At 39.2% G+C, this 121,896-nt stretch overlaps 3 protein-coding genes across 5 annotated transcripts; 2 read left to right on the top strand and 1 right to left on the bottom strand.

Annotated features, from left to right (window-relative positions):
* Positions 1–224: 224 nt before the first annotated feature.
* On the top strand, positions 225–62,750 carry sash1b (SAM and SH3 domain containing 1b; the record flags this gene model as incomplete). Of its 3 annotated transcripts, none has more annotated exons than XM_080783163.1 (20): positions 225–716; positions 44,239–44,364; positions 45,551–45,601; positions 46,296–46,345; positions 48,460–48,500; positions 48,760–48,846; positions 49,013–49,128; positions 49,850–49,951; positions 53,031–53,163; positions 53,710–54,137; positions 54,492–54,566; positions 54,919–55,062; positions 55,228–55,360; positions 55,617–55,786; positions 57,394–57,600; positions 57,865–58,015; positions 59,237–59,368; positions 60,734–61,635; positions 62,039–62,170; positions 62,329–62,750. In XM_080783163.1, the coding sequence occupies 20 exons, from the start codon at positions 225–227 to the stop codon at positions 62,395–62,397; spliced, it is 3,741 nt and encodes a 1,246-aa protein (XP_080639289.1). In that variant the 3' UTR covers positions 62,398–62,750. The 3 variants fall into 3 exon arrangements, with proteins under 3 accessions (XP_080639289.1, XP_080639290.1, XP_080639291.1); XM_080783164.1 differs by lacking the exon at positions 225–716 and adding an exon at positions 40,261–40,382; XM_080783165.1 differs by lacking the exons at positions 225–716; positions 44,239–44,364; positions 45,551–45,601; positions 46,296–46,345 and adding an exon at positions 48,273–48,368.
* Positions 62,751–64,083: 1,333 nt separating this feature from the next.
* Positions 64,084–73,166, bottom strand: ddo (D-aspartate oxidase; the record flags this gene model as incomplete). The annotated part of the gene is made up of 11 exons (XM_080784328.1): positions 73,001–73,166; positions 71,641–71,823; positions 71,069–71,177; positions 69,929–70,105; positions 68,364–68,921; positions 67,404–67,469; positions 67,074–67,116; positions 66,664–66,835; positions 66,339–66,447; positions 65,041–65,217; positions 64,084–64,642 (listed from the first exon to the last, which is right to left on the bottom strand). Exons 2-11 carry the CDS (start codon positions 71,810–71,812, stop codon positions 64,084–64,086), a joined length of 2,142 nt encoding a protein of 713 aa, XP_080640454.1. The 5' UTR covers positions 71,813–71,823; positions 73,001–73,166.
* A 208-nt stretch (positions 73,167–73,374) lies between these two features.
* Positions 73,375–81,403, top strand: zbtb24 (zinc finger and BTB domain containing 24). Its single transcript, XM_080783047.1, has 8 exons — positions 73,375–73,410; positions 74,191–75,128; positions 76,459–76,626; positions 77,215–77,298; positions 78,717–78,800; positions 78,922–79,003; positions 79,168–79,813; positions 80,150–81,403. The coding sequence occupies exons 2-8, from the start codon at positions 74,222–74,224 to the stop codon at positions 80,384–80,386; spliced, it is 2,208 nt and encodes a 735-aa protein (XP_080639173.1). The 5' UTR covers positions 73,375–73,410; positions 74,191–74,221; the 3' UTR covers positions 80,387–81,403.
* Positions 81,404–121,896: the final 40,493 nt, after the last annotated feature.

The following is a 121,896-nucleotide window of genomic DNA, read 5'->3' as shown; positions in this document are numbered from 1 at the left end:
GTGCAAACATGATTTATCAATACCAATGTCGCCGCTGCTGCACTCCCTACAATCAGAAGATGCTTCTTTTTTGGAGACTTTAACTTATTGGTACACAGAGCGTGGAACCGTGCGCCGGTTTGTCCGGGGGTGACACAATGATGTGAATTGAGATGACTGAAGCTCCACCAAATATCTTTTGGTGAATAAGGATTAAGCCTCGATCGCTTTTATCCTGTCTCAAGATGAGCCAAGGGACAGACCTTGTTTTTGAATGGCTGTCAACCCTTAGTTTGACTCAATACGCGGAGTCGTTTGTTGACAATGGATATGACGACTTGGAAGTTTGTAAACAAATAGGTGAACCAGACCTTGATGCCATAGGCGTCCGCATACAGTACCACAGACAAAGGCTGCTCGATGCCGTGGAGAAGTTGATTGAGGAAGACACAAATACATCTGCCGGTTTTTATTTCACCTTGGAGCCTTTGGGTGACTTGGGTCTTTCACATTGTCTCCACACTCATCACTCTGAGAGAGAGAATCAGTCCCAGAAGTCAAGGTCACGAACAGGAGACACAGTGAGACACCAACGCTCCTGTCCTGGAAACCACAATCTAAGATTCACAGATTGTAATGACTTTGTGACTTATCCAAAGTTGAAGTTGAAGATATTGATTAGAGATAAACTTGCAAAAGATGGGATCGACCTCAGTGATGCACCCTACAGCTGCAAGGTAGGAGCTGGCTCTGTTTACCATGGGTTAATGTTAAGTTAAGTGTTGGCTAATCATAGCTGCCTCATTCAATTTCACAGGCTTACATTGTATTCTTTCTGTTGAGTATAGTGTGTCAAATGTCTGTAATTGTACAGGCAGCCAAGGGCCCTCGATACATATGCCAAGGGATGATTTAAAACTCGCTTGGGTTTGATGGGCAGGTGTTCTCTCTGAAAATTTGAAATGATTAATGATTATACATTATAGCCTAGGCCTATGTATAATTAATCATGCAGACCAAAAGATGATAAAATAACAGAGGCCAGATAATAGGGTACAAAACCATACTTTTATGACTTAACTCAAGCACATGGGGGTTGCAGTAGCTCATGGTCCATAGCTCTAATGCAACGCATTAGAGCTATGGACCAGAGCTAGAGTTGCAGTATGGAACAAACCTCCGACCCATTTTGGTAACATCTAACAGCCTGCAGCAAGTACCAGTGACCTACTTTAAAAGTAGACACATTTTACCAGGTAAATGTTCTCAGCAGGAGAAGAGTCACACTGTATAGATTTATGTACTATACAGTAGGTCAGTCAGACACACACGTGGCCATTCTAGCTGTCATTTGCAGGAAAGACTATATGATGAGACTATATACCACGCAGGTCTGCTGAAAGATAATATCCCCTATTTCCAGCTGCCGTACATGTAAAGCTTAAAGGCCCACTTCACCCATCTTGATATAATTAGGCCTCGCATAAGTTCCGTCTACGTGCTCTGTCTCGGAGGAGGGCTGTGGAATGGACAGTTCACAAATCTGTCTACCAGTGACATCAGGCATGCAGGTTTGGTCATTTCAAACAAGACTAGAACAGAAAGGTCGTAGTTTGTTTGTTTGTCGTTGGTATGCAGATTTCTGAACTGTCCATAGCCCACCAATGAGACACATACTGTACTGAGTAGATGGAAATTGTGCAATCTTACAGTATAATGAGCATTTAGGGACCTGAGGGCCAATTGTATTGGGTGAAGTACTCTTTTAAGTTGTTTGTAACGGGCTCAATTGAAGGACGGACGACAGCCAAGGGTTTAAGTACTCGGTTCTCTTTATTTCCATGTAGCTACAAACTGCTTGCTCTGCCTTGATTTATCATGTGCTTACTATAGGCACAAGGTAGCAAAATGATTAAAAAAACCCACAGTAAACCCGGAATGACAGAAGTTGCACAAGGTGTGTAGTCACACCTACAGTAGCTGACCTTTAGTTTGACTCAGGCCAGGTATCAAGGTTCAGGTATGACTGCTTAAATCAGCTATCCCCCTAATCAAAATCAATATTTGAGTTTGGATTTGCACGTTTTGATCGCATGTCATATCTTCAAGTCAAGATGTGGGCTATTTTCAACCATAACAGGCAATCATTCTGAAGGAAGTGAAATATTGCTGTCAATATATACTCTAAATCTATACTTTCAAAAGTATACAATTAATTACAGCTGTAGACTCCCTGAGAGATGGATAAGAAAGCTCAGAGTCAGACTGTACCTCTCAGCGGGATAATGGATCCAGGAACACGGATCAGTCAGCCATATCCTATGATGACAGACGTTTAGTCCAGGGAAATGCAGTCACTGACAGCCAGCACACAATCTACTGTCTGGGGATCTGCCTGGATTCCCACGATTGCTGACTGGAGCGAATGCTGTAGACTTGTCTTTAGAGACTGTTACTTAATGTAATTACAGCGAGAGGGGCAGTAGTAATTCAGCTTTGGCATACATTAACTCATTTAGTCCATAACATATTCCGTGTTTGCTCTGAGGCCAGCTGACGAATGGTTGATTGACCTAGTTGGATTGGGTTCAACAATCTGTCACAGTCAAGGTGTTGTCTTAATTTTTGGATGTTGGATTATTATTATTTTATGTATATGCTTTACTGTGTATAGGTACAGGTCCCTTATGCTTTGATTTAACATTTTGGAAAGGGTATTATGTAAGGTATCAGAAAATCAATGTTCCCATTTGCCCAGATGTCTGTGGCGTCCATATTGGAATTTACAAAATGTATGTGTTGTAATATCTCGGCCTCTAAATAAGCTAGAACATTGATTTCAACTGCTAAACCTACATTTTCAGCATCAATTAATCAAATGATGGTAGTTATAAAGCTATACATTTTTGGAAAGCGTATTGTTTAAGCCAAGGAATCAGAAAATCAATGTTTGCATTTGCCCAGATGTTTTGTAATTTGTAATATCTTGGTTTCCACTTTCTAAATAAGATGGAACATTGATTTTAATGGCTAAACCTATATTGTCAGGGTCAAGTAATCCAATGGCCCAAGTTATCATTAAATTTTTTGTATCATCCCATTGAAATACATAATCCACCATATGGATAAAAAACAGCACAGCCCAGGCAGTCAGTCTACTAACTCAGTTATTTTTATTCAGAAGAAAGGGAAAAAAAGATTTGTTCTGCCTTTATTGATGGTATCAAGTGAAGATAGGAAATGGGGGGAGAGAGAGAAGGGGAGAGAGACATGCAGCAAAGGTCGTCATGAACGGGACTCGAACACAAGACGCGCTGTCAGGCCAAAGCCTATATGTGGCATGTGCCTGGACCGCTTGGCCATCCAGAGAGATCTCTTTTTTAACTGAACTTTGGATGTTTGTGTAACCATCTTAAACATCATGACGTGTAATCATAGACGGCCTCTATGCATCATCATCATCATCATCACTTTCATGCATCGTTCTGGCACTGGCTGCTGCACTGACACATGTCAGTATAGGCTAAGTCCTTAGCTTTGCAGGAACATCTGCAAGAAGAACAGTCAGATTTACACTTGCATTGGACCATCTCAAGAATGGCCTTTGGTCGTTGGTTTCAGTTTGCCAGTGTTTTTTTAGTTTTTTTTTTTTTTAGTTTTTTTCATCCCACGATTTTCTGATTCCTTAGACAATACCCTTTCCAAAAATGTAGTTATGCAAATCTTCAAAAAAGAAATCCAACAAAATTACACAGTGAGGCTGACTATAACCACACCAGGTCATGCATCTAAGGGTTAATGTTGAATTTTTTTGTAGCTTCATAACTACCACCATTGGATTTCTTGATGCTGGAAATGTAGGTTTATAGCAATGTTCTAGCTTATTTAGAGATATTAGTTTAGACTAGTCATTGGTTAGACCAGTCATTAGTCCTACAACCTATCTCAAACCTTCACCCTAACCTCCCACAGGGCAGCGGGTGCAGTACTTAGTTTAGACAGTTTTTGGTTTAGACTAGTCATTGGTTAGACCAGTCATTAGTCCTACAACCTATCTCAAACCCTCACCCTAAACCTAACCTCCCACGGGGCAGCACACCTAAACCTAACTTTAACCCATGTCTAACCAATGACTAGTCTAAACTAAGTATGCACACCTAAACCTAACCTTAACCCTCTCCCAAGTCCCAACCCTTAACGCACCCCTCACCAACCTTAATCCAGTCATTTTACTTTTAACGCACCCCTCACCAACCTTAATCCGGTTGTCTTAATGCACCCCTCACCAACCTCTAACCAACCTGTCTAACCAATGACTAGTCTAAACTAAGTATGCACCCCATTTTACGGTGGCCATTTTGTAAATTCCAAATTCCAATATGGCCACAGACATCTAGGCAAATGGGAACATTGATTTTCTGATTCCTCACACAATACACTTTCCAAAAATGTATACCGGTAGTTATGCAAATCTACAAAAACAATCTGACAAAAATTGATTGTGGAACTGACTATATTGTACCACAGTAAACTGAATCGCTGTTTAGTTCTGGTTGCTGTAATACACCAAGTGATAGCGGATGGCCTTGTCACGTACCATAAAATGCTTTATCCCTGTTGAGTTCCACTGTTGGATGCTGTCCCATTTTATGTTGTGTTTGAAGAGACCTTAGGCACAGGTGTGTTGTTGGAGTTGGCACTTTCTAATTCTATAGCTCATGGGGTCAGGGAACTTACATTCATACTGTTCTAGATTTTGCCGTGTCTCTGCGGATATGAGTTTAAAGTGTTGCTCATTACCAATGAAGGAATGTGATCTGAGAAAGTGGTGAGCCAGACACGGTTGTCCAAAAGACTCTACGGTCTACTCAGAAATTTTGATTTGAGCTGACTTGTGTGTCATAACACTTAATGGTGCCAGACACTGTCCACTTTACTGCGGTATCTTAAAACATCCAGTATATCATGTAGCCTTATTTATTCATACGGGGCACTAGCTACAATGGCAACCAATGCCACTGGTTACCAAGTTATCCGGCATTACCACTGCTAGCCAATATGTCTTAATCGTTAGGATTACAACAAAAATGCATATTGTAAGGACTAATGTCTGTTGACTGTCTAGTTGGTAAACACTAACATATAAGTATAATCATATTCAGAAATGTCGGGCAGGTTTACAGTAGTACAAAAATGAATGCAAATAATGGAAACGGAATTAAAGTCTACTTTGTACAGTACAAAGTAGCTTCAGATGCTCCTAAAGTGGTTGAGTCTATAGCATTTGGGAGCTTTGATTGATTTCTTTGTTTAGTTTTCCAAACACTTTTCCTCTTGGGGATAGAGCAAATGTGCCTTGGTTGTTCAGTACACTTGTAGTAAGAATTGGGACTTACAATGGATCCATTATTTGTATGCTTTTTCACAAAGCTACATTTTGTCAAAATACTACATTTTCTTTGCATACTGGCATGTGCTTTTAAGACGGTTGCACTGTAAGCCTATCAGGCTATCTACTGTATATACTCAGAGTCACTGCCAAATGTACAGTATACAGTTCATGAATGATTCAAAGGTTACATACTGCAAAGTGCAGAGAGGCACTTTGCACCTTTTAGGACTATATTTTTGGGATTGATGCTTTATTGAGACTTGCCATTTGAAGAGCGAGAGACAGCAACTATAGGGCCCTGAGATGGAAATCAAACCCAAGTCATTGTCCTTATGTAGGCCTACTGTAGTCAAAGTGAGCAGGGTACCTTTTTGTAACTCACTTCTGATAACTTTATTATGTTCATTCCAACACGTGCACATGCAGCTTGGCAAAAAGCCTCTTCACATACTTTCTTTGACTTAGGGATGTTTGTTCACCATAAACTTGCTGTTGTATGAATTTAATTCTTTCACCACAATACATTACAGTTACAGACTACAAATGTAGGAAGGACCTGGTAAATTCAGCTTACTGTATGTTTATTGTTAAGATTAGGCCTAGTTGTCAGAAATGCTGAACTCCCTTTTGTGAAAATAATGTCTGATTGCATTGACCTTTCACACTGAAACATTTATATTTTAAACTGTTATTGTCCTAGCCTTTACTATAACATTTTGCACGTTTTGACAAAATTTGCTTCAAAATCTAGGGACTCTCCAAAATTGGCATTGGCATCGGACCCAAAATTATGAAATTGGTCGCACTCTAGTGTGTTGGAACCACTGAAAAGTCATCTCATAAAGAGCACATCAGCTTGCTCACACTGATTTGAACAGTAGAAAGAGCGTTTTAGAGCAGTCTGGCTGTTCAGTGTTCAGGTTCAGCACAGTTACTTCATTCATTTGGATCCAGAATGTATATATGTAGGCCATGGCCAAAATTGGCCATTTGTCACCAGGGATGTCTGGTATTTTATTTCCACCTAATCTAAAAAACCTAAAAAGGTTCCTTTTGATTCCCTCCTGTAGGAAATTTTAGCTTCATACTAGTGCCTATTTATTTACAGAGAGAGCTTAACATCCACCTGCCACCATTCTCGGCTCGCCCATTGGTATGTAGAGGATACCAATGAAGCATAAAATGCATATCTAGGTACATTTGTCATTTTATGACCGTCATTGTCCAGGAATACAGACAAAATCCTAAAGAGGATGAAACCATGGCTAACCAAGGTTTTGGAAAAAGCTTGCATTAAGAAAAATAGGCTCTACAGGAAATGTATCAATCATCGAACAAAAGATAAGGAAGACATAAGTACCAAAACTATAAAAACAGAATGAGATGACGAGCACGAACGTGACAGTTTCACAGTAGTGTGCCTGCTTGTCTTTCCGCCTGTCAGATTGTCCACGTCTCCCTACCCGCCTGCTCTACTCTACTCTATTTTTATTTCCTTATTTGGATTGAACAGGATAGGCTGTTTTTGGGTGGGATTTGGTGTTTGTTTGTCATGTCTGTTGTGTGTTGATGATCCTCTGTAAATATTACCTGTTGCATTCATTCCTGTGACTTCATATAAAAAATCCTTGGAAAGAAAGTAATGAAGTACAAGGTACGTGAAACGTTCAGCAATTGGGTTAGCCGGTGCCCACACCCCTCCCAAACACACAGATGTGGTGCGTCCTCTGCAGGGACACAGACAGATCTCAGGAATAGAAAGCCTGCAGTTTCTATTAGCTATTCCCCATCGATGATGTCGCTGGTGGACAGGTTTCTGAACTGCCCACAGACCGAGTAGAAAAACATATATTATTTGAAAAGTGGTGAAGTCTCATCTGTACAGTATATATAGCATTTCATGTTTAGGAAGATGGTGTCCTATAATCGGAACATGACAGAGTTGTTCATTTCCATCTACGTATTCTTTTGTAGGCTATTTTAGAAATGATGTCAGCGGTATGCCCATATATGGAGTTCTTTGTCAGGCATGCCCAAATATGGAGTCTATGCAGATGTCAGAAGTCGGTGGACGAACCCATATAGGCATGCCCAAATATGGAGTCGGGCAGAGGCCTTGTGATGTCAGCTGTGGCCCAGGGAGAGATCCTTTGTGGCGGTTCTGGACAACAATGGGTCCGACCGAACTGACAGTTGACACCAGGCACTGCACTACAATACAGTATTATCATCCCAATATCAAGGTAATTGGTAAAACATATTGTGATATTTTATTTTGTCTACATTACCCAGCCCTACTCAGAAGCCATCTTGTCTGCAACGCAATGAATGCCGGTGATTCAGATCCTAATTTGATCAATGAATAATGGATCTATACAGTAATTATGCAGTGACTCTACCTCTCAGTATACTGTAGACAGTGTAGAGTCTGTGGTGCAATCAATTCTCACAGAGATAATGTGCTTTTCTGCCTGACAGATTTTATCCAATCATCCGGTACACATGATCTCTATAGTCATGTGATCAAGACCTATCTGTCAGATTTTTCATATGTAGTTCATATACCATATTCCATTTCAAAATCATTCATTTTAAATGTTGAATCAAGCAACGTATTCTAGGCATGTCATAATAGGAGAACATTAACCCATTTAAGAGATTTTGTGTAGAGGGAAAAGGGAAAGTGACCAAATATATACCACTTTAGAGTTTAAACTGTTCTGTATTTCAACATCTCTCTTAAAATCCATAAACAAGAGATCCAAGACTAGAATCTGTCATGTCATCAACAAAGTGGAAAAATCTACTGAAGTTTTGTTGACTTTAAAAGAGATAAATTAGATTCCATTAACTTGGGAGGTTTATGTAAATATCTTTATCTCTGTTTATTTAGCTGTTCTATCAAAAACACTGACTTGATCTTTTACAGTATTTGAAAGTTTGCCTATGTGCAACCATTAGGTACTGTATACTTATTTTTATCAAAGTTGTTCTCAAGAAAATGTCTGTATTGTAATTATTGAGCTCTTTCTCTACATTTAAATAAAAAAAGGTTGCCACTCATAACTCAGCACGACCAACAAGTTGCCATTATGCCTTGCTGACAAATGAATCAAATACAGTGATTTATCAGCAAGGCATATGGCAACGTGTTCGTCTTACTGCAATGAGAGTGAAACAGACTGGCTTGCGAGGCTAGTCATGCTGGAACCCTGTTGGGTAAGATTCCCTTCTGTCCAAACGGGATGCAATGGACCTACAATCCCTCACAGCAATTCACAAAACCTGGGGAACAAATCTCACATCACCCAGAAGATTTGCCTGTTTTGCCCTCTGTGAGTTTCCCAGGACAAGCAAAAACAGCAGGCCTCTTTTGATAGAAATGGCTCTAAGAAAAGACTTCAAAGATTTTGAATGGAGGTTGGCAAATACACAGACACTGCAGCAGCTGGCAGCTGTCTCTGTCTTTGTCACCACAAAACAGAAGATTGAATGGAGCTGTTAAGCTAGCTTTAAAAACACCAGCAATGGAGCATGTGAAAACAAAAGGAAATGTGATTGAATGAGAGAAGTGATAATCATGGAGTGAAATGATCAATGCAGAGACTTATGGGGGGAAATCATTTTATTTTCCTCAATGAGTAATCTCATATCTAAACATTATGTTGATGGTGATTGGTTGGCACTTTTTGTAATTGACATTTCAGTTTACATTCATTCTATCATACGACCTTCAGTTGATGTCTAGCATTCAAGATTTAGATCTGACCTCTGCTAAACGCTTTGCTTCTAAGAATAACCACTACCACGTTGTAGTAGTGCACACTAGACTTAAGTCCAGTTGATGTGACCTCTGCATTAGCAAATGTCCCCTTGTTTGTCATATGTCCTGCAGGCCTACTTATGGACATTTTAATCTTATGTGAATACAGACCTGGACAAATCATGCAGCCATTAGTGGAATATCACTGGCTTATTGCACTGATGGTGCCTGCCTGGAGGGTAGCACTGCATTGCAAGGAGCACTCAAAAGCTAAGCTGTAGCCTGCCCTGCAGTATGGTATGATATGTTATCAATCCCCCCCCCCCCCCCCCCATTCAGACATTACATTAATACAGAGGGGATCTGCTCCTCTTCTTTTCACAATATGCTTTATGTTTAAACCAGATACAATAAATACAGAACAATATAACAGCTGACATTGTACCAGTGCATATCTGCTCTTCACAGCACTGTAGCTTCTCTGAGGTCTCTGAGTTGCATATGGTATTCACACAGGGAATATTTGTTGCCGTGGTGAAAGCCATGCTATGCATAATGTAAACACTGTGTTAAGAGGGGCATAATCATTGACCTATATTGTTGCATTTAAGATGAGAATGATCTAGGGTCAGCGGACTGGAGGCTAAAGGACAAGTGGGTGCTTATACCGTAGCTATTAGCCTTTTTGTAGATCGTTCTAGAGCAGGGGTTCTTATCCATATTATGAGGGAAGATGTGTGTGTATGATTAAGGGGTCAAGTTGCTGTCCTCTGTTCTGTTTTATACCAACATGGAACCAGGAGATTATTTCTCCAATGGAAGGAGCTTTTGGTTTAGCGCTCATTTACAAGGTTGTCGAAAGGGTCTGCATTCATGACTGCGCGGTGCCATGTCTTATTTCCGACCTCTCAATATTGAGATGTCGGAATAATGGCCAGACACCGACTGCACACCCCTTTTGACTTCATATCGAGCACTTTTTCTGATTTCTTTCTGCCAAAAGGTATTTATATAAATGCTTATTTTTTATTTTCCCTTTGCCACCCTCTCCACAATTGAAACACCCCAATTCCTTAAGGCGTTTGCCTTCAATGGCCTCCGCTTTTCCTTGTGTAACAATGCTGAGCAGAGGTCTTTGAACCTCCATGGCGCTCTCCGAATTTAAATCAATGCGGGGGGGCTTATTTTACCACTGGGGCAGACACACTATTCAGAGGAAATGGAATTGAATGTGGAAGTTCAATAAGAGACTGCCTCGGAAGCACGGGGTATTAATTCTATGGAATGCGTTGGAGCACTAGCTCTCATTGGCTGCTGTTGGTGCTTGATGAAAAACAGAAGTTAGAAAAAATGCAGCTATTATGTAGGTGTGGCTGTAGCTCTGACTAGTACAATAGTGATGCATCTGCCAAGTTTCTCTCAGACGAAGTGTCTTATGGCATGGTCAGCGTCAGCGACTATAGGCAGCTCATTTGAATGATATGATTTTAGAAGCGTAAATTATACAAAGTGTGTGTATGTGTGTGTATGTGTATATTTATATATATATATATATATATATATATATATATATTATTAGTATTTTTCAAATACCACATGTGTATCAAATCACTACATTGGAAATACGGTAATCAATGTTGGCTAAACCATTTGATGAATCTCAACTCTCCCATGAATTATTTGGTGTGGATTTGCAGATAAAAGCCTTTTGGCCTCTCTCTCTCTCTCTCTCTCTCTCTCTCTCTCTCTTGTTCTCTTTGTGGCTGTGGGTCAGAACGTGGGTCTTGGATGTCTTTGAGTTACGCTACAGTGATCATGGCCACATTCCATCACTTCGCTAAATGGCTTGTATACTCTGTTGTGCATGTTGTCGCACACCGTAAATAGCCGATCTACAAGCTCACAATGTGTTGCAGTGTGACACATTGTGAGCTTATAGATCTGTTGTTTTTGTTGCGCGATACCAGGATGCAGCTAAGTATAAGTCACCCTTAGCTGAGGTTTTCCGCAGAGCTATTTTCATTGTATGTTCAAGATAGGCCATTTATGGTTGACAAGGATGTTCATTCACTGGAGCAGCATTGCCCCCCCCCCATTGCCAGAGGCAACATGGGACTTCATGGTACATACGTGCCACTACACTAGCGTAGTCATATGTTTGTCTTGTTGTGATTTATTTATGTTATACGTGTTTTTATGTTTTGCATGATTGGAGTTGGGGTTTGAAGTCCACTAGAATTGAACATGTACAGTATGAAAGAACTCCATCTGATGGCGTATACTGTAGAATTGTGACATGTTAACATACTCTTCTGTCTCGTGATTGTTTTGTTTGAACTACATTTTTATTTTAACTGCTGCTGTCCCACCGATTGTATGGCACTGTTGAAGGGCAACTTTGTCGACATTTTGCACCCATTTCTTTTCCATATACTGTAGTCACCTTAAGTTGCCTTCATCTTCCCATCTTCTTTATAGACTTTGCCAATCTATTATTACATTTGGGAGAATTCCATGGCCACATATTTGTGCCCATGGACTGCACAACTTTGTGTGCCAGTTCAGGTGGTCAAGTCACCGACCGTGTTGTATCGGGAGTATGCGGGAAGTGCCGTTTACGCCTGTGCTTTCTGGCCACTGGCGTTACCTCCTGCGTCTTCTACCCAGCGTTGTGTGACTGTGACTACTGGCCAATCACAGCGGGCCTTTCCTAAAAGCAGCAGTCTGTCACTCCGTGTTGAAAGGGAAAGTAAAGGACTCGGACACACAACATTCACAGAGAAAGAACAACAACACGTACCTCATGGCATTAGAAACTTCTAGTAATAAAGACAGACAGTTCAATGAGTGCAGCTCGTTTTGTTGCTGTGTGTGTGTATATATAGCAACATTACATTTAAAATAATTAGGCACAATGGTTAACATTTCAGTCTACTTCTGTAAAGGCTTTTGCATCATATGGAGTAGCAGTCAGACTACTATAGATTCTACTATAGAACTACTATAGATTTTAGTCAGACATGCGGCGCACACACACACGCGCTCCTATTGAATATTGACATGATATATTGAGTGTAATAGTGCAATTTGCTTCTACTTTTTGTATTTTTTTTCTTCACTCATATCTCTTGTGCTCATATAACATTCCAAATTGCCAGTATCTTACTCTAATTGGCCAAAGGTGGCGCTACAGCAATCGTTTGAAAATTAAACCTTTGACAAGGCATAACTCATGCTCATAACTCATTTGGCCAAAAGCTATGGCACTTGTTTCCACTTGTGCCTTGGCTCATGGGGAACACATCTGTCACTTTGACCAGTAATATTCTGCCATTTTGAGCAGTTTGAAAAAGTTTAAACTTGATCTTTGAGCAATTTGCGTGAAAGTTTGTACAAAGAATATAGCTAAAAGCAGGCACTTTGAACAGGCATAACTCATCATGCCTCGTCCGTCTGTCTGTCTGTCTGTCTGTCTGTCTGTGGTACGAACAACTGCAATACAGCTGGGTGACCTAAAGTGGCACTGTTGAGCAGCCTAAAAGGGCTTTATATTGCTTGGTCCTGTCTTATTGCTTTTTTGTGTGGACTTTAATGCTGGCCTCTCACACCTGGCTCTAGATTAGGTAAGCCTTAAGTTTAGAGTGTACATTTTAATTGTATACTTTAATATTAGCCTCTTTACAAACAAAATTCAGATGTGAATTGTGATTGATCTAGTGTCAGTGAAATGGGTACTCAGGATGTATAGGAGCTTAAATCACAGGCCTCCAAACCATCTGCATGATATGATGACCCATTAGTGGTTTGGCCTCTAGGGAAAGGGGATGGATTAGATCCATGCCACTGTTCTAGTGTCTTCAATGTGCCATAATATTATGACATTTATCCAATCCATGTCCGGGTTAGGGTTAATCTTTTTTTCCACTTTGCCATGTGTGCTCCCTAGATGTTGATTGATGTTTGTGAAACAAAAGAGGGTATTAACAGCAAAGGTGACCGAAGGTGGAAATATGGGCCCTTTGCCATGCAACTCTGATTTGTAAATCCTAAATGTAGTTGATTAGTTTGGCAGAATCAATGTTCTTTAGAATATTTTCTTAAACACTTTTCACTGACAGGCTTTTCATTGTACTGTGTATTTGCCCATTTGATTCACATTTTTGGCCTTTTCATTATTATTTTATATGTCTCTCAACTGTATGCCTGTCCTGATAGATTATCCATCTTCATCCAGATGTACTGTCATTTATTAATCCATACAAAGAGTAAGGTAGCAGAGCAGTTGCATGGATTGACCTTCATTCAAGCTGTGTGTTGTACTAGTAGCTAGATGGATCAGTGCCAGTGTCATTGATGTGACGCAAGTCTAGCTTTCATTCTGTCATAACATCATCGCACGCCTACCCTCAGGCGTAGGACCTCACAGGCAATTAGACAGGCAGAAAGCGATGGGTCACAGTCCTGCAGTGCATGGAAATTCCGCACCTCAGAGATTATGACCCAGTTCCTCATCTTGTACATGTAGCACAGGCAGCCAAGGACCCCTCCTCCCTTATGAATTTCATATGACATGGCTACTGACACTATTGCACGTGGTTCGTGCCATCAGACTGTAAGCCGAGCCAATTCCAAACGCTTAGCCATTTGCATAGAATCTAAATCATAACAGTTCAATGGATTTGTTCTCTCCAATGTTAAATTGAGATAAGAATGATCTTTATTAACTTAATTTATTCATCCTCGTTGCTTTTTATTTTTTAGAATATTTAGATTTGCCTAATCTGTCAACATGTATAATAATAACGTACCTGAAGATAATCCAAGTTAAATGTAGTAGTAGTTCCCTATTTCACCCCAAGAGCACCCTCTTTTAAGGGAGAATCCGATAAGATTTTATGAGCCCCCTGCTGTGCACCCAGTAAGTATTTTATGCCCAATCCTTAAAGCTATGTGGGAAGGGTAAAAAATATATTATACATAGTTCTGAGATTACTGTCACCATTGACTCTTGGAGTTGAAGGATTATTTCCCATGGCATTTTTGAAGATAATGTTTCAGGCGTTTCTGCTTTATTAGAGGTTTCTAATGCATAAACCGGATTCAATCCATTGTTTGCTCAAATTAGTTTAAATCGACACACAAACACTAGGCCACAACAATTGATCAAAGATTTTAAATCGTGGTTTACTGATTGAAATTAACAAATGATGGTCGTGCACCAAAACAATTATTTCACCCACTTCTTTACATGTTTAACCCATTCTGACCTGAGATCAGATTCATACGAGGTTTCCACGGGACACACACTGGTCTGATTAACCCATTCTGACCTGAGATCAGATTCTAAAAATGTCAGTCGTTCTTCGAATTTTTCAAAAATAGCAGACCTACAAGCTCGTATCGCGCCACTCGGTGGCGCGATATGAGCTTGTAGATCTGCTATTTTTCAATAGCTAAAGCATAACATGATGCCAACACCAAAATGGGTGCCCGGTCAGAATGGGTTAAACCTATGATGCGACAAATAAACCTGATTCTGAAGAAACTGGTTTTATACAGTAGACTCAACAAATGGACATTTTTACGTTTTGATAATAACCTCATATCATCTTTTGGGACATTTTGAAGTGGGCTGATATCATATGAACATAACTGTCTGCTGGCCTTATTTCAACCTATAAACTTCTGTTTAGATGATTGAAACATGTATTGCTTGCACAAGTTCAATATCTTTTCACATAAAAGCATTGTATTATCGAGTCAAAGTGTTGGCTTTAAACATCCCTCAGACTTGTAACCGTGACACCAGTTGAATTGTAGAGGAATGTTGTGTTCACATCAAAATTGAAATATCACACACGTGACACGCACGCACGCACGCACGCACGCACGCACGCACGCACGCACGCACACACACACACACACACACACACACACACACACGCTCACAGAATTGTCTATACATGGTAACTATGTCATTGGTGTTTTCAGTGACTCCTAGCCTTGGCATCATTTCATACTTTAATCCAAAACTAATGTACTGTATGTTTACATTATAGGTTGAGAAGTGTTTGCAGACAAAGTGTCAAAGCCTGCAGATGTCACACTTGTTCCCAGCTGTTCCATTTTCTCTCACCCTACTGCACATCCCACAACATAAATTCATATAGACCTGAGGACTTGAATGACTATAGTCTCTATTTGAATTAGACTAGAGCACACTCAGTCTCCGATGCCTTATGGGTCCCTGCACATGCATGTAATCAAGCATCTGTGTTTGACCTGCTTTTGTAGTTCCCTACCAAATGTATGTGTCAAATGCACGGTCTACAACACTGGTTTTCAAGCATAGGCTTGGAAGCAATATGGGTCCCTGGCAATGAATTGACTGGCTGTCATGTTCCTTCATTTATCTATTTTTGTATTCGCTTTGTGTGCATCTACAGTATCTATAGTATTCATTTATCACGGGTTTAACTCACAACTTTTATCTATCTCTCCTTATCATTAAAATCTGCTCCCATGCTGACTATCTCTTGCACTGAATCAGAATACACTTGAATAATGCATAGCAACGCTACTCCAGTCTCAAGAAAGGTGTGAATAATCTGGCCCAGACACAGTTTTATATCTATAATTAATTTTATTTGGTGTGATACTAAAGTCTGGATGCATGCATGCAATACAATTTCCTATACACACCATTTCTAAAAACAACCAGCAGCCCAGAGCCCAAATACAATTACACTCTGCAGCTGAAATATGTTCATTAAGAAAATATAATAAATAGGCATGTTTTATGTGTCTGCACGGACCACATTAACTGAATGGGGTAGTTATGTGTAATATAATTCTTCCATGCAGCTGTGGCTCGGGAGGTAGAGCAGCCACTTGGGAAACAGAAGATTCCCAGTTCAATCCCTGTGTTTAACACAGCCAGGTCAAGGCTGCTTACAGCAGGGAATGTGGACCATACACACATAGATTATTTTTTATTGATAAAATGCATGCGATGCTTGTATACATTTACACATTGACGACGGAAGAGTCCTAACCTGTTTGTGTGCTCATATACAGTAAAACTGTATTACCTGGCTGCAATCCAGACGATAGTATTACACCAGATTATATAGTTCTTTCTGGGTTATGTAGGCTCCAACCACTGTAAAAGAGCTTCTGGGGAGCTAGATACGTGGAGATTCAGGGTAAGACAGTTACATGACCAAGACCGTCCCAAGGGTTCACATTGAAGAGCAGGGAAGAAAAAGATGTTGGTTCATGACAAACATGGATTTTTGTAAGAATCAATCTGAATCCATTACGGTTGGTGAACTTGGTGTTATGTTATGAGATGAAAGAATCAGGGCAAACAAAAAGTGTTGTGTACAGAGTACAGCTTTTCTGGATCAGATGTAATGGACATCTTGAAATATTGATCAGTATTCTTTTTATATCATTGCAGTACCTTCTTTTCACATTACTCTGCTGGGATTGGTTTTAGGAATACATCAGGAGATGTTGCTTGGCTTTTCCAATTGTTTATATGTGATCACGGTGCTAGGTCTAAAGGCTCATACATTTTTCGGTGGTTAGGTGACCATCGCTCCGGTGGTGAGTAAAAACGGAGAGAAGGGCTGGTGAGAGCGGTGGTTTGCTCTTCACCGCGGCTCAGTGACGTCATGTTGTAGTGTTGGGTGAAGCGGTGGTCACCCCATCACAGAAATTCCAGGCTATGAATAGGCCTTTACTTTACTTTGTCTCATATACAATGAAATGTGTGCAGGATGGGGCTTAGTGAATATAACTTGTTGTTTACCGCAACTCATGGTGTCTGGCTTTAAACTTAGGCCTTTAATCTCTCAATCAGAAGCCTGTATTCCAAATTGATTCCCCGGGAGTGGGGGCGTTAGTCAAGAGATTAAAATGTGGAAGGCCAAAAAAGGGTCACTTACAACACACGGGTCCGCTGTATGGGAAATAAGCAGTCCAGACCAATGTGTGATTGGATGTCATTCATAAAATGTGTATTTTGCACTGAATATCTGGAGAAATAAGCTCTTATTAGCAGCATGAAGCAGCAAGGTAATGGATCTTACAGAACAATGTATAGAGTGGATGGATTTTACACACTGCATGTGTGTTGTGATTGACTGCACTTGTGATACTGTATACTATATACAGTATATTTCATTTATGGTTTTACATGATTATATTTACCCTATACTTTTTTACATATTCCCTAAAAGAAAAGAAAGGGAGCAGGAAGAAGATACCTGCCCCTATCTATAATTTAAACTAGAACTGATCAATTATCAGTTAATTACCAGTGGCTTAATGTATCCCGTTAGAACTGACTGCGTTGATCTAATCCGATGTACACGTGACGACGTGCACATGACGTGCACAACGGATTTTAATTGGCTTGTATTTGTCACAATGGCCAAAAATGGCACAACCTGGCCAAAAATGGCACAACTTGGTGGCACTGAATGAGTTTTAACAACAAGATCTGTAGAGGTGACTCTGTAACTGACAGTGTAGCCTTAGCCTACTACAAATGGACCCAAAGGACCCTTTTATAACAACAAACTCTGATGATTGAGTGTCTGGTTGCGTCCCCCCCTCTATGGGTTGCGTAGAAAGGCAGCCAATCAGAACTACAGAACTACGTGTCAGTATGACTAGCATGTCAAAGTTTCCATGGGTATTCATAGACCAGTGCTTTTCAAGCCACTGGTAAAAATCTAATAAATGATGCTCTGCTACCAACCATCACCATGATTACCGTACATCAATAAAAGGAGAGAGAAAACAAACTCTGTACTGGAATGAATTCTGTACTGGCCATATATGGAGTATATATTGAGTGTACAGGGTTTGATGAGGGCCCAGGTAGGGCCGGGCCTGTTGAGAACTCTACTAGGCAGGTATCAGTCATAAGGGAGACGTCGAAGAGGAAGGACGGTTAGGGAATCAATACTGTGTATGGAATGTCAGAACAGGTCAGCTCCATATATGGAGTTTGAGGTCAGATGTAGAATTGCTGGCTGGCTCCATATATGCAGATCTAGGTGATGATCCAGTCTATTCAGGATTTGATGAGGTCAGTATCGTGTTCTTCATACAGTATATGGAGACGGCCATATATGGTGTCGTGACGTGTCATGAGGCGTGACCATATATGGAGGCGTGACACGACACACTGACGGGAAATGCAGGTTTTCATAGTAAACTGCGACCTACAGTCGCAATAAGAGCACAAGTAACGAGAAAACAAAGCAATAAGAGCACAATTAAGTAACGAGAGAACAAAACAAATCAGAGAGAGAATCAGTTGAGAGAATGAAAGAAAAATTACATTTTAACCCTCTAATTAATACTTTCCCCCCTTTTTAAACACCTTCTTAAGCTGAAACACTGTTGTATAACTCTTCAACTCCTGGTTCTGAGAATTCCATATTTATACCTTGAACAGAAGTACATATTTGTTTTAAAGTTGTCAGAGCGAACAGATGTCTGTCTTCTTCTATGGTCCTCATCCTCTGAGCTAAACTCAAATATGTCACTTGCATCTGTCTTTGGCCATCTTCTCTATGGTCCCCCAGCTCTGATGTTGCTCCTTCTCGATCGTCCTACGCCATGTCATTTTAGGCCTGCCTTTCTGTCCCTTTCCTTCTGGGATCCAGTGTAATGCGACTCTTTGTATTGATGTCCATTTTGAGGACATGGCCAATCCAGGTCCGCCTGCGTTTGTCGATTATACTGTGCATGTTGTCTTGTTGGGTGATGTTGAGGAGGTTAATGTTTGAGATGGTCTTGGGCCAGAATATACGCAGGATCTTTCGCAGGCATGATGTGTGGAAAGTGTATAGTTTATGGATATCGTTTTCTGTTTCCAGCATTCTGCATCGTATAGTAGTGTTGAGAGTACACAGCTTTGGTAAATCCGGAGTTTTGTTTTTTTGCTGTATTGCTTTGAATTCCAGATTTGCTTAAGTCTTATGAAGGTTGTGTATGCTTTTTTGATCCGGTTTTGAATGTCCTTACTAGCTCCACCATCGTGGTGAATGATGCTTCCAAGGTACTGTATGTGAAGTGATCTGTATTTTCCAATAACTGTTCATCTATTGTTATAATTATGTGTTGGTGTATTGGTGTTGATGGGCATGATTTTGGTTTTATTGTTGTTGATGATCAGTCCAACTTGTTGGCATTAGTGTTGGAGTCTGTCTGTTTTATTCCTGAAGATGTGTGTGTGTGTATACTGTACAGTATGTGACATAAGGGCGAGGCCATCCGCAAAGTCAAGGTCTTCAACTGGTGTTGATGTTGAGTTAGATTCTGGGACCTGTGCTGCATGTTGTTCCTAAACTCTGCCTTCACTTTGCTGTCTGTCTCTCTCCTTTGCCCTGTCCATTTAAATTGGACAATATACCACATAAATATATAATTTATTTATAATCATAATAAATAAATGTTCCTGTTTGCCTTCAGGCTGTTAAAATCCCACCATCTGTATATTGTCATTTGAACAACAGTAGTTTAATGAAAGAGGACATGGCATTTTTCTGCCTTACTGTGCACCATCACAATTCTGCTAATGTGATCTCTCCCAACAATTCACTTTGGAGTTATGGAGCTGGTGTAAGATGGAAGGGAGTGCATACTCGTACTCTGTTGCGGTTCTAAGCTATAGCCTGTCGGCAAGCACAGATGCACAGAGCGGCTGATGCAAACATTCATAATACATTCAGTGCAACGTACTGTATAAAGGCTATGCACAAACCGCTTGATCTTGTCTACTTTGTGCTTGGGTGTATCAAATATGAAAGCTTGTTTACATCCATTCCCTTCATACATCATGATCCATCATTATACTGTAGGTCTCGTATATCTCCCTTCCTTTCTGCTGAAGCTTTTTATTGCCTGAAACCTGTTTTCTGCTACCAGAAGAGCTGCTTCAGAAGTGCTTCCGAATGTTGTTGACCCTAGAAACCATCTGTCACACTGTGTTGCTGCCACTACTGCAATGCATATTAGGATTAGTAGGATTTCCTGATTTATAATCGATGCCCTTTCCAATTGTACAATTGTAGCGTTCATGTCTCTCTTTCTCTTTGACCTAAAAACCCCTTACTTTTGTTTTTAACATGCATAACTAAAGCAATGGTTAACATAGCGCTGTAGCGCCATAGCTGTGGGAACAAGTAGGCGGTATGAAATAATTCCACCTCGTTAGAACTGCTGATGGCATGACATCATTATACGTACATCATGCATTTAATATGATCATGTCACTTTAACTGTACAATAATATTCAAAGTATGTGTAGTATTAATTAAGCATGGCATTAAACCACTTCAAACCTATATACTTTAGTTGACCGTGTTCCCCAGGGGTGTAATTGGTCACTTCCCTTTTCCTTGTACACCAAATCTCTTCATCGAAAATCTACAAGCTACTATTAAGCTAAATGGGCTATTTTCACAATTCGTTGAATGTTCGCCTGTTATGACATGCTCAACCTCAGATTAGCAATGCTTAGCGTAGCGTTTATGTAGTTAAACCACATGATTAGTCAAATGTTCATATGTTTTTTTATTAAATTGTTCATTAACATCGGCTTATCTAATTCTATTCTCTAGAATGTATTCTCTTATATAGGGTTTTGTAATTAAAGTGTATAAACTTGTGTGGATACACACATTTCAAGTATGCACTTCAAGCCTAATGAATTCTCGTTTCATAATGAGGCGTCATTAATCTTGTAACAACTAAAACCTCACCTGGACCTGTCATGCGTAGCTGACTTTAAAGATGCAACATCTTCTGGTTTTACCACCTCCATGGATCATTAGTTATTGATGACAAATTACACCCGCTTAAGAAGGGAGAACAGTGATCTTAATTATTCATGCAATAATTGACAGAGGCTAAGACCCCGGAGTCGAATTTACATTTGTACTGTATGACATTGTTCTTTGCACATTATTGACCACTTGCAGACAGAAAATCATCGACATGACATGACATTACATGACATTACATGAATCTTCTTGCTCAGGTGCCACTTCACTATAAGATACACTTTCATGCTTTGATAAAACTTGAACTGCATGTCATGTATTGAGTTTGTGCTTGAAATGTACTGTAATTCTACAAACTGTTAATAAATATTTCAATCAATCAATCAAACCTACAGTAGAACATAGTGTTGATTATGTTGCTTTTGTAGTTAAATGCAAATGCTTTAAGTTATTTTCTTATATACTATACTGCTAGTCCTAGAGATATAGAATACATTCAGGAAGTATCCCCATTCCGCACCATATTTTGTCCATTAGATGACTGTAATGCGCATCTTGTGGCCACAAAAGCTTTTTTCTGAGAGTTACTTCCTGGCAATACCACCTGAGTCCAATCTAATTTAGTGTCCATTAGGGCTGCACAATATATCACAAATTCCTTCATCGCAAAACTCTGCTTGAACTGCAATAAATTGTATATTTATGTATTCATCCTCTGCATATCAATACATTTTGACCAATCGTGTGTGTGTGTGTGTGTGTGTGTGTGTGTGTGTGTGTGTGTGTGTGTGTGTGTGTGTGTGTGTGTGTGTGTGTGTGTGTGTGTGTGTGTGTGTGTGTGTGTGTGTGTGTGTGTGTGTGTGTGTGTGTGTGGTATACTTTATATTGTCAATAGCAGCTGTAACCAGGTGCAATGTTTTCAGTTAAACCATGTTGTTGGATTGGAAATCTAAGATATTTCTTCAAACCTATACTGTCGTACACTGTTGGATTGTATAACTTGGTAGTTTAGAGAAAATTGGACAATGTCAACACTGAAATGTCAGGCACACTGACCTACTGTGACCTGCACCTCATAATGTCACCCAGCAGTAGAGGTGTGTCTGTGCGTGCGTGCGTGTGTATGTGCGTGTATGCGTGCTTGCTTGCGTGCGCGGCTGAGAATCATCCAAGTTGACAGATTGCATCTTGCTGGGAGTTTTTTAAATGTCACGAACTGATTAGGTCACTGTTGGTAACTATGTGAGGCTTTGGTATTTCATGCTGTCAGTGAAAGGATGGTGGTAGGTAGTAGTATTACAGGTGACTATTCTGTATACCCTTCGGCTGAACTGTTTCAATCCTTTGTTGGGAATATTGAATTTCCTTGTTCTGATTGTCATTCTTAGGGTCAACTATCAAGAAACACGATTGAACCATCGAATACAGCCACTGAGACAGTATTATTAGTATTTATTTTAATTGTGGATTAGATATTTACAGCAGATGTTGACTGAATCATCAGAATGAAATTGTCAGGTGTGACAATAAACACTGTTTACTGAAATTTGTTTACAATTTAGGCATTTAGCAGATGCTCTTATCAAGAGCGACTTGTGCGTGCCTAGAGTAAGCATCAACCCTAGTTATAAACAGATTGAGGCAATACATTGTTCTCTGAACTCTACAGTATTCAAAGAAAACAATGAACCTGTCCTGTAGCATCTCCAAATAACATCTCCAAAAAATGCTAATGTAACACGGCTGTATGAATTAAACTATAGCCAACTACGCCACCTGAGGAAGTGCCCCAGGAAATATTTATGAAGATATAGCAATGATGAATACCCTGAGTACTTAATGACTCCTCACACAGTTCGTTACAATATTTAAACGTGTGTACAAAAGCTTTTTATTAAATTAGTAGTTCACAATTATGGCAGTTAAGCAATAATAGTCACCAATTCATTATACAGCAATTAAGACATTTCATGATTGAACCATCAGCATATTTCAGCATTAAACAATAAGTATAGATGCATCCACAAGGATAAAAGTGCAATTAATATAAAGTGCATAGCCAGCGTGATACACATACAGGCCAGTACTGAGGGAAAAGGGAGGTGGGCAGGCCAACCGACCCAGGGTAGTGGCACCCCAAAAGCCCAGCAAGCTAAAAGAACACAACAAAAACAGCAAACTGAAACAGAGCGGGGTTACCACTACCACTGGGCAGCCGTCACCTGGCTCCACGTAGCTCCCCATGCAGTACTGGTCCTGTAATGAGAAGATGAGTAGGCTACTTCACAAAGTAGGACTCATAAAATGTCCCTGGGACCCGTCTAAAAGTCCACCCTTTGAAAGACCAGATTGAAAACCTATTTACATCACTGCTGATGACACTCTGCATGGGCAGAGTTCATGCTGTGGTTCAGGAGAATATATTGTAGAGCGTAGGATCGGATGATAAATCATTCTTAAAATGTTCTTTCTGTAAAGTCCACTTGTGGTTGAGATGATAACCATGTGGAAAGACTTTATGGAACACCTGTGTGACAACAATGGAGAGCTCTCTATTTGCTCTGTTCTGGATTACATACTGTGTACAGTGACATGGTAGAGGACGCACTGTAGTTCTTTGCCTTGTGCATGCTTCTGTTGAACTGGGAATTGCAGCTCATTGCTATAAGAACCATCATCCCATCATCCCATGGTGTATAATGTCTATGATAAGTTGAATTATGTTATATACCTGTCTCCTACTTTGTTCAAATGACAAACCTCCCAGAGAATCCTCACAGTTAAAGCTGTTTAGTGAATACAATTATGCAGTAGTTGTATTTGGTCTCCCTGCTCTTCTACTGAGAAATCCTGTGGAGGAAGGTCAAATCTTTCCCCATGGAGTACGTTTTTTTCTCAGTGGTAGAGAATTCAGCACTTGCATGGTTGACGTGGGTTCAAATCCCGGGTACTACAAAAGTTGACGGATTGTAGCTTTAACAAAGACCAAGATGCATCTCACGGTTCAGCCTGAATGCTATGAAGCTTTCATACATAACAGCTGAGCACTGCAGTGCAATCCTGGGACAATTACGGGCGATGGTGCAAGGCAACAAATCAGTGCTTTGTCATGCAGAGCTACAGCGGCCAAGAATACAGAAATATGTGGAAGCTGTTTCAGCAATAGTGGTTTAACATGGAGTATTGGTCAACGTGTTTGCCGAGAAGCGGGACCTCATTGGCATCTCTGTGGCAAAGACAGGTGCTCTAAGAACATTGCCTGCAACCTAATTTAAGGCATGTGAGATTGGGGAGAAATGGATGATGAGGACTAAAGGAAGCTTCGAGACCCACTAGCAAATGCATTCCATGAAAAGCAACAAGCTGAAAACATTCAATGATGTGTAGAAGAGTGAAGTGAAATCAAGTGGGATGATGACCAAAGTCCAAAGTCATTAACAACATCTCAGTAGATAGATTAAGTCAGGGTACAGAGCAAAGCTACAGGAACGGTTTCTACTATGTAATTGTGAAATGCAAATGTCAGCCAGCCAACTACCAAAATGACAAGAAGGCACACAAAGCTAATGTAGCACTTGTGCAATACTATAGCACATATTTTCTAACTCTAGAGATATACTGTTTATACCGTGTCAAAATAAGGTGGTAACCTACAGGCTCACAGACTACACGTCTGAGCACAGTTTTTTATTTTATTTTGGCAAATGCGATTGTCCTACACAAACATTAAAATGCCATTGACAATGAATGGACAGTTTTGAGTGTTTGTGTAAACACAAACATTGCATAACACAAACATTGATGACGAAGGTGAGGACACAAATTGTGATGATGTACGATATAATAAGGGCGCCCCTCACTTCACACGGGTGTGATTTGTACTTATGAACTAGAAAGTTGTTGGCTCCAAGCCCAGTCCGATCACAAGCCAAAAGACCACTTTTGGATATACCTAGCTGTAACTAATATGGGAGGTGTTTCTTTTGAAGCGAGAGAGAGGTTTGTCTGACTACCTTATTACCAGTGGAAGGAGGTAGCCACACCATTCTTTTGGTAAATAATTACTTTATTGAATAAATAGACAACGTTTCGATCTTGACAGATCTTCGTCAGGTTACTGACCTTGGCGGGCCACAGGTCTAGCCCTGGAAAGAGCACTAATGACATGTTTATGTAAACATGAAACATGGCAGTGACACATTGTGATATATGGCAGTCGTACAGTAGTAAGATCCAACTACTTCTCTGTGGGCTAGTGTTACAAATGGTTTCAGAGGCTATTAGAGGTTTCAGTACCTGAGATTTATCACTGTGCCATGCCATCCTTACCACTCATAAATGAAAGTTGATTTCATATTTTGTACACTATTCTGATTAAAAGTCACATTATTTGTCAGTTTATAGCAGAGGTTCTATGTGGTGTGTCTGCATGCGTTTAGTAGTGGAGACTGTTTGGTAAGGTGCTGAGTTACAGTATGCCCATATTATATTTGTCTGGGCTCCCTCTCCTCTTATTCAGCGCTCATTCTTTTGTTTATAGTGTCGTTGTATGCCATATGATCTCTATGCAGTGGGCAGTTTAAATGGCTTTTTAGACATTCGTTTTGCTAATACCTACCTACTACTGGCCTCATTGCATAGGGTGAGAAGTTTGGTCACCTGGGAAAGATATGGGACTAGATCTGCATGTGGAAAGGAGCCAGCATACTATGGATGCTTCTAGTGCAGCTCCCTGGGGAGATCCCAGCCGGGGCACGTGACACGTCCCACTGGGAGGAGGCCACGGGGAAGACCAAGGACCAGAATCCAGATGTATGGAATATCCATACTGGCCTTGGAATACCTAGGTAGTTGGACCCCTAGTATGAAGTGGGCTAATGTAGCCCCGGAACTCCACTGGAACTATTACTTATTAACTATTACTGAACTCCAGATCAGTGGATGAAGATGTTTGGATGGAATGGATGGATTTGAAGGAGAACATTATAATTACTATTTCAGAGAAGGGTCTATTTTAGTAGTACTGTGCCACGAATCACAATTCTTGACTATAATACCTTTCTAGAACAAATCCTTAATCAAACTGATAAAACACATTATTCATGCTCACTGAATTACTCCATTCATCATCTTTTTGTGAATGGACAATTGCCGCACGGCTTCCATCAAGAAATTAGTTTAAATATGGTCTACTGCGCTGTAACCACGGTCAACGCTAATAATGTCATTATAGGCAAACATGTTACAAACGTATTCCAAAATGACCCCGCCCCTGCCATAATTAAAAGAATAGCCGATCCTTTTTTTTCCCTCCCCGAGATGTGATGTGTTGTTGTGAGCTTGTAGTTTTGTTTGCAGCCCGACACCATCATCTGACGAATAATAACACACATGGCTAAATCAGATTCAATCTGCATGTTTTCTCAATGTTGTTGGCTTTTCCATGAGAGTGCACGTGGATGATTTTTCAGTTGTCCAGAAGGTATTCTCTCCCTCGTCTGTTGCCAAAATCATTTTGGGCCAATTTCCCTTTGAGCGTAAGTGTAAACCTCAGCTGTTTTGACAAATATGTTCCAGTTTGTGAACACTAAATCCTAATTTTGTTGTCTTTACCTAGATCTCACAGGACATGGTTTAGACATTTTCTGATGTTTCAGACAGTGCAGTCTCTTGATGATTTCTATACATTTAGAGTCTGATTAGAACAGATTTACTATATATTCTGGTCACGAATACCACATTATCCCCCATTAACAGTAACTCTTCTAATGGACTGCATTGCTCCTACTGTAGGATTTGACTACCAAGACGTGCCTAGATTATAGATACATCATCTTCATTCTTCAGTGATCTGATGGTTGATGCTTGGTTCCCTCTGAGATATTCGGTTTCTGCTCATCAGCTGCAGCTACTCCCCCTGTAACAGTGCAGTATAGACTAGAGCGTCGCAGTCCCTCCCCCTTTCAGAACAACGAGTGGCCCAGGAAATGAATCTCAATGCATTTTCCTCATAGACTTTTCAGAAAGTATTTATTTAAAGACCTTTTAAGCGTCGTACGAAGCCAACTCTTGTCGTGACAAATCATGACAACACACACAATATTTTGGACCAAACAAAGAATTAGAAAGTAGAAAAAACAGCAGGTTTTAACACTTTTTGTAATCTTGTAATCTTTGTAATTTTGTGTGTGTTGTCATGATTTGTCACGACAAGAGTTGGCTTCGTACGACGCTTAAAAGGTCTTTAAAATAAATACTTTCTGAAAAGTCTATGAGGAAAATGCATTGAGATTAATTTCCTGGAAGGGGGAGGGACTGCGACACTCTATAGCAACAGGCGTCTGTCTGACTGACATACATGTGTGTCTCACCTCCAGTGTATGAGGTAATGAGGCGCAGGGCAGAATATGCACTGTAAAATGCAAGGCTATTTTAAGCTTTGTTGGCAGAGGAAGAAGGCATCTGTTGATGACATCCCGCCAGAATTTCAACAACCATGGAAATCCGGAGCGACCTGTACATAGTACATACTGCATTGAAGTGATGTGTCTGAGCAATGATCATCTGCCATGCTTTGATGTCTTTGTTTCCAGGGAGGGAGATGTGCCTTGAAGCACCTGCACTGTAGAATCCTCATTTAACACATTTGGTTCCATTTCTAGATTTTGTACACTCTCAGAGAAAAATTAACACTCAGGATGTTAGTGTGTGCTCTCTATATCCATTGTGTCTGGGGTGGACTAGAGATTAGGACTCTATAATGAAGAAAGAAGAAAAAGATTGAAATTGCGCTATTGACAACGTGTGTGTGTGTGTGTGTGTGTGTGTGTGTGTGTGTGTGTGTGTGTGTGTGTGTGGAAACTATATGCAAAAAGCTCTATATTCTCAATCTCAACTGATATTCTTGTGTGTGGGGGGGTTATAATTCACAGCACAACCAACAATATTTTTTGCTTAAATCTGAATTCTCAGCATAAAATGGAGGATGTGGGTGTTCCAGTGATAGTGGAGGTGGGTTGCCATAAGGAAATGCAGAATGTGCATTTTTGTGAGAAATGTCAGGAAGCTGTGTGTCAGGTATTGTAGTAGTCAGCCCAGCAGCATGAACCCTATCAATCCTCTTGTTTCTTCCTGTGTATAGAATACACTGCCTTCTCACTCTAGTTGGGTGCAGTGTTGTTTTTGGCAGCAGATTTTGATTTTAGTTTTTTTTAGTCACATTTTAGGCAACAACAACAGGGTTTAAGTCCACCCGGACGGGTGGACAGTAATTACAATACTGTGCACTTTTATATCTGTTGGATCATAACATATGAATACTATAATCCACCACTCGAAGGGGAAGACAGATCCCAACAACACAATGACAAAAATACATACAGACAGATACATCGCATTACTCACACTGAACATCATTCAGAACGGGTAAGGACTAGTAACGTAAAATTGTCCATTCATTGTCAATGGGAATTTAATGTTTGTGTAGGAGGGAAATCTATAATAGCCATATTCACACGGCTGCCATCTTGCCAATTGCCATTAAGTTAATGGCAGGGTGGCAACTTTGTCAATGCAAAAACTTCAACACAGCCGCTGATTGAATATGGTCTATTGAAGCGCCCAGCCAGCTGGAGGTTGCTGCTGCTTGGAAGTGAACCCTTTGCAGAAACATAATTATTTTATCATTTGTCTGGGCTAATTTGATTTGCAGACAGCAGTGTATTCAGTGGCAGTAGAAGGACATTGGACCAGAGGCTATCTTTGACTGACTTAAAGACCACCAAAAAAAAAAATCTTCCTTACCTAGGCTAGGTAGGCTACTGTATTACTCAGCAGCTGCCCCTGGACCCTGGTCTGACTTGGCTCAAAACAATGTGCTTAATTGCATGACTGAAAATGGTGTCTCAAAGTAATATATCTGTCTACTGAAATTCATGGCAACAGGCAGTTCAGTCAGACAACTCAAGGAGGATGTAATATATATATTTATTGAATATAAGATAATCAATGCAATATATTTATTATGGTTTGGCGATGTATTGGATCTGCTTTTTAGGTACTCAGGATCAAGCGCATCAGTCCCGACCATAGGGACTCTGAATCCCTCCGTACCTAAAACAGTAGATCCAAAACGACAGGTGGTAGCTGGGGTGGAGGTGGGTGAGCACTTTGTATACCGCAGCGTAGAGTATACAATAGAAAGCAGCAAGCAAGCAAGCAGAATTGAGCGCAGGTTGTATGACAGCAGCACGCTGATACAACGGCAGTGGGCCAGCAAGAAGGCAAAGGATGTATGACAGCAGCACGCTGATACAACAGCAGTGGGCAAGCAAGAAGGCAGAGGAATGCAAACCTCTGGTTCAAGTAGCCGGTATGAGAGATGGGGTGAGCTGTGATTGGCTGAGTGAATCATGCGGATGATGCTGCGGTGGCCCAATTAACGGCCGGCGCGCTGACTGAGGTTCCCTGACTGAACTTGCTCTGCGCATGTCTACGACAGGCGCAAATGCTCATTATGATGAAAGTTAATAAGTAGTTCAATTACACTTTCAGACTATATGACCAACAGTTGTAACTACTGGCCATTATCCATGTATTACAATTAGAATTGGGCATTCAGCATCAACGTCAAACCATACTGTATCCTCCATACAGTATGGAGGATAGAAGCCCTACTTTGTGCCTTTTTTGATTGATTGATTGAAATATTTATTAACAGTTTGCAGAATTACAGTACATTTCAAGCACAAACTCAATACAAAGACTTAACTGTGAGTGGACGACCCAATTAAGCATTACACTTGTTTACAATCGTAATGCTTAATTGGGTCGAATCTTGTGGACCAGACCCATTGCAAGATGCTGTACTCTGTCGTCGACCCTAAGGGCCGATTCATACTCCTGTTTCGGCGCTGTAGTGCCGAAATGATTTCGGCTCGTCAGAAATTTTCAGTAGCACCGAAGAGCCGACTTTAGGACGGTACCCGCCCCCCCGAACCTCAAATGACGTCAAATTGTAGGCTCTACAGAGCCGAACCGACTTTTATTCGGCTCTAAAATAGGAGTATGAATCGGCCCTTAGCCATTCCAGCCTGTCAAAGTGGGCAGGGGTGAGGTGGGTTCGGTGGGTTCGGTGGGCCAAGTAGGAGCCTGGCCAGTTTGTTTTGGGACGTCTGGAGCCTTGTTTTAAGGGCCTTTGAGGTGCTGTGGTACCAAGAGGTGCATGCATAGTCAAAGAAACCTTGTACGAGGGCTCCTGTTAAGGCCTACTGTATTGCATTTAGCAAGTCATCTATTCTCCATTCAATATCCAAGGAAGTCTAAATGTTATTTAGATTTTAGTGTATAGCATATAGGTCTACTACTACTACTACTTCTATCATGAAGCAAATGGATAGATTCAGCTTTTGATTGACTCAGTGATGGGTTCAGAGAAATCATGGTAAAATTGCATTAAAGAGAGAAGAGCAAGGGGGAGAGGCAGTGAAAGGGAGAGGGGATGAGAAGAAAGAAAAGAGGAGAGCGATACATACACGAGGGAGGGAAAAAGGAGGGAAAGTAGGACAAAGAAGGTGGGGAAAATGAGGCTTATGCAAAAATGAGCGCTAAGGACAAAGAGTGAGCGAGATGGTAGTCACGTGAGGAAAGAGAGAGGACATGAAGACAAACGGGTTGGGTTTGAGGTTAGAGAGAGAGAGGCTTTCAATCAAGAAAACAACTGTGGCCCACTGAAGCTGCACAAAGTGCTGAGGGGGAGAGGGCCCAATTTGAAAGGGCATTAAACCAGAGACAATTGAATTTCAGTTAAGGGCCCACTAGAAAATCCTGTGAGATAGAACAAAGTAAATGGGCGAAGCACAGCAATTCTTTCTGCATTAATGTAACATTCCCGTATAATCGGGATGAATTTCAGTTACATGCGAGTCACGCATGTTTTTAAACAGTATGTAGATCCTTTTGGGTGTCTTTTTGGTAGTATTACTGTCACTTTAGAGAAATGGCTGTGGTTGTAGTAGCCGTGGACTGAGTGACCAATGCTTGGCTTTCAGTGCTGTGTGGAACTCACAACAGCATGTTTTATTTTAAGGTTTAATATAGTTTTATTATTTAATAGCTTTGCTAATTGTTCCTTGTCAAAGTCTCCCAACTAGAGCCCTGCACAGGACTGTATAAAGCATTACACTTGTTTACAACAGGGTCCACCATTTTCAATTCATCAGAACATTTAGAAACGTACAAATACACACTTATATAAAATCACACCCGTGTGAAGTGAGCACTCATCATCATCGTACACTCGTACAGTACATCATCAAGAATGGTGGTCCCTTATTGGCCAAATGTTCCCACCGACATCTGAATGGTTCACCGATTTGTTCGTCTACATATAACATAAAGTTTCCCTTCATTGTCAATGGCGTTTAATGTTTTGATGTTTAATTTCTCCTTTCATTGTCAATGGCAAATATTGAGATGTGTGGGGACAAGATTTAGCGGACATTTGACCTGAATTCCCCTTTCATTGTCAATGGCAAATATTGAGATGTGTGAGGACAAAAGCGCCCCTCAAAAAATCTCTTCTTATCATCGTACATCATGACGTAAAATAGACGATTTGCTCAGACACTACGTAAAATTGTCCATTCATTGATTGTCAGTGAGAATTTAGGACAAAAATAGACACTAAGCCAATTTGCTCAGACACATTACACAATGTGACGTAAATTCTCCATTCATTGTCAATTGGAATTTAATGTTTGTGTAACATGAAAATCTACACTAATGGCTGAATATAGGAGGGGCTAGCACCCCAAAAAAAACAGGAAACCATCATATAAATTTAATCAAAATAATAAATAAATTAAATTGCAGCCGTCCGTAGGTGCGCTTTGAGAGCGGTTTTGAAGGAGTCAAAGGATTCACATGTCTTAATGGCTGTTGGTAGTATAGATATAAAAAAATAGGCATCTATTTTTGGTGAAGGCATGCTGCGTCGCTGCCTAAGTGACGTCACTCATGTGACTCCTGTCTCTCGCAGAGCTATAGTGTAAGACAGAGTTATGACATTGGGGGTGCAGAAAACTGTTCATGCAGCCTGGAGAGTGACAAGCTGGAGTTTGAAATGCATCGTTTTCAATAAGGTCGGCGCAAATATCAGCAATATTAGGCATGTGTGCAAGATGACAACTGTTTTAAATTATTGTACAGTGACAACTAAACTTGTGCCTTCAATTTTGACACGTGCCCCAGAGCCAGAAGAGGCGTCTACCTTTTTATGTCTATGGTTGGTAGGGCGTTAATTTTGGTGGCATAGGAGTGAAATGAATTTAGTCCCTTGTTTGTGCCGAACATATCTGCACCAACTGCACCTAATAACCTACTCACTGCCTGGGGGCACCGATGGCCTGGTGCCTTAACCACCAGGCCATCGGTACCCCCAGGCAGTGAGTAGGTTATTAATAAATAGATGATGTAACTACATTTAGTAACAATTGATAAATGCGTCAGACCTGCCTAATTGCTTTGCCTTTGTATTGGATTGTTGTTGACTCCAGGCTGTGCTCCATGCTCCAGGTGTGCTACTTTACATCCGGTTTCTTCTTTTTTGGGGGGACCGCCCATTCCCACCCGCAGCTATTTGAAAACTGCCCGCTCTCACATTTGTGTTGGGATCCCACAGGACCTGCGGGATCCCAATGCAAGGCTCTACTCCCAACTATCTACCAGCAAATACGTAGTTAATTTACCATTTTACTTTATTGTACCTCTTGTGGTTTTGGTTCTAAGAGCCAAAGTGTGTAGTGTGTGATATGTAAGTACACTGTATAATGCATGACTCTAATAATTTTTTATCCTCCACTTTCGCTTCACTTGCCATGGTTCAAATATTTTGCATTATTAAAGGTTGGTGATAGTTTTTCAACAAGGTCGCTCAGTTCCTGTAAGTGCACTTCAATAGAAATGTACAGTTTATCACTATGGTGGTTTAAGGATCACCTTTTGGAGGGCTTTGAAGGCCTCCAGCAACAACATTTTGTGACCCAACTGGTTGCATTCACATGAAATAAGGAGAACATGCTCAACCTTCTTGATTTGAGAAGCTTAACCGGGTGCTGCTGAATCCACAAAATGACTCCAGATTTTTTTATTATTATGTATGAACAGCAGGTATATGTCATTCTTATCTATTGCTGCACATTTGACGTTCAGGCATAAACCCCTTCTTGAGCATGCAATTTGCGTGCAAGTGAATTGTACGGTACATTGTAGAAGGGGTTTATTCTGAAATTGGGTCAATGCGACAATAAATAAGTGACTTACAGTATATCTGAGTTCTGTCTGTAACATTATTTTTATCTTGTGCATTGATGTGAATATATTTAATGAAGTATATGTAAAGTGAAATGTTAAAAAGTAAAAGCCACTTAATACATAATAGTCATTATAAACAAAATGTGAATATGTTGTACTACATTCAATATTATATATTGCCAACAGATAAGTAATTTCAGTTGCCTATGTATACTCAAAATATTCCTTTATTCCTAGTTGTTTAATTGCAATTATATATTTTTTGTTTACTCCCCCTATCTTAGGTCTAGAAGACAAATCAGCTAAATGTAAGACTGAACATAGATTGAGAAATGTGGCTCAGAGGGTGTTTAAGCTTAACACTTGGCCAGAAGTCGGTGTCACGGAAGAACAGAATAGAAATGTGACAAATTGTCACACCTGCCTGTTATAATCAATGTTGGAAGTGCTTTCATTATTGTCCACCAGGCAGAAGGCATGGGGGGTGTGTGTGTGTGTGTGTGTGTGTGTGAAGTAATATTGCATTGCATCGCAGCCTTCCAATCAGCCTTGTCAATTATTCAGCCTCATCCTGTACGTCCACTTACCTAGTTGGCAGCAGCTAATAATCACTGCAGGTACTCGACCTGTCATGTCACATTGACCTGTGTTGTTTGGTTGTAATTGTTCCCTCTTCCCAGTGTGTGCATTCACTGCACTAGCAGCGCTGAGAGTTGCGATTGCATCATTGTATAGCCTATGCTGCCTTCCAGTTATACCTTAAAGTAAAAAAAATATTATTATTAATTAAAATTATGACGTAATGAACGGGGCCTCCTGATCCTTAAGGCCGCCCCTGTGTGTGAGTGTGTGTGTGTGAGTGTGAGGGAGAATATGCTGTACATGCACACGTGCGTCCATGTTGAACAAAATGCCTCAAATCTTGAACACAGCGTGCGATTTCCGTGAAATTATGCACGCACATTCCCACTAGGCAGAGGAAGAAATGCCACAAAATCTAATCAGCTTCATGGTGGCGCTATAACAGGCCAATTCATGTTTTCACCTATAACTGCATCGATATGTGTACAACTTTGTATGCGCACTACTAAACATTATGAATACACTGTTACGTGTTATAACTTATATATGTATTTGTATTGCCCTGTTATTATACAACCACCAGACAGATTATGGCAAAAAATATATATGTACTCCTATACTACTTATATTTGGCTACTCCTACACATTTTGTGCAAAATTCTAACTTAAAATGCTCACTTAAAAAAAACACATTTGCTAGGGAATTAATTGTATTGTTTCATGCTTCTTTACAGCATGCTCAAGCTTCGACAAGTCAAGTCCTAATATACGTTTGTTTGTTAGTTACTTAGTTCCTGTATTAGAAGGTCAATCTTGCAAGAAGGAAACACTGAGAGCAAAGCCCCAGCTGGATTTTTTTTATTTGATAATGAGTTTTCAGCTGAACTACTCTGGATTCTCAGGCAATTCTCAATATGTTTGGCAGTTAGCTGTGGTTAGGACAGAGCCATTTGTGGATGTTGCGTAGCCTCAATACCTTGGATGTCCTTGGAAAGGCAGAGGAGTAGGTCATCTGAGAGCATGGCAGAGGAAATAAATAAGGTTTGACAAGAGATGTGGTAGTCCGCTCTGTTGGGACATCTCTAGCAGACCCTGTGGTTGTCAGAAGATGTGAGTGCAGTTGGTGAGCCTGTGATTGTCAAAAGATGCAAAGATGCATCTTTTGACAATCACAGGCACATCAACTACTTGCGGGTGTAGTTGGTGAACGGTGTCTCAGGAACAGGGGCTGTACATCGGCATGGCACTGCCAGAAGAGGCTCTGCCATCTTTCACTCAGACAAACAGGAGGTGGAGTCATTCTGACAGGGATGGCAGCTCTCTGAAGCAGGTTATGAACTAAAAGTACCTCTTACACGGTGCACTTTGTAAGCCAGTCTTTTTGAGGGGCGCTGCACGCTAGCCCCTCTTATGCCCAGCTTTGTGTGTTTGTGTGTACCCCATAACGATGATTTGATTGGCTGAGCACCCCACAGCGATGATTTGATTGGCTGAGCACCCCATAGCGATGATTTGATTGGCTGAGCAATGTACTATTGAGGATAAAATGTGAGGACAGAAAAGTGAGGACGCCACAAGTGATTAGCCCGGTTGGATTTGAGAATAAAAAGTGAGCACAGAAAAGTGAGGACGCCAATTGTGATGATGTATGATAAGAGCGCCCCTCACTTCACTTCATTTTTTATTTAAGTCTTTCCCAACACCTCTGTAATATTGTCACGCTAATCAAATGTATGAATTCCTCTGCTACCTATGTGCTATGTGCTTGCCTTTTACTGCATGTGCTTTTCATGTAAAATTCCAACAAGTGTCCAAAGGGCACTTCCTTTCCTATGGGACCAATCCACTTTCTGTTATTGTTTTCACCCGGCATAGAATGACCTCATTCCAGGGGCCCCCATAATCTTACACTGCATGATCGACAGCCGCAAATTGGCCCCGGCTCTGCATCTCATAGGGGACGTGGGAGGCTTGAGGATCTTGTGGACTTGTTGTGGAGTGTGCTGCTGAATTGATAATACAGCTGGAGACAGTGTGAACTGGCAGCCATGTCTCAGTCACAAGAGGGTAATTACCAAATTACCAGAGGGGGTCGGATGAAATTATTTCAGCACCTCTGAATTAAACATGCCCCAAGGAATTGGAAGAATCCACAGGCTGCTTCATGACAAGATGGAGCATATACTGTAGCAGTGCACAGGATTCTTTAGAATGTTGACAGGACAATTGAAATCTTTGTTAAAAAAACAACAACATTTGAGTGAAATCTGATGCATTTTTAATAGTGGGTTATATCTTCATTACACATGCTCCAAGAAATGGGAACGGTGTGAAGGCTAATTAAGGTTCCTTCATAGTGGACAGTGTGAAGGTTACCTCACCTTGAGGAGGAATGCTGAACAGTCCAGTGTTCTCTGCAATGGTTTCTTATCATTAAAGGGAATATTGAGGTTGCTGAAATGTACGTTGGCCTCTGTCGATTCACAAAATGAATGGCAGAGTTCCTGAATGTGCTTTAAGAGAGGAACAATGTACAGTACAGGCCGCTTTACTTTAAAACATAGAGCAACCAACTAGGGATCTATCTATGGATAGGAATAATTCACCTAGGCCACAGCACTACTAGAGGAAACACAAAATAATCCAGTATACAGTATAAATGGCATAGTTTCCATGCATGAATCGTGTTACATTTTGTGATATCTATGGAATTTATTTCAGCACTGCTACATTAAACATGTCCCAAGGACAAGGGAAATGCATTAGTTAAAATAACTGTTAGGAATTTAAATTAATGTTTAAAATGCCCTTCAGATTTGCTAGATTTAGTGCTTTGGACAAAAGATTTGCCCTCTGCACACTCTATAAACTCTAAATCTTCTTTAGAGTAATTTTTAAACCACTTAAACCCAATATACTTTGTTGTACATCAAAGTGAAAAATAACATCTACATCCTCATACAGCGGTCCGTCCATTGTGAGCTTGTAGATCTGTTACTTTTGCAAGCAAATACATGAACGGTGAATGATCCTACTGTTAAGAGAAGATTTAGGAAATAATTTTGTATCTATGGGAAAAACAAACAAACATTGAGGGCCAGGTTGTGATGGACGTGGTCGTGGGTGAATGGGATGGTACTAGATTCCGATTTTCAAACGCACGCAAAACTATGTTTGATCATATCTATTTTGTCTTCCCCCTCTGATATTACTTTTCTGAGAGGTTGAGAGACCGGGCTCATATGCAGCTTGTGTGTTGCTGAGTGACGGCACACATGTCACAGTGTCACCCCACTCATCAAATCCATTCCTCATTGGAATATGTCAAAACCCACTTAGCAGCCAGGCATGGCTGGTTAGGATATTCCTCCTTTCATTAGCGGACCCAAAAGCCTGTCAGTCTAGTCTCGACTGGGATGGCTAGCTGGAACAATTCCAATTACATTCTATATTGCCATACGATCTGTGGTAGTCGATCTATTGAAAATGAGGATATACAGTTTTGCTGTTACTTTTGAAATAATTGAATTGCTTCTTAAATGCACTATATTTGTGCATTTTGTTTATGCATTGTGCATTCATATATATTGTCCCTCTCAAATAAACACTAAGTAAGTAAATACAGGTACAATGGGTACTTTGACAACGGGTACAAAGTACCCCGGGTACAACGCGTAATGCATAACATAACTGGAGGAACCGGGGGAAAAAAGCTGGTGCAAATAAAAAGTTAAAAACAAATGCACTTCTTGAAAGCTCTCTCTTCGGCGGTCAAAGCTTATGACCATGCCGATGCACCAGCTTGTCACATATGACGGGAGAGCTGGAGACATGACAAGAGATGAGCTGGCTCGCAGACGGGGCAATGGCATCCATCTCCAGGTCCCCTGTGTGCACCAAGGTGACGGACAGCCCACCGTTGTGTAGCCAGGCGGAAAACTGCCCTTTCTAGCATTGGCTGTCTTGGCCCCTGGCACTGCTTTTACAGAGTGTGCCCATCTCCTTCGCACATCTTCCTTCCTTTCTCTCTCTCTCTCTCTCTCTCTCTCTCTCTCTCTCTCTCTCTCTCTCGCCTTTTTTGAGTGGTGCAACCACTCCAAGGAACAGCAATGTCCGTGTTCACCTATGTACCTGTCCTATGTGTCTATGAGTCCGCCTATGATGAGCACGAGTATGACTATTAGTACCAGTAGGGGCGCTGTTGTGCCAGAGAGAGAGAGAGTGCTGCACTGTTGCCTGCTAATGAGAGCGAGAGAGAGAGAGAGAGGGGGGGGGGGGGGGGGGGGGGATTATAATAAGAATATTATAATGTTATGTACTAAAAACAAAATCTAACATTTGCCACAGACACGGGCATGTCTTTGTCACAAACACATTTGTTTGTGTACAGACATATTGATGCCCTTTTCAGCTGCCAGTACTACTGATCTGGAGCTACACGAAACACACAGTGCGGTCCAACCGGAATGAGGTGTGCATATAGGCTCTGTATAACTGTGGTTTAATGAGTCTTACTTACAGAAGGTGAAAGATTAAAGAATAGACAAAGAAAAACAGGATTTTCCCACCCATAACATTGCAGACTTACCATGTGGTTATCAGAGAAAGGGGTCACCGCCCATAAGACCTCCTTAAGGAGAATGTAAAGATGCTGCATTTGTTTTGGAGTAGAAAGCAGGAGAAAATCCCATCAGTGTGTTCCTGTAGTTTTTACACTGAATGATACTGTTTGGTGTAATGTACACTGTTGTTCACTGCTGGAACAACTGGTTAACACTGTTGCCTCTCAGGCCTTTTTTCATCAAAATAACGTTGGTTCTAGAACTGGTTCCATTCTAGATCCTTGGAACCTCGGTGCTTTCACGTATACCGTCCGCGAACCGGCTTGTGTTTCAACTTTCCACTAGTTTAAAGCGACATTGTAATTAGGGGCAGGAGTCTTCAGTTGTCCCAGGTTCGATTCCAGGCCTGGCCAGCAATGTGTCGAATATGACCCGTCAAAATGTCCTTTTAATGGGGGACATTTTAACTTGAAAGTGCAGTTACAGTTTAATTTGTCTTTTTGTTGATTTGAAATGGGGTTCTTATTTGGGGTCTCATTTGTTTATTTCATCAGCAGGGGTGAGGAGGATGGATGTTTGAGATGCCATTCTTAATTTGGATTATTTTTGATGGGTAACTTGCCATTCTGAGTCATCACTTGGTGTCACCAGGGCAGTAAGATTGATTCTGTCAAAGTGTTGCTATTTGCTGCCACCTGCTGGTTTCTAGCCTGTTATTGTTGGATTAAGAATCATTTAAAGAAGAATTGTTCCATGTACTGTTATTTTAACAGAGGTAGACATAATTTATTTATTCAGAGCTAAGCCTACTTTTATCAACTTGATTAACTTTTAAAGGGAATGCAGGGTGAAGAGAGTGAGACAGGAAGTATGGGAGGAGGGACAGAGAGGATTATGGGTGGATGACAACAAAGATTATGAGTCAGACTTGAACCCACAATTTTGGTAGTGCTGGATAGCCTGTATGCCTTTGCTCTCTAAGCACTGCAGTTGTGATACTTTGATGTTGGTCTACACATACATTCCTGTTGGGAATATACAGCATTGGTTGGTTCAGATTCAGTAGGTAATGCTCACACACACACACACACACACACACACACACACACACACACACACACACACACACACACACACACACACACACATCCATGTAAACATCCATCCACAGATTCCACACACATCCATGTAAATGGGCCAGAGTTAGCCAGAAGCTAATTTTCATCTGTAGTCCCTGAGCAGCCTCTTAAAATGATGATAAAACTATCCATACAAAAACACATACAACAATAAAACTATCCATACAAAAACATACAATACAGTACAGGAACAAATTAACATTGTACAGTAACAGGGGACAGAACAACCGTAGAGTGATCTTAAAAGCACACTTAACCCAGAACCAAGCACCTTTTAATTGTGTATTGTCTCCCTTTCACTCTTACATACACTCTCCCATGTATATAATGTAACACACATACAGTAACAGTACAGACACGGTTTTGCTTACACGCACACACACACACACACACACACACACACACACACACACACACACGCACACGCGCACACAATCACTCTATATTCACACACGTGTGCATGCACACAACACAACTAGCCACAGCGGCACACATACACTGTACATGTGCACACACAGACAGATACACACATTAATTTTAAAACTCAGCAGAGGTGGTGGTTTATTTGAACTTGTGAGTCAGCCAGTCCCTGTGGGCTGCAGCTGGAGAGAGTGTGGGAGCCACACCCAAGAGCTCCATCGTCACATGTGGTTGTCCCCCTGGCAAAAAAGGAAAGGGGGAAAAAAAAGAAAAAGAAACTCAGATTTATGCACGCTGGACTCCCCTCCCCTTGACTCCGGCGTGCATTGTTCTCCATTCACTGAGCTGAGTAAAGTTTCAGTGAGTTGGAACTGAGGAACCAGAACAAGACGTTGCCTGTGTATCTTAGCCAGTCTCAGGCTTGTGGTAAGTGTATTTTTATGTTTTTCCTGGGCATGAACCCGCTGTTTTGCTGCTACTGTAGTTTTATCTCATTGAGAAACATCTTCATTCAGCATTTAGAATGACAGCCATAAAGCATTCACTACAGGCTTTTGTTGTTGATTGTTGAGCAGACTTGATGGCTGTTGGTTGTGGATTAATGAAGACATTCAAACAAAGTTCAGAGTTAGTTCTCAATTTGTTTTGTTTTACAACTCCCTGTCAACGGTGATCGTTAGCATTAGTACCCATTCACAGAACCTTGACATTGACAACTTGGCATTTTTCTCTTTTCAATCTGAGTCTTACATTGATGCATTCCACTGAAATTAGATTAGTGGGTGGATCGCCAAATGAATGACTGGGCTATACCAAAGGAGACATACATGTGTTTAATAAGGCTCAATGATGTCTGTTTGAATTGCATATAATATGGACAAATTTAATTACCGGTACATGCAGAAGTTTCAGTTGAACAGAGTTATAGAGCTAACCCTGTCTGGCATAATCGCAATCACATCAGCCCAGATGTGCCATTCCCACTGGTATCATTCCTAGCTGCCCTGAGCCGGGTAGAGTTTTATATCCTTGCTGTTTGTTTTAACATACTTGTTGCACGCACCAGATGGGTGGATTTGATCCGATTAAGATTGCATCGTTTAAGTAAGTTGTCAATCACAGAAGGTGTGATTCCAAGCTAGGTATCTAAACATTCTGGCACTTGGGTGTGTTACTTATTTGTCAACCCCACCTATCTGCTTCTCTAAGTAAGTTAAAATGAAAACCACAAACTCTTAAGTTCTGGACCTTGATTCTTGTTCGCTAAACGGAGGAGACAAGACGGATGAACTGTAAAAACACTCATTAGACTTCTGGCCTCAGGGGCATGTGGATCTTTTGTCTGCCTCCGAGATGCTGCTCAACCCTAACCCTAATCATTGTCAGGAGAGAAACGCAACCCCACACTCTCCTTTTCAAGCCTCTCAGCAGAACAAATATGTCTGTGGTTGATGGATCATGCCTCAGTTTTGGTTTGGAGACCTTTAATCTGTAGAAGAAAAGTATATTGATGAATGGGGAGGTTTTTGAAAGGGAAGTTTCTTTTTAGAGCATTTTCAGAGTGAAAATTCAGGAGGGTACTTATGTTGTATTTCATATTGCAGGAGGCCTATTTTATTAAAGGCAGTTTATTTTGACTGCTGACTGTAATGGCATTACAGTATCTATTGTATAATGCATACACACAATGTACAATTACGGTTAAGTATACACACTTATCCAGGCTGACTTTACTAAGTGCAAGATTAAACAGGGTAATTGGACAAATAAATAGTGTGCAGAAAAACACCCATGTCTAACACCCCCCAGGGTGGTTGTGTCGCATGTTCTGACCACAAAGGCCAATGATGTAAATATACCAGACAAGGTGGATGTGGCCACAGCTGTGGCACAGATAAACGGGGATGTACAGTGAGTGCACTGTACAATCCTGAGTATTCATTGAAATGGGTCCATTTCTAAATGTACTGTACTGAGGATTTGATTGTATACCATACCATGTATATGTCTATGTATATGTGGATGGTATACTGTACACCACAAAGAGCTGCTCATGTTAATCAGTGACAATATGACGCAGCACCACTGTTTGATTTATTCAATATTTATGTAGGGTGGTTCTCTTTGCTAGGGTGTATATATACAGTGCACAGCATGTCTCTAGCATGTCACATTTTTCACTCGAGCGAGCAGCAACAAGATCATATGACAAAGTATAAATTAATAGTCTTTAATAGCACCCGGGGAAATGCGATGCCATGTGGTCTAATCACAATAGGCTGTTTATGTGGCACAGTGGCAGTTTGAAGACGTACTGCAGCCAGGCACAGCGTTGTCCTCATCATCCTCATTTATGGACAGGCTGAAAAGACAGCCAGATTTTCATGCAGCGTTCGACCCTGGGGCATGTCATTTACCAAATGAATGGTCCCTCTTTTCTGGACTGTTGAGCCAGTCACTGAGCATCATACCACGAGACAAGTGAGCCTACAGTATTACTATTCACAGCGGACCACTGTTTTGAGCAGATGCATTTGCATACCTACAGGGAACGGCATGAGGGAGATAATGATAATAACTCTGTGTGGTACAGTTTATGGACATGCTGCATGCCCATTCTCCCATTGCTGACCAGAGAGACAGACATACTATTATGCTGCTTGTGTTTTGTCAACCAGCTGATCCCCTATTTGAGAGGCTGTTAAACAATGTATTATAGCATGATTTACACACTATAATGATCTTCTGTACTGTAGCTGTCTGATCATTGATAAGCTGTAGATAAAGAGTGTGTTCAGAAATGTGGAATCCTTCACATTAAAAGAAAAATAGATGCAATGAATTTGAGTTCAATGTTTAATTCAGTAGCCTTGAGAATATGCTCCAAAATACTTTTTGACGAATGCATCTGAAAGGACCACATATTGATCACTTGGAAGTGAAAGACAGTCACATCATGTAATTTGATAATCTGAAAGCTACTGGGCTATTTTAATCGGGCAATATTATGTGGAGATTTCTTTACTTATTTAATTATTTTATATTTATATAGAATATTGTCAACGATTACATGTGCTTGATTTAGACACATACCACTTCACAACCAAACGTAATTACGCTCATCCTCATGCTTATATATTGTATTTCCAGGTGTGGAATATGGATATAGTGTTGTACATGAAGTATTCTGGAGTCTGGACACTCACAAAGGTTACTGGGTTCTAAATCCCCTCAGCAAAAGATGATATATCACTTATTGTATCCGTATGACTCCCACACACATCCATGATGCGCCATAACACATCACGTACATAGCAGCACAATTGCAGGATATTTCCCAAAGTTTGTAGGGACTGAGACGTTTTTAAGATGGTGTCAAGACAAAGGACACACGTGTGATTTATGGAGGACTGACCCGTGGTCAGTGTGCTGTCGTGATATACGGTAGACTTAACCTACTGGCCTCTTGACTTCCCTGCTGGTGACTCCTGAAGTGGACCCAGCGATTGGGCCATGGCTGCGTCACACAGCACTTCCCCTGTCCCCGAGGGTCATGTCTTTAGTAGGCCTAAGGAGAGGGTTCACTGATCAGGAAGAATAGGGGTCCGGTGAACAGGCACAGTGCCAGTGTCAGAGACGCACAGAGAGATCATTTCAGTATTTCTATTTTTCCTGGGATTGCTGGGGGTGGGGTGACTGTTGCTTAAAAGCATTGGATTATCTTGAAGATGGTCATTATATCCTTTTTTCATTTGTATCTGTTGGAGTTGCACAGTAAAATCCTCTGTTAATTTAAATGGAACTTTTCTGATCCGTTTGGTTAATTTTATAGACTCAGACAGAGTTATACATTTTTACCTCTCTCATCTCAGTGTTTCCTTGTGTGCTGTTGATGTTGACTACTGTAGCTAGAGGAGTTGGCAAGATTAGTATTTGTCGAATTTTACTCTTATTTTATTAATTTTGCTATATTGGTTTTTTGGTTTTATCATAAATGCTTTTCTCAAGAAAAACAAGCAGAGAAACGGATGATGATATGCAGGTCTACAAGCCAATCGAACCTGGAAATATTGTGCATACACCATATGTTGCTGTTGTTGCTGATAGTATCTTAAATACAGACTTTTGTGAAACCAAAATCTATTCTGGATATTTGCTTTGTTTAGTTTGAGACCTTCGTTGCAACATTGTTGAACCCAGAACAGTACAGTAGTGTATTATTCACTGAATGTTTTACCTCTCCGATCTTCACTCATATGAAACTCTTGTGTTTTCTTGGCAGGATGGGTCGTTGGGTAACATTGATGATTTGGCTCAGGGATACTCAGAGTTCTACGGCACCTCAGTGAGTGACGTCTGTGCAAGGATGGAGGAGATACGCAAACGTAAAGTGGTAGATGCAAACATGGTAAGTAAGGTTGGTTTACACTGTTATATTATCCCAGTGGTTCTCACACTTTTACATTTCAAGAACTGCAGTTTGACATGCATTAGGCCACATTATCTTTTATCTACACTGGTTCTCATTGCCAAGACCACCAGGGTCTGAAACTCTGAGAGTTCAATTACCACCAAAGATTCTACAGTGTATTGAATCACATGAACCATATAGCTTCCCTATTCTGTCATAATAGGTGAACATTTGGTGAAAAAGGCAGAGCTTGTAGAGCAGCTATTTTTGAGATTTGGAGTGGAGGGGGAAAAGGTGGAGGCCAAGTATACACCCCTGGGGCACCACAGTAAATGAAGTATATACTGTAGGGTTTATGTGGTTAAAATAAATTTGACATTACAGTTTACAGACAGATTACAGTTTAATCAGCAAGATTATTATTATTTTTTGTATTGAAATGCCCTTTCATAATGTTTATTTACCTTAAACCACTTAAACCGTAACCAGTCAAACCCTCTATAATTAGTTGACTGGGATGCCCCAGGGCTCTGTTCCCCTAGGATTTCTCTCAACACCAAATCTCTCACAATGTGAGCTTGTAAATCAATTTTTGCTGAATGCTCGCCCCTGGTACTTCATGGTTCATGTGGTTAATTCTGTCTTAATGTCTTGATGCTTTATGTAAATTACTTTGAATTGCCTTGTTGTTGAAATGTCCCATACAAATACCTTGCCTTGCCTTTGTGATACTGGGACTGAGAAATTGACAACTTGCCAAATTTCACTGTATATAAACCAACGCACATGGACACCAGGGACCTCAAGTCAGACAGTCCTAGACCTACTGTAGGAAACATGCATTCTGACTACTGTATGACTATATGACTATATAGTCATATAGTATATGACTATTGACAAATACCATGGATGGATCATGGTGTTTGTATCATTTGATACTGTAGATAGATATATATATATATATGAAGGAATACACCACCAAACCTGCCTCTTTTTGCATTTCATACCCATTGTCCAAAGTAAAACTGTGTGTGATGTCAAGGACGTCAGCAGCGATACATACACCTAGCATTACTCCACAGTACTGTGGCTTCGGTCATCTAAATATTATGTCTATTTCAGCACTATGATGACACTATAATTTACTCGTCCACTTCCCACTGCCTGTGTGTGTGTGTTTCAGGGAAAGGTTGACTCAGTGGCCACATCACTGCAGCTCCGCTCACAGATCCAGGTGAGTAGCCCTGCCCCGGCCTCATGTACTGTATGTTCCTTTGAGCCTGATTGGTATGGTTGCATGGTGTGTCTCGCACCAAAAATGGCTGATCTACAGGAACACGTATTACAGTGCGACACGTTGTGACTTTGTAGATCTACTATTTCTGGTGCGAGACACAGCCACACCCACACCACTACGCATAAATCAGGCATTAGTCTCCAGGAGAAGTTACTTCCTCTCTCTGACTCACCCCAAAACGATTCACCCTGACAAGAGGCAGTTGGAAGTGCCTTGTCATGATTTGTCCCCAGGAAAGCTCAGATGCAGAGTGAGAGAGAAAGGTGCCCTTGAGATAATCCCCCCTCAAATTTGATGACACACATCCGGAGTGAGATGATAGAGGAACGTGCATGTGTGATCATCTGTTGCAAAATGAGATTTCTGAATTCCAAATGTTCAAAGTAAGAATAGGACTGTTGTGCTTGTGTTTACCAGGCATGTATCTGGCACTGGTATCCAGAGTGTGACTTGCATTCAGTTCAATAACAGGAAGAAGCAACATTAACACAATTACAAGAAAACTGAACAGTAGCACTCTCTTCTTGTTGTGGACTCGGAGATGTGAAATGTAAAACAAAATGAGACTGGCAGAAGGTTAGTTTGTTTTGTGTCCATACTGGACCTCATTACTGTGGTCCTGCCTTCACAGGAGTCCCTGGGTCTCAGTAGCACCATGTCCACTCCAGAGACAGACAGAAGGTAAGATATACAAAAATATTAATCTGGAACCTTGTTTTGTGAATATATTGTTCTTTTTCTTTACCAAATTGTTAATACAATAGAACTACAGTAACACATCTGCAGTGTTTAAAGGTGGTCTCTCTGCTCTTCTATTGACAAATTAAGACCGTGTGTTTGCTTTACAAGTGGTGTTGCCTGAAGCTCAAGGAGCTAAATCTCCCTTGCCCAAGCAGGAGTTTTGTCTCAGCTCAGTAATCTCAGTTCTCTGGGAGAACTGGGTTTGAATCCCAGGAAGGACATCATTCTAAACTGCAATCCAGCTTTAAGTAGGACTTGTGGAACAGTATTCTGTTAGTGTAAAATGACTAATGTTAGGAACTACATTATGGAATCTTGCACTGGATATTGGTTTGCATCTGATAGTAGGCTGTCCACTCCTGTCTTACTATAGTGTCTGTATTAAGACAATGGCTGCAATGGCTGAGAGTTTAAAAGCAGCATGAAAAACAGAGTTCAGCAGGATCAGTGAGGACAGGAGTACAGGCCATGCCGGCGTTTAAGTTAGCAGTAGTGTACAAGTGGTTTTGCTGAAGAGAATCTAAACCACCAAACCATTTCTGGGCATAATGGAGGGTTCCTGAAAAAAATTCTTCCCATGTGCAATATAATATGTATATAGTACTGTTGACTTGGGCTTTTAAGAGGACAAACTAGGATTACACTACCATTTATTATCAGCTCATCAGTATGAGGACACGTGTGCTTCCTGCTGCCATACGGTCACTTTTAGGAAACACCCCCCACTCCCCTTCCAGACATCCTTCCCTCTATTGTTTCTTTTGATGGATTTCGAAGATTAGTCATATTTTTGTCATTGGAAAGTAGACTAAGAAAAAGAGGGAATATAGGTCATGAATGACTAATAACATAGACACATTGATTTGATTAAGTGCCTTAAAGGGCCAGTGCACTGAAAATATTTGCATTTCATAGGCTACTGTATAAGTGTGTCTCGTGTATTCACATTCACAAACAAAATCTTGAAAGTGTATAAAGCTGTCAGAAGCAACCAAGGTTTTTTCCTCCTGGTCATTTCAGGGAAAATGTGATTTCACAAGTTGTTTATGAAAAACTGGAGGCTCACTTACAGTACATGTTACACTATGGCCTCTTCTACTGGTTACTGCCATCAGCAAGTGTCAGCTGACACCTGATGACAGAGAGAGGATGAGGGGGGGAAGAAAAGGAAGCAGAGAGGCAGAGAAAGAGAGATGGACACGGAGAGAGAAATACTGACAAACGGGCACAGAAACAGAGAGAGGGGGGGGGCAAGATAGCGTGCAGATAATTTGAAAGGTTGTTTATAGAAACAGATGGTTTGTATGGTCTCATCATTGTGTTGGACTGCCCCCTTGTGGGACACAAACATAATGAGGCCAGGAGAGGCTGATGGCCACTTCCCACTAGCTTCAGCAACAAGTGTCAGCTGATGACAGAGAGAGAGAGGGAGTGATATACGACACAAAGAGAGAAACCAAGATACAGTTTAGTTAGAGGGAAATAGAGACAGTTAAAGATATAAATAATGAGGTAGAGCTACAAATACAGAGAGAGAGAACGCAGAGAGAGAGCGAGAGAGAGAACGCAGAGAGAGAGAGAGAGAGAGAGAGAACGCAGAGAGAGAGAGAACGCAGAGAGAGAGAGAACACGCAGGGAATGCAGGGGCCACGTTAGTGCGAGTTGAGCTGTAAAACCCCAGCAGAACGTGAGAAAGACTCCATTGTTCTGGTGATGGCTATAGTGCACTGACCTCTGTTCATCAGCCAAGAGCACAGAGCTTTTTTTCCCTCTGTTTTGACTGCTTTGATTTGCCTTTTCTCTTTACAACAGTATGAAGCTAGTGTCATGACGGATAGTGTACCATTGTGATTGCTTGTTTTTTTGTTTTGTTTTTTATGTGAGGGAAGAAGGGAGATTACATAAAGATGTTGATGGAGATGGTAGGATAGAATAAAATGAAGAAAATAGTATTGGAAAACAGGTGGGACAACATATTTGAATTTGACTTGTGTTTTTGATTTCCTTTCATCTGTTCCAGTTCAAAACAAGTAAATATTGTCTGTGATTCGTAGGTTCCCCGTACACAAATCCAGCTCTGATGATGGATCAGGGGGTAAGTATAGGTTTTCTGCTACTTGTTATTATAATTGTACAGAGATGTTAGTTAACCCACACTTTCTCCATTATACCTGAGAGAATGGATATAATGAATTGTTGCTAAAACTTCTAGCCTATAGTCATTTGAAGAAGCTAAATGTATCTTTGCTCTGGTTTTGTACAGTAGCATAACTTATTATTATATTTCCTTATTTTATATTTTCAGTTACATTTTGTGGCCATGTTGCATGCACTAAATACAAATGTTTGTGTAGGAAAGTGGGACGGAAAGAGAAAAAACAAGTCTTTTTGGCAGAGTTTCCGTAAGTCGCAGAAGGCTGTCGTGCGTCAGACTTCAAAAGGTATGTTTAGTCAAAAGGAAAACACTTATTTAAAAAGTAAATGCATAGATATTATGTTTTCGGGGGTTGATGTTAATAAACTCTAAATTGAGTGCTTAAACCCATTAGCTCACACTTTACCAGTACAGGTGTGTATTTGTAACCCCCCTCCCCTCCTCCCTTCCAGCAGGTGACGATGTTGGCTTTGTGGCGAGTGAGATCACCATGAGTGATGAAGAGCGCATCCAACTGATGATGATGGTGAAAGAAAACATGATCTCTGTGGAGGAAGCTTTGGCACGGGTACAAATATCTCCTTCCCCATATTAGTGGTGTCATGTGAAAACCAGTTACTGCAATATATGGGTCTTTTTCCTTTTATGAGATCCTCTTGTCACTGCCTCTTGGCATTGTTAAAGCTTAATTCATACAACATCGCATTATGGTGGCATTCACTGAAAAGAACAGATGTTTAAGCTAACATCCCGTCACATCACAACATATTTTCTGTTTATTTACTGCTGCTTAGCCATTAACCCCTGGCATAGAAAGTTTACCAGACTGTACCTTTATATTTCTTGTAAAATGTTTCATATCCATGGCTGCCAATAGGATAGTCTTACTGAAATAAAGAAAGACTGTGAAGCGACAAGCACATGTTTTTTTTTATTTTTTATCTGATGACAGCTGTTGTGTCTATTGTCTAGGGCTCATAAAACTTATCAATCAAAACAACATTGGTCAGTAATGTGTACTGTCTCAAACAACCCTGAGAAGAGATGCCGTTATGTCACTAGTACAAAGTGATGAAGGCCTGAGTGACCTGAATGTAACATTTTGAGGGCTTATTTGTTTTGGTAATCATTCTTTAACCATCCATTTGAACAGAAATACATTATCAGCTGTTCAAGGAACAATAGGCTACCAGCTGGTACAGTGCAGGAAGTGGACTGTACTGTAGACCTGCATCATTCACTGAGATGTTCACAGACTCTCATTGTTTTGCTTGCTATTCTGTTTGCAGCTGAAGGAGTTTGAATCTCAGAACAGACAGACCTGCAGACCCGAACCAACAGAATGGACTACTGATCCTTCCAGTCCTACAAACGAGCCTTTTAACTGCAATGTAAGTTTGTTTTTTTATGTCGTAGTAAGAGCCTTTTAGATTTATTTTATACTGAAATGATCCAGGGCTGCATTTCTTCAGAAACCTTTTCTCAATATCGTTACTGTGATTATTATGCGATTACTATCCAATCTGTAACTATCATGTCCTTCGCAAATGATAAAATGTTTACCTTAATAGAGCACACCTACTTACTCAGTAGACAGTAGGCCTACCACGTTTAAACTTTTCAAGTGGTCATACCCTACCACAGGATTTACAATTCTCAAATTGTGTTAGTTATCCTCCTGGCAGCCAAAGGCCAGAGATGATATTTTCATCCCTGTCTGTCCGTATGTCTGTGTGTCCGTCTGTGAACAGCTAATCTACAGCACCACTGGACCAATCAATGTGAAAATGTCACTGGATTCCTTGGATACGCAACTCTCCCACTCCCATAGAGGCTGCACACAAGACATTTAGCATTTATTTCCAAAACTCACTTTTTGCTACAACTCCTGCAGAGGGCACATTTCTAGCTCTATTGTATTAACATACAACATACAAAATAACATTGAATTCACCAAACATTGTTACCAGATCACCTGAACTGGCTTGTCTAGTCATTTATGTCCGTCTCTTACGTACAGTACAGTATACTGCCTGTTCAAAGAAATACTGGGGTTTTTGTCCATTGTCCAAAGTAGTTCTTTGTGACTCTATGCCACCATACCAGATGGACTTATTTTATTTAAAGAGCAGTAGTAACAGTGTTGCTATTGTTGTTTTTATTTTATTCCTTATGGCAGTCAGGGAGCTCTTATAATTGCATTTCTTTCATTTTATGTATTTTTAAGGACGAAACTGTCCTTTCCCCGTGTAATTTGAAACTACAAAAACAATCATTATTCTATAACACATAACTATTTGAAACATGTACATGCTGGGATATCAGGTTTTAGATTATTGTTTATTACTGGATTTATTTCACTCATTGTGATTACTTGTCATTTTCATATCGTTCCATGCCTACCAAATGCTGAATCACTACCTCGGACATGAGTGAGTGAAGAGGCAGCGCTTTACCAGTGCCAAGGCTGCTGCGTAGCTGTTGTCTTCTCTCTCGTGCGCGCTCTCGCTCGCTCTGTCCTGGCTATGAACCGGGGCCTCTTTAAAGCCATGTTGCACAGGCCTTCTCCCAACTCCAGGGCACGGGGCAGGCTCCTATTCATCGCTGTCAAAGCGCTAACCCCCTATTGTGCTGTGGTGAGCGGGTGGATTCAGCACAGAGCCCTGTTATGCCCGCCACAGCTCTTTTATGCTTAGGTGGGGTGATTAGAGGGGCTCAGGTTCAGAGCACATTTTTCAGATTTGTCTGGATGGCCTCAGTGTTTCTCCTCTCCGCTGTGTGTTCTCCGGCCCACTCTCTCTCTGTTACGTATTTGTGTGTAATAGAGATGTGATTATGCTCACTCTTTTTCTCTCACATCTTTGTCTCACTCTTTCTCATGTCATTTTTCTCTCTCCTCCCACACACAGTCTTTCATTTTACTGAAAGTCTCTGTTTACCATCTACAATTCTACATGTAACTGTATTACAGCGCTCTATTCCTGACCTGTTGACACACTTTGAATTTCTGTTCTCTCGTGTGTACGTTCCACTATGAATAGCTCATATATGTCTGAATCAGGAGATTGAACGTGCTACCTATACTGTGAAAAGCATGCGTCACTCCCACTGACCTCTGAGAGATAAATTCACATTCCCCTCTCTTCAATCAAACCTACCGTACAGTACATGCTGTTCATTTGCAAAGCATTTGTACCATTTTATTCAACCTGTGTGGTTTACCAGACGGATGGGAGTTTAAACATTATGACACTGGTTGCATGGCCCGCCGCCCTAGAAAACCCCACCCAATTGCCATGTAATATATAAATCCCCTTTATTTGTTGTCAGGGTTTTTCCAGGCTCTCCTTCAGTCTCTTGAGCAGGCCTCCAACTGTGTTGGTCTTTATCTCAACGAGACGAAAACTGAATACGTAAATATATGCAAATCTAACAATAACCACATTTGAAAAACACTTAACAACACAGGTTGATGACTACAAGTATTTGGGTTCATATATATCCTCTTCCAAAAGGACTTTCAAACTAGGAAGGGTATGGCCTGGTCAGCCTGCAATGACATGCATAACATTTGGTCATCCCAGCTTAGTAAGAAAATATTTAGGATGGCCGTTGAGCCGATTCTACTCTATGGCTCCGAGACATGGACACTTTAATTTAACAGAAATGAGAGAAACGGTTGGATGGCCTTCTAATGAGAGCGCAAAATCTGTCTTTGAAGAGCCACTCATCGACTAATCTTATATATGGCAACCTTCCCCGTGTTTCTTCACTAGTCCGATCCAGAAGAACACAGTTTGCCAGCAACTGCTACAGAGCTGACAATGAGGTTATAATCTTCCCTTATTCTCTGCAATCCTGCCTCAAAGCAGACCAGAGGTAGAAAATCGTTCCCTGATGTAGAAAGTCGTTCCCTGATGTCATCGCAAGGGGCACATGCATCAGTAAGCAGGAACTGGGGATGGCAATGAAGGACCGGAAAGTCTGGCATGGCATTGTGAAATCCATGATCTCGACCGCGGTCGAAAAATGATGATGATGATTTTCGAAGTTTATTTGAACATACCTGGAAGTACCAGAGTATACCTATTAGGAGCTGTGGATGCTATTAATACAGCACCCAGGAGGGTCTTGCTCAATGACAATTAGACACTGGGAGATTCCCAGGCAGGCTCTCTACCCACTCTGTAGTCTGTACTGTATACAGTAAGTGCACTAGTTAAAGCGTCTCACGTTTCGGGTCGATTGGACACACTACCCATTTGTTTACCCATGTCACATTAGAGTATACTATAGCTGGTTGACAATGTTCATGAACAAACGTTACCTCATTATGAGTAATGTGTATATTCTCTCATTTATCACCATTCTGTAAATGGGGAATTTGTGCTATTGTTAATAATGACAACTCTCAAACATCAGCTCTCAGATTTTTCTCACAAAACCTTTTCCGTGTGTTCTTCATGATAGCCGTGCGACCTGTCGGACGACGAGCAGGAGGAATCGGTCACATTTAGGAGACTCCACAAACTAGTCAACTCCACCCGCAAGGCCAAGAAGAAGCTCATCAGGATTGATGAGTCTAAGAAGCCTGGATCAGAGGGTACTTACTGTACTGTTGACTGCATGTAATATTGCGGGAATTATCATGGATAGGCAATTGGTCACATGATGGAGAAGAAAAGTGGTTAATGGCATTGACCGTAATCACATGGCGGCCATTTTGGTGATGACCGAAGCATAGTATCATTACATGTAATCTATCCTGTCCTCTATCCCTAACAGAGTATCATTCCATGTAATCTATCCTGTCCTCTATCCCTAACAGAGTATCATTACATGTAATCTATCCTGTCCTCTATAGTATCATTACATGTAATCTATCCTGTCCTCTAACAGAGTATCATTACATGTAATCTATCCTGTCCTATATAGTATCATTACATGTAATCTATCCTGTCCTCTATAGTATCATTACATGTAATCTATCCTGTCCTCTAACAGAGTATCATTACATGTAATCTATCCTGTCCTATATAGTATCATTACATGTAATCTATCCTGTCCTCTATAGTATCATTACATGTAATCTATCCTGTCCTCTATAGTATCATTACATGTAATCTATCCTGTCCTCTGTCCCTAACAGAGTCTTTGAGTGTTGAGGTGGATGCTGCTGCTTCCTTCTACTCCGGGGTGCAGAAGAAGAAACATGTGACGTGCTGCCAGGTGGACTCCCTGGCCGCGGCCCTGCGTGATCAGTTGACCTCCGACCGTGACTCGGACAGCCTGACCGGCGCCACCTCCCCTTCCTCCAGCAGCCTGGACACCTGCAGCAGCCACAAGCTCTTCAGAGCCTTTGGGAAGTCTACCGGCAGCAGCAGCTCCCCCAGCCACCAGGAGAAAGGCCTTGGAGAGCGGACCAGGGAGCTGGGGTTAGGGGGCAGCGGTTCTTCTCTCTCTGAGACAGGGATAGGGTGCACTGGGGAAGGCGTGGAGGAGGAGCCCAAACTGGCCCGCTCTGTCACTGAGGGAGAGCTCCGCCGGAGGGCACTGAGTCCTCTCAGCCAGCATGGGGTAAGTACTGTAGAATGAGAGGAGCTAGGAGAAGATTGAGGATAATAATGTTAGTAAGGTGGTCATTGGAGAATAAACTATGACAGGGTGATGCAAGACCTGATGCAAGAGCAACGCAAATGGAGGCAAAACACTGGTCTATTTTTCATAACATTGGAGTGCCATCTGGAAATAACAGACCACATCAATGCTATCAGAATCAAGAATAAAATAAAAAACAAATATATGGATGTTTGACTTAACAAGAACATGTTTGATTGAACCATAGATATCAAGAGTAATGTCAAATAAGTAAGTCACGTCATCATCCCAGTGTATTCATTGCTTACAACCAGAATATCCTCTGTTTCACAGAGAACCTGCAGTTTTGGAGGTTTTGATCTGACTAGCCGGTCACTGCACACAGTCAACTGTGACTGTGATAGCTCTGTAAGTAGTCATTCTCATTTATACCACATAGGCCAACCTTGCATTTTGGTTGGCAAAACGGGCATAACATCAGCATTCTAGTACAGTCGGTTCTGTGTACTGTATGTTTACCATGATTTGTGCAGCATTTAATTGTTTACTAAAAGGAGCAAAGATACCAGGGAGGCTGGCATACCTTACCTAGATATACATTTAAGTTACTGCACTACAGACCACCTGAGTTCTAACGGTAATGCTGATACGTAGCTCTCGACAATATTTATCTGTTAGCTAAGCAGAGCATTTAGGCTATTTTTCCGTATTATGCTTGTACTTCATTTTGTAATTTGTTCTTGTTTCTCATTCCAATCAGAACAAAAACATTATAGGCATCCCAAGAGCCTGCGTTAAGTCTCCACCAATGTCCCGCATTTCTTTGGGCAAGAAGGTCAAGTCTGTGAGAGAGACCATGAGGAAACGCATATCCAAGAGATACCACTGCTCTCTCTCTGAACAGGTAGATCCTGTGTAATTTTGCTACACACACACACAAACTGCCTACACTGTTTTATTTGACTTTATGTAGGAAAGAAAAAAAAGTGACATGCTGGAAAACAGTAACCAGTATGCAGAACTGTTGTGGCGCTGTGGTAGAACTAAGCATTCTTTCTCTGTCCTGTAGTCGAGCCCTGACCACATATCCAGCTGCCCCCAGTCACCCCACACTGAGAGAGAATCTCTGGGGAAATCCAAACTGAAGCCAGGAGGGTCTGTGGAGAGTCTTAGGAGCTCACTCAGTGGACAGAGTTCTATGAGTAAGTGTGTGTGTGTGTGTGTGTGTGTGTGTGTGTGTGTGTGTGTGTGTGTGTGTGTGTGTGTGGACCCCCCCCCCCCCCCCCCACACACACACACACACACATTGATGACTCCTGTGACTCCCTGCAATTTCGGTACAATAAAAGCTAACATTGACCTACAAATTGGTACTGTATGCATGCATGCTCTGTGACTGTGTGTGCAACACATCCAATGACACTATTCAGAACGCAATGCGGTTGGTGCTGTCTGCAGGTGGTCAAACGGTGGGTACCACTGACTCCTCCAACAGCAACAGGGAGAGCGTCAAGTCCGAGGATGGGGAGGAAGATGAACTGCCTTACAGAGGACCTTTCTGTGGACGGGCTCTGGTCCACACTGACTTCACTCCAAGCCCATATGACACAGACTCACTTAAACTCAAGGTAAGGCAGTTCAGACGTTCCAATAAGAAATATTATACGAGTCTTTTTACATTGGTTCAATTTGGGGACACATCCCTGTGAAACTCATAATGTGTAGCTTTTTGTGTATGTTTTAGTTATGTGGACATTACAGCATAGGTTCGACGGGTTCATTGCTTGTGTTTGCTGCTGACTTCTTTATAGCCGGGGAGCCACAGGCCTTAAGGATTGTCTATGGTGTGGTATACAAAAATGGCCATAACCTCTTTTCGCGATATTTCTGGCAGAGCAGACCTCTCATTGTGGACCTTAATGACCAAATTAATCGAAAAAATACAAATTAAAAAGTATGTCATGACATCATAGGTCCTCTCAAATTTCTGATGGCTGGCTCCCCGGCTACTAGGAATATATACACAAATCAAAATAAATTTCCTTTCTAGTTCCAAAGCACTTCGTGTCAGGGGCAGACACCAGCAGACACTTGTGACTATAATGGTATTCAGATACGTGTCACCCATTATAAAGGTCTTGAATGAAGAACTTGGTAAGCTGTCCATTTGGTTTCGGTCCAATAAATATCACTTAACATTAAAAAAACAAACTTCATATGTTTTGGTCTTAAACCACATAGTTTGAATAAATCATCTAAAATATATATTGATAATGTAGTAAGTAATGTGTGCGCCACACGATTCCTTGGCATTATGCTTGATGAATCATTATCCTGGAAATCACATATTATGTCTACATCTACGATTAGATAGATACATCTATCTAATCTAAGAGTTTTGGTATTTTACGTAAAACCCGTCATTTGAACAGCTCTGAGGTAGCCACTATGTTATATTATTCTATGATTTATCCGTACATTAATTATTGTAATAGTCTGGGCTAGTACTCATCAGACCAAACTTGAGCCATTATACCGTCTTCAGAAACGAGCTGTAAGAACAATAAGTTGTGTACATCCAAGACTTTCTTCTCAAGCTTTATTTAGTCGATTAGGTGTCCTCAGTGTACCAATCGAACCATCTTCAAATTGGTCTATTTGTTCATGGCTCACTGGGAAAAACCCTTCCCACTTTTTTCCATAATCTATTTGGGTATCATTCTCAGGTTCATGATTATCCAACACGTAGCTCAAATCACCTTAGACCTCCAAAGGCCCGTACGTCTCAATCTCAGTTTAATATAGGCTTCAGAGGGTCTAAAATATGGAACTCTACCTTTACATATATGACAATTGTCTTCCCATACGGTAATGGGAATAATTAACCTCGTATTTTACTGTTTGATGACTTCTGTCTATTGTGATATGTTCTGTCTTTTTCTTGTTATATTGTCCTTTTTTTCTCTCTCTGTCTCTGTATTATATCTGTCTTCTAATGTTTTAGATCTGCATGTTCAATGTGATGTAGTTATTGTGAGAGATTTGCCTGTGAATACCTTATTTTATTTTGGAAAAAGGTGCGCACTATAACTTGAAGATCTTTCGTACTGCCCTGATTAGTAGGCTAAAACACAATGCCACCCACATACACATCACCTTCATGGCATACCCATTCCACTACTCTAGCATTCATCTTTGTGAACGGTCAGTATAATCAGTTCCTCTGGTTTTGCAGATTGGAGATGTCATTGATATCATCAGCAAGCCGCCAATGGGTACATGGATGGGCCTGCTAAACGGGAAAGTGGGCACCTTCAAATTCATCTATGTGGATGTCCTGCATGAAGAGGTGGCAAAGCCCAAAAAGACCCGCAGGAGGAGGAAGGCCCGGCAACCCAAACCCACCTCTGTGGAGGAGCTCCTTGATCGCATCAACCTCAAAGTAATTAATGAAGCCAACAGAGAGAGATATAGAGACATAATGGATTTTATTTTCCTGGAAGGAAATTATTATGGCACATAAAGAAATAAGAATTAACCACTTACTTATTAAGTACATGAAATAGACACGTTTGTAGATCTTCTATTTTAGCTGTTTTTGAATATTTGGAAATGTATGAATTGTTGTGGATTCATTTGTAGTAGTACATATAGAACATTATTGAACGTTTTTTCTTTTTAAAATCTTGTTCTCTTTCCTCCCCAGGAGCACCTTCCCACATTCCTATTCAATGGCTACGAGGACCTGGACACCTTCAAGCTTCTGGAGGAAGAGGACCTGGATGAGCTGAACATCAGAGACCCTCAGCATAGAGCTGTGCTGCTCACGGCTGTGGAGCTGCTGCAGGAGTATGATGGTGGGTCTGAGACGACAACAACATACACATTTAGTTTCATAACTCATTCATCCCGTTTTCGGTGGTAGCTACAAGTCGGGTACAGTAGACATGGTTGAGTTTTCAATTCCTTCTTTTTTTATTATTATTTCTGTATCAGCTGGAAAATGTCTGCATTTTAATACAACAATGCACTCACCATAAAAGGAAAATGTCATTTGTAATTTGGACTTGGAATATTTAAGTATTTTTTAAAAGCAAGTATTCCAGTGGTTGTCGCGATGCGACGCATTTTGAGCTTGTAGATCGGCTATTTTCAAAAGATTTTCATACAATTGAGAAACTGGAATGGGACATTCTGTATAATGAGTAGGCCTACTTTTACTTTTGGTACTTTAAGTACATTTTGGTGCCAAGGTATGCGGTTAGGCGCAAGCTTGACTCAGGGAGCAGGACGCCCCTGCCATGCAGAGTCCAAGACACTTGGGATAATAACATCATATCCTGTTTGTAAAACAGTACTTTTACTTAAGTACATTTTTCATTCCAGGCTTTTACTTGTAACGGAGTACTTTTGCAGTATTGATACTTTTACTTAAGTAAAACATGTGAGTACCTTTTCCACTACTGCCAGCGGGTGAGAATCCAGCAGGGGTATTGTGTCCTACAGGTTGGTGAGGGTATCTACTCAATGAGGGAAACTGGGGAAGATTGTGTAAACATCTGCATACATGCTCCCTCCATTGAGATCTTCCAGACTTATAACCTTTTTATATTTACAAGCCTTTGAATCCCTCTCATCCTGCACTTTTTATGTTGATAGAAAGTGTTTGCATTGCTGCTCTTAACTGCCCTTAATGTTCTTCTATTACTTGAGTACCAGATGTTTGTGTTGTTTTATCATTGACTGTCTTATATTGCTGTATTGTATTTTACTGTATTGTATTGTATTGCTTTTTCTGACCTGTGAAGCACTTTGTTTGAGTTGTTGGAGAGTTGTTTTTTAAATGTGCTATATAAATACATTTGATTTAATTTGATTCCCTGGTGAAACTAATAAATAAAGGGTGCAGGTGATTCCATCTGTTTTGGAGGAGGCACGTGGTTGTCACCTCTGGAGAATCTTTTAAATGGCACTGCACGGCACAATTCAGAACTGCATAAATACAACCCGATATAAAAGACAGTACAAGGATGAACATGTGTTGTTGACCTTGGAGGTGCTTCTGTTGTGCCTTGCAGGTAGCAGTGACCCGGAGCGAAGTGGCCAGTCTGGAGGCTCGCAAGAGAAGCTGCTCCTAGACAGACGTGGCCTTTTGGGCGACTCACCGAGGGACTCTGGCTGCTACGAGAGCAGCGAGAATTTGGAGAACGGTAATGACAGCCTGAGTCGCCTGTGACCGGATCACTGTCCTCCGCTTCTGCCCTCCTTCGTCACTAAGGACACCATGGTCTTCATGCTTGAGCATTCCAAACCAAACTTCAGTTTTTCATGCTCTTTTTCGGAAAGCCTCTTTCCCTGCCGCTCATGCAACTTTCATTTTTCCCACCTCCTTGCATACTTTCTTTTTTTTCTGTCAGTCATTATTTGTTCTGTTTCCTCAGCATTGGATGGAAAAGGCAGTGTCCTATTATCCGTGCCCTCCCATCTGCAATTCATTTGAGATACTAAGGCCTTTCGTTCCAAAAATTACCTTCTCGTTTTGTGATTCGCAAGGGATGGTGGTGCGCGCTTTTCTAGATTACCCACATCTCAGAATACCTGTACAGTTTCTGTGTAGAGCTGCCTGTAGGTCTGCTTACACAAATACATCTGCTGTTGTGAATCGCGTGGTGGTTTTTCACGTTTGCTGAAAGTGACTGTTGAACCAAGGCGTGATGAAAGTACTAGTTTAAAAAAAGAAAAAGAAAGAGAGAAACCGAACATTTAACAGTAATTGCAGTACTTATTTACTGTGAAAGCTTGCTTAATCATTCTTTTTTGTGGTTGTTTGCATTGGTTTACGTCTTGGGAAGAGAAAAAAAAAGTTTAAGGTTATGCTTACTGTATAATCGAAGGCTCTTGTGAATGTTAAAAGGGCATGTGGGGAATAGCATGATGTCAGAGTTGCTTATGTTTCCCCTCTTGTATAGATCTTTCAAAATTCTGCTGTTTTGTGTGTATATTTTTCTAGTTCAGTACTATATAATGTTGAGCAATATTTTATCATGTGCCTGAAAACTGCATTAAGCAGACCAATAAAAAAAACTTTACTAAATGGTATAACTATACTTGTTGAAAGTTGGCTTTTTGTATCATTGTAAAATGCATTTAAACGCATAGTGAGGACAACCTTGACAATACAGTCTGCTCTGATATAATTAATAAAACAGTTATAAGATAAAGGTTCAAATAACACTAGCACTTCTGATTGAGGTGTAGATTCTTTGGTCATAAAACAGTCCTGAAGTGTGCTACTGTCATAGTTGAGCGTGAGGAATAAATTGCTCAATGCTTAACCAGACTGGACTACTCGCCTGTTTCCTGTCTTGTTTTTTCTTTTACATTTTTTAAATTTTTCATTCATTCTTTAGTCATTTTCTTCTCACATTTCCCCCCCATTTCCTTTCACATCAGTTAATGATGTATTTTCTTTCCAACACCAAGTACTGCACTATAGCTCTATATTCTTCCATCAGGTACATTTACAATAAATTGAAATATGCATGATATGCACACGTTGCACTTCTTTATTTCAGGGAGGGACAAAAAGACATCTTCCTCCATGAGCAGGTCCTCGTCTGGTTTTGAATCAAGCCATCTTCCATCCCCAGAACAACCTTCCATTCCCTTGACCTCAACCCTGACCTCGACCTCTACCCAGCCGACTAAGACCTTCCTCCAGAGCTTACCGGGACACCTGCCCTGTACCATACCCTTCTTAAGACCCCCTAAGAGCAACTTAAGTTTGCTATGCCAGGGTAGGACTCAACCTCCATATGGAACCCCAACCAGGAGTCATAGCTGGGAAGCACTGGGAGGTGTTAGTGCAGTGGAGACTAGGCAGCTAAGGCTTTGCCACTCCCTGGGAAGCCTCCAGATCAAAAAAGATGTCCAGAACAGAGGACAACTACTTATTATCCCAAAGGATCGGAAGGTTACACATATCAGCATTTATATGCCTGAGTCCACGCAGCGCATGTTAAATCCTCAGAGACATTCAGAGGGCAGGATTCAAATATCGCAAACATCAACTGCTTTACGTGGTGGTGTTCCTGGAAGTTTGGAAGTGGATTTACCAACGTCACCTGTTCTCACGCCCGGGCAGGAAGAGAAATCCCCATGCACACACCTAAAATTACCTCCCGCAGTGCAGCGAGGACAGTCCAGTCATCCTCTAGCTATGCTTCCATTATCAAATCCATGCAGAGAACCATTACCAGTCCACATGAGCCTTGCTCATGACATTCTGTGCACAAATACCTCTGACACCATCTGTTTGGAGGGCAATAGAAATGTTTCAATCTCAGCACAATATGAAGCCCACAGGCTGAAAGGACAAAAGAAAATGTCTGTCAAGTCTGTGAACCTGGAATGTCGTCTGGAGGAAAGACTTCAACTGCAGGGTGTTGATCTGACCATGGAACCCTTCTCTGACAAGGTACTGTTTTGCAAAGATGAAATAGGCATCAAGTTAATACATTATTGTTTTTGTATGAACACTTACTGTGGTCAAAAGCTATTTTTATAACCAAGTTTGGAGTCATACTGTACATATCACTATTAGTGTAGTGATATGTAATCCAATCTTTGAACACATTATATGTTATAGAGGGAATATTTCTTACTTTAATTACATATTCCATATCACGATTAGTGATATATAATCTAATCTTTGCACACATATCATTGTGTTATAGAGGGAATATTTCTTACTGTAATTACACATATTCCTAGACATTATTTTAACGGACATCATTAAAAGTGGAACCACTGTAGACAGTGTTTTATGATACATCAATCCAACTACAGTAGTAATTCACACAGCTATATTCTGTTGACAGTATGGCAGATATGGGATCCCCCAGTCCCTGATTGAGATGTTTTCCAGTGAGCTGGAGCAGCCTATAGAAGAAACTGTCTGTGCCATGGACCAGCTCAGAGTTCAGCATCTACACAAGCAACAGCGCCTGGCAGTGAGTGACCCTTAAATAAAATTGAATGAGGTTACGGTTGGTGGGAGATAAAGAAACCAACTAGATAAGGGTTTCACTACACTGGTACAGTAACTAATATATTATTATGTTGCATGGTTGATCTGTTTTCCTTCATCTTTCTATCACCCCTTCTACAGGTCCCAATAAAAGGCTTGACCAAGGCGTGTCACATGTCGGAGTCAAATGCTCATCTGAGTGGAATATGAGCATGGATGGACTGTATATACCGGTTTGTAGAAACCAGAAGATGGAAGCTTGCAAGTGTAAAATACTGTAAATGGACTAAAAGTGAATTCCAAGTTGCTGATAATGGTTTCTGAAATACCTTGTTACAGTTTTACAGTACCTTGCATTGCAACAGCTAATTCAAATTATGGTGAGACATTGCCTTATATTATGGTCTACTACTGGACATTATGTCAAAGTAAACTCTGGGGAATGTCAATCATATCAACAGACATTCATTTTAAAGATATTTCAAGATTGTTACATCCCAGATAATATACAAGACTCAAAGTCAGATTCTTGGGTTCTGGATCCTCGTTTGAATCCTCATTGTAGCAACAAGTCAAATCATGTTGGTTTACGTAAAAACATATTCACACTTGCTGTAAATCATTCTCAGTAGTAAATACAACCTTTCTGAAAATAGTTTATTGAGGTGTTTTTTAATTTCTTATTCAAATAATAAAAAAAAAGACTTTATTGTCAAGTTAACACAATTACTAGTACAAGTTAGGTGAAACTTTATGCAGTTTAACAGATTAAATAAAGAATCGGATTCTTAATAGGACTAGATGTTAGATATCCCTAAATATAAAAGAGCATAACAAGTCTGAAAATAGCAGCTATTTAATAGTGTAGTGAAGTCAGTATCATGTAAAGCAGTGGTTCCCAAACCTTTTCATATCAAGGACCCCCAAGATGACACTCATTAGCCTGCGGACCCCCATTAGAAAAGATATGCCAGGGACTCCCATAAGAGAATATTTGTATGGCTATAGCAGTGATTTTCAACCTGTTTAATTTCTAACACCCCCCAGTTTGACATCCATTAGTCTACAGACCCCCATTTATTTATTCTAGCTCTGGGACCCCCAATTTATATTGTAAAATCAATGTTAATTTAACTCAAGTGTACAAATGGAACCAAATTGACCCGTTAGGGTCCGTTTGGTCCCATTTTTACAGTTACAGACCCGAATACCAGACGACTCGCCCCTTTACCAACTCGCCCCCGCAAAATCTGTTAATGTAGTTCATTTAGTATTTCCCTCCGTCTCTGAAATGATCTTGTATACAGATTTATTGATTGTATAGTAGTCGATCTCTGTACTCTGTAAATTTAAGAAAGAATAACATGAGATAGAGACGGTGACTGCTTAATTAAGTTAATTTAGGACCTTCTAGCAGTTAATTTCGTTTTATTAAACACATTTATTCCATGTAGCCCATGTTTTGTAATGGCATCATCATGCTATTATGCCCGTGGATATACAGAGTGAACTTAACAATGATAAATTAATATGATAATACCTTTTATATAATCACAACATGAATTATGTTTGTTATTTACAGCTACAGTAGGTAGATATTGGGGCGAGATGGAAAAGGGGCCTGCCTTAGGTACCTGTTACCACAGACCCTATGGGTCCATTTGGTTCCAAACCATTATTTAGCTGAGGACCCCCTGGAACTCCCTCAAGGACCCCTTTGGGAACCACTGATGTAAAGTACATTAAAATAAGTCCTAAACCTCAAAGGTGTGTGTGTGTGTGTGTGTGTGTGTGTGTGTGTGTGTGTGTGTGTGTGTGTGCGCGAGCACATTCAGTGTAGTGAAAGTTGATAAAGCACAGGCGACAGACTTAGGTTTTGTTAAAAAGTGCTTTTTCTCAAAGTCTTGCCTGTGGCAGCATTTCATGAAGACACTGCCTGACCAGCCCCAGTGCATCCAAGGCAGTGCCCCAGGCCAGGGTGACTCCATAGCCCCCATGACCATAGTTGTGGACCACCGGCACCTTGCGCCCATCCATTGGCACCTCCTCTCTCTCCACCCTTGGGTTCTTCCTGCTTGGTCTTAGACCGACCCACTCATGGAGAATCTTGGCCTTGCTGAGGGATGGCTCCAGTCTGCAGCAGCGCTGCAGGATGCTCTCGGTGTCTTCTTTGGCCACTTCCATCCTCCAATCATCATCCTGTCTTGTGCCGCCAATGGTGACGCTGTGGATCCCAGGGAAGATGTAGGTCTTTCCGTCACCATCTCTGATGAAGTGCTTCAGCCAGGGGGCCTGGACACTGAGGACCTGGCCCCTGACTGAGTACACCTGGGCATCATCAACCAAAGTCTTGGAGCCCAGACCAGAGCAGTTTACAATGATGTCATAGCTTCCGCTTAATTCCTCAAGACTGTTAACTTTCCTCTGTTCAACCTTGCCACCAGCTTTTCTGAACCTAAAGAAAAGACATGAAAATTGTTTTGTATGCAAGTACCTGTATAAATGGTACAGATACCCCTGTTTTACATAATTATATTCACTAGTCCATACATTTTAGTTTACATTCAAATTAAAATGTCCTTTATGCCCAGAATAATGTTTTAACCCAGTCAGTATGCTGAAAGGATTTCTGATCTCGTGCTAAATTTGTAAAATGTTCACCAAACAAATGTATCATTCACTGTTTACTTTCAAATTTTAGTTCAGCAGTTTTGCACTCAGTGCTTCCCTATCCCTTGTTTAATTGACAGCTAGGTTTCAGGTGTTGCACTCAGTGCTTCCCTACCCCTTGTTTAATTGACAGCTAGGTTTCAGGTGCTAGGAAACACGATAAACTAATCTAATGTAGCTTACCTTTTCTCTAGCCAGGGTAAGTAAGAAGTACATTCACATTTGATGGTGGTGAAAGCCTGGCCAAACTTGTGATCTGGAAACCGTTCCAGTTCACGGTCAGACATGAGCCTGAATCCAAACACAAACTCTGCCCAGATGGGCTTCTTCTGAACAGGAACCTCCTTGAAAATTTGATACCTAGAAACGAAAACACATGATGTCATCAAGAATTATTGTAAGAGATAACGTTAAGGTATCAATACACTTCTGTTCATACACTACAATACAATACACTCCTTAGGCTAAAATGGCCATAGCCGTAATCACAAATGTGGTGATGTCAGCACATTTGGGTAGCTATGGCCGTTTATAGCCCGAGGAGTGTTTTTGCAAACCTAATTCTTGGAATGGATTCAGCATCATGAAAACCCCCAGTTTGACATGTCACATGCTACATAAAGCATGATGAAATTTTGATTATTCTGCCTTCTAGGTTGTTAATGGTATGGTCACATATTATGCCAATTATGAAAATTGCTCAATATATGCATGTTAGCATCCAGCAGTTTCTACATGCTGGGGACCCATACTCAACATTTCTAACATAAAAGTTTGGTGTACTCTACTCTACATGTCCGGGTTCACAATGGGGCTCTATGGGCTAGCAACTAGACTATAACTAAATCTATTCCACACTTCTGCTGTGATTGGTCCTGTCATTTACCATTCCATTACTTATCTCAGTCTCGTCAGCCGAGGTTGCTAGTATCAGCAGACTCAACCAGTAGTATAAAGCTATTTTGTTCATTTTACGATCTACCACCAGAAAGTTGCACTCAAGTTATTTTTCTTACTTTACGAGTGAGAACTGGCTAAAGGCAGCATCACTCTTTTCTGCAGGCACCTTGCTTTTGTGCTTGTCATTTGCACATGTTTGGTTCTGTTTGTAACTACAAACCCCAATTCCAATGAAGTTGGGACGTTGCGTAAATGTAAATAAAATCACACCCGTGTGAAATAAGTGGTGCAACTCCGTGTGGGCGTCCCCGGAATATCCAGACCCCCAGGGGCAACAAAAGGGAACAATCCACAGGTAAACGGGTTAATTGGAAACAGGTGGGTGTCAAGATTGGGTATAAAAGGAGCATCCCAGAAAGGCTCAGTCATTCACAAGCAAGGACGGGCCAAGGTTCACCACTTTGAACAACTGTGTGAGCAAATAGTCCCAACAGTTGAAACAGTTCTTTCAAATATTTGATTTGGTTTTGGAATGAAATTCTTCACATCAGTCTCACAGTTGGATGTATATCAATCCTTACCCAGAGAACAGCATTACACCAGCTTCTGGTGACTGTTTGGATTCTGCTATTTTCAACAGGTGATCAAAAGTGTCTTTGTACCAGTTCTTCTGTTGTTCCTGGGGAACATCTAGAGTTGAAGAAAATAAATACAAATTAGATGAATACCAAACAATACTTTCTAGCCTCTGATTATAAATTTGACCGTTTGATAAAATCACGTTTATGAATTGAACAAAATGTATGAATTCATTGCAAATTATTTTCACATAACTTGATTGAATGAGATGTGGAAAGGAAAGGTAAACAATTTTTGTGACAGGAATTTACTCCCTCGATATTGTACCTGGAAATTGTGCAGCAAACATAATCCCTGCAGCAACATCGCTGGTGGTATTCGGAGAGAACTTGTCGGCCAGAAGAGTGACGGAGCAGAAAGGCAGAGCTTCAGCAATACAGACAGCAGTAGAAAGCCCCACCACACCTGCTCCCACCACAACAACCTTCGCACTTTTCATTTAGGACCAGACTGCTTCTGAAATACAGAGTACTGTGTTAAATGCTACTTGATTGCTGCTTGCATACAATGAGAGTAAGAGTAAATGAGTTACTCAGTGCAAGTTAATCCACAACTAACAGACAGTACAAGGGTTAAAAGACAAGACACGACACTTGCCAGATAGAACAGATTCTAATGCTTGTTATTAGAATGAAATCCAAGCACAATGGACCAACCAGTTTGCATACTACTCAAACAGCTCCACTGATGATGACATAACTGCTGCCCTCCACACCACACCTGGAACATATAGGAACACAGTGCTGTTCAAAATGGAAACTGATGCAGAAACTGCCCCCCTTAATCCACCTACCTCTCTGCTTAGTGCAATGCATCCTCCTGATAGTTAGGTTATGCATAGCATATTTTTAGATCAATTGTTTTTACTTTGAATTGTCTATGTTGTGAACTATGTGTATTGTGTATTGTAAAATGATTGGATAGCTGCCTGCACATTAGGTTTAGACCCCTGGGAGATGGATTGCTGAGGTGGAGCGCAACACATAACATCAGCTCCCAGTACTTACCCCACAACTCCAAGCCATGCTACTACGTACTCATACGTAGTAGCATCGAAGGATCGAACCCATGACCTTGTGGTCGAGAGGCGAGTGCTTTACAGACTACCTGGACAAAGTTAGAGTTGTGGCAAATCTTTTTGGGGTTCTGAATCCGTTCCAAACATTCGTTTTCAGTCAAAATGACTCCCTGGCCATAAAATCGGCCATGCCTGCTTTTGTATGTCCCAGACATGTGTAATTACTAATATGCCATTTTGCATATATCTTTCTAATTTAAACTAACTGTTGAAACAGAAGTAGAAGCACAAGAACAATTTTAACGGATTTAACTGATCAGAATCAGAAAGACTTTATTGTCACACCTTAAAAAATAATTAACCGTAAAAGAGGGGTGAAAGTAATATGCCAGGGCTCATCAGACTTTCAGTTTATTGATATCACTATATACAAAATTATCAACACAATAAACAATAAATAAAAATATGAATAAGCACAACTTGGACAACTCCCTGGTATCTCCCTCACTGCTCTTGTTATCTGGCTTGTTCTAGCAAAATTTGCCATGGCAGAAATGCACTTCACTCCTTGCTTTGTACAGCAGCACTTGTGTACAGTCCCCCTCACATAACAACTGACTAACTTCAGAAGATAGTCTGGTGTGATGGGGTCTGTTGAGGCTCATAGCCTTTGTCACCAAGCTTCCATCCATACTCCAGAAGCTTGGTGGTGGGTGGTACAAGATGTACTGTACATCCAGTGATGGACTTTTCAGCAGCAGCAGCCAACCTCTGCATGGTCTGGACACTTTCTGTACACTTTTTTTGAAAACAAATCTTTCTCCTAGTATATAATCATAGTACCTGATGATCATGTACTCCAGCTTGGTGACAAAGGCTATGAAAAGCACTCCATCTTTAAGATTTCAGCAGTAATTTGCCATTACCAGTACCATTTGCTGATTTTGCTCAAAGTCTTGCCTGTGGCAGCATTTCATGAAGACACTGCCTGACCAGCCCCAGTGCATCCAAGCCAGTGCCCCAGGCCAGGGTGACTCCCCAGCCCCCATGACCATAGTTGTGGACCACCGGCACCTTGCGCCCATCCATTGGCACCTCCTCTCTCTCCACCCTTGGGTTCTTCCTGCTTGGTCTTAGACCGACCCACTCATGGAGAATCTTGGCCTTGCTGAGGGATGGCTCCAGTCTGCAGCAGCGCTGCAGGATGCTCTCGGTGTCTTCTTTGGCCACTTCCATCCTCCAATCATCATCCTGTCTTGTGCCGCCAATGGTGACGCTGTGGATCCCAGGGTAGATGTAGGTCTTTCCGTCACCATCTCTGATGAAATTCTTCAGCCAGGGGGCTTGGACACTGAGGACCTGGCCCCTGACTGAGTACACCTGGGAATCATCAACCAAGGTCTTGGAGCCCAGACCAGAGCAGTTTACAATTATGTCATAGATTCTGCTTAATTCCTCAAGACTGTTAACTTTCCTCTGTTCAACCTTGCCACCAGCTTTTCTGAACCTAAAGAAAAGACATGAAAGGAGTTTTGTATGTAAATACCTATATAATTCGTACAGATACAACACACTTTTTACATAATTATATTCATATTTTCTATTCGAGATGCTGCTTTAAGACCATTTGCATAGTGAATAATTCATATTAATGCTAATTCAATGCAGACAGTTTAATTATTTTCAAATTAATGACATAGTCCTAAGAGTATTGTGTTATCACAAGTTTATAGGGTTGATTGGCCTGAAATAAACTAACCTTGATAAAAGCAAACTCCAAATGATAGAAACATAATATAACTGCTGCACTTATTCCAATTTATTTGTATTTAAGTTAATTATTGCTCGCATAATGTCTTATTCATTGCATGTCTAAGTCAGACCGGAAGTGCCATTGTTTGGCTAATGCGGAACCCTTTATATGGCCGTCTGGTGTCAGGTAGACGGGAAACATGGTTGCACACCTGTCATTTGACAGTGTGATGCAGAAGTTCAAGTTTATGTGTCGCTGTGTTCATGGCCATGGCATGGGCACTAGCTTCTCATTCCCTTATGCTTGTAGAGCAGCCAGTAAGGTATGTTGAATACTGTTTGCATGTTATTTTGGACTGTATTTTCTTTATTTAATTCATGATTATGTGCTGTATTATGTTTATGCAATGTTATTCTAAGCATCTGTGTATTTTTATGTTGTTTACCAGTTCGACGTTGGTTTGTGTGCTTCAGAATAAATCCACCAGTATGTTTTTGGACAAGAGCAGAGGGAGTGATACATAATATCTCTTTAAAATATTATTTTAAAGATGAACAATGGACATAGTTCAAATAAACAAGTGCATTTGTTAATGTTGTAACCCAGTCAATATGTTGAAAGGATGTCTTATCTCGTGCTACATTTATAAAATGAAATGCATTGTACATTTCAATGTTTACATCATTCACTGTTTACTTTCAGATTTCAGTAGTTTGGCACTCAGCTAATTATTTTAATATGTATTATCTAATGTAGCTTACCTTTTCTCTAGCCAGGGTAAGTAGGAAGTACATTCACATTTTATGGTGGTGAAAGCCTGGCCAAACTTGTGATCTGGAAACCGTTCCAGTTCACGGTCAGACATGAGCCTGAATCCAAACACAAACTCTGCAAAGAAGGGCTTCTTCTGAACAGGAACCTCCTTGAAAATTTGACACCTAGAAACAAAAACACATGATGTCATCAAGTATTATTGTAAGACATATTGTTAAGGTATCAATACACTAAATACTAAGTAAATCTATTCCGCACGTCTGCTGTTATTGGTCCTGTCATTTACGACACCATTACTCAATCTCAGTCTTGCCAGCCAAGGTTCATAGTATCAGCAGACTCAAAGTATAAAGCTAATTTGTTTATTTTCCGATTTACCACCAGAAAGTTGCACTCATAGTTATTTTTCTAAATTTACTTTGTAAACTATGTTTCTGTATCTTTTTCAATTTGGGAGAGATAAGATACTTAACCCCTAATAAAGCATTACTTTGCTTGCCATTTAATTTGTTCGAGAGAACATTTGATTTGGTCTACATTTGTTACCTCCAACTGTATAGTATGTTGAGTGGTGCAGCCACTCCAATGCACAGCAATGTGTGTCTGTTAACACACACACACACACACACACACACACACACACACACACACACACACAGGCCAGGGAGGAGGGCTTGTACAGTACAGTACAGTACAGTACAGTACAGTACAGTACAGTACAGTACAGTACAGTACAGTACAGTACAGTACAGTACAGTACAGTACAGTACAGTACAGTACCACTCAGTTCAGACAGGTCTGATTGTTTTCTATTGAAACTGTAAACTGCTATTACTGTGCTTTGAAATGCTGGTGCTAGCTGTGCTACAGAGTCTGGCTGAGACAGTGTACCGAACCCTTCCTTGAGATTAGAATAATCTGTTATGAAATATGGTTAAATTAAACACTATTTGTTCAGCAAAGTACTCTAAATTATTTAAATTAATAGTATATTTTAATTTTTAATTTTAATGCACTGACTGTAGATCACTAATGTTTTGTTTTTTAATTGGTTTTGGAATTAAACTCTTCACATCAGTCTCACTCAAGAGAGACAGTATATATCACTGCTTACGCTTAGTGCTTACCCAGAGCTCAGCATTACACCAGCTTCTGGTGACTGTTGGGATTCTGCTATTCTCAACAGGTGATCAAAGGTGTCTTTGAACCAACGTTTCTGTTGTTCCTGAGGAACATCTAGAGTTGAAGGAAATTAGACGAAATTAGATGAATACCAAACAATACTTTCTAATCTCTGATTAGAACTCGAGTTGACTGACCCGGACGGTTAGTTCAACCGTCTGGGAACCATAGGCTGCTGAGCCAGCCCGGCGGCGTGCCGCGGGTTCGACTCCCGATCCTAACACCGTGTGTCTTCCCCCCCATCTCTCTCCCCATTTCCTGTCAATCTACTTTCAACCTATCAAAAAAAGCCCCAAAAATATATATTAAAAAAAAAAGAAAAGAACTCGATTAGACTGTTTGATAAAATCACGTTTATGAATTCAGATGAATTAACTTGACCTGACGGTCACATTATCAGGTGTACAAAATGTATAAATCCATTGCAAATTATTTTCACAACTTGATTGAATGAGATGTGGAAAGAAAAGGCAAACGATTTATTTGATGACAGGAATTTACTCCCTCCATACCATACCTGGAAATTCTGCAGCAAACATAATCCCTGCAGCAACATCGCTGGTGGTGTTGGGAGAGAACTTGTCGGCCAGAAGAGTGACAGAGCAGAAAGGCAGAGCTTCAGCAATACAGACAGCAGTAGAAAGCCCCACCACACCTGCTCCCACCACAACAACCTTCACACTTTTCATTTTGGAGCAGACTGCTTCTGAAATACAGAGCACTGTGTTAAATGCTGCTTGATTGCTTGAATACAGTGCGCGAGTAAGAGTAAATTAGTTACTCAATGCAAGTTAATCCATAACTAATGCTGATAAAGTTATGCATAGCAAATTTAGATCAAGCTTGTTGACACACACACACACACGCACACACACACACACACACACACACACACACACACACACACACACACACACACACACACACACACACACACACACACACACACACACACACACACACACAGTGTTTGTTTTTTTTAATTGTCATTCTGTGATGTGTTTTGTAAAATTATTGGATAGCTGCCTGCACATTTAGGACTTTACAACTTAACTACCGGTAGCAAGTGACATTTCATCTGAGAAACATTTGCCTTTAGTTAATGTTAATTTTATTTGTAACAATTTAACTCATTGTATAATTGAATGTATACAGTACCCTATAATATAATCATCCTATCCTCTTATAATACAATCTTAATGATAGTTTGCTCAATGCTCATGCTCAAATTGTTTGGCCCATAGCACTTACCCTTAGATAGCATTTCTGTAGACTTAGATAGCATTTGATACAGACTTATAGCATGTTATGTATAGACAGCACTATAATTGCATTGTATGTAGTCATAGCACGTCATAGTACATATGTATAGCATAAGTAGTATATATGTATAGTTTATATGTATAGTTTCATTATATAGATATTCCACTGTTACTTTCTTAGCTTACACATGTTTCATGATAAATGTTTTTATGTGATGTATTCCCATGCTTTTTTGTTCTTGCTTAATGTAAATCGCTCTGGATTAAGAGCGTCTGCTAAATGCCTAAATTGTAAATTGTTTGGGGAAAATACAGGCCTATACAGTGGTTTATGACATGGTCATCACACTGACCCGTCACCCACTCAAATGTTACACCTGCTCCCGCAATAGCAAATTAGCAATTTAGTTGCGTAATCATCAGTTGTATGATTGTGCTCATTTTCTTCAAATAGATTGCCGAATAGCACAAAATAAAAAAGTGTTACATACGGTAAACGTATCCTAGGCTACCTTAAAAAGTGTTATAAAGGAAAAATCCTATAGCAAACCTTGTATTGAACTGTACTTTCCTGTGCTTGTTAAGACCTGCTTTTACATTTCTCTTGCATTGCACGCACCTGTCAACAATCCCCAGGAATTCTCTCACTGACAGCTGGCCTGGACGATCTGGACCGTCACCGCATATCGCCGTCCCCTACGTCGATAAATTATAACAGAGAAAAAGTTCTTAAAATTACAAATGTATCGCAAAATACGCAAATTTGCACAAATGACAAATCGACCCCGTTAGTACTCAGTGTTCAAATAATATCTGATCTATAGTAAAAGCTTCAGAATCACATGCTTGTAGAACGTGCGTTTAGTTTTACAGTCTATGGTTTAGTCCTATCCTGAATATGTGTAGATCAGCTGAAGCTGCAAGCACGTCATAGATGCACGTCCGCGCCGCGGCCGCCCTGCTTCCATGACCACAGCTCTCGCGACAATCCCGTTCACGTCCTCCATAGTGGATAAAAATAGAAGGTAAGGTCCTATAAGCTCGATATTACAAATTTCAGTCAGTTCAATTTGGGGATATGGTCACACAGAAGATTTATATTGTTTCGCATATTTACTGGCGTTTTTCTGTCGCTTTTAATCGTGGCCTACTTCTAGCGAGTTATCTCCGAGCACAGCGGGCATTGTTGGACACAATGTAGCTAACAGATTGTTGCTAACTACCCACTGTTAATCGTTACTGTTTGTTTATTTTCCCATCATTACAGAAACGATGAAAAATTGGTTGAAGTTAGTCATGGTCTGAAGTTGTTTCCTGAAATATTTTCTGCAAACTATGATTTATTGATTAGCCAGGGCAGGAGAAATGTTAAGGAAGTTACAAAACAAACAAAACATTTGCATATTCCCATCAGTAGTAGGCTGCAGGCGGCGTATTCTCATTCAATTCCTCCTGTACGTGTGCAGTGCAGACTGTGCAGTACTCTACTAGGTCTAGTCAACATTCTCCTGTCAACCCAACCCGTAAATAAATATTTAATCACGGACCCCCATCTGAAAACATTGTGCCAGGGAGTGGGACCCTTATAAGATAATTTGTTGTGGAATTTCTTTCCCCAGATCTTTCAAAATATTTGTCTGGCTGATTTTCGAATAGTGAAACTAATAAAATAGGTTAAAGTGATTAAACAGATTTTGATGCCCTCTGCTTGCATGGAACCTCCTCAAGGACTCTTGGGGGTCTCTGGACACACCCCACTTTGAGAACCAGTGTTTTACATAATTCTTTCCTTTCCTCCACTCCAGGTGATACTGAAACAAAACGGAACCGTACAACATGACAGAGCCAACTCCAGCCACTGTTGGTTCACGGATGGCCCTTCGCTCAGAAGCACACAAGGACAGCATCTTGAGCAAATTTGACAGGCTGAGAAAGAGGGACCTGCTGTGTGACATAACGCTGATCGTTGAGGAGGTGCACTTCAAGGCACACAAGGCCCTGCTGGCTGCAAGCAGTGACTACTTCTCCCTCATGTTCACTGCAGAGGACCAGATCAGCCAGTCTACCTACAGGCTTGATGGCATGGCGTCCAGTTACTTTGCTGTGGTGTTGGAGTTCATCTACTGCGCCCAGGTGTCTGTGGAGGAGAGTGCCACTGGGCAGCTCATGGCCATGGCCCGTCTTCTGGAGGTCAGTGACCTTGTCAGGGCCCTGGGTGAGCTCGGCCCCACAACAACTCCTGCAGAGTTCAGTGCAGAGTTCTCAAATCTGCCAAAGCGTAAGCGAGGACGCCCAAGGAAAAATGTGATTGTGACGGTGACGGAGGAGAGGCACGATAAAGAAGTAGACGTAGTTTATGATGACGGAGGTGCTCCGATTTCAGAAGACGAGCACATTGAGAATGGAAGTGTTCCGCATGAGATTTCAGAAGACGAGCATATTGGTGAGAATTCCAGCCTGAACTGTGACGCCGCAGACAAATACCTGACTGAGTCGCTGCATAAAGACTCGGATGACACAGATTATGATCCAAGGGCTGACCGCTCCCGACACAGTAGACGCAAAATCAGGCCACCAATGAAATACAAGAGCTACAGGGTGGACAGTGACACGGTGGGAAACAGGGAGCCTGGGAAGAGAGGCAGAAGAAGGAAATACCCTGACACGGAGGCACGATGTGAGGACTGTGGGAAAGTGTTCAAAAACCACCTCTTTTTGAAGATACACCAAAGAACTCATACAGGTGAGGTGTTCATATGACCGTCACAGGTCAATTTGGTTCTATTTGTAGAGTCTCTGAATTATTACGGGTACAATTGGTTACTACTAGCTATTAATAATTTAGCTGCGGACCCCCTGGATCTCCCCTATTGTATTGACCCCTGGGATCCCATGACCCAGTTAGAGGAGTGCTTCCTTACACTGGTCAAGGTTAAGAAGGTTATAATGACACTTTGGCATGTGCTATGCTATAGTCAAGAGATTTTAGTGTAATCAGTCTTCAGGACGACTGTCTGTACAGCAGTTCAGCACGACTGTCTGTACAGGAGTTCAGTACAGTACAATTACAGTATAGTTCCACTGCTCACTTCACACAGGTGTGATTTTTGATATCCACAGTACACTATCATTTTATTGAGGTAATTGAAGAGCACTTATTAAGCTAGCTCTGGTCCATTAGAGCTATGGACCAGAGCTATATTATTAAGCAGAAAGTGTCTGACTGGTATCTGTGCAGTATGAGCTGAAAATTGCATCACATTTTCCAACTGTAATTGCTGGACCAAGAAAGTGACATTCATGTCCTTTACTTATTTAAATAGCCTTGACTATGGTACTCTAGTACAGCTTTTATTTTTAAATATATATCGGATCAGGGTTAGAAATTTTATGCATGTGCAAATATACAATTTCAAGACACCCAAAGGCACATACTGTGTGGACAATATTCTATACCCCAATAACAATGTGAGAAAGCCTTAGTTTGAGCAAAGTATTTAGTGTAAGTAAATCTTTTGGTTAAAACAAAACTTCCTTTGTTGCAAATTTAAATCTCTATATTCTTATAGGAATCATTGTTGTAGAATGTTTATGTTTGTTTAATAATTGGTGTCTCTCCAGCTCTTTACTAAACAGAAAATAAACTTTCTGGTGGGTTGCAGATTACCCACTTATCAGCTTCAATATTTGTATAGTGTTCCAGTTCCAATTTTGTCTGATCATTCTTTGTGTCTTTACTTCCTGTTTAACCTTTTTATCCTGTATTGTAATCAGAATATAAATCAAATAAATATATCACTTACTGCACCTTTAACCCAGGCTGCTTCAGGAGAGCTACATATGCTGGCGCTAATCCTGTACGTCGACAAAATTATACAGTCAACAACTATCACACAACAGACAACATATTTTACTTTTAACTATACCTGTGACAGCTCCAGAGGGCCCAACAATAAACTCTATCATGCCCTCCAGGGCCTCCACACCTTCTTTCCGTGTTGTTCAGACTGACAGCCATACCGACACAACCCACTGTGCCTAACAGTACTTCAAATGTATTTTCCCATCCCAAGGAGAGAAACCTTTCAGGTGCCTTGCTTGTGGGAAGGGGTTCACCCAGAAACATACTCTAGTGGTTCACCAGCGTATGCACACAGGAGAGAAGCCGTTCGTCTGCACTGTCTGCTCCAAAGCCCTCTCCACCAAGCACTCCTTGCTGGAGCATATGAACCTCCATGCAGGTACTACCTCAAGACTAAGTAGTAACTATACTACACTGTATTCATCATGTATCACATCACCTAAACCCCATACTTGGTTGACCGGAGTCCCTTTGGAAAGTGACCAGACCTTTCTGTTTCCGCTTTACATTACATTTCTTTCCAGAAAGAAAATGGCAGATCTACTACAAACTTGTACAGTAGATCGGCTATTTTTCAGCAAATGTTACCCCCACAGTACGGATGCAGGGGTTTAAGAGGTTAAACCAAATTGAAAACATAGAGAAAATATAAGATCTGCAAGGTCACAATGCATTGCAACTTGTGAGATTGTAAATCAGTAATTGTTGCGAATTTCTGAAAATGTTGAAGGTTTTGTGATTTCTGGAAGGTTATTAGCCTGGGTTCCAGTCTGATTCGCTATGTTCCGTGGGTTTGTAATTGTCACTTTGCTAAGATTTTCAAATGGTTAAAGGGTGTTATTGCCACTTTCTTTTTTAAATATACTGTATATTTGGATATACCGATGAAATCATAATGACTAAAAAGACAAAGATCCTACTGCATTAAAGGTCTTTGAATGTATTGTCTTCTTATCTTGTCTTTTAGAACAGAAATCCTTCAACTGTGATGAATGTGGAAAGACCTTCACTCAGAAGAGGCAACTTAAAAGTCATTATAGGCTCCATACAGGTAAGAATTACTATATTATTTGTGTTTCGTGTTTCAGCATCCCCCATACAAAATAATTTGTTGAGATCAGTGAGGTAGAACTTGACTGGCGAGTGGCGATACGTCTGCCTTGCATTTGACTTCCCAATTTATTCTAAATAGGAATGTGCAGGTCACTCTTGCTGAGCTCCACAAACAATTTCAAGAAGCACACAATTGTCCAGAGATTGTCATTGTAGTTAGCTTTAAGATTTCCATTCGCTGGAACAAAGAGCACTGATTGCAAGCACTGAGGAAGGTGTCCAATTGCTAATTGACTATATTCACACAGCGGCCATTTTGCTCTCACGTTGTACTTGCATTTCATGAACTTAATAGAGACACACAGGGACTACAAATTTCACGTCCCCGAATGAGACAGCGGTCCCACTTCTGGTCCGTTTGAACGGTGTACTGCAGCTGTCAATGCAATCCCTATGAGAGATATCATAAAATACCCTTATTTCACTGGTTGATTACTGAGGCTGTAGCGATTTTTTTTGTGTTCTAATAAAGTGTCCCATATGTTTGATTTGTCTTTTTCAATGTCACATACCTGCCATCTAAATATAAAACCCACAATGTACTATAATAAAGTGCTAGCATTGTAAATTTCAAGTTAAAGTGGGCGCACGGTAAATACGTCACTGTCGCATCCCTTGAGGTTTTCAATACCCAGATTTATTTGTTGTTTCTTTTTATATGCTATGTATTTGTGGAAAATTATCTAAACGGCATCTTGCAAGACTAATTATTAATACTCATCTGGAGAATTCACTAGGTATGAACATGTCAGGATATAATGTCACTCCTCCATTTATACAACAATTTGACAACGGTATACCACACCGTCGGAGCTCCGAGGTAGGTAGAACATACTGTATTAGTCAGCCTGTGACATGTTCAAAATATAAATAGACATGAATGAACAAAGTCAGTCGGGATCGGGATTTATGAGAATTCCACTCTTCAAAGTCAGCGCTCGTAGCCTCATAAAGGCAGTGACGTCCCTTAAAAGCCATCTCCCCTCTGCTCTGTTAACATTATGGGTAACTCATTCAAGTAGTAAATTAAATGTGAAATACATCCTCTATTGAGAAAACAACAATATATGTGACAAAGACACTTCATACATATGGAAACATATTTTATTCAAATCAATATAGTCTTCCGTTCATTTTGTTACATTTTAGAAGTAGGTTACCGGTAACTACAGTTGAATTTCAATGGACTTCTATGGGCTGGCCTGCAGTACACCGTTCTAACGGACCAGAAGTGGGGACGCTGTCTCATTTGGGGGCGTGAAATTTGTAGTCCCCGTGTGTCTCTAATCTATAGCAAAATGGTGAATTGGTTACATCATACTGTAATAGCGTAGGTCTAATCCTCTGTTCTTCAAGGTAAATCTTTGCCTGAATGTGCTCTGTGTCATCATAAGTTTATGGACACAGCCCAGCTGAAAAAGCATCTGAGAACACACACAGGTAAAAATACAAACTAAATTTAAACCAATCTGTGGTTTTCTTGAGTCAGCTCTATATCAGTGCATGATGTTCATGAGTATGCCAGTTAATGTGGCTGATTTTGATGTTGTAATTGTTACAGGTGAGAAGCCTTTTACTTGTGAGACCTGTGGCAAGTCTTTTACAGCAAAAAGCACACTGCAGACTCACATCAGAATTCATAGGTGAGAGATCAATTTATTTATATGGTATGGGTGATGGGCATAAAGACTTAAGCAATGAGTGTACTTTCACAATGCTTTATTTTGGACTGACTTTCTTCCAATACTTCCAATACTGCAACTTAACTCAAATTCAAAGTACATTTAACTCTAATTCTTTGTTAAAGAGGTGAGAAGCCGTATGACTGCAGCATCTGTGAAAAGTCCTTCTCAGACCCCAGCGCGAGAAGACGACACGTTGCCTCCCACTCGGGGAAAAAGCCTTTCACTTGCCCCTTCTGCAGCCTTTCGTTTACTCGCCTGGACAATCTGAAAACCCACACGAAATCGCACAACAAGGAGCGAGTCTCCACAGAGGATGGCCCCACAGAGACGGGAGCAGCCATGGGGAATGAGGAGGTGCGCGGCATCTTGCAGCTCCAGCAGTACCAGCTACCATCCAGCTCAGACCAGGAGATCCAGCTGGTCATGTCAGGAGACGTGGGTAACATGGACTTCGTCCCTGGGCAGGAGCAGCAGATTGGCATCATCACTGCGGAGGGCGAGCCGGCAGATCAAACCCACTCCAGGCTCACCCTTATGACTCAGCCGTCTGCACATGTGCAGAACGTGGCTCTCGTCTCCCAGGGAGGGGTGCTAGACCAAACGCGGGCTCAGATCCAGACCATTAGTGTGCTGGAGGGGGAAACAGGCCACGGTGGTCTGCCTGAACAGATGCAGGTCATCACTCTGAGCAAAGAGACCATGGAGCACCTACAAGCACACCATGGCCCCCCACAACCACTGCACATAGCACAGAGGCCACTACAGCAGGTACAGGTGGACACACACACACACACACACACACACACACACACACACACACACACACACTAAATATTCACCATTTACTCTATACAGAGTAAAACTACAATAATACACTGGTGACTGAGTCCTAATGATTAGTTCATTTTAAGTGATTAATGATAAATTAATTTGATTGGAGCAAGTTAACCATTAAATCATATTGTATTTTCCCTTAGATTGTGTTAGTCAAGATAAGTCACTTTTGGTTTTGCTCAATTTATTGATCTTATTCGATTTTTTTATTTTGACTTGTGCATATTACTAATCTGTTTTTATGACCCATTTTTATCACTGTGTTAACAGATGATGCACCAGCCCATCCAGCAGGTGGCGATCTCCCAGGAGCCATTACAGGGACAGGTGTCCAGAGGTCAGCAGCATGCACAGGCCATTCACATAAATAGCCAGAGCACCCAGCCCATCTCCATCAGCCAGACCAACGAGCAGATCTCCAACCACCACATCCAGGGCCAGACGTTTCAGATCCAGGCAGGCACTGTCTCCTACCTCTACACAGCCAGCCTGCCTCAGGAGAGCTAAGTTTAGGGAAGCATAGACAAGATGTCTAACTGGTTGAGGCACCATCTTCTACCTGCACCACCAGCCTGCTTCATGAGATCTGGGTATCGCAAACTGGTTTATAACTTACCGGTAAGCTCTGACAGTCCCTTGGTTTGCGCCTGAAGTCAAATTTATTTTATTTTTGTCAAAAATAATAGGCCATATGACGAAGCACAATTTAACTGAATGCCTGAGCCTCAGGAGGACAGATGGGTTCATGGAGGACTCTGGTTTGTGATGACTGATTTGATCTGTTACGGACTGAACCGTGGAATCTACATCCACTTTTATTTTTATACCAATTATACAATTTTTACTGACTGGGTCTTACCGAGTGTTCCCTGAAGGGAATTTCCTCTTCCATTGGCCACCCTCCATGCGGAGGTCTGAGGTGAATGTACAGCTTGTCGTCTTCTCCCAGCTGATATTGGTGCTATATAAATGGAACTATCTCATTGCGTTTTTGCTGAATGCATACATGTATTGTGTACTACCACTGCAATGTTTCCCCGTCCCATGTGTTGGGGGAATTAGAATTTGATAGTTTCCATTGAAAGAAAATACCATTGAAAATGTATTGTCTTCCAACTCTACTTTAATGAAAGACATGCAAGAGTAGCATTAACATTGTGCATAAACTGGGCCTTTTCAGTAACCACGAACGAGTAGAACATTTTAATAATAACATGATAAGAAATGAACGTCGTGGGTTGTCAATGGAGGGTATTGACTAGATTCAACCCATTATAAAACTATATAGTATTGCAAATTGCGGCTATCCTTGTTGTAATTTAAACAATTGCAATGCAATACACCTGGTTGAGACAAGGAGAAACTGGTTTCCAGGATTTGATTATGAAATGAAAAAGTTCATATCAACTTACTTACCAAGTGCAATTGAAGATTGAAACAAGATTGAGACTAAATGCTGTTGAAGTGTTTAAAAACCATGATTTACTACTCGCCTATATATTGTAAAAATAAATAAAATACAAATAAAATCCATTACATATTTGGTTTATAATATTGATACATAATTATCAACTGCTTGTCCAGTGAATGCAATCTATTGTCCCAAAGGCTTGCAAAGACTACCACTCATGGCCCATAAGAGTAAGAAACCAAACATCATAACTTGACAATCCAATTTAGCATTTCACAAGTAGTATTTTACTAATATCTGAGCCTCAGCTGTTGAAATGTACAGCATGTCATCATTTGAAGAGTTCTGGAAGCAGTGTCTCAGCAGTCAGAGCCCTCAGACAAGATGGATCCTGAAAAAGAAAACGGTACAGATAAGAAAGTAGACACCCCAGTATACTGTAGTGCATTTCCCTAATCATACAGTGTTTCGTTTTACATATTCATATACACTGACTGAAGTATACTCACTACTTTGGCTCTCTCTAGCTTTGTGTCACCACGGCTCCAGGCAGTAAGAGCTTTCAGGTGACCATGTTTTGCTCCAGATTCCACTAAACTGGAGTCTCTAGTTTGATTGCTAGACTGCTGGCTGGTCCTTGGTAGACCTGAAACAAATGGAGGGTATGCGCATGCATAAATTGAGTGGTTTTATTTGGTAGGATCCCCATTAGCTGTGCACTAAAAAACACCGCTAGTCTTCCTGGGGTCCACATAAACTGAGTGGCAAATCGAAAGTGTTGTTATTTAATGCAATCAGATAGGTCTTTTCTGTTTGGATGTGTGGGCTGTCAAGGCCAGAAAGCAGTTTTTCGACACTCAGTTGGTAGTTTGGTCATTTATGGCAGTTCCGTGACCGTGGAGAGCAAAGGTCCGTTTCTCAATGGATTTGTCATCTAGGAGGGTTATTAAACAAATTTGGCTGGGGTGTATTCTTTTTAAAGGGTGGGGATTTGTTTTTAGAGACAAATCCAAAATGGCTGCCATGAAAATTAACTTTTGAATGGTTTGACCTACAATGATGCACAATACATGGTTTCAGAGCTTATTTTGGTCAAGGAATACATATTAGGTGTGTGTATATAATGATTTGACCTTCAGATGCAAGATGGCTACCAATTATGAGCTTCAAAAGTAATTTTTTCTTCAAAACCGTCGCAGAGCCTTCATATTAGGCTCTAATGAAAGCTCTTTGCTCATGACGAGTTGAAGAAGTAATCGGAGGACAAAAAAGTCAATGTTTGTAATAGTGCACACAGAATAGAATTATAGGCAGTGGTGTAAAGTAACTAAAGTAACTAAAGTACATTTACTTAAGTGCTGTACTTAGGTTTTGAGGTATATTTTGTACTTTATGTGAGTAATTCCAATTTCCAATACTTTTTAGTTCTTCACCACTCCAGACCGGCAATTTTTATAAAGATAGCCAGACCGACGCGACCATTTTTGGAAAAATAGGCAGAATGTATACAAATAAAGTAGGACAAACTAGAAAGGTATAAATTAAAGTCACAAAACAAACAAATCACACCCGTGTGAACTGAGTGGTGCAACTCCCCCCCCAAAATTAGTCACAGAGTCATGAGAAAATACCAGTAGGCTACATAGAGGAGAATGTAAAAAGGAAAATTGGAGATAAATGGTTTTTGCACGATGCCAAGCATGTGGTAAGTTCTACATTTGGCGCTTACCTGGTGTGGAGGTGCACCTGGTGGAGAGATTGGACTCATGGTCATTCATCTGGTTCTGTAGCTTGCCCACCTGTTGATAAGCCTCTTGTTTGAGGCTGCGTTCCTTATGAAGCTGGTTCTTCATCTAGAGTGAAGTGACGATGACAAATGTGACTTAGAAAGTATAATATTAAACTGAAACTGTACACACACCATTGCACAGTATAATCCTCAGTGTTATTGTATCCATTTGTTTAAGAGTCTACAAATGTAGCCAAAGGGACCCGTATTTTACACTCTCAAAGTTAGATTAACACTCAGGATCTCACTGTGTCTGTGAGTTCCATGAATATCACTGCTGTTAGGCAATCTTGTATCTCCATCTTCTTTTCCTTTTTTTTAAATGAATTCTCTACTTTGTCATACAACAGCGAAAATAGCCGATCTCCAATCTTGCAATGCGTTGTGATGTGACACATTGCAAGCTTGTAGATCGTAGATCTGTATATTGAACCAATGATTGAAAAGAGCTTGTTCTCCCCTTGTCCCCCATAGACTAGGTTGGTGGAGGGTGTGTAGAGCCCAGGATCACATTAGATGATTGACACAGGGGTAAAAAATGGGTTACAAAATCGTGGGATAAAAAATATATTTACAAAAAAGAAAAGAGCTTGTGACTAAATAATGGATCCACCCCTCCCCATGATAATATTCATGTATTCTGATAACAGGAGCCTTCATCGTGAACCTGTTGAATGTCCTTGGCACTGCGCTGTCTCTGCAGCTGGCTGCCCCTGCCGTCCCTGTCCAGTTGCTGGCGGAGCTCTCTGAGCTGTCTCTCCCTGTCCTCCACGTCTCCCCTCATCTGCTCCAGGCTGTGCCCATGGTGGCGCTCCATCTCCTGCCTGCTCCGGGCCTCCTGAGCAGACTGAAGCCTGACGGCGTGGAGCGCCTCTGTCTGCAGACACAATGTGCTTAATTAGTACACAGGTTAATTATAAGCCAAGAGAGTGCCATTGGCTCCAGAAGGAATTAAGTCATGATAAGTAGCCTATACTACTACGTCTGAGTTAAATGAGCACTAAGGATTTTAAAATCATTAGTGTTGACTGTTGAGTTAACTCAGACGGTGTGCAAATGTATACTTTAATAAGGGTCCGTTTGAAGTGTGAACTACAAATGGATAAATTAATATTGAGGATTTTAGGTGGTAAATACAAGTACAGAAAGTTCACAGTACTGTGCTGTACAAACCTTTTTATTTCATAATGTCACTAGGAGATCATTTTTGATTAAACACTGAAGTTGAAGGATAAAACATCTGTCAAATCAACTAGACACTTCACACACTACACGGTAAAATCCAGAGGTCGATTTGTATACCTTCAGAGTAAACAACATAATACTCCAGATTTGAATGTGTAGTGTGTGTGCCATCACCTCAAGATATAGCCCTAGAACGGCTCTTGTTGTTACATACAGTATGTACAGTATTTCACATACATGAGCCATAGATCACATCCATGATTTCTTGTAGAACTTGTGAATGTGCTTTGCGATAGGTGCTGGGTAATTAATCACACCATCTGCCAATTGTGTGATTGCAAACTTTTGTGTTTCCCTGGTCAATTTGTGATGACGTCTGCGGTAAACAGGACGTATTTGTAAAATCAGTTCATCGATCTTTCCGGCCCCCCCTCGCCGGAGAGAAAGGCGTCCGTGTGCATCTCTTGAAAAAGTGGAGATAATTCACTAAATACGCGTTTTGTGCCAGAACTTTCACATGGATATAAAACTAGAGGACCATATTTCACTCCACGTCTTTGGAATTATTTAATGGGTGAGTACAAACGGAGCATTTATCACATTTATGCCGCACATTTTCATATCTACAAGGAAACGGTGCAAGCTATGCCTATGATACATGAAAATTTACGAAGTATAATTAAATGATCACAGGCATTCTAGGTCTACTCAAGATACACCTAATTTGCCAGGGCTTGTTCCTCAGTTTCACTGCTAATTTATACTAATGTCTCAGCAGCTCTTCCTTTGTGACAGCTGGTGAATCTGCATGACAAGATAGTGTACCTTTCTGCTGAGAAGCATCCTGCTGCGGCTGTACTCTGTCTGACAATGATCCAAGGCCTGCTTGGTGGCATCCAGTTCTTCCTGGAGTATGACCACTTCCTCCTCTGACATCATCTTCACTCTGAGGGCCTCTCTGCGGCAGATGACCTCTCTCTAGGCAAAACAAAATAATTACCAGGTAAAGTAATAGAATAAAGAAGAAGAATATAGCATAGTATGTATAGCATAGAATAGAATAAGAATAAGAATGGTCCAAAATGATGAGAAACGAGGATAACTTTTTTTTTCAAAAACAAAAAAAACATGGGCTATAACCCATCGTTTTTTTCATTTTTTTTAAATCCTCAAAAATTATGAAAAACGGCGTGCTATAGTATGCCATACGATATGGGCTATAGCCCATGGTCCAAAATGATGAGAAACGAGGATAACTTTTTTTTTCAAAAAATCAAAAAACATGGGCTATAACCCATCGTTTTTTTCATTTTTTCATTTTTTTCAAATCCTCAAAAATTATGAAAAACGGCGTGCTATAGTATGCCGTACGATATGGGCTATAGCCCATGGTCCAAAATGATGAGAAACAAGCATAACTTTTTTTTTTCAAATTTTCAAAAAACATGGGCTATAACCCATCGTTTTTTTCATTTTGTCATTTTTTTCAAATCCTCAAAAATGATGAAAAACGGCGTGCTATAGTATGCCGTACGATATGGGCTATAGCCCATGGTCCAAAATGATGAGAAACGAGGATAACTCTAATTGTCGTAGTGGTTAAGATGTTGGCTTTCCACGTGGGAGAAAAAAGGATTAGACCTGAGGACAATTCTACAAATGCCTTCTAAATCCTGACAGTTTTCTGAAAAAACTCATGTTTCTATGTCAGTGGTTCTCAAACATTTTCATGTCAAGGACCCTCATCTGAAAATATGCTGTTCCAAGGTAACTAGACTTTCAGAAGGACAACTTTAAAGCAGCACAGAAATTCCCCATGATTGTGTGCCTCAGTGGGCCAACGGATAAGTCAAATGATATCCGTAGTATACCTAGTAGAAGTGTGCCGGTTCGAGCCCCGACATACTCAAATCTTTACTGACACTTTGCATTCCACACTAACATCAACTAGCACAGAAAATCTGTGTTGTAGTAACCAGCAGTTAGCTCAGTGTGATGAGTGGCTGTACTTGTCATCCACAGGTCCACGGTTCAAATCCCACATTATTCATGTGTCTCTGTGATGCTTTGCTTTGCACACTGACTTTCAGAAGGACAACTTTAAAGCAGCACAGAAATTCCCCATGATTGTGTGCCTCAGTGGGCCAACGGATAAGTCAAATGATATCCGTAGTATACCTAGTAGAAGTGTGCCGGTTCGAGCCCCGACATACTCAAATCTTTACTGACACTTTGCATTCCACACTAACATCAACTAGCACAGAAAATCTGTGTTGTAGTAACCAGCAGTTAGCTCAGTGTGATGAGTGGCTGTACTTGTCATCCACAGGTCCACGGTTCAAATCCCACATTATTCATGTGTCTCTGTGATGCTTTGCTTTGCACACTGACTTTCAGAAGGACAACTTTAAAGCAGCACAGAAATTCCCCATGATTGTGTGCCTCAGTGGGCCAACGGATAAGTCAAATGATATCCGTAGTATACCTAGTAGAAGTGTGCCGGTTCGAACCCCGACATACTCAAATCTTTACTGACACTTTGCATTCCACACTAACATCAACTAGCACAGAAAATCTGTGTTGTAGTAACCAGCAGTTAGCTCAGTGTGATGAGTGGCTGTACTTGTCATCCACAAGTCCACGGTTCAAATCCCACATTATTCATGTGTCTCTGTGATGCTTTGCTTTGCACACTGACTTTCTTGAATAAAAAATAAAAACTCAAAAGCACCAGGAGACATCTGCTGAATGCCCCAAGGTGCCTTGGCTCAATGGTGTGGAGCGCTTGACCCGTTGCCTCTGCTACAGACAGTTGGCCGGTTCAAGTCCCATGTCATGACATCAAGGTGCTGGGAAGGACCATCGGGAGACGGTGCTCTCTCCCCCTGTTTCCTGAAAAGTAACAGTTGGGGGTTATGTCTGAAAGAACCCTGTCCACCTAAAATTTTACAGATAAGAATTAGGTCAAACGTTTAAAAATAAAATAGTAATGCATTTTCAAAAAAAAGTGAAAATGATGAAAAAACGACATTGCGGAAATTGCGGAAATGGTAATTTCGGAAATTGCGGAAATGGTAATTGCGGAAATTGCGGAATTGCGGAAATGGTTATTGCGGAAATTGCGGAATTGCGGAAATGGTACTTGCGGAAATTGCGGAATTGCGGAATTTGCGGGAATGGAAATTGCGGTAATTGCGGAAATTGCGGAAATGTTAACTGCATGGTTTTCGCAACGATTTAAAAAACAAATGTGAAAATGATGAAAAAACGACATACTATAGTTCAAAAGGTTAGCTGGACAGGGTTCTTTCAGACATAAGCCCCAACCGTTACATCTCAGGAAACAGGGGGAGAGAGCACCGTCTCCCGATGGTCCTTCCCAGCACCTTGATGTCATGACATGGGACTTGAACCGGCCAACTGTCTGTAGCAGAGGCAACGGGTCAAGCGCTCCACACCATTGGGGCATTCAGCAGATGTCTCCTGGTGCTTTTGAGTTTTTATTTTTTATTCAAGAAAGTCAGTGTGCAAAGCAAAGCATCACAGAGACACATGAATAATGTGGGATTTGAACCGTGGACCTGTGGATGACAAGTACAGCCACTCATCACACTGAGCTAACTGCTGGTTACTACAACACAGATTTTCTGTGCTAGTTGATGTTAGTGTGGAATGCAAAGTGTCAGTAAAGATTTGAGTATGTCGGGGTTCGAACCGGCACACTTCTACTAGGTATACTACGGATATCATTTGACTTATCCGTTGGCCCACTGAGGCACACAATCATGGGGAATTTCTGTGCTGCTTTAAAGTTGTCCTTCTGAAAGTCAGTGTGCAAAGCAAAGCATCACAGAGACACATGAATAATGTGGGATTTGAACCGTGGACCTGTGGATGACAAGTACAGCCACTCATCACACTGAGCTAACTGCGCGCTTGGTCGAGTTCCATCTTCGTCCTTTTTTTGTTCCAAGTGTTTCAACAATGTTGCAACTTCCGGGCCACCGATTGGCCGGTGCCCGGATCGTGCAGGCTACCATTGGCTGGTTCCAACTGGGGTTCCAACCCAGGAGCCAATGGGGGCATGGTCCCGCCCCTACCTCTCAGTAATTCCAAAACAGCACGGCGGCGGCCATCTTGTTACAGTGTGCGGTGGATGGAGGTATTCATAATTTTAATAAATCGTACAAGGTGTTTGGAAAATATTTAAAGGCAGCAGGGCTTTCTCCAGGGGCCAATAAGGGAACGATTTTAATTTGGAACATTTCTGTCCATTTTTGGCTTAGTTATGGACATGTAGTATCTGTTAGCATGTTAGCTAGCTGCTGGATGATGATGATGATGATGGGTTCTTCTTATTATGTGTGAATATTTCATATTTTTTTATTAAATCGTACAAGGCGTTTGGAAATTAGTGAAAGGCACCGTGGCGTCAACCAGGTCTCACCAAGGAATCGACTTTAATTTGGAACATTTTTGGTTCATTTTGGCATAGACATGGACATTGCAGCATATGTTAGCATTAGCTGCAATGGGTTCTTCTCATTATTGCGAACGCAGTGATTGCGAACCCAGTGAGCACATACTATGAGACCTAGCAGATCATGTCTGTCTGTCTGTCTGTCTGTGTGTGTGTCTGTCCCGCTATCCAAATATGGAGTGTGTTGCATCAGCAATCACTCAGCTCCATATATGGCCACAAAAGGGGCCAGGTCCACTCAGCTCCATATATGGGCACAAAATGTGAAAATTATGTAATATGAGCCAGATTGTAGATTGGCTATTTTAGTATTTTTCTTGTTTTATTTATTTAACTGTCTAGGCCTATTCACATGCAATGAACTCAAGTGTCACAAAGCAAAGCAACACGAAAAGTGATGGTAATAGTACTATTAGCCAGCTTCTGCTGACCTATATGGGGTGCGAGGCCCTGCATTGCTCAATAACCTGCTTTGATGACACTTTTGTCCTTTTGTATGTTTAAATCAAATGTCAAATTATAGTTCAAAGACACCAAGAAGATAGTCTGTGATTACAATATAAATTTAAAATGTATTACCCATTTCTTGTTTCCTGTTTTCCACTTTATTGTGATTTTAAATGATCCTTCACCTGATTGTGGACCAGCCCAGTGTCTCTGACATTAGCTCCGAGCCTCTCTCTTCACCGTCCAATGGCTGCCATCAGTCTCCGTCCACTCATCATCCGCCAGCCTACCTGCTGCCTCCTCCTCCTCCTCCTCTTCCTCCCCCTATCCAGCTCATCGCCCCTGGACTTCAGCCCATCGCCCCCCAGCTCCATGCGGCGAATCTGACGATGAGAGCGCCCCTCACTTCACATTGTTGGGATTCTTCAGTGGTGCAATTATATATACGCACGCATGTTTCATGATAAATGCTTTTATGTGATGTATTCCCATGCTTTTGTTCTTGCTTAATGTAAGTCGCTCTGGATTAAGAGCGTCTGCTAAATGCCTAAATTGTAAAATTGTAAATTGTCCCCTTGCGCGCAGGGTCCGGCCCATTCCTCTCTGTTATGTCATATGACGAGCATTTAACTTTTAATATCACAATTATTGTAGCTAATCTTTAACTGAATCTGGAAGTATTCCTTTATTAAATGATTCTTCATAGTCTGGAATTGTAACTGATCAATTTTCTTTTGTGACTTTCGCCTTTATTTTATATGGAGGGACAGTCAGTGGTGTAAACTTTATTTATATAGCACATTTCATACATAAAATGCAACTCTGTCACATTCTGTCTCTCCCTCAGTCTCCACACTGGCCTCCCATATCCCATTCCAGCACACCCAGTTCCATTTACACACCTGTCAACTACCTAATCAGCCCAGCAGTGAACACTTCTCCAATCAACCTGCTCACTATAAAACTGGACTCAGTACAAACACTCATTGTCAGTTCATAACCTGTGTCACAGATGTCCTGCCTGTTCATGTGTTGACTTTGATGTCATTCTGATTCATGCCTGATTCCTACCTGCATTCCCCTGTGTAAGATATCTCGTAATTCTTTATTAAATACTTTATTATTATACTCTAGTTTGTTGTGACTTTGCTCCTGGGTTCAACTCTGTCTGCATCCTTGACAACTAAAGTACTTCACATATTAAACTTTATTTATATAACACATGTCATACATAAAATGCAACTCAAAGTACTTCACATGAAAATAAAATAAAAAATAACAAGCAGCGGAATGCCAGAAACAAAAAGTAGGTCAATCTACAATTAGCAAATAAAAATAGCAATACAAAACTAAAACATTAAAAATGGTATGGAAATTTGTATTGGATAATACATTTTAAATTGATATTATTAGATATTCTTTATTGACATTTATAATTAAATTGGTGTCTTTACACTGTAGAATCCATTGTTGTTTGTTTCTGTTGCTTAACTCTGTTGCTTTAACTACATATAAGTGTCTATTTGTTTGTCTCTAAATGTTTTGATGAATTGAACAATGCCCTTTGTTCAATTCATGCCATACTATAGCACGCCGTTTTTCATCATTTTTGAGGATTTGAAGAAAATTCAAAATTTCAAAAAACATGGGTTATAGCCCATCGTTTTTTGAATTTTTGAAAAAAATGTTATCCTCATTTTTCATCATTTTTGAACATGTGCTATAGCCCCTACCGTACGGCATACTATAGCACGCCGTTTTTCATCAATTTTGAGGATTTGAAGAAAATTCAAAATTTCAAAAAACATGGGTTATAGCCCATCGTTTTTTGAATTTTTGAAAAAAATGATATCCTCATTTTTCATCATTTTTGAACATGGGATATAGCCCCTACCGTACAGCATACTATAGCACGCCGTTTTTCATCATTTTTGAGGATTTGAAGAAAATTCAAAATTTCAAAAAACATGGGTTATAGCCCATCGTTTTTTGAATTTTTGAAAAAAACGTTATCCTCATTTTTCATCATTTTTGAACATGGGCTATAGCCCCTACCGTACGGCATACTATAGCACGCCGTTTTTCATCATTTTTGAGGATTTGAAGAAAATTCAAAATTTAAAAAAACATGGGTTATAGCCCATCGTTTTTTGAATTTTTGAAAAAAATGTTATCCTCATTTTTCATCATTTTTGAACATGGGCTATAGCCCCTACCGTACGGCATACTATAGCACGCCGTTTTTCATCATTTTTGAGGATTTGAAGAAAATTCAAAATTTCAAAAAACATGGGTTATAGCCCATCGTTTTTTGAATTTTTTAAAAAAATGTTATCCTCATTTTTCATCATTTTTGAACATGGGCTATAGCTCCTACCGTACGGCATACTATAGCACGCTGTTTTTCATCATTTTTGAGGATTTGAAGAAAATTCAAAATTTCAAAAAACATGGGTTATAGCCCATTGTTTTTTGAATTTTTGAAAAAAATGTTATCCTCATTTTTCATCATTTTTGAACATGGGCTATAGCCCCTACCGTACGGCATACTATAGCACGCCGTTTTTCATCATTTTTGAGGATTTGAAGAAAATTCAAAATTTCAAAAAACATGGGTTATAGCCCATCGCTTTTTGAATTTTTGAAAAAAATGTTATCCTCATTTTTCATCATTTTTGAACATGGGCTATAGCCCCTACCGTACGGCATACTATAGCACGCCGTTTTTCATCATTTTTGAGGATTTTAAGAAAATTCAAAATTTCAAAAAACATGGGTTATAGCCCATGGTTTTTTGAATTTTTGAAAAAAATGTTATCCTCATTTTTCATCATTTTTGAACATGGGCTATAGCCCCTACCGTACGGCATACTATAGCACGCCGTTTTTCATCATTTTTGAGGATTTGAAGAAAATTCAAAATTTCAAAAAACATGGGTTATAGCCCATCGTTTTTTGAATTTTTGAAAAAAATGTTATCCTCATTTTTCATCATTTTTGAACATGGGCTATAGCCCCTACCGTACGGCATACTATAGCACGCCGTTTTTCATCATTTTTGAGGATTTGAAGAAAATTTCAAATTTCAAAAAACATGGGTTATAGCCCATTGTTTTTTGAATTTTTGAAAAAAATGTTATCCTCATTTTTCATCATTTTTGAACATGGGCTATAGCCCCTACCGTACAGCATACTATAGCACGCCGTTTTCATCATTTTTGAGGATTTGAAGAAAATTCAAAATTTCCAAAAACATGGGTTATAGCCCATCGTTTTTTGAATTTTTGAAAAAAATGTTATCCTCATTTTTCATCATTTTTGAACATGGGCTATAGCCCCTACCGTACGGCATACTATAGCACGCCGTTTTTCATCATTTTTGAGGATTTGAAGAAAATTCAAAATTTCAAAAAACATGGGTTATAGCCCATCGTTTTTTGAATTTTTGAAAAAAATGTTATCCTCATTTTTCATCATTTTTGAACATGGGCTATAGCCCCTACCGTACGGCATACTATAGCACGCCGTTTTTCATCATTTTTGAGGATTTGAAGAAAATTCAAAATTTCAAAAAACATGGGTTATAGCCCATGGTTTTTTGAATTTTTGAAAAAAATGTTATCCTCATTTTTCATCATTTTTGAACATGGGCTATAGCCCCTACCGTACGGCATACTATAGCACGCCGTTTTTCATCATTTTTGAGGATTTGAAGAAAATTCAAAATTTCAAAAAACATGGGTTATAGCCCATCGTTTTTTGAATTTTTGAAAAAAATGTTATCCTCATTTTTCATCATTTTTGAACATGGGCTATAGCCCCTACCGTACGGCATACTATAGCACGCCGTTTTTCATCATTTTTGAGGATTTGAAGAAAATTCAAAATTTCAAAAAACATGGGTTATAGCCCATCGTTTTTTGAATTTTTGAAAAAAATGTTATCCTCATTTTTCATCATTTTTGAACATGGGCTATAGCTCCTACCGTACGGCATACTATAGCACGCTGTTTTTCATCATTTTTGAGGATTTGAAGAAAATTCAAAATTTCAAAAAACATGGGTTATAGCCCATCGTTTTTTGAATTTTTGAAAAAAATGTTATCCTCATTTTTCATCATTTTTGAACATGGGCTATAGCCCCTACCGTACGGCATACTATAGCACGCCGTTTTTCATCATTTTTGAGGATTTGAAGAAAATTCAAAATTTCAAAAAACATGGGTTATAGCCCATTGTTTTTTGAATTTTTGAAAAAAATGTTATCCTCATTTTTCATCATTTTTGAACATGGGCTATAGCCCCTACCGTACGGCATACTATAGCACGCCGTTTTTCATCATTTTTGAGGATTTGAAGAAAATTCAAAATTTCAAAAAACATGGGTTATAGCCCATCGCTTTTTGAATTTTTGAAAAAAATGTTATCCTCATTTTTCATCATTTTTGAACATGGGCTATAGCCCCTACCGTACGGCATACTATAGCACGCCGTTTTTCATCATTTTTGAGGATTTTAAGAAAATTCAAAATTTCAAAAAACATGGGTTATAGCCCATGGTTTTTTGAATTTTTGAAAAAAATGTTATCCTCATTTTTCATCATTTTTGAACATGGGCTATAGCCCCTACCGTACGGCATACTATAGCACGCCGTTTTTCATCATTTTTGAGGATTTGAAGAAAATTCAAAATTTCAAAAAACATGGGTTATAGCCCATCGTTTTTTGAATTTTTGAAAAAAATGTTATCCTCATTTTTCATCATTTTTGAACATGGGCTATAGCCCCTACCGTACGGCATACTATAGCACGCCGTTTTTCATCATTTTTGAGGATTTGAAGAAAATTTAAAATTTCAAAAAACATGGGTTATAGCCCATTGTTTTTTGAATTTTTGAAAAAAATGTTATCCTCATTTTTCATCATTTTTGAACATGGGCTATAGCCCCTACCGTACAGCATACTATAGCACGCCGTTTTCATCATTTTTGAGGATTTGAAGAAAATTCAAAATTTCCAAAAACATGGGTTATAGCCCATCGTTTTTTGAATTTTTGAAAAAAATGTTATCCTCATTTTTCATCATTTTTGAACATGGGCTATAGCCCCTACCGTACGGCATACTATAGCACGCCGTTTTTCATCATTTTTGAGGATTTGAAGAAAATTCAAAATTTCAAAAAACATGGGTTATAGCCCATCGTTTTTTGAATTTTTGAAAAAAATGTTATCCTCATTTTTCATCATTTTTGAACATGGGCTATAGCCCCTACCGTACGGCATACTATAGCACGCCGTTTTTCATCATTTTTGAGGATTTGAAGAAATTTCAAAATTTCAAAAAACATGGGTTATAGCCCATGGTTTTTTGAATTTTTGAAAAAAATGTTATCCTCATTTTTCATCATTTTTGAACATGGGCTATAGCCCCTACCGTACGGCATACTATAGCACGCCGTTTTTCATCATTTTTGAGGATTTGAAGAAAATTCAAAATTTCAAAAAACATGGGTTATAGCCCATGGTTTTTTGAATTTTTGAAAAAAATGTTATCCTCATTTTTCATCATTTTTGAACATGGGCTATAGCCCCTACCGTACGGCATACTATAGCACGCCGTTTTTCATCATTTTTGAGGATTTGAAGAAAATTCAAAATTTCAAAAAACATGGGTTATAGCCCATCGTTTTTTGAATTTTTGAAAAAAATGTTATCCTCATTTTTCATCATTTTTGAACATGGGCTATAGCCCCTACCGTACGGCATACTATAGCACGCCGTTTTTCATCATTTTTGAGGATTTGAAGAAAATTTAAAATTTCAAAAAACATGGGTTATAGCCCATTGTTTTTTGAATTTTTGAAAAAAATGTTATCCTCATTTTTCATCATTTTTGAACATGGGCTATAGCCCCTACCGTACAGCATACTATAGCACGCCGTTTTCATCATTTTTGAGGATTTGAAGAAAATTCAAAATTTCCAAAAACATGGGTTATAGCCCATCGTTTTTTGAATTTTTGAAAAAAATGTTATCCTCATTTTTCATCATTTTTGAACATGGGCTATAGCCCCTACCGTACGGCATACTATAGCACGCCGTTTTTCATCATTTTTGAGGATTTGAAGAAAATTCAAAATTTCAAAAAACATGGGTTATAGCCCATCGTTTTTTGAATTTTTGAAAAAAATGTTATCCTCATTTTTCATCATTTTTGAACATGGGCTATAGCCCGTACCGTACGGCATACTATAGCACGCCGTTTTTCATCATTTTTGAGGATTTGAAGAAAATTCAAAATTTCAAAAAACATGGGTTATAGCCCATGGTTTTTTGAATTTTTGAAAAAAATGTTATCCTCATTTTTCATCATTTTTGAACATGGGCTATAGCCCCTACCGTACGGCATACTATAGCACGCCGTTTTTCATCATTTTTGAGGATTTGAAGAAAATTCAAAATTTCAAAAAACATGGGTTATAGCCCATCGCTTTTTGAATTTTTGAAAAAAATGTTATCCTCATTTTTCATCATTTTTGAACATGGGCTATAGCCCCTACCGTACGGCATACTATAGCACGCCGTTTTTCATCATTTTTGAGGATTTGAAGAAAATTCAAAATTTCAAAAAACATGGGTTATAGCCCATCGTTTTTTGAATTTTTGAAAAAAATGTTATCCTCATTTTTCATCATTTTTGAACATGGGCTATAGCCCCTACCGTACAGCATACTATAGCACGCCGTTTTCATCATTTTTGAGGATTTGAAGAAAATTCAAAATTTCCAAAAACATGGGTTATAGCCCATCGTTTTTTGAATTTTTGAAAAAAATGTTATCCTCATTTTTCATCATTTTTGAACATGGGCTATAGCCCCTACCGTACGGCATACTATAGCACGCCGTTTTTCATCATTTTTGAGGATTTGAAGAAAATTCAAAATTTCAAAAAACATGGGTTATAGCCCATCGTTTTTTGAATTTTTGAAAAAAATGTTATCCTCATTTTTCATCATTTTTGAACATGGGCTATAGCCCCTACCGTACGGCATACTATAGCACGCCGTTTTTCATCATTTTTGAGGATTTGAAGAAAATTCAAAATTTCAAAAAACATGGGTTATAGCCCATGGTTTTTTGAATTTTTGAAAAAAATGTTATCCTCATTTTTCATCATTTTTGAACATGGGCTATAGCCCCTACCGTACGGCATACTATAGCACGCCGTTTTTCATCATTTTTGAGGATTTGAAGAAAATTCAAAATTTCAAAAAACATGGGTTATAGCCCATGGTTTTTTGAATTTTTGAAAAAAATGTTATCCTCATTTTTCATCATTTTTGAACATGGGCTATAGCCCCTACCGTACGGCATACTATAGCACGCCGTTTTTCATCATTTTTGAGGATTTGAAGAAAATTCAAAATTTCAAAAAACATGGGTTATAGCCCATCGTTTTTTGAATTTTTGAAAAAAATGTTATCCTCATTTTTCATCATTTTTGAACATGGGCTATAGCCCCTACCGTACGGCATACTATAGCACGCCGTTTTTCATCATTTTTGAGGATTTGAAGAAAATTTAAAATTTCAAAAAACATGGGTTATAGCCCATTGTTTTTTGAATTTTTGAAAAAAATGTTATCCTCATTTTTCATCATTTTTGAACATGGGCTATAGCCCCTACCGTACAGCATACTATAGCACGCCGTTTTCATCATTTTTGAGGATTTGAAGAAAATTCAAAATTTCCAAAAACATGGGTTATAGCCCATGGTTTTTTGAATTTTTGAAAAAAATGTTATCCTCATTTTTCATCATTTTTGAACATGGGCTATAGCCCCTACCGTACGGCATACTATAGCACGCCGTTTTTCATCATTTTTGAGGATTTGAAGAAAATTCAAAATTTCAAAAAACATGGGTTATAGCCCATCGCTTTTTGAATTTTTGAAAAAAATGTTATCCTCATTTTTCATCATTTTTGAACATGGGCTATAGCCCCTACCGTACGGCATACTATAGCACGCCGTTTTTCATCATTTTTGAGGATTTGAAGAAAATTCAAAATTTCAAAAAACATGGGTTATAGCCCATCGTTTTTTGAATTTTTGAAAAAAATGTTATCCTCATTTTTCATCATTTTTGAACATGGGCTATAGCCCCTACCGTACAGCATACTATAGCACGCCGTTTTCATCATTTTTGAGGATTTGAAGAAAATTCAAAATTTCCAAAAACATGGGTTATAGCCCATCGTTTTTTGAATTTTTGAAAAAAATGTTATCCTCATTTTTCATCATTTTTGAACATGGGCTATAGCCCCTACCGTACGGCATACTATAGCACGCCGTTTTTCATCATTTTTGAGGATTTGAAGAAAATTCAAAATTTCAAAAAACATGGGTTATAGCCCATCGTTTTTTGAATTTTTGAAAAAAATGTTATCCTCATTTTTCATCATTTTTGAACATGGGCTATAGCCCCTACCGTACGGCATACTATAGCACGCCGTTTTTCATCATTTTTGAGGATTTGAAGAAAATTCAAAATTTCAAAAAACATGGGTTATAGCCCATGGTTTTTTGAATTTTTGAAAAAAATGTTATCCTCATTTTTCATCATTTTTGAACATGGGCTATAGCCCCTACCGTACGGCATACTATAGCACGCCGTTTTCATCATTTTTGAGGATTTGAAGAAAATTCAAAATTTCCAAAAACATGGGTTATAGCCCATCGTTTTTTGAATTTTTGAAAAAAATGTTATCCTCATTTTTCATCATTTTTGAACATGGGCTATAGCCCCTACCGTACGGCATACTATAGCACGCCGTTTTTCATCATTTTTGAGGATTTGAAGAAAATTCAAAATTTCAAAAAACATGGGTTATAGCCCATCGTTTTTTGAATTTTTGAAAAAAATGTTATCCTCATTTTTCATCATTTTTGAACATGGGCTATAGCCCCTACCGTACGGCATACTATAGCACGCCGTTTTTCATCATTTTTGAGGATTTGAAGAAAATTCAAAATTTCAAAAAACATGGGTTATAGCCCATGGTTTTTTGAATTTTTGAAAAAAATGTTATCCTCATTTTTCATCATTTTTGAACATGGGCTATAGCCCCTACCGTACGGCATACTATAGCACGCCGTTTTTCATCATTTTTGAGGATTTGAAGAAAATTCAAAATTTCAAAAAACATGGGTTATAGCCCATCGCTTTTTGAATTTTTGAAAAAAATGTTATCCTCATTTTTCATCATTTTTGAACATGGGCTATAGCCCCTACCGTACGGCATACTATAGCACGCCGTTTTTCATCATTTTTGAGGATTTGAAGAAAATTCAAAATTTCAAAAAACATGGGTTATAGCCCATCGTTTTTTGAATTTTTGAAAAAAATGTTATCCTCATTTTTCATCATTTTTGAACATGGGCTATAGCCCCTACCGTACGGCATACTATAGCACGCCGTTTTTCATCATTTTTGAGGATTTGAAGAAAATTCAAAATTTCAAAAAACATGGGTTATAGCCCATGGTTTTTTGAATTTTTGAAAAAAATGTTATCCTCATTTTTCATCATTTTTGAACATGGGCTATAGCCCCTACCGTACGGCATACTATAGCACGCCGTTTTTCATCATTTTTGAGGATTTGAAGAAAATTCAAAATTTCAAAAAACATGGGTTATAGCCCATGGTTTTTTGAATTTTTGAAAAAAATGTTATCCTCATTTTTCATCATTTTTGAACATGGGCTATAGCCCCTACCGTACGGCATACTATAGCACGCCGTTTTTCATCATTTTTGAGGATTTGAAGAAAATTCAAAATTTCAAAAAACATGGGTTATAGCCCATCGTTTTTTGAATTTTTGAAAAAAATGTTATCCTCATTTTTCATCATTTTTGAACATGGGCTATAGCCCCTACCGTACGGCATACTATAGCACGCCGTTTTTCATCATTTTTGAGGATTTGAAGAAAATTTAAAATTTCAAAAAACATGGGTTATAGCCCATTGTTTTTTGAATTTTTGAAAAAAATGTTATCCTCATTTTTCATCATTTTTGAACATGGGCTATAGCCCCTACCGTACAGCATACTATAGCACGCCGTTTTCATCATTTTTGAGGATTTGAAGAAAATTCAAAATTTCCAAAAACATGGGTTATAGCCCATCGTTTTTTGAATTTTTGAAAAAAATGTTATCCTCATTTTTCATCATTTTTGAACATGGGCTATAGCCCCTACCGTACGGCATACTATAGCACGCCGTTTTTCATCATTTTTGAGGATTTGAAGAAAATTCAAAATTTCAAAAAACATGGGTTATAGCCCATCGTTTTTTGAATTTTTGAAAAAAATGTTATCCTCATTTTTCATCATTTTTGAACATGGGCTATAGCCCCTACCGTACGGCATACTATAGCACGCCGTTTTTCATCATTTTTGAGGATTTGAAGAAAATTCAAAATTTCAAAAAACATGGGTTATAGCCCATGGTTTTTTGAATTTTTGAAAAAAATGTTATCCTCATTTTTCATCATTTTTGAACATGGGCTATAGCCCCTACCGTACGGCATACTATAGCACGCCGTTTTTCATCATTTTTGAGGATTTGAAGAAAATTCAAAATTTCAAAAAACATGGGTTATAGCCCATCGCTTTTTGAATTTTTGAAAAAAATGTTATCCTCATTTTTCATCATTTTTGAACATGGGCTATAGCCCCTACCGTACGGCATACTATAGCACGCCGTTTTTCATCATTTTTGAGGATTTGAAGAAAATTCAAAATTTCAAAAAACATGGGTTATAGCCCATCGTTTTTTGAATTTTTGAAAAAAATGTTATCCTCATTTTTCATCATTTTTGAACATGGGCTATAGCCCCTACCGTACGGCATACTATAGCACGCCGTTTTTCATCATTTTTGAGGATTTGAAGAAAATTCAAAATTTCAAAAAACATGGGTTATAGCCCATCGCTTTTTGAATTTTTGAAAAAAATGTTATCCTCATTTTTCATCATTTTTGAACATGGGCTATAGCCCCTACCGTACGGCATACTATAGCACGCCGTTTTTCATCATTTTTGAGGATTTGAAGAAAATTCAAAATTTCAAAAAACATGGGTTATAGCCCATGGTTTTTTGAATTTTTGAAAAAATGTTATCCTCATTTTTCATCATTTTTGAACATGGGCTATAGCCCCTACCGTACGGCATACTATAGCACGCCGTTTTTCATCATTTTTGAGGATTTGAAGAAAATTCAAAATTTCAAAAAACATGGGTTATAGCCCATCGCTTTTTGAATTTTTGAAAAAAATGTTATCCTCATTTTTCATCATTTTTGAACATGGGCTATAGCCCCTACCGTACGGCATACTATAGCACGCCGTTTTTCATCATTTTTGAGGATTTGAAGAAAATTCAAAATTTCAAAAAACATGGGTTATAGCCCATCGTTTTTTGAATTTTTGAAAAAAATGTTATCCTCATTTTTCATCATTTTTGAACATGGGCTATAGCCCCTACCGTACGGCATACTATAGCACGCCGTTTTTCATCATTTTTGAGGATTTGAAGAAAATTTAAAATTTCAAAAAACATGGGTTATAGCCCATTGTTTTTTGAATTTTTGAAAAAAATGTTATCCTCATTTTTCATCATTTTTGAACATGGGCTATAGCCCCTACCGTACAGCATACTATAGCACGCCGTTTTCATCATTTTTGAGGATTTGAAGAAAATTCAAAATTTCCAAAAACATGGGTTATAGCCCATCGTTTTTTGAATTTTTGAAAAAAATGTTATCCTCATTTTTCATCATTTTTGAACATGGGCTATAGCCCCTACCGTACGGCATACTATAGCACGCCGTTTTTCATCATTTTTGAGGATTTGAAGAAAATTCAAAATTTCAAAAAACATGGGTTATAGCCCATCGTTTTTTGAATTTTTGAAAAAAATGTTATCCTCATTTTTCATCATTTTTGAACATGGGCTATAGCCCCTACCGTACGGCATACTATAGCACGCCGTTTTTCATCATTTTTGAGGATTTGAAGAAAATTCAAAATTTCAAAAAACATGGGTTATAGCCCATCGTTTTTTGAATTTTTGAAAAAAATGTTATCCTCATTTTTCATCATTTTTGAACATGGGCTATAGCCCCTACCGTACGGCATACTATAGCACGCCGTTTTTCATCATTTTTGAGGATTTGAAGAAAATTCAAAATTTCAAAAAACATGGGTTATAGCCCATCGTTTTTTGAATTTTTGAAAAAAATGTTATCCTCATTTTTCATCATTTTTGAACATGGGCTATAGCCCCTACCGTACGGCATACTATAGCACGCCGTTTTTCATCATTTTTGAGGATTTGAAGAAAATTCAAAATTCCAAAAACATGGGTTATAGCCCATCGTTTTTTGAATTTTTGAAAAAAATGTTATCCTCATTTTTCATCATTTTTGAACATGGGCTATAGCCCCTACCGTACGGCATACTATAGCACGCCGTTTTTCATCATTTTTGAGGATTTGAAGAAAATTCAAAATTCCAAAAACATGGGTTATAGCCCATCGTTCTTTGAATTTTTGAAAAAAATGTTATCCTCATTTTTCATCATTTTTGAACATGGGCTATAGCCCCTACCGTACGGCATACTATAGCACGCCGTTTTTCATCATTTTTGATGATTTGAAGAAAATTCAAAATTTCAAAAAACATGGGTTATAGCCCATTGTTTTTTGAATTTTTGAAAAAAATGTTATCCTCATTTTTCATCATTTTTGAACATGGGCTATAGCCCCTACCGTACGGCATACTATAGCACGCCGTTTTTCATCATTTTTGAGGATTTGAAGAAAATTCAAAATTTCAAAAAACATGGGTTATAGCCCATCGTTTTTTGAATTTTTGAAAAAAATGTTATCCTCATTTTTCATCATTTTTGAACATGGGCTATAGCCCCTACCGTACGGCATACTATAGCACGCCGTTTTTCATCATTTTTGAGGATTTGAAGAAAATTCAAAATTTCAAAAAACATGGGTTATAGCCCATGGTTTTTTGAATTTTTGAAAAAAATGTTATCCTCATTTTTCATCATTTTTGAACATGGGCTATAGCCCCTACCGTACGGCATACTATAGCACGCCGTTTTTCATCATTTTTGAGGATTTGAAGAAAATTCAAAATTTCAAAAAACATGGGTTATAGCCCATCGTTTTTTGAATTTTTGAAAAAAATGTTATCCTCATTTTTCATCATTTTTGAACATGGGCTATAGCCCCTACCGTACGGCATACTATAGCACGCCGTTTTTCATCATTTTTGAGGATTTGAAGAAAATTTAAAATTTCAAAAAACATGGGTTATAGCCCATTGTTTTTTGAATTTTTGAAAAAAATGTTATCCTCATTTTTCATCATTTTTGAACATGGGCTATAGCCCCTACCGTACAGCATACTATAGCACGCCGTTTTCATCATTTTTGAGGATTTGAAGAAAATTCAAAATTTCCAAAAACATGGGTTATAGCCCATCGTTTTTTGAATTTTTGAAAAAAATGTTATCCTCATTTTTCATCATTTTTGAACATGGGCTATAGCCCCTACCGTACGGCATACTATAGCACGCCGTTTTTCATCATTTTTGAGGATTTGAAGAAAATTCAAAATTTCAAAAAACATGGGTTATAGCCCATCGTTTTTTGAATTTTTGAAAAAAATGTTATCCTCATTTTTCATCATTTTTGAACATGGGCTATAGCCCCTACCGTACGGCATACTATAGCACGCCGTTTTTCATCATTTTTGAGGATTTGAAGAAAATTCAAAATTTCAAAAAACATGGGTTATAGCCCATCGTTTTTTGAATTTTTGAAAAAAATGTTATCCTCATTTTTCATCATTTTTGAACATGGGCTATAGCCCCTACCGTACGGCATACTATAGCACGCCGTTTTTCATCATTTTTGAGGATTTGAAGAAAATTCAAAATTTCAAAAAACATGGGTTATAGCCCATGGTTTTTTGAATTTTTGAAAAAAATGTTATCCTCATTTTTCATCATTTTTGAACATGGGCTATAGCCCCTACCGTACGGCATACTATAGCACGCCGTTTTTCATCATTTTTGAGGATTTGAAGAAAATTCAAAATTCCAAAAACATGGGTTATAGCCCATCGTTTTTTGAATTTTTGAAAAAAATGTTATCCTCATTTTTCATCATTTTTGAACATGGGCTATAGCCCCTACCGTACGGCATACTATAGCACGCCGTTTTTCATCATTTTTGAGGATTTGAAGAAAATTCAAAATTCCAAAAACATGGGTTATAGCCCATTGTTTTTTGAATTTTTGAAAAAAATGTTATCCTCATTTTTCATCATTTTTGAACATGGGCTATAGCCCCTACCGTACAGCATACTATAGCACGCCGTTTTCATCATTTTTGAGGATTTGAAGAAAATTCAAAATTTCCAAAAACATGGGTTATAGCCCATCGTTTTTTGAATTTTTGAAAAAAATGTTATCCTCATTTTTCATCATTTTTGAACATGGGCTATAGCCCCTACCGTACGGCATACTATAGCACGCCGTTTTTCATCATTTTTGAGGATTTGAAGAAAATTCAAAATTTCAAAAAACATGGGTTATAGCCCATCGTTTTTGAATTTTTGAAAAAAATGTTATCCTCATTTTTCATCATTTTTGAACATGGGCTATAGCCCCTACCGTACGGCATACTATAGCACGCCGTTTTTCATCATTTTTGAGGATTTGAAGAAAATTCAAAATTTCAAAAAACATGGGTTATAGCCCATCGCTTTTTGAATTTTTGAAAAAAATGTTATCCTCATTTTTCATCATTTTTGAACATGGGCTATAGCCCCTACCGTACGGCATACTATAGCACGCCGTTTTTCATCATTTTTGAGGATTTGAAGAAAATTCAAAATTTCAAAAAACATGGGTTATAGCCCATCGTTTTTTGAATTTTTGAAAAAAATGTTATCCTCATTTTTCATCATTTTTGAACATGGGCTATAGCCCCTACCGTACGGCATACTATAGCACGCCGTTTTTCCATCATTTTTGAGGATTTGAAGAAAATTCAAAATTTCAAAAAACATGGGTTATAGCCCATCGCTTTTTGAATTTTTGAAAAAAATGTTATCCTCATTTTTCATCATTTTTGAACATGGGCTATAGCCCCTACCGTACGGCATACTATAGCACGCCGTTTTTCATCATTTTTGAGGATTTGAAGAAAATTCAAAATTTCAAAAAACATGGGTTATAGCCCATGGTTTTTTGAATTTTTGAAAAAAATGTTATCCTCATTTTTCCTCATTTTTGAACATGGGCTATAGCCCCTACCGTACGGCATACTATAGCACGCCGTTTTTCATCATTTTTGAGGATTTGAAGAAAATTCAAAATTTCAAAAAACATGGGTTATAGCCCATCGCTTTTTGAATTTTTGAAAAAAATGTTATCCTCATTTTTCATCATTTTTGAACATGGGCTATAGCCCCTACCGTACGGCATACTATAGCACGCCGTTTTTCATCATTTTTGAGGATTTGAAGAAAATTCAAAATTTCAAAAAACATGGGTTATAGCCCATGGTTTTTTGAATTTTTGAAAAAAATGTTATCCTCATTTTTCATCATTTTTGAACATGGGCTATAGCCCCTACCGTACGGCATACTATAGCACGCCGTTTTTCATCATTTTTGAGGATTTGAAGAAAATTCAAAATTTCAAAAAACATGGGTTATAGCCCATCGTTTTTTTAATTTTTGAAAAAAATGTTATCCTCATTTTTCATCATTTTTGAACATGGGCTATAGCCCCTACCGTACGGCATACTATAGCACGCCGTTTTTCATCATTTTTGAGGATTTGAAGAAAATTTAAAATTTCAAAAAACATGGGTTATAGCCCATTGTTTTTTGAATTTTTGAAAAAAATGTTATCCTCATTTTTCATCATTTTTGAACATGGGCTATAGCCCCTACCGTACAGCATACTATAGCACGCCGTTTTCATCATTTTTGAGGATTTGAAGAAAATTCAAAATTTCCAAAAACATGGGTTATAGCCCATCGTTTTTTGAATTTTTGAAAAAAATGTTATCCTCATTTTTCATCATTTTTGAACATGGGCTATAGCCCCTACCGTACGGCATACTATAGCACGCCGTTTTTCATCATTTTTGAGGATTTGAAGAAAATTCAAAATTTCAAAAAACATGGGTTATAGCCCATCGTTTTTTGAATTTTTGAAAAAAATGTTATCCTCATTTTTCATCATTTTTGAACATGGGCTATAGCCCCTACCGTACGGCATACTATAGCACGCCGTTTTTCATCATTTTTGAGGATTTGAAGAAAATTCAAAATTTCAAAAAACATGGGTTATAGCCCATCGTTTTTTGAATTTTTGAAAAAAATGTTATCCTCATTTTTCATCATTTTTGAACATGGGCTATAGCCCCTACCGTACGGCATACTATAGCACGCCGTTTTTCATCATTTTTGAGGATTTGAAGAAATTTCAAAATTTCAAAAAACATGGGTTATAGCCCATCGTTTTTTGAATTTTTGAAAAAAATGTTATCCTCATTTTTCATCATTTTTGAACATGGGCTATAGCCCCTACCGTACGGCATACTATAGCACGCCGTTTTTCATCATTTTTGAGGATTTGAAGAAAATTCAAAATTCCAAAAACATGGGTTATAGCCCATCGTTTTTTGAATTTTTGAAAAAAATGTTATCCTCATTTTTCATCATTTTTGAACATGGGCTATAGCCCCTACCGTACGGCATACTATAGCACGCCGTTTTTCATCATTTTTGATGATTTGAAGAAAATTCAAAATTTCAAAAAACATGGGTTATAGCCCATCGTTTTTTGAATTTTTGAAAAAAATGTTATCCTCATTTTTCATCATTTTTGAACATGGGCTATAGCCCCTACCGTACGGCATACTATAGCACGCCGTTTTTCATCATTTTTGAGGATTTGAAGAAATTTCAAAATTTCAAAAAACATGGGTTATAGCCCATCGTTTTTTGAATTTTTGAAAAAAATGTTATCCTCATTTTTCATCATTTTTGAACATGGGCTATAGCCCCTACCGTACGGCATACTATAGCACGCCGTTTTTCATCATTTTTGAGGATTTGAAGAAAATTCAAAATTCCAAAAACATGGGTTATAGCCCATCGTTTTTTGAATTTTTGAAAAAAATGTTATCCTCATTTTTCATCATTTTTGAACATGGGCTATAGCCCCTACCGTACGGCATACTATAGCACGCCGTTTTTCATCATTTTTGAGGATTTGAAGAAAATTCAAAATTCCAAAAACATGGGTTATAGCCCATCGTTCTTTGAATTTTTGAAAAAAATGTTATCCTCATTTTTCATCATTTTTGAACATGGGCTATAGCCCCTACCGTACGGCATACTATAGCACGCCGTTTTTCATCATTTTTGATGATTTGAAGAAAATTCAAAATTTCAAAAAACATGGGTTATAGCCCATCGTTTTTTGAATTTTTGAAAAAAATGTTATCCTCATTTTTCATCATTTTTGAACATGGGCTATAGCCCCTACCGTACGGCATACTATAGCACGCCGTTTTTCATCATTTTTGAGGATTTGAAGAAAATTCAAAATTTCAAAAAACATGGGTTATAGCCCATGGTTTTTTGAATTTTTGAAAAAAATGTTATCCTCATTTTTCATCATTTTTGAACATGGGCTATAGCCCCTACCGTACGGCATACTATAGCACGCCGTTTTTTCATCATTTTTGAGGATTTGAAGAAAATTCAAAATTTCAAAAAACATGGGTTATAGCCCATCGTTTTTTGAATTTTTGAAAAAAATGTTATCCTCATTTTTCATCATTTTTGAACATGGGCTATAGCCCCTACCGTACGGCATACTATAGCACGCCGTTTTTCATCATTGTTGAGGATTTGAAGAAAATTCAAAATTTCAAAAAACATGGGTTATAGCCCATGGTTTTTTGAATTTTTGAAAAAAATGTTATCCTCATTTTTCATCATTTTTGAACATGGGCTATAGCCCCTACCGTACGGCATACTATAGCACGCCGTTTTTCATCATTTTTGAGGATTTGAAGAAAATTCAAAATTTCAAAAAACATGGGTTATAGCCCATCGTTTTTTTAATTTTTGAAAAAAATGTTATCCTCATTTTTCATCATTTTTGAACATGGGCTATAGCCCCTACCGTACGGCATACTATAGCACGCCGTTTTTCATCATTTTTGAGGATTTGAAGAAAATTTAAAATTTCAAAAAACATGGGTTATAGCCCATTGTTTTTTGAATTTTTGAAAAAAATGTTATCCTCATTTTTCATCATTTTTGAACATGGGCTATAGCCCCTACCGTACAGCATACTATAGCACGCCGTTTTCATCATTTTTGAGGATTTGAAGAAAATTCAAAATTTCCAAAAACATGGGTTATAGCCCATCGTTTTTTGAATTTTTGAAAAAAATGTTATCCTCATTTTTCATCATTTTTGAACATGGGCTATAGCCCCTACCGTACGGCATACTATAGCACGCCGTTTTTCATCATTTTTGAGGATTTGAAGAAAATTCAAAATTTCAAAAAACATGGGTTATAGCCCATCGTTTTTTGAATTTTTGAAAAAAATGTTATCCTCATTTTTCATCATTTTTGAACATGGGCTATAGCCCCTACCGTACGGCATACTATAGCACGCCGTTTTTCATCATTTTTGAGGATTTGAAGAAAATTCAAAATTTCAAAAAACATGGGTTATAGCCCATCGTTTTTTGAATTTTTGAAAAAAATGTTATCCTCATTTTTCATCATTTTTGAACATGGGCTATAGCCCCTACCGTACGGCATACTATAGCACGCCGTTTTTCATCATTTTTGAGGATTTGAAGAAAATTCAAAATTTCAAAAAACATGGGTTATAGCCCATCGTTTTTTGAATTTTTGAAAAAAATGTTATCCTCATTTTTCATCATTTTTGAACATGGGCTATAGCCCCTACCGTACGGCATACTATAGCACGCCGTTTTTCATCATTTTTGAGGATTTGAAGAAAATTCAAAATTCCAAAAACATGGGTTATAGCCCATCGTTTTTTTAATTTTTGAAAAAAATGTTATCCTCATTTTTCATCATTTTTGAACATGGGCTATAGCCCCTACCGTACGGCATACTATAGCACGCCGTTTTTCATCATTTTTGAGGATTTGAAGAAAATTCAAAATTCCAAAAACATGGGTTATAGCCCATCGTTCTTTGAATTTTTGAAAAAAATGTTATCCTCATTTTTCATCATTTTTGAACATGGGCTATAGCCCCTACCGTACGGCATACTATAGCACGCCGTTTTTCATCATTTTTGATGATTTGAAGAAAATTCAAAATTTCAAAAAACATGGGTTATAGCCCATCGTTTTTTGAATTTTTGAAAAAAATGTTATCCTCATTTTTCATCATTTTTGAACATGGGCTATAGCCCCTACCGTACGGCATACTATAGCACGCCGTTTTTCATCATTTTTGAGGATTTGAAGAAAATTCAAAATTTCAAAAAACATGGGTTATAGCCCATGGTTTTTTGAATTTTTGAAAAAAATGTTATCCTCATTTTTCATCATTTTTGAACATGGGCTATAGCCCCTACCGTACGGCATACTATAGCACGCCGTTTTTCATCATTTTTGAGGATTTGAAGAAAATTCAAAATTTCAAAAAACATGGGTTATAGCCCATTGTTTTTTGAATTTTTGAAAAAAATGTTATCCTCATTTTTCATCATTTTTGAACATGGGCTATAGCCCCTACCGTACGGCATACTATAGCACGCCGTTTTTCATCATTTTTGAGGATTTGAAGAAAATTCAAAATTTCAAAAAACATGGGTTATAGCCCATCGTTTTTTGAATTTTTGAAAAAAATGTTATCCTCATTTTTCATCATTTTTGAACATGGGCTATAGCCCCTACCGTACGGCATACTATAGCACGCCGTTTTTCATCATTTTTGAGGATTTGAAGAAAATTCAAAATTTCAAAAAACATGGGTTATAGCCCATCGTTTTTTGAATTTTTGAAAAAAATGTTATCCTCATTTTTCATCATTTTTGAACATGTGCTATAGCCCCTACCGTACGGCATACTATAGCACGCCGTTTTTCATCATTTTTGAGGATTTGAAGAAAATTCAAAATTTCAAAAAACATGGGTTATAGCCCATCGTTTTTTTAATTTTTGAAAAAAATGTTATCCTCATTTTTCATCATTTTTGAACATGGGCTATAGCTCCTACCGTACGGCATACTATAGCACGCCGTTTTTCATCATTTTTGAGGATTTGAAGAAAATTCAAAATTTCAAAAAACATGGGTTATAGCCCATCGTTTTTTGAATTTTTGAAAAAAATGTTATCCTCATTTTTCATCATTTTTGAACATGGGCTATAGCCCCTACCGTACGGCATACTATAGCACGCCGTTTTTCATCATTTTTGAGGATTTGAAGAAAATTCAAAATTCCAAAAACATGGGTTATAGCCCATCGTTTTTTGAATTTTTGAAAAAAATGTTATCCTCATTTTTCATCATTTTTGAACATGGGCTATAGCCCCTACCGTACGGCATACTATAGCACGCCGTTTTTCATCATTTTTGAGGATTTGAAGAAAATTCAAAATTCCAAAAACATGGGTTATAGCCCATCGTTTTTTGAATTTTTGAAAAAAATGTTATCCTCATTTTTCATCATTTTTGAACATGGGCTATAGCCCCTACCGTACGGCATACTATAGCACGCCGTTTTTCATCATTTTTGAGGATTTGAAGAAAATTCAAAATTCCAAAAACATGGGTTATAGCCCATCGTTTTTTGAATTTTTGAAAAAAATGTTATCCTCATTTTTCATCATTTTTGAACATGGGCTATAGCCCCTACCGTACGGCATACTATAGCACGCCGTTTTTCATCATTTTTGATGATTTGAAGAAAATTCAAAATTTCAAAAAACATGGGTTATAGCCCATCGTTTTTTGAATTTTTGAAAAAAATGTTATCCTCATTTTTCATCATTTTTGAACATGGGCTATAGCCCCTACCGTACGGCATACTATAGCACGCCGTTTTTCATCATTTTTGAGGATTTGAAGAAATTTCAAAATTTCAAAAAACATGGGTTATAGCCCATCGTTTTTTGAATTTTTGAAAAAAATGTTATCCTCATTTTTCATCATTTTTGAACATGGGCTATAGCCCCTACCGTACGGCATACTATAGCACGCCGTTTTTCATCATTTTTGAGGATTTGAAGAAAATTCAAAATTCCAAAAACATGGGTTATAGCCCATCGTTTTTTGAATTTTTGAAAAAAATGTTATCCTCATTTTTCATCATTTTTGAACATGGGCTATAGCCCCTACCGTACGGCATACTATAGCACGCCGTTTTTCATCATTTTTGAGGATTTGAAGAAAATTCAAAATTCCAAAAACATGGGTTATAGCCCATCGTTCTTTGAATTTTTGAAAAAAATGTTATCCTCATTTTTCATCATTTTTGAACATGGGCTATAGCCCCTACCGTACGGCATACTATAGCACGCCGTTTTTCATCATTTTTGATGATTTGAAGAAAATTCAAAATTTCAAAAAACATGGGTTATAGCCCATCGTTTTTTGAATTTTTGAAAAAAATGTTATCCTCATTTTTCATCATTTTTGAACATGGGCTATAGCCCCTACCGTACGGCATACTATAGCACGCCGTTTTTCATCATTTTTGAGGATTTGAAGAAAATTCAAAATTTCAAAAAACATGGGTTATAGCCCATGGTTTTTTGAATTTTTGAAAAAAATGTTATCCTCATTTTTCATCATTTTTGAACATGGGCTATAGCCCCTACCGTACGGCATACTATAGCACGCCGTTTTTCATCATTTTTGAGGATTTGAAGAAAATTCAAAATTTCAAAAAACATGGGTTATAGCCCATCGTTTTTTGAATTTTTGAAAAAAATGTTATCCTCATTTTTCATCATTTTTGAACATGGGCTATAGCCCCTACCGTACGGCATACTATAGCACGCCGTTTTTCATCATTGTTGAGGATTTGAAGAAAATTCAAAATTTCAAAAAACATGGGTTATAGCCCATGGTTTTTTGAATTTTTGAAAAAAATGTTATCCTCATTTTTCATCATTTTTGAACATGGGCTATAGCCCCTACCGTACGGCATACTATAGCACGCCGTTTTTCATCATTTTTGAGGATTTGAAGAAAATTCAAAATTTCAAAAAACATGGGTTATAGCCCATCGTTTTTTTAATTTTTGAAAAAAATGTTATCCTCATTTTTCATCATTTTTGAACATGGGCTATAGCCCCTACCGTACGGCATACTATAGCACGCCGTTTTTCATCATTTTTGAGGATTTGAAGAAAATTTAAAATTTCAAAAAACATGGGTTATAGCCCATTGTTTTTTGAATTTTTGAAAAAAATGTTATCCTCATTTTTCATCATTTTTGAACATGGGCTATAGCCCCTACCGTACAGCATACTATAGCACGCCGTTTTCATCATTTTTGAGGATTTGAAGAAAATTCAAAATTTCCAAAAACATGGGTTATAGCCCATCGTTTTTTGAATTTTTGAAAAAAATGTTATCCTCATTTTTCATCATTTTTGAACATGGGCTATAGCCCCTACCGTACGGCATACTATAGCACGCCGTTTTTCATCATTTTTGAGGATTTGAAGAAAATTCAAAATTTCAAAAAACATGGGTTATAGCCCATCGTTTTTTGAATTTTTGAAAAAAATGTTATCCTCATTTTTCATCATTTTTGAACATGGGCTATAGCCCCTACCGTACGGCATACTATAGCACGCCGTTTTTCATCATTTTTGAGGATTTGAAGAAAATTCAAAATTTCAAAAAACATGGGTTATAGCCCATCGTTTTTTGAATTTTTGAAAAAAATGTTATCCTCATTTTTCATCATTTTTGAACATGGGCTATAGCCCCTACCGTACGGCATACTATAGCACGCCGTTTTTCATCATTTTTGAGGATTTGAAGAAAATTCAAAATTTCAAAAAACATGGGTTATAGCCCATCGTTTTTTGAATTTTTGAAAAAAATGTTATCCTCATTTTTCATCATTTTTGAACATGGGCTATAGCCCCTACCGTACGGCATACTATAGCACGCCGTTTTTCATCATTTTTGAGGATTTGAAGAAAATTCAAAATTCCAAAAACATGGGTTATAGCCCATCGTTTTTTTAATTTTTGAAAAAAATGTTATCCTCATTTTTCATCATTTTTGAACATGGGCTATAGCCCCTACCGTACGGCATACTATAGCACGCCGTTTTTCATCATTTTTGAGGATTTGAAGAAAATTCAAAATTCCAAAAACATGGGTTATAGCCCATCGTTCTTTGAATTTTTGAAAAAAATGTTATCCTCATTTTTCATCATTTTTGAACATGGGCTATAGCCCCTACCGTACGGCATACTATAGCACGCCGTTTTTCATCATTTTTGATGATTTGAAGAAAATTCAAAATTTCAAAAAACATGGGTTATAGCCCATCGTTTTTTGAATTTTTGAAAAAAATGTTATCCTCATTTTTCATCATTTTTGAACATGGGCTATAGCCCCTACCGTACGGCATACTATAGCACGCCGTTTTTCATCATTTTTGAGGATTTGAAGAAAATTCAAAATTTCAAAAAACATGGGTTATAGCCCATGGTTTTTTGAATTTTTGAAAAAAATGTTATCCTCATTTTTCATCATTTTTGAACATGGGCTATAGCCCCTACCGTACGGCATACTATAGCACGCCGTTTTTCATCATTTTTGAGGATTTGAAGAAAATTCAAAATTTCAAAAAACATGGGTTATAGCCCATTGTTTTTTGAATTTTTGAAAAAAATGTTATCCTCATTTTTCATCATTTTTGAACATGGGCTATAGCCCCTACCGTACGGCATACTATAGCACGCCGTTTTTCATCATTTTTGAGGATTTGAAGAAAATTCAAAATTTCAAAAAACATGGGTTATAGCCCATCGTTTTTTGAATTTTTGAAAAAAATGTTATCCTCATTTTTCATCATTTTTGAACATGGGCTATAGCCCCTACCGTACGGCATACTATAGCACGCCGTTTTTCATCATTTTTGAGGATTTGAAGAAAATTCAAAATTTCAAAAAACATGGGTTATAGCCCATCGTTTTTTGAATTTTTGAAAAAAATGTTATCCTCATTTTTCATCATTTTTGAACATGTGCTATAGCCCCTACCGTACGGCATACTATAGCACGCCGTTTTTCATCATTTTTGAGGATTTGAAGAAAATTCAAAATTTCAAAAAACATGGGTTATAGCCCATCGTTTTTTTAATTTTTGAAAAAAATGTTATCCTCATTTTTCATCATTTTTGAACATGGGCTATAGCTCCTACCGTACGGCATACTATAGCACGCCGTTTTTCATCATTTTTGAGGATTTGAAGAAAATTCAAAATTTCAAAAAACATGGGTTATAGCCCATCGTTTTTTGAATTTTTGAAAAAAATGTTATCCTCATTTTTCATCATTTTTGAACATGGGCTATAGCCCCTACCGTACGGCATACTATAGCACGCCGTTTTTCATCATTTTTGAGGATTTGAAGAAAATTCAAAATTCCAAAAACATGGGTTATAGCCCATCGTTTTTTGAATTTTTGAAAAAAATGTTATCCTCATTTTTCATCATTTTTGAACATGGGCTATAGCCCCTACCGTACGGCATACTATAGCACGCCGTTTTTCATCATTTTTGAGGATTTGAAGAAAATTCAAAATTCCAAAAACATGGGTTATAGCCCATCGTTTTTTGAATTTTTGAAAAAAATGTTATCCTCATTTTTCATCATTTTTGAACATGGGCTATAGCCCCTACCGTACGGCATACTATAGCACGCCGTTTTTCATCATTTTTGAGGATTTGAAGAAAATTCAAATTTTCAAAAAACATGGGTTATAGCCCATTGTTTTTTTAATTTTTGAAAAAAATGTTATCCTCATTTTTCATCATTTTTGAACATGGGCTATAGCCCCTACCGTACGGCATACTATAGCACGCCGTTTTTCATCATTTTTGAGGATTTGAAGAAAATTCAAAATTTCAAAAAACATGGGTTATAGCCCATCGTTTTTTGAATTTTTGAAAAAAATGTTATCCTCATTTTTCATCATTTTTGAACATGGGCTATAGCCCCTACCGTACGGCATACTATAGCACGCCGTTTTTCATCATTTTTGAGGATTTGAAGAAAATTCAAAATTTCAAAAAACATGGGTTATAGCCCATCGTTTTTTGAATTTTTGAAAAAAATGTTATCCTCATTTTTCATCATTTTTGAACATGGGCTATAGCCCCTACCGTACGGCATACTATAGCACGCCGTTTTTCATCATTTTTGAGGATTTGAAGAAAATTCAAAATTTCAAAAAACATGGGTTATAGCCCATCGTTTTTTTAATTTTTGAAAAAAATGTTATCCTCATTTTTCATCATTTTTGAACATGGGCTATAGCTCCTACCGTACGGCATACTATAGCACGCCGTTTTTCATCATTTTTGAGGATTTGAAGAAAATTCAAAATTTCAAAAAACATGGGTTATAGCCCATCGTTTTTTGAATTTTTGAAAAAAATGTTATCCTCATTTTTCATCATTTTTGAACATGGGCTATAGCCCCTACCGTACGGCATACTATAGCACGCCGTTTTTCATCATTTTTGAGGATTTGAAGAAAATTCAAAATTCCAAAAACATGGGTTATAGCCCATCGTTTTTTGAATTTTTGAAAAAAATGTTATCCTCATTTTTCATCATTTTTGAACATGGGCTATAGCCCCTACCGTACGGCATACTATAGCACGCCGTTTTTCATCATTTTTGAGGATTTGAAGAAAATTCAAAATTCCAAAAACATGGGTTATAGCCCATCGTTCTTTGAATTTTTGAAAAAAATGTTATCCTCATTTTTCATCATTTTTGAACATGGGCTATAGCCCCTACCGTACGGCATACTATAGCACGCCGTTTTTCATCATTTTTGATGATTTGAAGAAAATTCAAAATTTCAAAAAACATGGGTTATAGCCCATTGTTTTTTGAATTTTTGAAAAAAATGTTATCCTCATTTTTCATCATTTTTGAACATGGGCTATAGCCCCTACCGTACGGCATACTATAGCACGCCGTTTTTCATAATTTTTGAGGATTTGAAGAAAATTCAAAATTTCAAAAAACATGGGTTATAGCCCATCGTTTTTTGAATTTTTGAAAAAAATGTTATCCTCATTTTTCATCATTTTTGAACATGGGCTATAGCCCCTACCGTACGGCATACTATAGCACGCCGTTTTTCATCATTTTTGAGGATTTGAAGAAAATTCAAAATTTCAAAAAACATGGGTTATAGCCCATGGTTTTTTGAATTTTTGAAAAAAATGTTATCCTCATTTTTCATCATTTTTGAACATGGGCTATAGCCCCTACCGTACGGCATACTATAGCACGCCGTTTTTCATCATTTTTGAGGATTTGAAGAAAATTCAAAATTTCAAAAAACATGGGTTATAGCCCATCGTTTTTTGAATTTTTGAAAAAAATGTTATCCTCATTTTTCATCATTTTTGAACATGGGCTATAGCCCCTACCGTACGGCATACTATAGCACGCCGTTTTTCATCATTTTTGAGGATTTGAAGAAAATTCAAAATTTCAAAAAACATGGGTTATAGCCCATCGTTTTTTGAATTTTTGAAAAAAATGTTATCCTCATTTTTCATCATTTTTGAACATGGGCTATAGCCCCTACCGTACGGCATACTATAGCACGCCGTTTTTCATCATTTTTGAGGATTTGAAGAAAATTCAAAATTTCAAAAAACATGGGTTATAGCCCATCGTTTTTTTAATTTTTGAAAAAAATGTTATCCTCATTTTTCATCATTTTTGAACATGGGCTATAGCTCCTACCGTACGGCATACTATAGCACGCCGTTTTCATCATTTTTGAGGATTTGAAGAAAATTCAAAATTTCAAAAAACATGGGTTATAGCCCATAGTTTTTTGAATTTTTGAACATGGGCTATAGCCCCTACCGTACGGCATTTGTAAGTGTAAGGCTTAATTGGGTCGTCCACTCACAGTTAACAGTCTTTGTATTGAGTTTGTGCTTGAAATGTAGGCCTACTGTAATTCTGCAAACTGTTGTATTTCAATCAATCAATCAAAATTGACATTTCAACTATTGATCAGACGCTATGCATTGACGACACCTAGTGGTCATTCATTTTAATTGCATGCATGCAGAGAAATCACAACATTGTGAGGCACTGGGTCGTTGCCATGTTTTGCCACGGAAACCAGCGACCTGCCTTGTGTAAGTAAGTAAGTACATTTTATTTATAAAGCACCTTTCTTAACAATGTTACAAAGTGCTGTACAGTGACACAATAAAATCAATCATAATTAAAACAGGACAGTACAACAAGCAAATAAGAACAACATAATCAAGTCAAATAAAATCAGAAAAATGTTCCCGAAATAAAAACGTTTTCAGTGGACGAAGCCAGGCTTGATACGAGCAGACGTGGCAACGCGATCGAAACACAGGGGCAATCTCCCGTTGGCCGAGAGGTTGGAACTCACGGGCCAATGGGAGCCTGTGTCGTGTAATTTCTCCCTTTACACTGACTATAATTCTATCTATTTGAGACAGAAACGGCTAAGCAATACGGCAGGCTGTAGGCTGTAGTCAAAAGCACCGGACGAATGAAGGCAGGCAGAGAGTGTTCTGAAGTGTAGTGTAGAGTCGATCATTTTATTGCAACCGAGACCAAGACAGAGAGCTTCGCCATTGTCCCTGAGCCTGGAGCTCAGGGACTCCCTCGTACTGAACCGCTGCCGCGGCCAGTTTAAGACTCCCTAAACCTTGCATTTTACAGGACATATATACAGTGTTTTTGCATAGACACAGATATACGGAGGTGGAGACTGAAACTTTACATACCGGTATTCATCAACATATTGCCACTTGGTAAGCAAAGGTCTCTCCTGGATACAATAGAATGCTAAGTTCCCTATCACACCTGGCCAGGCCAAGCTACTTGACTAAGGCCCACGACACCTTGACTTTAAATATCAAAGACAGGCCTCTGTAGACACAGTGACTGCAGATAGTGACAGTTGACTTATTTAGCATGCCCTTAGCACAGTGACCAAATGTATAAGTCGGACATTTTAACATGGCTTATATATGAATATCATGAAATATAGATACCACACCTGCATGCTTTTGGGCGGCCAATAAGGGCAGGGGTAAAACAGAGAGAATTGTTTCCGGATCCTTAACATCAACTAGCACAGAAAAGCTGTGTTGTAGTAACCAGCAGTTAGCTCAGTGTGATGAGTGTCTGTGTTTGTGATCCACAGGTCCAGGGTTCAAATCCCACATTATTCATGTGTCTCTGTGATGCTTTGCTTTGCACACTGACTTTCAGAAGGACAACTTTAAAGCAGCACAGAAATTCCCAATGATTGTGTGCCTCAGTGGACCAACGGATAAGTCAAATGATATCCGTAGTATACCTAGTAGAAGTGTGCCGGTTCGAACCCCGACATACTCAAATCTTTACTGACACTTTGCATTCCACACTAACATCAACTAGCACAGAAAAGCTGTGTTGTAGTAACCAGCAGTTAGCTCAGTGTGATGAGTGGCTGTACTTAGTTGTGATCCACAGGTCCAGTGTTCAAATCCCACATTATTCATGTGTCTCTGTGATGCTTTGCTTTGCACACTGACTTTCTTGAATAAAAAATAAAAACTCAAAAGCACCAGGAGACATCTGCTGAATGCCCCAAGGTGCCTTGGCTCAATGGTGTGGAGCGCTTGACCCAGTTGCCAGCTTCAGACAGTTGGCCGGTTCAAGTCCCATGTCATGACATCAAGGTGCTGGGAAGGACCATCGGGAGACGGTGCTCTCTCCCCCTGTTTCCTGAAAAGTAACGGTTGGGGGTTATGCCGTACGATATAGGCTATAGCCCACGGTCCAAAATGATGAGAAACGAGGATAACTTTTTTTTTCAAAATTTCAAAAAACATGGGCTATAACCTATCGTTTTTTTTCATTTATTCCGCAATTTCCATTTCCACAATTTCCATTTCCGCAATTTCCATTTCCACAATTTCCACAATTTCCATTTCCGCAATTTCCATTTCCGCAATTTCCGCAATTTCCATTTCCGCAATTTCCGCAATTTCCATTTCCGCAATTTCGCAATTTCCGCAATTTCCGCAATTCCGCAATTTCCGCAATTAAAATTTCCGCAATTTCCGCAATTTCCATTTCCGCAATTTCCACAATTTCCATTTCCGCAATTTCCGCAATTACCATTTCCGCAATTTCCGCAATTAAAATTTCCGCAATTTTGCAATTTCCGCAATTTCCATTTCCGCAATTTCCGCAATTTGCGGAAATTGCGGAATAAATGAAAAAAAAAAACGATGGGTTATAGCCCATGTTGAAATTTTGAAAAAAAAATTATCCTCGTTTCTCATCATTTTGGACGGTGGGCTATAGCCTATATCGTACGGCATAACCCCCAACCGTTACTTTTCAGGAAACAGGGGGAGAGAGCACCGTCTCCCGATGGTCCTTCCCAGCACCTTGATGTCATGACATGGGACTTGAACCGGCCAACTGTCTGAAGCTGGCAACTGGGTCAAGCGCTCCACACCATTGAGCCAAGGCACCTTGGGGCATTCAGCAGATGTCTCCTGGTGCTTTTGAGTTTTTATTTTTTATTCAAGAAAGTCAGTGTGCAAAGCAAAGCATCACAGAGACACATGAATAATGTGGGATTTGAACACTGGACCTGTGGATCACAACTAAGTACAGCCACTCATCACACTGAGCTAACTGCTGGTTACTACAACACAGCTTTTCTGTGCTAGTTGATGTTAGTGTGGAATGCAAAGTGTCAGTAAAGATTTGAGTATGTCGGGGTTGGTATCTATATTTCATGATATTCATAATATAAGCCATGTTAAAATGTCCGACTTAAACATTTGGTCACTGTGCTAAGGGCATGCTAAATAAGTCAACTGTCACTATCTGCAGTCACTGTGTCTGCAGAGGCCTGTCTTTGATATTTAAAGTCAAGGTGTCGTGGGCCTTAGTCAAGTAGCTTGGCCTGGCCAGGTGTGATAGGGAACTTAGCATTCTATTGTATCCAGGAGAGACCTTTGCTTACCAAGTGGCAATATGTTGATGAATACTGGTATGTAAAGTTTCAGTCTCCACCTCCGTATATCTGTGTCTATGCAAAAACACTGTATATATGTCCTGTAAAATGCAAGGTTTAGGGAGTCTTAAACTGGCCGCGGCAGCGGTTCAGTACGAGGGAGTCCCTGAGCTCCAGGCTCAGGGACAATGGCGAAGCTCTCTGTCTTGGTCTCGGTTGCAATAAAATGATCGACTCTACACTACACTTCAGAACACTCTCTGCCTGCCTTCATTCGTCCGGTGCTTTTGACTACAGCCTGGTGCCACAGCACCTCAAAGGCCCTTAAAACAAGGCTCCAGACCTCCCAAAACAAACTGGTCAGGCTCCTACTTGGCCTCACCCCCCGAACCCACCTCACCCCTGCCCACTTTGACAGGCTGGGATGGCTTAGGGTCGACGACAGAGTACAGCATCTTGCAATGGGTCTGGTCCACAAGATTAGATACACCACCAAGATACCCATGTACCTGTCTAAATACTTCCTTAATGTAAACGAAGTCCACACCCACAACACCAGAGGGAGTGCAACAAACCATGTACAACCCAGATTCGGCACAAACAAGGGACTAAATTCTTTTCGCTCCTATGCGACCAAAATGTGGAACGCCCTACCAACAGTCATTAAGACATGTGAATCCCTTGGCTCCTTCAAAACTGCTCTCAAAGGGCACCTACGGATGGCTGCAATTCGAAACTGGCCTCTGTAAAAGCTGAATTTGTATCTGGATTGTACTATGTTTTTGTATGGACGTGATGTTGGGTGCCTGCACATATGCACACATGGCATCAACGCATGGTGTTGTGTGCAGGCGCCCTACACTCTGTCTTTGTACTATGGATTGTACTATGTTTTTGTATGGACGTGGTGTTGGGTGCCTGCACATATACACACATGGCATCAACGCATGGTGTTGTGTGCAGGCGCCCTACACTCTGTCTTTTGTTTTCTTTTCTTTTATCCCCCTGTTCCCCTCACTGTATATATACTTTTTTTCCCTTTTCGCTTCCTATATGATGAATTCCTGTTCTGTTCTTTAACTACATAGAAGTGTCTATTTGTTTGTCTCTAAATGTTTTGATGAATTGAACAATGTGGACCCTGTTGTAAACAAGTGTAAGGCTTAATTGGGTCGTCCACTCACAGTTAACAGTCTTTGTATTGAGTTTGTGCTTGAAATGTACTGTAATTCTGCAAACTGTTAATAAAGATTTCAATCAATCAATCAAAGCCTACAGCCTGCCGTATTGCTTAGCCGTTTCTGTCTCAAATAGATAGAATTATAGTCAGTGTAAAGGGAGAAATTACACGACACAGGCTCCCATTGGCCCGTGAGTTCCAACCTCTCGGCCAACGGGAGATTGCCCCTGTGTTTCGATCGCGTTGCCACGTCTGCTCGTATCAAGCCTGGCTTCGTCCACTGAAAACGTTTTTATTTCGGGAACATTTTTCTGATTTTATTTGACTTGATTATGTTGTTCTTATTTGCTTGTTGTACTGTCCTGTTTTAATTATGATTGATTTTATTGTGTCACTGTACAGCACTTTGTAACATTGTTAAGAAAGGTGCTTTATAAATAAAATTTACTTACTTACTTACACAAGGCAGGTCGCTGGTTTCCGTGGCAAAACATGGCAACGACCCAGTGCGTCTCACAATGTTGTGATTTCTCTGCATGCATGCAATTAAAATGAATGACCACTAGGTGTCGTCAATGCATAGCGTCTGATCAATAGTTGAAATGTCAATTTTGATTGATTGATTGATTGAAATATTTATTAACAGTTTGCAGAATTACAGTAGGCCTACATTTCAAGCACAAACTCAATACAAAGACTGTTAACTGTGAGTGGACGACCCAATTAAGCCTTACACTTACAAATGCCGTACGGTAGGGGCTATAGCCCATGTTCAAAAATGATGAAAAATGAGGATAACATTTTTTTCAAAAATTAAAAAAACGATGGGCTATAACCCATGTTTTTTAAAATTTTGAATTTTCTTCAAATCCTCAAAAATGATGAAAAACGGCGTGCTATAGTATGCCGTACGGTAGGGGCTATAGCCCATGTTCAAAAATGATGAAAAATGAGGATAACATTTTTTTCAAAAATTAAAAAAACAATGGGCTATAACCCATGTTTTTTGAAATTTTGAATTTTCTTCAAATCCTCAAAAATGATGAAAAACGGCGTGCTATAGTATGCCGTACGGTAGGGGCTATAGCCCATGTTCAAAAATGATGAAAAATGA

This window comes from Protomyctophum bolini (genome assembly GCF_963924005.1).
Source record: "Protomyctophum bolini genome assembly, chromosome: 15".
In the NCBI taxonomy this organism is placed as follows: domain Eukaryota; kingdom Metazoa; phylum Chordata; class Actinopteri; order Myctophiformes; family Myctophidae; genus Protomyctophum; species Protomyctophum bolini.
The sequence above is the reverse complement of the archived record's forward strand: the minus strand, read 5'-3'. Positions and strand labels throughout refer to the sequence as shown.

Excerpts from the sequence above, each read along its gene's own strand:
- zbtb24 (XM_080783047.1), top strand. The coding sequence starts at position 74,222 with ATGACAGAGCCAACTCCAGCCACTGTTGGTTCACGGATGGCCCTTCGC. Across the intron at positions 75,129-76,458 it reads ACACCAAAGAACTCATACAG|GAGAGAAACCTTTCAGGTGC; the intron begins GTGAGGTGTTCA and ends TCCCATCCCAAG. Across the intron at positions 78,801-78,921 it reads GCATCTGAGAACACACACAG|GTGAGAAGCCTTTTACTTGT; the intron begins GTAAAAATACAA and ends TAATTGTTACAG.